Source organism: Crinia signifera, chromosome 1 (assembly GCF_055691185.1).
Source record: "Crinia signifera chromosome 1, ASM5569118v1, whole genome shotgun sequence".
Taxonomy (NCBI): domain Eukaryota; kingdom Metazoa; phylum Chordata; class Amphibia; order Anura; family Myobatrachidae; genus Crinia; species Crinia signifera.
The window spans coordinates 264,552,975-264,683,781 of NC_139217.1; the positions used below are offsets into that span (position 1 = coordinate 264,552,975).

General features: G+C 44.8%; 3 protein-coding genes across 9 annotated transcripts; 2 read left to right on the top strand and 1 right to left on the bottom strand.

The window, feature by feature from the left end:
* Positions 1-2,546: 2,546 nt before the first annotated feature.
* Positions 2,547-52,523, top strand: STK11 (serine/threonine kinase 11). Of its 3 annotated transcripts, none has more exons than XM_083182480.1 (10): positions 2,547-3,599; positions 6,237-6,320; positions 9,267-9,356; positions 9,702-9,834; positions 9,924-10,060; positions 10,256-10,383; positions 36,602-36,659; positions 43,762-43,949; positions 44,426-44,521; positions 46,350-46,455. In XM_083182480.1, exons 1-9 carry the CDS (start codon positions 3,319-3,321, stop codon positions 44,497-44,499), a joined length of 1,173 nt encoding a protein of 390 aa, XP_083038606.1. In that variant the 5' UTR covers positions 2,547-3,318; the 3' UTR covers positions 44,500-44,521; positions 46,350-46,455. The 3 variants fall into 3 exon arrangements, with proteins under 3 accessions (XP_083038606.1, XP_083038618.1, XP_083038596.1); XM_083182470.1 differs by lacking the exon at positions 44,426-44,521 and adding an exon at positions 52,109-52,523 and having other exon boundaries at positions 2,553-3,599; positions 46,345-46,547; XM_083182492.1 differs by lacking the exon at positions 44,426-44,521 and having other exon boundaries at positions 2,548-3,599; positions 46,350-46,488.
* A 331-nt stretch (positions 52,524-52,854) lies between these two features.
* CBARP (CACN subunit beta associated regulatory protein) lies at positions 52,855-61,075 on the bottom strand. 4 transcript variants are annotated; one of them, XM_083182431.1, is made up of 10 exons: positions 60,935-61,075; positions 59,733-59,790; positions 56,909-57,051; positions 56,770-56,831; positions 56,527-56,689; positions 56,089-56,284; positions 55,605-55,760; positions 55,303-55,495; positions 54,680-54,842; positions 52,855-54,507 (listed from the first exon to the last, which is right to left on the bottom strand). In XM_083182431.1, exons 2-10 carry the CDS (start codon positions 59,778-59,780, stop codon positions 53,424-53,426), a joined length of 2,208 nt encoding a protein of 735 aa, XP_083038557.1. In that variant the 5' UTR covers positions 59,781-59,790; positions 60,935-61,075; the 3' UTR covers positions 52,855-53,423. The 4 variants fall into 4 exon arrangements, with proteins under 4 accessions (XP_083038557.1, XP_083038582.1, XP_083038566.1 ...); XM_083182456.1 differs by lacking the exon at positions 60,935-61,075 and adding an exon at positions 60,557-60,867; XM_083182440.1 differs by lacking the exon at positions 60,935-61,075 and adding an exon at positions 60,426-60,518.
* Positions 61,076-76,708: 15,633 nt separating this feature from the next.
* Positions 76,709-111,191, top strand: ATP5F1D (ATP synthase F1 subunit delta). Of its 2 annotated transcripts, none has more exons than XM_083182513.1 (5): positions 76,709-76,910; positions 90,392-90,545; positions 91,642-91,730; positions 108,872-108,995; positions 111,126-111,191. In XM_083182513.1, the coding sequence occupies exons 1-4, from the start codon at positions 76,788-76,790 to the stop codon at positions 108,992-108,994; spliced, it is 489 nt and encodes a 162-aa protein (XP_083038639.1). In that variant the 5' UTR covers positions 76,709-76,787; the 3' UTR covers position 108,995; positions 111,126-111,191. The 2 variants fall into 2 exon arrangements, with proteins under 2 accessions (XP_083038639.1, XP_083038631.1); XM_083182505.1 differs by having other exon boundaries at positions 76,710-76,910; positions 108,872-108,999.
* The last annotated feature ends 19,616 nt before the right edge of the window (positions 111,192-130,807 follow it).

The following is a 130,807-nucleotide window of genomic DNA, read 5'->3' on the forward strand; positions in this document are numbered from 1 at the left end:
TGTGGCATAATGTGAATTTTGTGTCATTCCATGTGGCATAATGTGAATTTTAAGATATTCCATGTGAATTTTGGCTCATTCTGTGTAGCATAATGTGTAAGGGGCAAGTATAAGGAGTCTACCTTTGCGTTGTATAAAGGGTATATGGTGTGGTACACACCCCTATATCCTTTAATGGCCACACTTCTTTTTTGTAGCTCGCCACTCCAGGGGGCCCCGTGACGCTGTTGTACCGGGGCCCAGGATTTCTCTTGGCAGCCCTGCGCACAGACAGCTGTCTCTGCCCGGCTGTCATTTCTTTAAATTGTGTGTGTCTGGCAGCTCCCCTTTGGCAATGAGCAATCCCCCCCCCCCCTTGACAATGAGCAATTTCCTCCCCCCATTGGCAAAAAGCAATTTCACACCCTCCTGGCAACAAGCGACCCCCCCCCCCCCTTCTTGGCAATGAGCAATCACCACCTGGCAATGAGCAATTTCACTCCCCCTTTGCAATGAGCATTTAACTCCCACTTGGCAAAGACCAATTCGCTCCCTCTTGGCAACAAGCATATATTCCCCCTTAGCAACGACCATGAGACCCCTGACATTGAGCATGATGAAGCCCCTGGCATCAAGCAAGAACCTCCTAGCAAAGAGCATGTAGGTAAGTGGCACTTATGTGTCAAATATGTAATGGGCATTACAGTTTGTTATATAGTATGTAATGGGCATCATGTGTGGTACAATGGGCCTTATTCTTGTTCACTCGCAGAGGCAAATTCCTTCTCAAATGGACAAAAGCATGTGCAATGCAGGTGGGGCAGATGTAACTTGTGCAGAGAGAGTTACATTTGGGTGGGGTTTTACTTCAAAGTGAGATCTATATTGCAGTGTAAAAATAAAGCAGTCAGTATTTTCCCTGCACAAAAACAAAATAACTCACCCAAATTTAACTCTCTGCACAAGTTAAATCTGCCCCACCTGCAGTGCGCATGGTTCTGCCAATTTGAGAAGGAATTTGCCTCTACTAGTGAACTAGAATAAGGGCCAATGTATGATAGGCATTATAGTGTGTGGAATAATTTGTAATACCCATACCTCCCAATTGTCACGATTTTAGAGGGACAGTCCCGATTTTCGGGTCCTGTCCCGCTGTCCCACCCGCGGCAGGCATTGTCCCGCTGCGGGGGGTGGCAGTTGGGAGACCCCCCAATCTAGTAGAATAGACGCTGTGCGCATGCGCACAGCGTCTATTCTCGTATGAAAATGAGGTCGCGGCTAATTAGCATAAGTCGTGCCCTCATTTGCATACACCACGCCCCCTTTTCGGGCGAGTGTCCCTATTTCTTCAGATGAAAAGTTGGGAGGTATGAATACCACACCTCCTTTCCATGATGCCATGCCCATTTTCTGCCCTTCAGATGTTGGAGAGTATGCATAATACCATGTTCTCATTGCCGCCCCTGCAAAAACCCGGGTTTTTGTTGCCGGGTTTTTGGCGGGGCACAGAGCATCTCAAATCTTAGACCCCGTTCATACTGCACCTTAAACCCGGGAAATTCCCATGTCTGACCCGTTCACACTGCTTCCCCTGGTCTACCCTGCCAAAAAAGTGTGTGGAATATTATAGCAGTTTTCATTGGCTGTTGAAAAACTAGCTGTGATTGGCTGTTTAGAAAGCAGCTTTAATTGGCTGGCTGAAGATGATGTCATTTAAAGAGGCCTTTTTTTTCCAAGCACACTGCATTGCTGGAATCATGGCTGACGAGATACTACTGAGTAGCATGGAGTCCCTGATGTTTTGCACTATTTTGCTGTTTCATGCAGCAAAGGAGAGCTTGCTGCAGCTGCTAACATTGTGCTACCTTGCACAGCGTACTTTGAAGAGAGCTCCAACACTTCCTCATCCCTCCAGTGCGTCATCTCTGCTCTCCTCTATGCAGCATTAAATGGACGTCACGTCACCTGATTTCATCCCCCAATGAGCTTGATTTTTGCATCTTGTGTGAAAAACACAGGTCTGTGCTGTTCAGACTGCTGTACACTCATGTATTTCCCAGGAAAAAACCTTCAAAAAACCTGTGTGTAATTCCCGGGGCAGAATACCCGGGAATTTCACAAAGACCTTTTCACACTTAGACGCGACACGGGAATTTACCGCTCGCCCTGCCAAATACCCGGGTTTTTTGCGGCAGTGACGGGGTATAACTGTTATGTTGTTCCGTCATTTTGCCAGGCTGGTATCTAGTGTAAAATACAGTATGTGACTTCTTAGCAAGAAGAAATATTTCATAGGTTTAATATTTTACAACTATGTATCAAAGTTTATTGTTCCCAATATAGCCAAGTCACATTATTTATATGCAAACCAGAATGACATTCCGTTTCCGACTAGGAGCAGAGCATTTTGGAGGGTCTTCAATTATGAGCGACGCATGTTGGGAACTATCGCTAACGACGGCCAAATGATAATTGTTGCCGAGCAATGGACACAGCGTAGCGTAGCGTAGCCCACGCCTGCAACAGGCCAGCCACACCCACACATAAGGACGCCCACCCGCTAGTATACTGCAGTCCGGGCGACTTTCTTGAGCTAACACCACACCGACCTTTTCACTCATTAGGAAAGACCCCCTCGGCTGTCCTCACTGCTGCCTTCTCACAGACTTTTCCTCCGCTGGAACTATAAATAAGAAGACCTATGTCATGCAGCCTGTTGAAAATATATAGATATAGAAATAGATGTTAGGTAACACGACTCAGTGTCAGGCATAGAGCGGGGCGAATAAATCACTTGCGGCTTGTCCCACTGCGCGTGCCCTCTCCGGTCCTCCTGCAAGTGCGCAGGCGCAGACCGCGGTAACACCGCACATGCTCCATGTACACTGTGTGAGGCGCAGGCGCGGCGGCCCATGACAGTTTAGAAACCGGGACATTAGCCGGGACAAGATTTGTGCAGGACAACCCGGTAACAATCGATCGTGTCTCGGGAAATGCGGCTAATTCGGGACAGTGGGCCACTATGCGGTTGGACTAAGGGGCCGGTGGCACTGTCATCGCCGGGAATAAGTGGCACAGTCGCTCATCGTGTTGTGTGAGGATTCTGGTCGCCGTGACATCACAGCTGCAGTCCCTGGCAACTGTTTTCTGGAGGTCACTATACCGTGACGTTGACGCACTCTGACGTAAGTGTTACTGAGTTCTCGTGTGAAAATTCAGTGACATCACAACCCAGGGCTTGGAGTCACTGGGTTGTTTTGTCAGGGTGTAACCTCCTAGTGACATCATTGCTTTAAGCTGTGACACTATTTTAGGGGGTCAGGCTAGTGCCAGCCCAGTATGGATGAGGGGGAGTCTCAAGAAATGGTTTTCTTGGGAGACCTATCAGTGGGTATGGACACCTTTATTCATCGCATTGACTCCACTGAGGTTATATACCAGCCTCGCCGCAAACGTGCAAAGTTGGTCGGAAAGTACCTTATGGGGGATCTTTTGGGTGAAGGCTCCTATGGCAAGGTAAAGGAGATGTTGGACTCCGATACGCTGTGTCGCCGCGCTGTCAAAATTCTCAAGAAAAAGAAATTACGAAGGATCCCAAATGGAGAGGCCAACGTCAAGAAGTAAGTGGTGAATATTCCTGTTAGCAACATATGAACATCTAGGCTTTGAATATTGGTTATCTCCTATAAACAACTTATGTAGTCTTATAGAGGATTGTAATCTGATTTTATATCTGTAAATGCTTGAGAAAAATAAGTATTTTGGATATCAGAATTTTCTTTATTTTGAAAATTTTCCATACCGTAATGAGATGCCTTTGGCATGGGCCTCAAGTCTAAACACAATGCATTTGTTTCATATTATACACACAGCTTGAAAGTAATTCTAAACATTGTTTTTAAATTGTGTATGAGATGGTCTAAACCAGGCATGTCCAAACTATGGCCCTCCAGCTGTTGAGAGTTGTAGTATTAGAGAATGCTAAAACTGTGGCAAGGCATGATGGGACTTGTAGTTTCACAACAGCTGGAGGGCCACAGTTTGGACACGCCTGGTCTAAACTGTCTGTTGTCCTCCTAAATGTTTTGAATTTCGGAGAATTTTGGATATGGGAGTGTTACTGAGAAATAATGTGATGTTTCGTTGTTAGTCATTCTATTAAGCAATTCAAAACTAATGTAGGCAAAAGATTGTCACAACATTATAACAAGGTTAGTAATTATGTTAGGTTTTTTTTTTGTTTTTTTTTACATTTTGCATATATACCATTGTATTTTCTCATCATGCCCACATCAGCTTTTTTTCACCCCTAAGTTTATACAATTAAGTGAAAGTACATTTTTAATTTCTTATTTACTTTATGGAACCACAAGGGTTCCACAACAACAGAATACATAAATTAGCAAAAAAAAGGAACCGTGACTTACAATACAAGGCAATTTAGTACAAGTACATGGTAAATATAGTTGAATCAGGTCATGGTACACTGAAATAATTAGTAGGGTGGCAGAGACCTAGGGCATTGATGGCTAACCTTGAAACTCCAGCTGTTGTTGAACTACACATCCCAGCATGCCATGATAAAACTGGTGCTGGGATGTGTAGTTCAACAACAGCTGGAGTGTCAAGGTTAGCCACCACTGACCTAGGGTCATTTTCCTGTTCATTTTTTGAATGGATTTCAAGCTCAGTAGTATGTTATTGATCACTATATTATTTAATTTGCAAATACCATGTTATGTAGAGCATATTTATGCATTTCCTGTGGAATCTAGTTTACATGTTATGGTGTGCACACACGGTAATGCTGGGTACACACCAGGACGACTAGGGCCCGATCCCCACAATCTAGATCCAATTCCGATCAATTGGATGTAGATTGTGTGCTGATTGGGCCCTTTTCTGACCTGGTGTGGACCGATACCGATCCGATGCGCGGTCCCGCGGGTCGGTCGGTCGTTATTGAGATCCTACCTGCTGCAGGTAGGATCTCAATGACGACCATACAGCCGGGTGCGGGTCGCCATCGGATCGGACCCGTTCACGGTGCACATGGTGAGCGGGTCGTGCCCCTCCGCGTCACCGTGAGAGGGTCGGACGAGACACTGACGACCCGCTCACGATGTGCATCGTGAGCGGGTCGTCCTGGTGTGTACCCTACATAAGATAAAGCTTCCAATGTTGCTGATATAGTGAACATCGGAAGCCATATCGCATGCAGATCGCATGCTTTTTTTAGGGCTTGCGAGCCCGATGCGCTCCCGTGTGAGCGCAAATCGGCAGTCAGATAGAGAGGGCAACCAAGACACTAAAGTGCAGATCTGCACTATATAGTCTAAATTGTGCCCCTCCATGCATGCCGTGTGATGCGAGTCCCAATGCGATCTGATCGCATCGGGACTCGCATTGCACGGCATATCGCCCCCGTGTGCACACACCATATGTTCAGCGCATGTTTGCGATAGATATGGGATTGAGGTTAGATAAGGGGAAACGTCTCTTGTATAGGGTATACAATGACATAAACAGCATTTTATCATGTGTGACCTAAAACCATCCTGCTGCTCTCTCTCCTACTGTTGCAGACTTTCTCTCCCCCTGGCCTGTCCCGTGTTAACAATATTCATGGAAGTAATTAGTTGAATCCATATTTCTGTTTCTTTCCTTTATCCTTCCCAATGATATCACAGACATTCTATAAATATTAGCCCAGGAAGATTCCATTGCTTTATCAAAAAACATTAATAAAGAGTTTTTAAGTGTGCTTATTTTTGCAAACTGAAAATCTATTATAATGGCCTGTTCCTTCCTATGTATATACATGGTAGGGACCAGATTTAATGCTGCTGGCATTGGCACAACGCTGGACATTGAAACAGTTTCTACATCTATTTCTATTCCATGTGGAGACCAACATACATTAGTTGATTGGTACACTATGGAAAGCCATAAAGGATAATTTTAGTAGGCAAATGACTGTCCATTTACAAGTTTTAGGTGTCAGATTCCACTATGAGAACCATAATTTATTCTAGATGTCTTTTTAGATTTTTTATTTGACATTGATGCTGTTTACTGCTTGTCATTTGTCATTGGCTAATTTAGCAATGTGTTTGATCATACACAACAAGTTTTAAAACTAAATGCAAGTTAAAACTTGTTGCTAAACGATCCCCAATATTTTCTTTTGTGATATCTGTGATCCATAACCTTGATCACATGGTGGTACTACCAGTTTTCATTTTGTTTTTAATTAGGGAGATTCAACTACTGCGACGCTTAAGGCATCGGAATGTGATTCAGCTGGTGGATGTATTATATAATGAAGAAAAGCAAAAGATATATCCTTTGAGCTGTCAGTATGCTAATAATGTCTTATGCTACAACCTTTTTGATTATGTGTAAGTGAAAAGTATAGATTCACATTGCTTGCTCTCCTAGAGGGTTATTGTCTTATACTGTATGTTGTATTTTTTTTCAGTCACTCAGGAATTGGTACTATGAAGATTTTTCGGTACTTGTTTCCTAGCACGGCGCCACCGATTTTAATTGTATGCAATTGGGTTGCAAAAATCGGGTCAATCGCATGCAATCAAATTGCATGCGATACGATTGACCCGACCGACCCAATGGACCAATGTTAAATGGTCCCTGAGACCCGATTTTACATTGGCCCCAATGTTAAATGCCCCCCCATTGTTAACGCCACACCACGATCAACGTGAACCCGAAGCGTGGCGAGCACAGCGGTACGCGTCCTCCGACCTTTTTCATACCCCCACTATCCACGTCGGCGTGGAGTTGATCTTATATAGTGTAGCGAGCCACCGAGCCTGAAGCGTGGCGAGCGCACGTGCATTACTTCAGGTGTATTACGCGTCCCCTCGCGGGGCTTGCCACGCTTCGGGCTCGGAGGCTCGCTGCGCTCGCCACACTATATAAAATCGACTCCACACCGACGTGGATAGTGGGGGTATGAAAAGCGCGAGGGACGCGTACCGCTGCCCCTCGCGGGCTCGCTACGCTTCGGGGTGGCGTTAACAATGAGGGGGCATTTGACATAGAAATTACCCATCAGGGTGGGTATACAATCAATACAATAGAGATTTGGTATTCCTGTCAAACCACCCCGTTCGCCTCCCTGGTATCCGTATGATATATTTAGACACACGGCTCCCAGGTGCAGAAGGGGGGGGGCCAGCAGGAGAACCAAAAAATCGGGCGCACAACACTAATCAATGGTTAAAGAAATTATATAGTTAAAAAAAGAGGGGTTGCTTGCTGCTCTCAATTGGGGACCTCTGTCAGCCCCAGAAAATAAACTACTTTACAGGATATCGGCAAGATATACAATCAAAAATTGGGCATGGGGGGCCATTTAACATTGGTTCCTATGTAAAATCGGGTCCATCACATTGGTCACATTGTATGCCATTATAATGGCATACAATGGACCTGATTTTACATAGGAATTTAACATTACATACAATGCTTACAATGTAAAATCGGGTCGGTCGCATCGCATGCCATTATAATGGACCCGATTTTACATTTGTCGGGAAACCTCAAAAAAAGACCGAAAATCGGGTCCGTCGGGTCCCATCGCATACCTTCAGTTAAGGTATGCGGTGGGACCCGATGGGCGCCGTGCTAGGAAACAAGTACCGATTTTTCTCTTAGACCCGTTACTTCTTACCTCACATTTGCTGCTATATCTACAGCAGACCCCAACACTTTCTACGACCTGCAAGAGGCTTTGTCAAAGGTCAGAAGCGGACACCTCAGTTTCTTATATAGCGCAGCATATTCCATTGCGTGTTACAAATGGAAACCGTGATAAAACAAACTGGGTAGTACCACACGGGCATAGAGGTAGGAGGACCTTGCTTGCAAGCTAATGTAGTGTACACACCAGAACGATCATGATTGTGAGACGATCATACGATGGTCGCACAATCTGCATACAATCAGATCACGATCTGTACCCAGTTGAAGGGATTGTTTTCAAATCCTGACTGCAGCAGGTATTGAAAATGGGGGAATTGAGACCAAATTGTTCTGGTGTGTACCCAGCATTACAATCCTAAAGTAAACATGGGGAACATTTGTAAAAGAGGTTTTCACTGCATTGAAGTCTCATTTTAATGTGATTTTCTGACAAATATGAGTAGTTTATAACTAACGATGGGTACACACTAGGCAATGTGTGTAGCCAGTGATATAGGAGGCAGCGAGGACCTGGCGCACCATGGCTACTATAATGAAGTCCTCCCTATGTATTGAACAGAAGAGGGAGGGGGTCATTAACAATGCACAGGATCACACATCATTATCGATAGTGAGTGTACACACTAGATAAGAAAGTAAGAGATATAGCTCAAAGGCCCTTCGGAGCAACATATTTTACTTGTCTAGTGTGTATGGGGCTTAAATGCAGAAATTAGGAATCAGAAATTAAGCCTACACAAATGTGCGCATGTCATGCATCTGTGTTGGATTGGCAAATTCACAGAAAAGTATAGTCCATGATCTCCGGTTTCCATTCTAATAAAATAAGTAAAGTACTGCACAGTGACCTGTAGGTTGCCCAATGTAAATAAATGATTGCAATACAAATGATTATTATGGATATTAATATAAATGGTTTCCTAAAATAAATTTGTAGGCATATCAGTCCAGTGTTGTTGCTGGTGTCCTTATGCTTTGTTCATATTATTTCAATACAGAGAATGTTTGGGGAGGGGGCTCTTCAGTTTGACCCCCCTACGGGTGGGAGTGGCACTTTTATCCAATAACCAGCAGGTAAATCGATGCAGCAACTTTGTCAACATGCAAATCTGTTACATTTTCACAGATTCTGTGTTTACGCCCATTAACCTGCTGTCCATAGGGTTAAGAAGGCTGTTGATTAAGAGGTAGTTGAATATCCATGGGCGCTAACGCCTAAGGTAACCTCCCCCTTTTCACCTCTAATAATTTACAGCCGGTAATTTGAATCTACCCCCTCCATTTATTTTCAAATCCTGCTTTGCCCAGTGGAACTTGAAGTCTCCATTCACAGACCTGTTGAATATTCAGTGTGTGTTTGTTCACATCTATGGAAGCCTAGCAAATTGGTTAGTTTAGAGCCCATTCCTCAGCACTGTACTACGGTCACCTGTGTAGTGTATACAGAAAAGTAATGCAACATGACTTCAGAGGAAGGGTATTCAAATATAAGACTGGGAATACCAATGGCTCTTCTACAGAAAGTATTTATGTATTTGATTCCTTAATTCTATGCATACGTATATGGTTATGGAGTATTGTGTGTGTGGAATGCAGGAGATGCTGGACAGTGTACCGGAGAAACGATTCCCTGTCTTTCAGGCTCATGGGTAAGGTGTCATTTGTCTTTATTAATCTCTTTAGTTTTTCATCCACTCCTTGGTTTTGGCCTTCTCTGCCTTGTTATGTTTTGAACAGAGCTTGGATTTTTATTTAATATCCTTTTGCTAAATATGTACTTAAAAATTTACTAAAATCTGTGGAAATATGTAAAGCCTAAGATTTATAGTAGTAATTGAAATAGCAAGGGGAAAAAAGTGTTCATATAAAATTCCAGCTTTAGACTATTTTCTGGCCCTTGTTATAATTTGTTGGCCTTTTTCTTATTGTTTTCTACATTTGTTTTATCATCTGTAGTTGGTGTGCACCTCATATTTGCTTTCTTTGTCTTGCAGTTATTTTTGCCAGCTTGTGGATGGTTTAGAGTATCTTCATAGTCAGGGCATTGTGCATAAAGACATCAAACCTGGGAACTTGCTGCTTACAACAGACGGGACGCTCAAAATCTCGGATCTGGGCGTTGCGGAGGTAGGTTGTGAGAGATCAGATTGGCACTTACAGTGAACGCTGCTCTTATACTGTGATAAAGCAGTATGGGGTCTCCTCTCTCTCCACAGGCCTTACACCCATTTGCTGAGGGTGACACATGCAGGACCAGCCAGGGGTCCCCTGCTTTTCAGCCTCCAGAGATTGCAAATGGCCTGGACACTTTCTCAGGGTTCAAAGTGGACATCTGGTCAGCGGGCGTGACCTTGTGAGTTTATTATTGTGTATTTGCCCTAAGGCAACTATTTCCCATTACACACCACAACATTCTGCCATCTACTATTCCCATCCCCTTACACACCCTAGTGAGGTAATGGCTTAAAAGTAGAACAATTACCTTTTCTTAGCTTTAATGTTTACCATTCGAAATACTATTGATTAATTGCTGTCTTTCAATGCATAGGTATAATATCACTACTGGGCTGTACCCCTTTGAAGGGGACAATATATACAAACTGTTTGAGAATATTGGAAAGGGAGACTACTCTATTCCGGAGGACTGTGGGCCGCTGCTGTCTGACCTGCTGAGAGGTGAGAATTTGCTAAATGAATACATTAAATTGGAATTGGATGAAATAAGAAAATGAAAATGTTGAAATGGCAAAAGTAAATGTTTTAATGGAATGTATGAAAGTGAAAAATGGTTTAGCTATAGAGCTATGCTATAAGTATATGTGTGTCATAAGGACATGGGGAGTTTCCCTCCCTTTTTTTTTTTTTTTTAAAGCGGCAATCAATTACATAGCAAATTCAACCTGTTTGTTCTGTGTAAATGATTGCCAATTTAAAAAAAAAAAAAAAAAACTCACAAAATCTCTTACTTTCTGATTCTTACAAATGGAGAGTGATAAACAGCCAGCCAATCATCTCCCACCTGCCATGTCACAGGCTGGGTTTTTGAAAAATAACAGGTAGGAACGGATTGGCTGGCTGTTTATCACTCACCACTTTATCACTTTTTGAAGCTTGATACATCTGGCCCTTAGTATCCACTACAGACTCTCTTGTTGTAGTGATCTCTTTTTGTATTAAACGGCCTTTGAATTGTTTGAGGTGTGGCTGCGGTACTTTAAGTGGTCTTAAATGAACCTTTTTAATTCACTTTGTAGTTTTCTAAAATTATTTTATTAGCTGATGAATTTTATTTTCTAAACCGACTGTGCAAAAGATATCGCCTTGTCTTTACCCCACTCTCATATAGGGGGGTATGCAGTCGCCTACGGGAGATGCTCGACGGGCCCTATTCAATGCTGTCTTCCCCGACAGCATTGAACAGGGTTTCTCGGCAAAACGAGCCCAACATCACTAGCTGTCGGGCTCGTTCTGCCGAGAACAGCTGGGAAGTGACGAGCTGCCGGCTGCAGCTCGTCACTTTCCGGCCGCATCTCGCGGCCACGCCCCCTTTTCGCTCCCCAGCAGGCGGGACATTGAATCCGCCTGCGTGTTCTCGGTCGAGCTGACCGAGAGCGGGACTGGGTCACGACGGGCGAGCAAGCTTGCCCGCCGTGGCCTGAAGATTGAATATCCCCCATAGTCTCAATATCTATCTAATATAATCATCTATATACTCTATATGTCTAGTGTTTGTGTGTGTCCGAAACACTGGTCCCTGTTGGCAGCGAGTGAAACTACATCTTTCTCTTTTACACATACAGAAACACAGAGGCAATCACAAGGTAGCAGCACTCACCAGGTTGTTTGAAAAATAACAGTGGGAATGTATTCATGCCCTGGCAATTCCTGGAATTTATATGCAGCAATATTTTCTCTGTAACCTGCTGCATTATTTCTAAATAATTAGGCACAAAAATTAGCTTGCAAGCAATAGTCACTACTAAAAAGTGTGAACTTGCCTATATAGCTGCCTTACTAGCTTTCGAAGCATCTGCTTCAAGGCTTACTAGTATAATTATACTATTTATAGAACCCAGTTGCTCTCATGATATATATAAAAATGTTTTCGGTCTCTACCTCAAAATTTTAATAAAAAAATATTCTTAATAAGGATTAGTCCAGATGAGATGCAATAAACCAATGTGTGTGTTGGGTAAACTGCAGCTTTTTACTTTTCTAATCAGTGTGATTATTATTCCAGCTCAGCCATATATGTTGCGTGTGTGTGACCATCCAGGGCATCCAGAATGCGACTGCACACAGAGTAGTATACCTATCTTTCTAAAGTGGTTCCAGTTGTTAAGAAATAGTTTTACATAAAATTATGTGAAACAGATCAAGAATAGGAAAAAATTGCCCTGTTCATGTTATTTTAAGATATTATCATCGCACCAGTCGGCTTTGAGTGTTGATGGAAATGTGAAGGTCACTCAGTAAGCCAGTGATGCGCTTTTCTGTGTGAATGATAATAGTGTTTACAGTTGTGCACTGATAGAGGTGTGGCTCTATGACTTGGTTTGTGTGACAGTTGAAAGTAGTGTAGGTGTATGATTGTTGGGAATAAAGTCATAGGTGCCGACTTATGTTTTTGCTGGTGGGTGCTCAAGCCAAAAATATAGTGGAGTGGCTTCATGGGGAAGGGGTATGGCCACAAAATAATACCAATTTATATTACGCAGCACAGTTGTCTCCAAAATTCAAATTACTGCAACAGAGTTCCACATACATAAATGCCCCCACAGTGCAGGTACTCCGCGGACAGAATACACTCTTCCCAGCATACTGTTTCCCAGGTGGCGGGTTCGGCAGTGTGGGTGCTGCAGTCACAAATTAGCAAGTTAATATGGCGGCCCAGCAGCAGGACTCTGGCCCGTGGGTGCTCATTAATTTCCGTGGGTGCTCGGGCCCTTGAGCACCCACAGAATCGGCACCTATGAATAAGGTCATGTGATCTAGTGTGTCCAAATGTGTTATTTGGATTTCTGTCACTATACCAAACACATACACATTTATTTTCAGGCAGCTTTACAAATGTGAACCTTAGCAGTGTGACCAGAGTCAGTTTGGGATCAAACATCATGACTAGGGAAGCTATTGAAATCCCAAGTTTCTGGTCAAATTAGTATATTTGCCCCAAAATTCTGGGATTTGAATCCCAAGATTGGAGCCTCCAATCCCCGGGATTCACTGGATTAGGTTGCACATATGCATTCATGCTGGGCAGCACTGAGCACTATTATCATTTTTCTCAGACACTGCCTAGCTGTGTGGCCCAGGAGGCATTGGTGTCTATAGTGCTAAGGCAGGCAGCCATAGATGCACAGACAGGGCCAGCAGCACTTCAAAATGTAACACCGGCTGCTAGCCTATAAAGGAAGTTGGAGGTCTTAGGTCTTATTAGATGGTGGCCGGTGCAACATTTGAAATGCCCCTTGTGCTGTATGTATCTCCTATAGTACCCGCCTAATAGGATGGATTTTTAACAGCATTTCCTATCTGTGTCTCCCTCCCTTACTGTTAACTACTCCCTGCTTTCTACAATGACCCTCCCTCACTGCTCCCTACATTCTTCCTCACTCAGCAATCCATATTGCAATCCAGGGAATCCCGATCATGCATTTTTCCATCTCAAATCGCGGGATTGATAAAACCGTCAGGGATTGGCCACCCTAATCAGGACCATCTGTGATGGAAAATTGAATAAGCCTCATCCTACTCAGACTGGCTCTCACGGGGTGGCTTGCAAGGCAGAGGAAACCATCTTGTAACAAAGTTTTTGGCCTCACCACCCATGGATAATGGACGGAACACTTGTCAATGCATGCCACCCCCACCCCTCTTCTCCCCTAAATCGCCTCTGCCAGACAATCGTGCAGAAGCGGTCACATTACTGCAATGCTATCCCTAGTCCCACTCTGCACATGCATAGAACTGGTCCTGCGCATGCACAGTTTCCTGATTAGTGAGTAAGCTGCACAGGGGATCGCTTGTGCATTCCAAGCTGAATGAGGGCCATGGTTTGACTGGTCTGCACAAAACCCTATGATGAATTTGAATGGAGATTGTGAGCCAACAACAGTGCTTGACCTCAGAGTGACAGAGAGCCACCATAGTGCTGACAGGAATCAGATGCCATCTCCCAGAATCTCCCCAACCTGCCCGCAGTTTCCTACAGGCACAGAAAGTATTGTGGGTTAACTGAGGCCTCCCTCCCTGCGGCTGGGCAAAGTTAGCATTAGAGACCTGTTGGCACTCCCCGTCCACCCCTGCCCCCCGTCCTGCAGCTGGGGACTGTCCTGTGTCCAAACTTCTGCAGCAGCAGCCGTGACACCAGGTCAGGAACCTGCTCCTACTGTCCTATATGCATAGGACTTAAATAAAATAAAGGTACTCTTTACTTAGTTGGGCGCCCGTCGCGGGCATCGCGGGTACATTTATGTCTGGCCGCGACGCGACCGACGCGATGCCCGCGATTTCCCATTGAAACCCATGTTAAACATGGAAATCGTGTCGGTCGCGTCGCGGCCGGCCATAAATGTACCCGCGATGCCCGCGACGCGATGCTCCCGATTTGCCATAGGAATCAATGTTAAAAGGCCGATGGACACGATTTTACTGTTAAATGCCTCAATGGACCCGATTTGGCCATAGGAATCAATGTTAAATGGGCCACAGAGCCCAAATAAGCACAATTAACCCTTAAATGTCCCCCCAAATTTTTAACGCCACCCCACGATCCACACCAACCCGAAGCGTGGCGAGCGCAGCGAGCCCGCGAGGGGCGGCGGTACGCGTCCTCCGACCTTTTCATGCCCTACTATCCACTAGGGCGTGGAGTGAGAATAGAATAGTGTGGCGAGCGCAGCGAGCCACCGAGCCCGAAGCGTGGCGAGGGGACGCGGATACCTTCACAGTTATACGCGTCCCCTCGCGGGCTTCACAGGTGTCCGTGGCGACGCGGACACCTGTGAAGCCCGCGAGGGGACGCGTCTACCTGTGAAGGTATCCGCGTCCCCTCGCGGGGCTCGCTGCGCTCGCCACGCTTCGGGCTCGGTGGCTCGCTGCGCTCGCCACACTATTCTATTCTCACTCCACGCCCTAGTGGATAGTAGGGCATGAAAAGGTCAGAGGACGCGTACCGACGCCCCTCGCGGGCTCGCTGCGCTCGCCACGCTTCGGGTTGGCGTGGATCGTGGGGTGGCGTTAAAAATTGGGGGGGACATTTAAGGGTTAATTGTGCCTATTTGGGCACTGTGGCCCATTTAACATTGATTCCTATGGCCAAATCGGGTCCATTGAGGCATTTAACAGTAAAATCGCGGTCAATCAGCCTTTTTAACATTGTTCCCTATGGGAAAATCGCGGGCATCCCGATTTACCCGCGATGACCGCGATTTTTACCCCCGACGCCCGCGATTTCAATCGCTGGCGCCCATCTAGGTAAAGAGTACCAAAATAAATAAAAACCCATACAAATGAATGGGCAGCCACTGATTTGTTATGTTTTCTTTAACGTCCTCTGCTCCCCCCCCCCCCCCTACGCAGCCCCCCCCTGCTCCCACTGGCGTAGCTTCCTCCCCTGCCCGGCTCCCTGTTACACGACCCCCCTCCCCCCCGCGCACTTCCTCTGCCCAGCTCTCTGGTAGCCGGCATCCCCCGCACGGCTCCAGCCTGCACATAACATTTAGCAAATCTTATGTGCAGCTGTCCAACCTCACGACTCCGATCCGATGCGGACGGGATGTCTATATGTGCAATTTGGCCCAATTTCACGGCCCAATTCATTTACCCTGTTGTTTATTACATTATTGTATGTGGCCGGCCACTGCAGTGCTCCATTCTTGTGTGAGCTTGTGGCTGAGGTTAGAGCCCCTGCCCTAGCAGCCCTAAACTCCGCTCCTGCCCTGTACCCCTCCACTCCTTCTACCCTGAGTGAGGCTGACTGTGAGCCCAGAACTCCAAAGAGCCCTCCGGTGACTTCTGCATCTGCTGCTCCTAACTGACCCCTTGCCTGACTCCTAAAACCTCCGCCCTGACCTGACAGTCGGCTGACTGCCTTCCTTCCCTCCTGGACCTGTCCTGGACTGGTTGCTTCATAATTCACAGGGTGAGTCTGTCCAGTTACTGTGGAACACAAAACATACACACCCTCTAATATGGGGAAAACACTTGCCATTGTTTGGGGTCACACATTAACATACTGTTGACTATAGTCAGCATGTAAGAGTACTGTGCTGCTGCTCTTTTAGTTGCTAATGCTATCACCCAGCATCCCCACAACTGCCCCTCACTCAACCAGTTCACCCCACACCACCCACACGGGGCACCTACAACTCCCCAACCCATAGCACCCACATCCTCGCCACCACCACAACACCATACCTGCCACTCCACCATCCCCACATCCACCTGGGAAAAACCACACCCACTTCCCCCGCGCACACAGTATTTCCGTAGGGCACGATGAATCACTAGTGTGTTTTTGAGATTGGGGTCCTGCCCTCCCCTATCCGTGTCGGTTTTTCATGTCAGCACTTGATTTTATAATATGGATCATCCGTAATATTATCATTATTATTTTTCTTAACATAATTACTGTAGTTTTTGAAACATTATCCTTTTTCCTGCTTTACAAAATGTTGTTCTTTTTATGTGTGGCCTGTGCATCCCTGTGTGCTGAATATTCCCGTTTCATTGGCTCTGGCATCGGGAGCATTTAGGGCAGGCATGTCCAACGTTGGCCCTCCAGATGTTGTGAAACTACACATCCCAGCATGCTTTGCCACAGTTTTGCTATTAGAGAATGCTACAATTATTGCAAAGCATGCTGGGATGTGTAGTCTCAAAACATCTGGAGGGCCAACGTTGGACATGCCTGATTTAGGGCATATGTACCAAACTTTTAAAAGAGTAGAAAAGTCTCCATAGCAGCAATTGGCTTCTAGCTACATTTTATCAAGTATATTCTATAATACTATATGTAGGCTATAGATATATCTATCTCTAACAATATAACCCAGGGGTGTATGGAGCTAGAGCATTACTACCTGACAGCACTGAGGTCATTGGTTCAATTCCCACTATGAATCTGTGTGGAGTTTGTATATTCTCCCTGTTCTTTTGGTAGGTTAATTGGCTCCCGACAAATTAACCCTAGAATGTCTGTGTGTACATGTAGTAGGAATATAGGGCCTAATTCTGGTTCACTCTCAGAGGGAAATTCCTTCTTAAATGGACAAAACCATGTGCACTGCAGGTGGGGCAGATATAACATGTGCAGAGAGAGTTAGATTTGGGTGGGGTTTTTCTTCAAAGTGAGATCTATATTGCAGTGTAGAAATAAAGCAGTCCTTATTTTCCCTGCACAGAAACAAAATAACTCGCCCAAATCTAACTCTCTGCACATGTTATATCTGCCCTCCTGCAGTGCACATGATTCTGTCCATTTCAGAAGGATTTGCCTCCGAGAGTGAACCAGAATAATGACCATAGATTGTAAGCTCATCTGGGGCAGGGACTGATGTGAATATTCATATAGTCTCTGTAAAGCGCTGGGGATTATACTGTATGGGCACTATATAAATAACTGATAATATTCCGCAGGGGATGTTATGGACAGGATTTTTTTCTGGGACCGCCCACCTTGGGTATAATAGCAGCTTCCTCCTTCTCCCCTGTGTCTTTTTCTCCTGTCTCTGTCTAGTTAGGACAGAGTATGTGTTTTTTTTTCTTCTTTTGTTTCAGTCATGGTTACTTCGATCCAGCAGGAGCGGCTGGGTGGCTCCCTGGGGGGGGGGGGGGGGGAGAGAATGCAGGAGGGGTGTAGCCTTATAGATTCCTGCCTCTATACATTAATACCTGTCTATGACCTTTACAGAGATTAGGACCCTCTCCTGGGTTTACCCGGCAGCAAGGTCTCAGATCCTCACATGCTCCCTTCCCTATTACTTGGTATGGCGTGTGTGCGCCATTTAGCCTCACTTCCGCCCGGTGCGACCAAGGATTTTTTGTTCCGCTTAACTATCCTGATTGCTTAGGCGTCAGACTTTAGGGGGTTTAAAGCCCGGTTTAAAGCCTGTATGGGCTGCATGCTGCCTGTGTTACATTGCAGCCTGTGTAGTTAGCAAGATGGATCTACCTTCTCCCCATAAGCCAGATAATGCTTTGGTGTTATGGGCATTATAATTTTTGTTTAGATACTGTGTAGTTTATTGTATATTCTTGTGTGCCTTTTCCAATGGTTCATAAGAAGAGGACAGCAAAAAATACATTTGTACCTAATACTTGTATGGGATGTGACAAAATATTTTGCTGTGCTCAGAAGAAGACGTTCTGTGAGGATTGTAAAACTTGTCAGGTTAAGCAGACTGAGAAAACAGCAATCAGATATGCTTAAAAATCTGATGGCCTGATTGAAGCAATCTTTCGTGCCTAAAGAAGAATTTTTGCAGATGCAGAATTCCAAGAGGTCCAGATCACAAGCAGGCTTCAGTCATGAAGGAGAGGGATCCTCAGATGATCTGGAATATGTGGAGGATGAGTCCTCAGGAGTTAGGAAAACTGGAAGAACCCAGATCCTTTAATCTGGATATAGTGGAGAGTCTTCTTAAAAACATCTATAAGGCAATGAACTATAAAGAAGTCCCTGGTACGTCGAAAGAGAGGGATCTATTGTTTGAGACAGATCCAGAAAAGGAAGAACATTCCCGGTTCATTATGTCGTCAGATAAATTATTTCCAGAGAGTGGTCTAGTATTGACAATAGAATGGGAACTGGTACCAGGGTTGACAAGATGTACCTGTTTAAAGATGATGAATTCTTAAGTTGGTGTCTGATCCCAAAAGTAGATGCTGCAGTTGCAGAACTCACATCCAGAACCATGATACCGGTAGAGGATGGTATGCTATGACTGACTTCAGGAGGGAAGTCAGTCCGCCTACCACAAGACAGAAGAAATAGGTTTCCCAATCCTTCTCCAACTAAGCAATCCTATAAGGAAGCTAGAAGTTATTGCCCTGGTTGTCTATGCTACAGAATATGGAATTCTAATACTTCCCATCAGTCATTTCGGTAGTCCTTTTCATAGGGGTTCACAATTATGACTGTTCAAACAGCAGAAGTAGGGACCAGACTTCTACAGTTTGCAGATATTTGGAAAGAATCAATCATTGACGAGTGGGTGATCAACCTCATTTAGTGGGGCTACAAGATTGAATTCTTAAAATACCCTTATTTAGTTATTGTGCACCGTGGCAATAAAGGTGGTACTAGAGAATCAGCAAAGATGAGGCTTTTACTCAAATCTGTCGAGAAGAATACGGGAGGATTCTTTATCATCTTGGACTTGAGACCTGATTCTGCCATAAAGCTGTAAATATTTTGGATGGAAAGCACAAGTTCCATAGTAACTGGAATAAAGAGAGGAGAGTACCTAGCATCTGTAGACCTCAAGGATGTGTATTATCGTGGCGATTAAATCAGGAAGACAGAAAATTTCCTAAGTTTTCTGTGAAGAGTCTTCACTTCCAGTTTACGTGTCTCCCGTTTGGTCTAAGGTCGTCATCGAGAGTTTTCACGAAAGTATTGATCTCCCTGATTGCAGAATTGAGAAAACAGAAGGTACAGATCTGACCATACTTAGATGACTTAGTAGTAGCAGGAAAATTGGTGGAAGAAGTCAACCGAAGCATCAACCTTACGGTAACATATTTACAGCAACATGGCTGAATCAACAACAGGGAGAAGAGCCAGTTACAGCCAACCCAAAATATTCAGTTCCTGGGGGTTCGGATAGCCACCAGGAGACTTTCCATTGCCCTGTCTATAGAAAGGCATTTGAAAATTCAGCGTCTGGTATTATTGCTGTTTTTTTTTTTTTTTCAGATCTCAAGACAATAAAATCTTTGAAATGGTAGACAAGCGATCGAGAAGTGAAGTTTTCCAGTCTAGAGAGTCTGGTCTTTCTTGTACTAACCACAGATGCACGTAGTGTGGAAGGCGATAGGTTGTAAAACCAATGTGAAAGCTGCTCAATGAAACCAGTAATGCCCCTCAGGTGCTGCAAGGGAGGGGGATTTAACCCCCAGCACAACAAAAGGACATTAGTAATAAGATTTGAAAAACCAACATAATAGAAGGTAATTAAGCGATCTTAGCTACATATTTTGGTACTGGTGTAGTTTCACGGCGCCCGATATATCGGATTTGATATCGGCCGATATATCGGATGCGATATCAATGCGATTTTTTTTTTTTGATCTGTTCATAACCCCACTATCCACTACGCATGGAGTTTTATTTTATATAGTGTGGCGAGCGCAGTAATCCGCGTCCCCTCGCGGGGCTCGCCAAGTACCTATATATTTTACAAAAGATAAGCTTGCAAGGCGGTGTGTTGTCTCAGACAGAAGATTTGAAGAATTATGTTAGACAATGGGACTGTGGTCTCATATAAACCACCAAGGTTGAACCAGGAGCAAGAAGCTGATGGCTATTTCCGATAAAAACATGTCATGGGCAGAGAAGAACCTGCTGTCCATATCCGCAGTATATATATATCGGAACCAGAAAGTTTAGTCACAGATCTTCCTAGGTTTACCCGGGAGAGTGGGAACTGAATACAGAGGTTTTCAAAATGACTGTGAATCGTTTTGGCAAACTAGAAGTAAACCTGTTGACCTGCTATTCTAACAGGAAGGTGAGCAGCTTCTACTCTAAGTATTATCATCCTCAAGCATTCACTCTAAACACTTTCTTTGTACAATGGAGATTAACCTTGGCTATGTGTTTTCTCCAATACCTATGATAAGCAAGGTCCTAAAGAGGATCAGAGAAGATCGGGTGGAGGTACTGACAATCTTACCATATTGGTCAAGGAGGGCCTGGTTCACGGATGTCTTCAAAATGTTGACTCGTGATCCTTGGAATCTACCCAACAGATCAGATTTTCTATGTCCAGGGCCACGCCATCCAGATCCGACAATATTTTGTCTAAAATTATGGAGATTGAGCTTCAGATTCTGAAGCGCCATAACTTATCTCATCAAGTGTCTTATATGATGCTAAAGGCAAGGAAAAATGTATCTTCATTAGCGTACTTTAAAGTGTGGGATAAATGTGTTTCTTGGGGTCCGTTTACCAAGAATTTTCTTGACATTTACACAGCCAAAGTACTACAATTCTTTTTTTGAAGGTTCTGAGTTGGGCCTAGCAACAGCTACCATCAAAACACAGATTGCTGCTCTTAAGGTGGCCATACACGCGCAGATTAATCTGCAGATCTGTCTGGTTGGAACAAAAACCTGGTTATGGATGAGAGCAAATGACAGTTGACCATTTGCTTGGAAATGCTGGAAAACTGACAAACTGTCACTCATCCATAACCATGTTTTTGTTCCAACCAGCCAGATCTGAAGATAAATCTTACTAGTGTATGGGCACCTTTAGTGTTCTGTTGGATAGATGTTTGGTAGATGGAAAAATTGATCAAAAGAGCTGTGAAAAGTATGTGTCCACTTTTTGAGTGGGATCTAAACTTATTACTGAATGTCCTGTCAAAGCAACCGTTTGAACCTCTTTCTGATATTTCACTCAAATTGCTTAAATGGAAAGTGGTCATCCTTGTAGTGATCACTTTTGACTAGAAGTGTAAGCGAAATGCAAGCCCTTTTGGATAGAAGAACTGTACTTGATGATCTTTCCAGAGAGTGGTTCTAAGAACGCACCCAGATTTTCTGCCTAAAATAGTTTCGGCCTTCCATCTCTGGAGATTACGTTACCGAGCTTTTATCCTAAGGCAGAAAATGAGGATCAGAGGGCATGGCACATGCTGGATCTGGTGAGGGCTATATCCATATATCTGGAAAGAACTGTTACCTTCCGTAATACAAAAACCTATTTGTAATACCTGAGGGAACAAGAAGAGGTTTGGCACCAACAAAACCGACTATTTCTCGCTGGATTAGAGAAACTATTGTTTTTGCTTACAAACAGGAAGGCAAGATGGCACCTTCTATAGTAAAGGCACATTCTACTCGGGCTGTACCACTTCCTGAACTAGGAGGGCTAAAGCATCGGTGGCTGAGGTTTGCCAGGTGGCACCATGGTCGTCAATTCATACGTTCTCTAATTACTATGTGATAAACGTATAGTGTGCCCACTTTGGGAATCATGTTCTTGAAGAAGCTCTGTCAGGAAAGTAATCCTCTCGAAGAATAAATTTTACTTGCATATATATTGGTCTCCCTCCCGTTTGTTCTATGCTTTGGTATATCCCAGTGTTATGGCTGCCATGGGGATCGTAGAAGAAAGATGCAAATTATTATACTCACCGATTAATTCCTTTAATTCCTAGAGATCCCATGGCAGCCATTAGTTTCCCTCTCTTGTGTACTGAGTATTTTTTTTTCAGTGATCATAATTACGGAGACGTAAAGACACCGGGGAGAAGCAGGAGGAGGCTATTTATGTAAGGTCAGCGGTCCCAAGAAAAAAAATCCTGTCTAAACTAGTAGGAGGTGGGGAATATCCCAGTGTTATAGCTGCCATGAGATCTCTAGGAAGAAAAGGAATTGAATTATCGGTGAGTATAATTAGCATCTTTTATAGTCATTAAATAGAAGTGTGAAAGTAAGGCAGCGATCAAAAGTAAATAGTACTTTTTATATATGTGTATATATATAAGTGTTAATAGTTTTAGTTTTATCATTTTGCAAAATTAATGAAGAGAACTCTAAATCCAATCAACATTTCGTGTGACCACCCAGTATCCGGACTCATGATAGATTGACTCTAGGTACACAGTCATAAGGTCAACTACTATTGGTCAACAGTCATAAGGTCGACAGTGGAAAAGGTCGACGTTGAAAAAAAAATCATGAAAACTACCTTCTGTTACAGCTAGATATTTGTAATTTTAAATTTCCATTTCCTTTTATCATGCATAGTTGAGGAAAATTGGCCTTGTTTTCATGTTGAAGTTTTAGCTCTTTGGCTGCAAATCTTTCATGAAGACAACTTCTGTTAAGATTTCTTTCAGCAGTAGATGGTTGTACCTTGGTTCCACTGATTTCTACTAAATCTGAGCTGATGACACTGATGGAAATCTTCCATTTTCAAAAGGAAGTAAGCATCTTTCATCTGAGCACTAACTTTCCTTGGCCAACCACTGTCCTCAACATTGCCCGTTTCTTTGTGCCTCTTTAAAAGAGCTTAAACAGGACATCTTTGAAATCTTAAAAATACCTGATTTGGCCTTCTAAGCAAAACAAAAAACAAACGACTGGGCAAAACTATGTAGCACCGTGGGTGGGGCTGTTGTAACATGTGAAGAGATGTTTAGATTTGCATTGGTTTATATATTCTCTGGCTGCTTTTATTTTTTAGACTGCAATTTTAGATTTCAGTTTGAACACGCCTCACCCACATTTAAATCTCTGCATGTGTTACATCTGCCCTACATGTAGAACAACATGGTTTAGCTGAATTATGCCATATAATCCTACAAAATCCCTAACTTTGTGCAAATGTACTGAGAAGAATTGATGCTGTTTTGAAGGCAAAGGTTAGTCACATTTCAAGGCTTAGAACAACATATTGTTCAGACTGTGAACCAGACTTTGCTTCTCTGAATCCAAGCCTCCTGGAACCATCAACTACGCGCCAACATGTTTCCTCGAAAGATTTTTTTTTTAATTTTTTTAAACTTAGCTGACCTTTTTCAAGAGTGTCAATATGTTCCTTTGTCCTCATTGTAATGATAGTCCCCCAAATTGCTCATAGTTATTCAAATGACAATTTACCCCTTTAATGGCTTCAATCCCCACCTCCTAGTGTTAATAGATCCTTCAGATCTATTCAGACAGTGCGTCTGTGCCGCAAACCCCACTTCATACCCCCACTATCCACGTTCAAAATGAATGCAGCAACAGCAGCAGGTCATGTGGGCTCCAAGTCTTTAGCCTAAAATCATGAAATATAGGGGTAAATTGCCTATAATGTGATGTTGCCCCTAGCAACCAATCAGATACTACTTATTTAACAACTTTTTTAGGAGATCTATAGAATCTTATTTTGTGCTATCTAATATCTTCTTAAAGGTGGTAAATAAGTAGAATATGGTTGCTATGGACAACATCCCATCTTCAATATAAGGTAGGGTATAGTGGCCACAGACTAAACTTAAATTGGGCATATAAAGATTGGGAAAATGTTGGCTGATCTGACCATTCTTGATTTTTCAGCTTCATGCAGACAGATATCTAAAAGTAAATAACTGCATTGAGGAGCAGGATATTATTCAAAGAAATGCTGGCTGGGTGGTGGCATTAGAAATATACAGCAGTAAGGCACTTAGTAGTTACTGTTTATTGTAATATAGGTAGAATTACTGCATTTGTATAACTTCTCTGTATTGCAGGGGTTTCCAACTACAGTCCTCATGGCACACTTATGTTGCGTACACATTAAAGGTGCCCATACATCAAGGGGCACTCTCCGATCCCCCAACATGACCATCAGGGGGATTGCACCAATCCATCTCTGGTTTATAGGCACCTTAAGCTGACAGATCGGCTGTCCAACCAATCCACCAACCTATCTGACAATTGTGCATAAACACTTACCGCTAGTTGACCTGATGTGTTGGGCTTTACGCCACCAGCCTGTGCAGCAAGTGTACGCACAACACGATGTCCCAATATTTCTGCAGATATTCCGGTCATTGGCTTTGCCATGGGCCGATGCGATATGTTTGTGAATTAAATCATGGGATACTGATAATATTGCCCGTCAATTTGAATGACCAATAAATTGTCAGTAATTACCCCACTTTTCAGTCCAGGTTTTAAGGATAGCTTAAATACAGGTGTCCTAATAAGTAAAACAGTTTGTTTAATTGAATCATTTGTGCTTGAGCATAAATATTACTAAAACCTGCACTCTTAAGGTGCCCATACATAGTAAGATTTATCTGCAGATCTGGCTGGTTGGAACAAAAACATGGTTATGGATGAGTGACAGTTTGTCAGTTTTCCAGCATTTCCAAGCAAATGGTCAACTGTGATTTGCTCTCATCCATAACCATGTTTTTGTTCCAACCAGGCAGATCTGCAGATAAATCTGCGTGTGTATGGCCACCTTTAGGGTGCTTTGAGGTCCATGGTTGACAATCACTGCTGTAGCGATTGAAAATGTAATGGAAAGGGCTGGAAATTTTGAAAGACTGAAAAAAGTAGTGTGTGTGTGTGTGTGTGTGTGTATGTGATTATTCTTGCACACACATAAAATATCCATATACATTCACACATCTGTGCTGTTGTATAAACCTGACCAAAATCCTAGCAATTTTAAATAGCAAAGCTGGTTCTTAAATGTTATATAATTATATAATCTGCTGTAAAGCATGTATGGAGACTTTTGCAATACCTCTGCTGCTCAGTGTGTGGTGCTGCCTCATCGTGTCATACTTCACCTGAGTGTTTAATATATGCGCTCAAACGCCCCCTCCTCAGTCTGTCCAGGGGCCGCTCTGACGTCTTTTCATTCATAGCAAGCTCCACAGTGGTTATTAATGTAAACCTCCATTCGGTGGTGCAGAGCTGCGTGTCTTTGTGTGGGCGTCTTTGATAGAAATGAGGAGAGCCTAAGATCGCAGTGGCTGGTCTGAAAGAGAAACCTGTACACTTGTGGAATGTTAATGGGTTTTATGATAAATCTTTTCTTACGAAAATAATTTTGCACCTTCTTGATGTATGACATTAACTGAAAGAGTTTAATTTTTAGATATCAAATAGACAAGCCTATATTAACTAATATATAGGTCTGCAGTAATTGCCATTAAATTGTGGAAAGTGCTTCACGAAAAGCTTTCATGTTGATGCTGAAAAGCAGACAGCTGATGTTACTGTTTTGGCAGCTGCCATACTTGCAGAAATGATCTGTCTATCCCCAAACCATAGGGAAATGCTGCCACTTTGGGCGGTATTCAATGAGGCTGATTCGCCAGGTTTTTATGGCGATTTTGTGCTGTAAGGCGAATTTCTCATTAAAACGGTGAATCACCCTATTCAATGACCAGATGGCGAATACATTTCAAGGTTTTTTTCGCCATGATTCACCGAGTAGCAATCGCTATCTTTTTATGGTGAAGTGGAAGGTGAACTTTTAAAATAAAGTGTTTTGTTTTTTACAATTGGTGTCAAAAAATCTGGAATTTTATTCTGAGGAGGTGCATGCTATTTTTATTCATGTGCTGTAAGCACATGAATATATATTTAATTAAAAAATATATATATATATTTTTTTTTTTTTTTTTTTTTTACACAGAGCAGCCAGCAGGGGGCCGGAGCCGAGCCGCTCATTAGATATTCATATATTCACTTCACCCGATCATTACATATTCATGATCGGGTGTAGTGAATATACGCGGTCCCCTGCTGGCACCCCCGGGGGGCAGCCTGTGCTGCCTGGCTCCCGGGGAACCCACCTCCCCCCCACCCCACAAACGTTCTGGGGCAGGCAGGGAGACTTCCATCTCCCTGCCTGCCACCGTCCTCAGGCTCCCTGCGGCGTCCGCCGCAGGAGCTCAAATTCGCCAGTCAGGGGCAGCGAGCCCCTGACTCATTGAATACCGGAGCCGGCGAGGCTCCGGAACGCAGCGAGCAGTGGCGAATGTGCAGCGAATCCTAAACAGGATTCGCTGCACGTCGCCAGTATTCACATTGAATACTGCCCTTTTGTCTTTTGGTAAGTGGTCCGTTTAAATAATGTCTCTGCTTAGTGAATAAAGCGAGCAGAGACCTTTTCATTTTTAATGGTGGCCAAACACTGTGCGTTTATCGGATTACGTTTTGAACTTTTTAGTTCAAAACACATCGCTTATCAAAACAGCACCCACCTTCAACAACAACAAGCCATGGTTCAGCGGTCAACTCAAAAAGCTCCGTTAGGCAAAGGAAGAAGCCTATCGCAGTGGTGATATTGTCAGGCCAGGAACTCCCTAACACGGGAAATCAAGCTGGCAAAAAAAAGATGGTACTTGTGTATTATAGCGGCGCCCCCGATGTACATCGCACAATGTTTTTATCGCATCGCATGCCATGCACCCGATGGCATGCGATGCGACGCGATTTGCCCCCTCTGCGATGAAACATTGTATAAGCACCCTAAAGGGTGCTTTTAAGCACCCAAATGGGTGCTTACAATGTTAAATGCACCCCCACGCCACCCCCCCACTATAAACGTGAACCCGAAGCGTGGCGAGCGCAGCGGTACGCGTCCTCCGACCTTTTCATACCCCCACTATCCACGTCGGCGTGGAGTTGAGAATAGAAAGTGTGGCGAGGGGACGCGGATACCTGTGAAGCCCGTGAGGGGACGCGGATACCTTTGAAGGTATCCGCGTCCCCTCGCGGGGCTCACTGCGCTCGCCACGCTTCGGGCTCAGTGGCTCGCTGCGCTCGCCACACTTTCTATTCTCAACTCCACGCCGACGTGGATAGTGGGGGTATGAAAAGGTCGGAGGACGCGTACCGCCGCCCCTCGCGTATACATACGCCATACACAATGTCATACAATTTTTAAATTGTATGACCTTGTACAATATTGCGCGATATCGCATCGCATACCATCGCATGCCTTATGGTATGCGATGGGCGCCGCTATAATACACAAGTACCAAAAAGATTATCAGACAAGCTGGAGAACAACCTGTCAACCAACGACCCCGCGTCAGCTTGGAAAAGCATGCAAGCTATAACCAACTACAAGATCTTTCGAACCCCCTCCACCATGCACCAGAAACTAGTGAACGAGCTGAATGATTTCTACTGCAGGTTTGAGAAGGAAGCTACCTGCATCAGTCCTACCCCTGACCGGGGCAAAACGGCTTCCCCACCCTCCTTTTTAAAACTGCCACCCCCAGACTCTCCGGGTGGACCAAACAGAGGTAGAAGGAATGTTCAAGAGAGTCAACCCTAGGAAAGCTGGAGGCCCAGATGGAGTGTCTCCATCTGCCCTCAAGACCTGTGCAACACAGCTCTCCCCTATCTTTACCAGGATTTTCAACACTTCACTAGAAATGTGCAAGGTCCCCACCTGTTTCAAAGGCTCAATTATTGTCCCGGTTCCCAAGAGCTCAACTGCGAAAGACCTCAATGACTACAGGCCGATTGCACTAATATCGGTGGTCATGAAAGTGCTTGAACATATGGTGCTGAACCACCTGAGAGTTGTGACAAATGCTCACCTCGACCCCCTGCAGTTTGCATCCTCGACACTTCTGTTTGCTCTGTAGGCAGTCAACCTAGGGCTGCACCACATTCTACAGCACCTGGACAGTCCAGGCACCTATGTAAGGATACTATTTGTTGATTTCAGCTCGGCATTCAACACTATCATCCCTCACATCCTGGAGCCAAAACTCCATTCACTAGGTGTCCCAGAACCTACATGCTCCTGGATCACTGACTTCCTGACTGAAAGGAAACGGGCGGTGAAAGCAGGCGCATTCATGTCAAACACATGCACAATTAGCACCGGTGCCCCTCAAGGATGTGTCCTCTCCCCCCTGCTCTTCTCCCTCTACACAAACGACTGCACCTCAGCAGAACAGTCAGTAAAAATTATAAAATTTGCAGACGACACAACGGTTATCGGCCTAATCATGGATGGAAACGAGTCGGCATACAGACGGGAGGTGGATCGGCTAACTAAATGGTGTAGCGGAAACAACCTTGACCTCAACCCCCTCAAAACGGTGGAGATGGTGGTGGACTTCAGAAGGAAACCAAATGCCATGCACCCACTCATAATATCTGACAGAGTAGTGTCGAGGGTCGACTCCTTCAAATTCCTAGGAACAAAGATTTCCTGCGACCTCAAATGGGGTCCCAACATCATTACAACTGTCAAGAAGGCTCAGCAGCGGTTGTTCTTCCTGAGGCAACTCAAGAAATTCAACATCCCGCAGGAGCTGCTGCTCATCTTCTACCCTGCCATAGTAGAGTCTGTCCTTTGCTCCTCGATCACAATCTGGTTCGGAGGAGCAAACGAGAATGACAGACGAAGGTTTCAAAGAGTGGTGAGGATGGCAAAAAAGATAATCGGGGTGGTCCTCCCCGCGGTCCAAGAACTATACCTAGCCAGGGTCAATAAGCGTGCAGGAAAGATCTTGGCGGACAAGCTACACCCTGGCCACAACCTGTTTGAACCCCTTCCGTCAGGCAGACGTTTTAGGTCCATCACAGCAAAGACGACAAGAACTTCTTCCCAATAGCTGTCCACCAACTAAACCAGTATTGAACGTACCAAATACTAAATACTAACTCGAACTGTTCTAGATATATGTGAAATGTATGTGATGTATGTTTATGCCTCTCTTACCACCCCCCTTGTGTTCCCTGCTTGATGCTGCACTGTTACCACAAAAAATTCCAAGCATACGCAAGTATACCTGGCCAATAAAGACGATTCTGATTCTTATACTTCAAATTGCTCCGTGTTTTTTTTGGCTTACGATGTGCGTAGTTCATATCACAAGCTAAAAAAGTATGTGCAGGCAGTACTTTTTGTAATGGATTGCATAACATCTAGATCAAATTGCACGCTGTTGTAGCGTATTGCATGCGATCTAGTACAAAACGCATCTAGCACAAATAGCACTGTGTGGGCACCTTAAACCTTAAAACATCTGGCCAGACATGCTACCAGACCCCTTGACACAAGGAATAAGAGATGGCATCTAAAAAGTTGTATTGGCACTGGATATATTGCCCCCTCCCCCCGGTTATTGTAGTTTATGTACAATTACAATTTATATACCCCTGACATTGTGAATATTTCCATGTAGCTTGTAATGTGTATAAGCTTACCCAACATACCTCCAATAATTGAGTCCTTTTGCTTCTGATCCATTTTTCCATGTTCTTATTGTATGTGTGTTACCAATACATGTCATTTTTTTGGAGTTGTCTTACTGAAGTATCATTTAAAACTGAGGCACACCTATTGGACACACTTGTACCAGATGCTGCAAACTTATTATTGTAAAATCTTTTACTATGGGGTTATTTTGATCATTGGCAAGCTGCTCTGATTTGATATAGCAGACCATTCAAGAAAACTACCACTTCATAAATCTCACCTTTTTTTACGTACCAACCAATCAGCTGCTGTCCTTTTTTCTAGCAAAGCCTGGTTGGTACATTATCTTTCTCAACGATAAATCTCCTCCCTAAAAGTGTGAAGCAAATGTTTTAACATGTGCAGTGCTTATTTATGAGAACACAGAGATTAGTAGGGTGTTGCAGAACTGTGCATGGCTTTGTGGTAATTGCAGCTTTACCCTGATTGTTGATGTTTGCACACATACTAATTTGTAAAGATACTGCAGAATGTGCAATTTGTAAGATAAATGTATGGAACAATGTACAGTATCTAGGTCATGTTCCATTTCTGGACTGTCGCACTAAAAAAAAAAAAACAGTATTTTTATTGCATTAAACCATAGCTATCTGAAGATTTTGAGTTTGAGAGGCTAATGTTAAGGTGATTCCCTGGAAATCCATTCACAATTTGAATGATTTTTCCAGTGTGCGATCAAAAAGGTTGCTGGATGTTATCACAGGAAGACTTTGTGCATGCACGTTACGACCTGTACACATTCACAACTTTAGGTTATGTGCAATTTTACTAGTCCTTTTTTTAGTGTTTGTTCTGTGCTAGATCACACCCTACAAATTCTTGTAAGGCCCTTTTTCCTCATGTTTTCCAAAAGTGCTATCCTTCCAATGTTCTTTAGTGTTTTAGTGCCTTTCAGTTGCTCTGACTCTGTGAGCTTAGGGTTACAGGCTAGATGACTGCTACACTGATTTCTCCCAGTGACTGATCTCTGCTTGCCTATCAAGATACAGTGAGTTTCTGAACCGTCCACATCCTACCTACAGTAGTTGACTGATTACTGCTTTGTGTTGCACGAAGATGTCCATACTGTCTGGTGCCATGGAAAACTCTTAAGTGCCTTTTAAAAAGGACAGTTATATACAACCGCCATGGATTAGGTGTTACCGGATCACTTTAAGGCGGCATTATTTTCATAATTTGGCAGTGAAAATCAAAATAATAAAATTGTGTGACTGCCTACATAAAGGAAAAGAGAGGTCTCAATCTGAAGAACCGCAATAAACATGAATCAAGGCAATTTTTTTCTTGTGAATTCTTTAGAACAGCGGTTCCCAACTTTTTTTTTTTCTCTCCCGTACCCATTGATTGGGCTTTTTAGTTACCCCTCCTCTCAATTTGAATTATATACAGTACTTAAGAGTGGAGTGGAAGTGAAATGGTGGAGTACGTTAAGCAAATGGCAGGAAGATATCCCTACTCGGGGAACCAACAATATTCTGGCACACTCCCTGTCAGCCTTTAAATCATTATTCTTGGCCTCTCTTCAGGAGGTTTATTTAAGAATGTTGTCATCTCACCAGCTCAAAGGGCCCATATGCTACCGGATGCTCTGGATAGTTGTGTGAAGTGTAAAAAACAGAAGGCATCCTTGTTTCATAATCCTTGGGAATGTGGAAGAGTCGCTAACTTTTTTGGAACAGAGTGATGAACTTCATTAACTCTACATTTCAGATTAGGCTCTGGCGCGCCTGCTGTTAAACTTTAAGGAATGGGATCTGGGTAGTAATAAGAAACTTCTTATCCCTATATTGTCTGTTGTTTTGGGAGCCACCAGTAGGTTAGAGCTAAACCACTAGATCAAACTTAAAAATGTATTCCTGAACCTTTATATACATGGAAAGGAGAGCGACACTCCTGGATGTGGAAAACGGGATTACGCGCTTTTACAGAAACTATCATGTCTTGAAACGGTTTTAAAATACAAAGTGGTTTTTATTAGAGATGTGCAGATCCGGATTAACCCAGATCTCAAAACGGGATCTTATTGGCTATAGGCTGTGACATTTTTTTTGCTCCAAAACATGTCACAGCTGGATAGCCAATAAGATCCCCTTTTGAGATCCGGGTAAATCCAGACCTGCACATCTCTAGTTTTTATACAGACCGATTTCTGCCTCATCTCACTCATAAATGTTCACATGGTGTATTTGCTAACCAAAGTATATCAGACCCTCTCTTGGCTCTGATTTGTAATCCATAACTGCCATTTTACATTTAGCAGTGGAATAGAGCTAATAGCATTGATAGATCTGTTCATATGTGCCTCAATCCCCCCCACCCCTAATGTGTGCGTCTTTAGTATATCTGTATGTCTACATGCAATATTTGGAGATATGTTTTTGAGTATGCTATACACAACCAGATTCTTGTGTCTAAGATTGTGGATTCACACCACCATACTTATCGTGTTCATTATGATGGGTAAGCCCGATGTACAGCAAATGTAACGATAATACTTGAGTGTATGTTCGACTGTCATATTTGTAACATATCCCACACATGTAATATGTTGTGTATGGTCCCAGATTATATGTCTGTTCTTTAACTCTGCAAAGCCCAAATAAAGTACTTTGTGGGAAAAAAAGAGGTGAGTGGAAGTGAGCAGTATGTGTGTCCTTTATATTAAGGAGTAGCGGAGGAGTAGTGTGTGTGGTCAGGAATCGGGTCCCTCGGTGTCTGGCCGCTGGCTGTGTACTGTCTCCAGGGTTCCCGCTAACACCTGTAGGATTAATGCTGCTGCTTCCTCCACCCATGTCAGTGTGGGGTAGATAAACACTGAGGGCAGCAAGGGTAGCTCCCAGTGTATAGCTGGTCGGCCAACAGCACGTGGAGAAGCTGATGATGCTGCAGACGGAAACGGAAGTGATGCTGCGTGGTTCATCTCCATGACAAGGGGACACTTCTTCCGCAATTGGGAGATTTCTTCTGCTATTACCAATATTATTTTCAAGTACCCCCAACCATTCTGCAGATTGGGATCCAACCCTAGGATGTAGGACAGAAAGTTGGTGTTCACAATGGCAGTTAGTTTCTGGCCAATAGATCCAGGGATTCTCTGAGATTTGCCATGCTGTAATTTAAGAAATGCCAATCTGTTATCCTGGAATGCTGTCTACCTGCTGAGAATAACGAACCAGACTTTATCTTTAACCAGCGTTTGTGATTCCATGTCACATTTGTACGCTAAATCTGTTTTGTGAGTCTGACCCATATCAAGCCTCCTAAGTTTGCCCTTAAAGGGGAAGCGCAGGCTACTATGGAGCCATTAATAAATATGTTGTGGCTCAACTCTCTGCAGGGCAACAAACTCCAATCCATGCTCAACAAGCTTAGGTGCAGGAGGTCCAGTAAGCTCCGATTTTAATGGCCAGCAGAATCTGGCTGAACAGCAGAAAACCCAGATACAGGGAAAGCGAGTGCAAATTCAAATGCTGCATGAGGTGTTAAAGGAGCTGAAAAAGGTGGCAGGAGCGTGAGAGGCTACCAAACCTCGCCCCAGCTGATGACATAGAGGCCTTCCCTTGCACCTTTTGAGTGCACAGTCGCACATTTGGGATGGCCTGCTGAGGAATGGTCTGACAGGCTGGCTTCCTGTTTAACAGAGGGCCAATGTTAGGTCTGTGTCCTTAGCCTTAACAAGGCTATACTTGAAATAATTGTTGTGACGGGCCCCAGCAAAGCCCAAGAATTTCACGACTGGAGGGCTCTCAGCCACCGAGGATTCAGCTGGCCAAACTAGCACGGCTGGCTGGGGCAGTCATTTCCCAAGAAGTAGATGGAGAGGAGAAGCCCACCCTCTACCTTAGCCGTAAATGACTGCCCATAGAGCGCAAGTACTCAACTGTAGAGCAGGGGTGCTTGGTAATTAAGTGGGCAGTCGAATCCTTAAAATATTATTTGTTGGGACAATAATTTTTGTTGGTCACAAACCAGAGTTTGAAAATACGTGATGTTTAACCTAATAATTAACACTAGGGACTCCCTTTTTAAGTATATGTGCGTCTCCAGCATGCACACATCTTCTATTGTGTATGCAAAGGGCTCTACCCAGGCTCAGCCCAGCTGCGGGCTCTTCCCCGACTGCCACTGTCTCCGCACCTGCAGGCCCCCATCACCACACACCTGGACCCACTGCCACACTGCCGCCCGCTAGCCTCCGCCCAGCAGCAACTCCCAACACTGGCTCCCGCCCCCAGGCCACAGCAGTACCACCACGGGCTCTCCAAACTCAGCCTGCAGCGTCACAGCATCCTACTACTAACCCCTATCTGCGAGAAGGAGGCAAGACAGGAGGAGCAGCCTTTATTTTGTAATATATGTATATATTTCCTTTTTTCTGTATGTCCAGTTTTGTTGTTTCTCTTATATCTCTTCTTACCGTTCGCACCCTGTCACACCTGCACGCCAGTCACCCACTGTCGTGTCATCTCAGCTTCCCCAGTTGCCCGCTGTCTCCGTCACACCTGCCCACCAGTCAACTGCTATCTCCCTGTGCTTCAGCCTTCCCAGTCACCCGCTCGCTATCTCCTTGTCGCCACAGCTTCCCCAGTCTAGTGCTATATCGCTGTCACCCACTATTTCCCAGTACACTTGGGGGTACTATTATGACGGCACGCTCCTTGTGAGATCATAACTTTTTTTTCTTTTTTCCTGCATGCTGTCCATTTAAATCTTTGATGGGACCCACAAGCAGTGGAGTAGGACCCCAATTATTTACATTGTGCGCTCACCACACTTCAGGGTGGCGTGGATAGTGGGGGGGGGTGCCTAAATCCCATTGTATGTCATACAAGTGTATAGTAAATGAAATGGCATTGCACCCTATAAAATCGCATGTGATTTTATGTGCGATCGCATGCGATGCGATCTCATCGCACCGCCCCAAGGCCAGAGAGCAGTGAGTACATTACATAGGAAAATCGCATTGCATGCAAAAAATCGCATGCGATGCGATTTTCTTACGCAGAATCGCCCACTAAGCTATTTGCTTAGTGGGCACCCTGCAAATACATATGTACCCAGCAGGGCTAGGAAGATCTGACCCAGGTTTTCCTAGGATGTTTGGAATCACTGACTTCCTGTTGTGTGTGTTCAGGACAGAAGGTTGGTGTTCCCAATGGCAGTTAGTGCCTGGGCAATAGGCTTTGCGAGGGTCTGGGGATTAAGTTAGGGATACTCTGGAAGTACCCTTATTGTGAGAACTGCCATTCCTGCAACCTGAGAATTGTCATGCTGACATGTCAATCTGTTATCCTGGAATGCTGTCTAGCTGCTGAGAATAAAGAACCAGACTTCATTTTTAACCGGTGTATGTGATTCCTTGTCGCAATATGTATGTACATGAAATGTGTAATATTAAGTAGCTAATCTGAAACTACCATGTGGACAGGGAAAATCAGTGGTTGGTGATTTCAGTGGATTTGTTTCTATAATTATTTTTTTTATAAATCTCTTGATTTAGATTGTTCTTGATAAAGTATCTGATGGTGTTGTCATATAAAGTAGTATAGCTCCTGGCTAAAGATACAGCACACTATACTGAATACTGTAGTTGATGGAAAGTTTAAGCCAGGCATGTCCAACGTTGGCCCTCCAGATGTTGTGAAACTACACATCCCAGCATGCTTTGCCACAGTTTTGCTGATAGAGAATGCTGAAACTATTGCAAAGCATGCTGGGATGTGTAGTTTCAAAACATCTGGAGGGCCAACGTTGGACATGCCTGGTTTAAGCTTATCATTGCATTTGCTAAAAAAAAAAAACACAGTCATTCTGAATTCATTAATCATTTTACTAGCAGATGGGCAACGCACATGAATGTCGAACAGTGGGGGTCGCACCGGATCTGAATGCACACCAACAACTCCGTGTCACACCAACAACATACGTGTCACTGTGTGTTATGAAAGGGGTTTACATTTATACCAGTATTAAATCAAATGTTATCAGTGCTCTAATATCAGAAAACTTGTTTTTTGTATGTAATGTCTCATGTAAATAGCTGCTTTAAGGTCCATACACACTGGGGCAATTTTGCCCAGTGTGTATGGACAGCGATGATCGTTTTCATCGCTGTGGGGAAAGCTTTCCCCTTGCCTGGTGCTGTCACTGGCGAGCGCAGCGCTATGGAAAGCCGTCCACAAAGCCACCCATCTGCTGGTGATGAGCAGCGGCCGGCAACAATGATGCGGGACCACTCACCGCTCATCGCTGCCCTGTACACACTGGGCAGCTTTCATGCTGGGAATTGTTCAGACGAGAAAACTGAGTGGCTTTCACATGAAAGTCGCCCAGTGTGTATGGGCCTTTAGGCTTTGTGTTTTGTGTATTGTCACAATAACAGAAATGTAATAATTTTACACATGTTCTTTTCCATCTCAAATACCAATATTAGATGAGATTTTGACTTTGTGGAAGAAGAATAAAGAAAAAGTTATAAATACTACTTATTAGCCATGGAGTAAGGTTTTTTTTTTTCCCCCCCTCATTTGGTTACTGACAGGACAGGGGGTTAACGTGCAATTGGCCAAGGATATGTTACCTTGATAAACATTTTGTTTCACATGGAAAAATCGCATGGAACAATTGGATTAGTGCACTTTAACTTTGTGCCAGTTTGGTGCCATGTAGACTAGTGCTGCCAAACACATCAGATATGCTCTTGTGTGGCCAAAGTAAGGTAACTGACCTATCTAATAAGAAGCTTTATGTTTATATGATCTATTTAGACACTGTCCAGGTTGGAATAGGTATTTTCGAGCAATTGGGAGGAAGGGGGGTATATTTTTATTTTTTATCTATGGTCATTTATTCTGCTCAGTGTAGAATAATAATTTATTCTTACAAATTTGACTTAATAATGTAATTCATTATTTATTTATTTCCCCCCTCTAGGGATGTTGGAATACGACCCAACCAAAAGGTTTTCAATACAACAGATTCGTCGACACAAGTGAGTTTTGGTCTCCTGCATCCCATCATAACCCCTCCACTCCTGTGTAACAGATCTGTGGGCTTTTAACTAAAATCCATGTAGTTACAGCACTTGTACTGGGAAAAAACGGACATGCTATACTTTTTCCTCCTTTTGCCATTTTACTTTTTTTAACTTGCATAATTATTCCTACACTGTGTGGGGTGGACTTTGCTCTTTATTATTGAGTGGGAGGAAATGCTCGAATACACTTTCTTTTGTAACAGACCTGCTATGAAAAATGACATTAATGCTGTAACATGGCATATTAAGTTATTGCTTTATATGTGAATATTTGTCTTTAGTTATCCTTTTTAAGCCCTCCATTGAACTCTATCTCTGTCCCCTTTTTTCCCTCTATTCTGCTTTTGTCTGGATTGTGTGTTGCTTCATAAGTTCCTTCACTTTATTTCTGAAGCCCGTTTTCAGTTTTCTCCCACATTTTCATTAGCTGTAATTTTCGTGTGTTTTTTCCCCTTCCTCCGCTTCATCTTCATTTTTATTTCTCTTTTTTTTTTTTTTTCCTGCCTTACCATCCTCTACCTGCGTCATGGTTGTCCCAGAGGGATTCTGCATAGTGTGCGCTTAATTCGCTGCAGAGCTTTTATACTCCTAGATATGTAGGGTACAGTTCTGTTATTGCTGCTCCTATATACTTCCCTTCAATGCTTGCCAGGTCAGCATCAATTTATAATTTATCTGTTTCAAAATAATGAACCTTGCCATGCAGTTTTCTTCTTAAGCTGGGTACACACTTTCAGATCACTCTGTGGGCCAGATAAATGCCCCAATCCTATGAGCGTTTATTGATCAGTGTGCATGCTGAGCTGCTATTAGCTCATTGTGTGCTTTCTCCAATTTCATTGGCAGGTCAGGCATTGTAATTTGTGATCCAGACACAAGATATAGGGGGGGTATTCAATCCCGGGTCATGACTGTCGATAGTCCTGACAGCTGTGATCCTGGCCCATTTTCTTTTGCTGGACAGCATATTGCCAGGCGGGATTCAATTTCACAATTGGTGATCGGCGAAAAGGGGATGGCGTGTCCGCGTCAACGGCCATGGATTGTCGAGATTCGACCATGATCGCGACAATTCACGGCCGTTATCGGCAAACCGGGCAAGACCACATTGAATAGGTGCCTGCCGCTATTTCCCCCATAACCTCTCGACCGTTGCAGGTGTTTGAATCTGTTTATCCGCTATCACTCCTATGCAGTAAACCAATATATTTATCGGTACTTATGTATTATCTCGGCTCCCATGTTAAATGCACCCCATTTTTTCATACCCATACTATCCAACTACGCATGGAGTTGATTTTATATAGTGTGGCGAGCGCAGCGAGCCACCGTGCCTGAAGCGTGGCGAGCGGACGCGGTCTCATAAGAAAAACGGGAGCCCAGATATTACATAAGTACCTATTTATCAATGGTCCCTCCAATTCTTAAGGCCCCCATACACTAGCCGATTTTGGTCAGATTTCAGCCAGATCAGACGGATCTGGCAGAAATCGGACCGAAATCGGCTAGTTTGGATGTCCCCTCAGATCCGATGCGCGGTCCCGTGCGCATCGGATCTGCGTCGGGTGGTCGGACCTGCTGCACGTCCGACCACCCGACTTGGGACCTAGTGGGGCGGCGCGGCGGTGGAGGGAGCAGGGGGGGCTGGGGACGCGACGCGGCTGCGGGGGACACAGGCGGCATAGAGCCGGATAGGGGAAGCCGGCCGGGAGCTGTCAGTAATGAATAAAAAAAAAAAAGCCCATACAATGAATGGGCGGCCTGTGATTGGCTGAGCGCTCTCTCAGCCAGTCAGCAATTGGCTGAGAGAGCGCTCAGCAGCCAATCACAGGCTGCCCATTCATTGTATGGGCTTTTTTTTTTTTATTCATTACTGACAGCTCCCGGCCGGCTTCCCCTGCCCGGCTCTATGCCGCCTGTGTCCCCCGCAGCGTCCCCAGCCCCCCTGCACCGCCTTGCCGCACAGACGCTGGGGGACAGCGTCCCCAGCAGCGGGGGACACAGACGCTGTCCCCCGCAGCGTCCCCAGCAGCGGGGGACACAGAGTCCCCAGCCCCCCTGCTCCCTCTACCGCACAGACGCTGGGGAACAGCGTCCCCAGCAGCGGGGGACACAGACGCTGTCCCCCGCAGCGTCCCCAGCAGCGGGGGACACAGAGTCCCCAGCCCCCCTGCTCCCTCTACCGCACAGACGCTGGGGAACAGCGTCCCCAGCAGCGGGGGACACAGACGCTGTCCCCCGCAGCGTCCCCAGCAGCGGGGGACACAGAGTCCCCAGCCCCCCTGCTCCCTCTACCGCACAGACGCTGGGGAACAGCGTCCCCAGCAGCGGGGGACACAGACGCTGTCCCCCGCAGCGTCCCCAGCAGCGGGGGACACAGAGTCCCCAGCCCCCCTGCTCCCTCTACCGCACAGACGCTGGGGAACAGCGTCCCCAGCAGCGGGGGACACAGAGTCCCCTGCTCCCACCTCTGTACCCCCCCCCCCCTGCTCCCCGGGTTTTTTACATGTGATAAATCGAGACGATTTATCACATGTAAAAAATGGCACATCAAGTGCCAGTCTAATCAAGCTCCCCCGGGGAGCAGCCGGGGAAGCTCAGGGGGAAGTCGGGGGCGACTTGTCCTAAGGACAAGTCGCCCTAGTGTATGGGGGCCTTTAGTTTTTGTACCAAGCTTTACAGATTGTGGGAATCTTCTACAGGGGAGTCAGCTAGTCAGCCTCCTCCTACTATATAAATGTAACAAAAATCTTTGGTTAGAATGCAATGGCCTTGCCACAGCTGGAAGGAGGTAAGGGGTTTATTTACTAAAGTGCTGGTCTTTAGAATTAGAGATATTGGGGCAGATGTATTAAGCCTGGTGAAGAGATAAACTGGAGATAAAGTGGAAGGAGATAACGCACCAGCCAATCAGATCCCAACTGTCATATTTCAAACACAGCTGATTGGCTGGTGCGTTAACTTTTCCAAGTTATCTCCACTTTATCTCCAGTTTATCTCTTCTCCAGGCTTAATACATCTGCCCCAATGTTGTCCTTAGCAACCAATCACGTTTGATTATCTTGTAGAGAGTGCTAAATAAATGATAAGTAAAATCTAATTCATTGCTATGGCAACATCTCTACTTCCAAAGGAGAGCAGCAGTAAGTTCAAACAGGAGACTTGGGCAGCTTGGCAGTATTACATGTGTCAGTGATGGCAACAAGCAGCCGGCAGTGATGCTGCCTTTGTTACCCCCAACTCCATCTTAACATAGACGTAGGTGGATTAGTGTGCACCTGCTTATATTATCAATACAACTATAAGTTGGGAAAAATGAAACCGGTTTGCTTTTTTTTTTTTTCCAGCAATTTGGAACAACCCATTTTTTGGGCATGTGAAAGTAAATGACTGACTGTTTGCTCCCACAAGCTGACTGATAATCATTTTAACCAGACAACTAGTTGTAGTTGTCGTGTTGGAATGCTATTGTAATGGTGTATGGCCAGCATTCGATCTGGCGGGATCACTACTATTATTCAATATATTGTTCAATGCAGATTGGAACAAGACAGTTCCTGGCCGTCTATCGTGGAATTGTCCCAGCATGTCCAATGGGACAATTGAACAGCTTTCATGGTGCAGTTAACATGAATACATTGTGCCATTTGGTGTGTATGGCAGATGCATTATATTGTTACACTGCATCACTGGGTGTGTACACAGCTTTAGATAGGCTTCTATATCCTGCTGCTTACACATTGCCTAAACGTTTAAGACCCAGTATTTAAAACGGGTCTGAGCCACTAAAACCCCTTTCACATTGCAGGTGAAAACCGTTTTAAATTGCATGTAATTCCTTTTGCACATTCAACCTGTTGAACCCACAAGGAACACGTTTCAAGCCATAGAAATAGAGCCGTTCACACCGCAAAAATAAACGGCTCTGAAACGGGTAGGACACTGCTTTTTAACCGTTTAACAAATACCGGTATTTCTTAAACGATTAAAGCAAAACGGATAAAGCACGCTGGAGCTTTCACACTGCAGCTCTACCCGTTTTAAAAGACTAAAAAAATGGCAACTTATGGTGTGTACACACAGCAGATACTGCCGTGAGATGCGAGTCCCGACGCGACATCTCACGGCATGACAGAGGGGCACAATTTACACTATATAGTGCAGATCTGCACTATATAGTGTTGCCTGCCCTCTCTATCTGGCTGCCGATATGCGCTCACACAGGAGCACGCATCGGCAGTGCATCAGGCTCGGAAACCCTAAAAACGCATGCGATTTGCCTTCCGATGTTCCCTATATCAGGAACATCGGAAGCCAAATCTAACTGTATGTACACACTATTACTGTTTAAGAGCTGCAGTGTGAAAGGGGTATCTATCTTTTTATTTATTTTACCTTTTTTTCCCCATTGCTAGGCTGCACTCTTACTTGATTTTTATGTTTTCAGTTTGATATTCCTATTCTTTGTGCTGTTCTTTCTCCATCTGCTTTTTTATTTGCATATTTGCACTTTTTCTCTGTCGTAGTGTTAGCACATTCTAGCTGCATACATTACACAATAAAATGAAGAGCCATTGATGTAATCTAAATTTTGCACCACCATTCACAAACTAACACACGTTAACGTGCTATGTGACATTTTGGCCTGATTTTGGGTAATTCAGTGTGATAAGGGATGCTATGCATTATGTATGTGACCAGCCTGAACTGCATGCATAAAGCACAGAAACCTGTTCATGAGAATAAGCAGTGTCACTTTCCTTTGTTTTGCCTTAATTGCTACCACCATTCCTCACGCTTATGTCCCCATCAGCCCATGTCATTCAAAAACGGATATTCTTCTTTATCATCTTTCACCATTTATGCGTGTGATATTATTATTATTTATTTTTACAAAAAAAAACAAGTATCCCCTCTTTTGTGCCCATGGGGTAAGATTTCTATATTGACCGCCCTTATTTACTTTACTTTTTTTATGATCACTGTATAATCAAATTTTCTGTAGATCTTAAATCATCTTCCTCTGCAGCCTCTACTCTCACTCCCCCCCTCCCACAGTGACAGAGTGGATAAGACACTGTATGACTCATCTACTGAGTGTGGAGAGATGTGCAGAGTAACAGCACCCCCTCCTCCCCTCCTTTCCCAGTCCTCAGCTGGTTGCCACAGCAACTGGGTTACCTCTCTCTATGTGCTACACTCCATCAGAGAGAGGATGAGCAGAAGCAGAGAATGGGAATTTCTAGACTTGCTCTCTGAATCCATGCCTTCACTGGCTTTATATAATATAAATGTAATAAATAAAATTATATATAAATATAATTTCCGTATATAGCAGTACAGTTCTGGCACTCCAAAGGCGAATTCATAGCAAATGATGTATCTTCCAACATTTTAGGTGATTTTTTTTTTTTAAGGATTATAGATGGATAGATAGATAGATATACACATACATACGGCTCAACACTTACCATAATAAACTAACTCACCTTAATATACAAATAATCAGATAATTGATAGAGCATTAGTTCATTAATTGCTTGCAGCCCATCGTCAAGGGACCCCATTTCACTGCAAGTCCTACACTAACAATAGGTCTCTTAAGAGCCTGGCAACTACTGACACCTCATAGCTAAAATGAACATGTTTTTTTTTCGTGGTTTAGAGCTTACCTGCCAAGTACCTTATAGCTTTTAAAGGTGAGACAGTCACCTAACACAACACCTGAATTAGCACTAAGGGGGCAGCTGTCACAGGTTTAAGATAAATTAGCTTATCTGGGGTGCATGAGAAAGCTATCATCACCGGATGGTTCATTAAAAAATAAACATTTACCTGCGATCACCATTCCAGGTAAGGGTGCAGTGGCCGGTGACCACTTGCTCAAATATACATATTATATAAATATATATCTAATCTATCGATATAGATCTATAAATGGACATGAATAATACATGCAAACATGAAAAAAAGTACACGTAATAAAAAACAGATTTATAAAACATAAACTACTTTTAAGTTGAAGAAGCTCAAAATAAACAAAAGGTGCAGTAAAAAAAACCATAAAAAAAATAAAATAAAGAGCAGCAAGTCCTATAATTGCTGGTAATGGAAGTATGATCTCTTTTACTCACTATGGGGTGTATTCAGTGCTTTTTGCGAGCTGTGACAGCCAGCAGTGCTGCCTGCGAGCTGTCACAGCTCACAGGGTCAGTATTCAACTGACCCCCTGCACACGCCGTTTCCCCCTCGCGAGGCTTGCAGCGGGCTCCGTGCATTAGCCACGAGACTCGCTGTTTGGGGGAATCCGCAAGGATTCCCCCTGGAACGTAGAATAGGGTGGATGGCCGGCACGGGGGTTAAACAGCAAGGATCGCTTGTTTTTGGCGATCCCCGCTGTTTAACCCCCTCGCCGGCCACATTGAATTCGGAACCATGTGGCAAATTTAATGACGAGTGATAGTCTTGTTATCGCTCATAACTTATCTTAATAGGTGCCCCAATCAACTCCTAATGTCATGTTTAAAAAAAGGCAGGAGCTGATTGGTTGGGGCAAACTTTAAGGAAAGTAACCTGTGATGACGACAATATAATTTGTTGAATCTGCCCCAGTGTATTCAAGAATTAGATTTGTGAAGCAGTTAATCATTGGTTTTAAGTACAAAATGTGCTTATTCATACATGAATAATGTCCACCTTCAACACTCTGGCCTTTATTCTGATCTGATTGCAGTACAAATCTGTTTGGAAAATGGGCAAAACCATGTGGACTGCAGGTGGGGCAGATGTAACATGTGCAGAGCGCGTTAAATTTAGGTGGCGTGTGTTGAAACTGACATCTAAATTGCAGTGTAAAAATAATGCAGCCAGTATTTAACCTGCACAGAATTAAAATAACTCACACAAATCTAATTCTCTCTGCACATGTTACATCTGCCCCACCTGCAGTGCACATGGTTTTGCCCATTTTCCAAACAAATTTGTACTGCAATCAGATCTGAATAAAGGCCACTGTGCTGAAGTCTTGTTCAAAAGGTGCTTTGCTTCTTACCTGCAGCTGGTTTAGGAAGAAGCACCCACAGATGGACCCTGTTGTACCCATACCCCCTAGCTCAGAAACCAAGGACCGCTGGAGAAGCCTGACAGTTGTGCCTTACTTAGAGGATCTGCACGGGTATAGTGAGGATGAAGATCTGTGTGACTTGGAGGACGAAATTATCTACACACAGGACTTTACAGTTCCAGGTAAAACGTGCTTTTATTCCACTCTGGCCACTCCACTCTGTGTTATTGCTACATTATGGTAGGTCATTTAGATGCTACTATTTTATTTGATACTAAATGTAACTATAGAAGGAATAATGGGACTGTCAGGACATGCTTTTACATTCAAGTCACTTGTAAAACTATGTATACACATGTATTTGTTGTATTGGGGAGCATCTATCCACATTTGTAGTTCTTTAGACAGGGTGTGGCACGCGCTAACATCCATAATCCTACAAGACGAATAGTCCGGCACAGTGTCTGAACCGAGGGTGCCAAATTATCAGTGGCGCATCTGTAAAAAATAAATGAGGGAACCATGTCGAGATAGGCTTCAATAATCCCAAGCTGACTGATTGTAGGGCACTGTGCATGTATGTGGTCAGCATGGTAAGACACACTACTGCTGATTTCAGCTTTTATTTTTAACCATTGTTTACGTTTGTATTTCCCAGAAGAGAGAGGCAGAGTATGTTTAGAAGAAAAGAGACAGCCAGGGACAGAAGCCATAGAACAGACGAGAGCCTGAATTAGAGCCACAATGGAATAAGGTCCATGAGACCTTAGGTTTTATCAAATTCATACTGTTATAGATTGTTTAGATTTGTTCTATGCGATGCCAGGAAAGCTATATACTGTAGCATTCTGTTTTTTTCTTGTTGTCTTCTGTTTTTCAGTGTGTATCACTTTGTGCATTATAATTCTATTATAAAAACCTTATTTCTCAATTTATTCTGCTACAGTCTTGTTTTAAATATATATATATATATATATATATATATATATATATATATATATATATATATATATATATATATATATATATATATATATATACAAAAATGTGTTCTTAAGCTCCATACACACTAAAAGATATTGGTGAGCAATTTCACTTGAGTTGATCATGAAAGATATTGTGCATACACACTGAACAATTTTATCAAAGATATGAAGCTGGGATTATTACTTAATGCATGACACAAAGATATGAAATACGAAAGAAATTAGCAAATTGTCTGAGACACTACTGTATGTTTAAATAATGGGCAGCTGTGGAACGTTGCCTGTGATACTTCACATGCAGAAGGACCACATGCGGTCCTGCCACCTGGGAGGGTTCCAGGTGCCTTGGATGTGAGTTCTCCCCTTGGGAAAAGTTGCATAGTATATGGGGAGCCTTTAATGCTGGGCAACAGCCACGTCCGGGTAAAAATGCCCCGGAATTGGCATTTCTACGTGTTCTATATTGGTAGGTGGGGGTACCATGCATGCTCGAAACATGCATGGTACACATATGCAGCGAGTGGGTGCATGCTACAAACATGCATGCATGCATGCTGCAATGGGTGTCATGCATGTTCCTGAATGGTACACATTGGTGGGCAGTGGGGAGGATGCAGAATATTAACATTGGTGTCCAGTGGCCATTAATGTACTCATATGAACATTGGTGGCAAGTGACCTTCATACTTTGTGGCTGGGAACGGAGGGAGCGGAGCAGCTGTCGGTGACTGAGGGAGCGGAGTGGTGGCTGCCGGGGACTGTGGTTGCCGGAGGACAGTGGGTGCGGTGCGGCAGCTGCTGAGATGAGGTGAGCTGCAGGACAATACAGCTCATGTCATTTGTCACCCATCCACACTGAACGATGTGTGCAAATGGCATAAGCGATATTGGAATAATTGACCTGCATGTCTGGAAGATATCAATATTGTTAACGATGCGCGGGAGTGTTCATCGTTAACAACATTAAGCATACACACTAAGTGATATTGTTCAGAAAGCATGAATGTTCTTACACCACGTCTTCTAGTGTGTATGGGGCTTTATATCTGATAGTGAGCAATGATATTTGGTCTAAAAGCTAGGTGAGGATATTCTTCTTGTTTCGATAGAGGCAAAAAAATACACTAAAGAAAATTAGCAGTTTGTGGCATGTCCAAGTGTCAGGAGACAAAAAAAAATACCCCCTGACAAATAAGGTTAAAGATCAGTGTGAAGTGGGAGGACAGCTGTGGGTGGACCATTTAACAGTATGGTAATGGTCATATAATAAAGAATGCTTCTGATTCAATGAATATTTGTGTGAACAGGAGATGCTTTTGACATAAGTGAGAACGACATTGAATCATCATTGGACTGATGGGGTGAAAAGGGTAGGGGAGTAGAAAAGATTATGGAACAAATAGAATATTGGATTGGAAATGGATACTGCACAGAACAAGGAACAAAATAATGATAATATTATGTTTGTATGAAAAGGGAAAAAAGCTATTATATCAGTGTTTGGTAGAGACCCAGCTACATTGGTGCTCCCACTCTTATGTACCCTCCTAACAATCACTTTTTTTTTCTTTTTAATATCATCCCGAATCAGGACAGGTGCCTGAAGAGGACATGTTTGCACAGACACAGGGCATCGCACCGAACAAGCAGCTGTGTATGAATGGCACAGAAAATCAGCTAAAGGCAGAAAGGAGGGTCAGCTCTGCATCCCAGCGCAAAGCTAGCACATCAGGGGGCAAAGTACGCAAACTATCTGCCTGCAAACAGCAGTGACTGGGGAGACTACTCTGCCAGGTATTTGACATTTGACCTGTACATTTATGACCATTAAGCAGCGTACTGAAATATATTAAAGGGGACAAATGTGTGTTGCGCTACTGTAAAGGAGTTTAAACTAAACCTACTACATATAGAATACCCTGTGGTGGAAAGATGATCCGTTAATATTTACCAACCAAACAAAAGCATCCTCCGCCACCATAACTGCAATTGGAATAAGGGGAAACAATGAGGTGTTAAATGGGTTTACCCTTTTAAAAAAAACAAAAAAAAAAACAATTACACAATGAATGTTCGTCCAATGAACCACGCACTTATCATAGAGAAATCATCCAGAAAATGGTTAAGTTGTTGTGGGTGAGTACCGATTCTCTTTCAGATTGGCATACACAGTACATTCCTTTTTACTTGCAAGGGTCAAGGTAACTATTTCCATACACTAGCTGCTGTGATTATGGTGACTCCGTTAGTCCACTTGTGAATTTCTCCATTTTATGCAAGCTTCTATGGCAGTCCATTAGTTAATGTACAGCAGATTATGGCATATCTATATTTCTTGCTAAAATAAAGATTCCTAGTATGCTGCAGGGTCAGATTTTGTTCCCCAACACTAAGGCAGTGTGGGCGGCAGGAGCTTTGAGAGGCATCAGCCGAGATAATGAGGTCTGAATAAAGAGGTGTCTTCATTCACATCCTGCAGTGAATGAGTCATAGCGTTTGCCAATACAGCAGGATTCCTCTGACGTTGATTCTTCCCCATCCGTTCATTCTCTACCCAGGCCCATTGCATGCAATTATTTTCTCCATTCTGTCCCATCAATAACTTGTGTAAATTCTCTACTTGTTCTGCCCGTACATAGTTTTACTATTAAATCGCAGCTTATTATTTCGTGCTCTCAAAAGCCTCATATTTGTTTAACCTTTACTGTACATTCCTTACTTTTTTATGTTGGTGTACTTTTTATTTTTGGAATGGATAAGTGATTATCCTATCCATGTCTTTTCCACCACTTTCATGTAAACATATGAAGTAGCTATCCTCACAATCTTACAATATAAGCTCAATAGCTTATTTTCTCTGCTATTCTTGTTTCTGCACTCACAGTGGTTACCTGTGTTCTGAATACTGCATTTTTCTTCCCTCTTGGTTCTTTTCCTAAGTTTTTAATATAAATCTATATAAATTCCGGTGTTTCAATCAGAGCAGTTGCCAGAGGTGTGTATAATGAAGTACCTAGCCATGCAGACTCCATTTGCAAACATTTGTGATTAAAATGGGTCATCCTGAAGACTGTGATAGGATGCCACCTTTTGCAATCAGACGTTTTGCGAAATTTAATACCAATTACCTGCAGGTTATTCCATGGTCAACTACTCGTAATATTATTAGAAAATGGAAGCATTTAAGAACAACAGGAACCTCCGCCATGAAGCGGAAAATCATGTAAAATCAGAGCGCGGTCAGCAACTGCTAAGGCACATGGGGGCAGATGTATTAAGCCTTAACAAGAGATAAATGCAAGGGTGATAAGGAGAGATAAACATCCAGCCAATCACCTGCTCACTGCCATGTTACAGCCTGTGTTTGAAAAAAGTCAGTAAGGAGCTGATTGGCTGGACATTTATCTCTCTTTATAACCCTTGCATTTTTCTCTTGTTAAGGCTTAATACATCTGCCCCATGGTGTGTAAATGTCACCAATGCTCTGCTGATTCTATAACTGAAGAGTTCCACAATTCCCCTGGCATTAGTGTAAGCACAAAAGCTGTGTGGCAGGAGCTTAATGGAATCGGTTTCTTTGGCCGAGGAGCTACATGCAAGCCTTACATCCTCAAGTCCAATGCCAAGCAACCGATGGACTGTGGAGTAGTGGAAATCTGGGTACTCTTTACTTAGAAGGGCGCCCATCTCGGCCATCTCGGGCATTGAATGCACTAAAAAATCAGGTGCGATGCGACAGACGAGATGCCCGAGATTTCCCATAGGGAACAATGTTAAATGTCTCAATTGACCCGATTTTCCTGTTCAATGCCTCAATTGACCCAATTTTTCCATAGGAAACAATGTTAAATGGGCCACAGAGGCCAAATAGGCACCCTGAAGTGAATAATGGCCACCCGAATTGTTAACGCCACCCCACGATCAACGTCAACCCGAAGCGTGGCGAGCGCAGCGAGCCCGCGAGGGGCGGCGGTACGCGTCCTACGACCTTTTCATACCCCCACTATCCACGTCGGCGTGGAGTTGAGAATATAAAGTGTGGCGAGCGCAGCGAGCCACCGAGCCCGAAGCGTGGCGAGCGCAGCGAGGGGATGCGGATACCTTCACAGGTATCCGCGTCCCTTGGGGGCTTCACAGCTGTCCGCGTACCCTCGCGGGGCTCGCCACGCTTCGGGCTCGGTGGCTCGCTGCGCTCGCCACACTTTCTATTCTCAACTCCACGCCGACGTGGATAGTGGGGGTATGAAAAGGTCGTAGGACGCGTATCGCCGACCCTCGCGGGCTCGCTGCGCTCGCCACGCATCGGGTTGACGTTGATCGTGGGGTGCCGTTAACAATTCGGGTGGCCATTATACACTTCAGGGTGCCTATTTGGCCTCTGTGGCCCATTTAACATTGTTTCCTATGGAAAAATCGGGTCAATTGAGGCATTGAACAGGAAAATTGGGTCAATTGAGACATTTAACATTGTTCCCTATGGGAAATCTCGGGCATCTCGTCGGTTGATCGCACCCGATTTTTTAGTGCATTCAATGCCCGAGATGCCCGAGATTTTTTACTAACGATGCCCAAGATCAAAATCGTGGGCGCCCTTCTAAGTAAAGAGTACCGAAATCTGTTCTGTGGTGTGTCAAAACTCATCTCAGATGGGTGAGACTGGGTTTGGGGGATGCTGGGAGAATGTTGCCTGCCTGACTGCATTATGCTAGCTGTGAAATTTTGTGGAGGGGGGATAATGGTATGGAGCCATTGTTTCGGATGTGGGCTAGTCCCCTTCTCTTCAGTGAAGGGCAATCTTAATGCTGCACCATGCCAAGACCTTTTGAACAATGCTATGCGCATGCCCAGAGAGCCGGCTGGGGGTAGAGAAAGTTGTTGTGGGGTTTTTTTTTTTTAAATGTGCATACGCAGCACTGCTTGGCCGCCAATAAGTAGAGCTGTGGACGCTGGACATACCGGCTGTCTATATCGGCAGGGAAGGGGTGTCCGATTCTCCTCATTAAGCGAGACCCGATACTTTAAAATCGTTATGGCCCCGATAATACATCTGTCCTATAGTACCTTAGGGATGAACTGGAATGGAGCTAATTACATCTGTACCAGACCAAACCACCCAGTCGGTATGTGGTCATTAGGTAGACCACTGAAGGTCGGCATCTGGAAGGTCAACACAAGCATTAGGTCGACAATGGTAAGGTCAACAATCAAAAGGTCAACACAAGTGTTTTTAAGCCGACGTGCCAACAGGCGGTATTTCATGCCCTACCATCCACTAATAGGGGTGGGTAATAAGTGGCCCTCCAGCTGTTGATGAGCTGTTGCATGCTGGGATGTGTAGTTCATGAACAGCTGGAGGGCCGCTTATTGCCCACCTGTGCACTAGGGTGTGGAAGGATAATAGAATAGTGTGCTGAGAGTAGCGAGGCACTGTGCCAGAAGCATGGTGAGTGCTGTGTGTGAGGGGAAGCAGTGCACTTTGATGGTGTCCATGTCTACTATGTCGACAAAAAAGTAAAAAACTTATGTTGACCTTTTGACTGTCAACCTTGCCATTGTAGACCTAATGCTTGTCGACCTTCCAACCCTGTTGACCTTAGCCGTGTCGGCCTCTACGTGTTGACTCAAGCCATGCTAACCATCAGCGGTCGACCCAATGCTTGTCCACCCATACCCTCAAGTATACCTTTCAATATCAATGGAACTGTTCCTCTTTAAAGGTTCTGTACCGTTGTCACGATCAGGACTAGGTTGGGGACTTATGTAGTTTCACGGCTTTCAGTATAGCCCAACGGCAGCCTAGCGTAGTGTCCCCGTCATGCAGTGTAGTCACCGTACTGTCTCCGCCAGCTGCAGCTCTGTCCCCTGTTTCCCTGGCAAGCCTAGTGAGCGCCTCTCACACAGCACCGGTAACCACCAGATCCCCTGCGCTGGTGGAGAGGTGCTCCATCTGCCTGAGGCGCACGAGCATCTCATACGCTTGTGTGTCTTAGTATTTCGTGTGGCAGGGTGCGGTAACCCTGCCTGTGTCCGCTTCAGGGAGATGGTTAGGGGTTCGGTAGTGCATGCTTCTCGTGCACAAAGGCGGGGTGTGGCCGCAAGTGCGTCTCATGCACAATAAAGGACACATTTGCCAGTGCTCCATGTTACATACTGTCAAATGCCTCCATTTCAAACTCCCACTATCCAAGCCAGCTGGAAGTGTGGCGAACGGATGCGGTACACGTCCTCCTGACCTGTTCATAACCCCACTATCCACGTCGGCGTGGAGTTGATTTTATAAAGTGTGGTAAGTGCATGTGAATCCATGTCCCCTCGCTCTTTAAGCGTCTGCTCGCTGCAATCGCCACACTTTATAAATTCGATTCCACACCGACGTAGATGGGACATGAACAGGTTGGGAGGTCACGTACCGCGTCCTCTTGCACTTTGGGTTGACGTGGATAGTGGGGGTGTTTTCAGGAAGGTTAAAAATGGTCATTGGTTCCCACACAATGTAATAAGCACTGACACAACGCAGACTGACTACGCTAACTTCGTAATGCTGACTAACTGCGTAAGCTCCGGTTAGTCGCGAACGTACACACAGTCGCAGACACAAGCTGGCTGCGGGAACACAACGCTGATGCTGCCGTAAGTGGCGCCGTGAAACTACAGAAGTACCCTAGGTTGTACTGATTTTCATAAGATCTGAGAGATATGAGCCAGGTAAAAAAGCTCTGCACATAGAAAGGGGGATGGGGGGAGACTAGAGAGTGCTTTCAGTGCTAGGTAAACCTCCATCCCAATCCAGGTAACCCTCGATTTTGAAAAGTATGTCATAATATCCTCATGGTGTTTTGTTGCTCTGTTCACCTGGAAAATGTTAAGGGGCCACAAGCCCCAATATGGTTATACTTACTGTATGCTGCCCATCACAACTCACTTGGTATAACATTGGTTCACTCTTCTAGATTATAAATGGCTGCTAATGGTAACCAGTTAGAAGGCGACAGATCAGTTTATTTTCTGTGCAGCGTAAAACCCTCATTGCTGATAGTAATAGCATTGTAAGAGCTACTGCAACACCGTGAATTTACACATACGATTAAAGGTGATCTAGTTATAATTTCTGTATTCCAGTTCTTATTTATTTATTATGCAAAATTAAGGAATACAAACAAGGGAGTGATGTTTTGGTAGGGGTGGAGTACTCCTTAAATCTAGCAAAAACCCACAACAATATTACAGTATTTTGTTACTTGTATGTATGGAGAAAAAAAATAGCTGAAATGCTAGATTGCAATTTTGGTGCACTTAATCATTCCCCTTCTTTTCCTCAGCCGTAATTGGTTTATAACCGTTTCTTTTCTTTCTAGAGTGATATGCTCCAGCAAACTCCCAGCGCCCACCAGATGCTACAGCCGAATTACTGCAGTAAAGGGAACTGTCCTGTAATTGTTCTCCTATACCCTTTTCCCTTCTGGACCTCTAGGACTTGCGCAGTGTCCAGCGTCTGCTGCACTTTATGACTTGAACTTACTTCTTGCTCCACTTCGTTTGTCTGGCTGTATACCACATGTATTATACATAAAGAGGTGGAGGTCACATCATCAGCCCTATCTGAGCCCTCATCCACAATAAATTGCAAAAGCGGGAAGGGAATGGGAGCATTGAACTCCTGCAACCAAACCCAGCAGTTGTGTGTGCATTTGGAGAAAAGGAGCCATGTGTTAACTACCACAGGTTGTTTATTTTCTCTTTAGTGATTAAACGTTTATTTGGTTTCCACTAGTTTCTGGTTCCTGAACATGGGTTTATTTATTTTTATATCTGTCCGTGGAGCACTTTGGCTAGCAGTTGTTAAAAACAACTTACACCAGGCATGTCCAAACTATGGCCTGCCAGCTGTGGTGAAACTTCAAGCCCCATCATGCCTTGCCATAGTTTTGCTATTAAGAAATGCTAAAATTATTGCAAGGCATGCTGGGATGTGTAGTTTAGCAACAGCTGGAGGGCCACATTTTGGATAGGCCTGACTTGCACATTTGGTTCACACTTTAAACTCCAGATGATGATATCAGTATGAAGCATTACAACTGACTACATATCTTAGGAACTACAGTATTTTCTGAATATATTTATTTTCCCATTCTCCCTCATTTCTTACATACACATGGTGTACATTGACAATTAGAATGTGCTGTCTAATTTTAATATGGGGCGTTGCACAGCAGTGTTGGGAAGAGCATAAAGACATCTTGCACCTTGTCGTGTGCTACAGTGGATTACAAGGGCAAGACTGCACCATCTCTCTAGGAACAAAGCATCTTTACAAAAATAAATACACACTGGTTATAGTCCCCATACCCACCAGCTCCACCCCTTGTGCCTATAAGTTCAGTTTTTGGATAGGGAGTAATAGATCTGTAGCAACCAAAGTGAAAGCCACTGGATCCACACTTTGCCTCCATTTCCCTGAGGGCCTTCGGGATCGAGCTTCATATTGCTTGGAAGAGAATGGTACAGGTTTCTGTGAATAATGCCGTGGGTATGCTCATTGTAGTTGAGAATGTTGTGTATATGTGCGGTCTGTATTTACAGTCATGCTTGTGTTCTTATGGCACGTGAGTGACTGTGTGGGTATCCCACCTTTTATTGTCCTTTTTATACCAAATGGAAACTTTGTTGCTGCTACACAGGACTATGATCAGGAGAAATATGTGCAACTGTGCAGAGCCTCTCTGGGCTGCATGCTGTCCTCTGCACAATTGGATACAAACGTTCTTCCAGGCCAGCACCTATCTTGTCAAGTAGCTCTGTTGTTTGGGGGCCGTAACCAAAGTCTTGCTCAGGGTTCTCCGTAGGTGGTCTGGGTTCATCTACAGCAGGTCCATGCTCACACGGTTCCTCCTCAATGGCCTGAATTTTGTCTTCAGGTGTAAGTGAGGTTGGGCTAATTGGACAGCTATCTGCTCCTTCCTCATCTGTAGTACTTGCTATACGGGGTAGTGTACTGTGGTAGCGTGTGTCGGGAAGGTAGCTAGTACTGTCCCCTCTACGTAAAGGGGATGCACGATGTCTGTCCAATGCAGGGGGGAAACGAATACCAGGATCACTGTACTGCTTTGTTCTCTGCCATTGCTTGCGCAAATGAGCACGGGAGCGATGTTTCATGCGTAGGGGAGATTCATCATACTGTGGGTCATGTCGGAGGAACTCGTTGAACAGTGCATCAGTCTTTTCATCAATGCTGTAATCTCTTCTTGACATTGCCTCCCAGGGACTGAGGGGTTCAGGCTGTTGAGGAAACATTGTCTCTTCCTCTCCTCCGGAAGCTCCTTGTTCATATAAACGCCCTTCCAGACTTTCAAATACCGTTCCTTTACGTCCAGCATGAGTGAAAAAGAGACGTTTTTCGGATGCAGTCTTGTCCCGGTGAGGACTGCAGGACTCCTCTGATGGACGGCAAGGAGCTTCAATAGAGGCATAGCCGCTGTCCATCTGTAGAAGCTTTCGAGGTCCAGTGTCTGGCTCTGGTCCCCTTACTGGTTTTCCCTCAGGCAGATCTTGAGATGGAAGGCTAGGGAGTCCACTTAAGGAGCTCACACTTTCTGCATCACTACGAACAGAGTCACGATCATTGTTGCTACTGCTTTGATCAGAGGCACAAAGTTCCAGTGATGCACGTAGACTCCAAATGTCACATTGAGGTGGGACCTGACCTTGTTCTGTGCTTCCTACATCAGCTAGTGACCCATCTTCCCCATGGTCTAGTCTAAAAAATAAAAAATAAATTAAATGAGGGAACAAAGCTAATAAATGGAAATCTCCCACAAATGATATGTACAATATACAGTAGGGGAAGGGATGAAGAAAACACTGTTTGTCAGAATTATGTGACACGAAAGGATTTTACCTAACATGAGGAAAGGGTAACAGAAGAATACCTGCCGAGAGAGTGTGGTGGCGTTCCATGGTGTTGAATGAGAGATCCTTGATTATCGGCAAAAGCCGTATCTTGCGTGTGGACTATGTACTGTATTATATCATCACGTTCAGCACTTTCACTAGCTGCTCTCTGTCTCTGGAATTGATGACGCTTTGGAGAACCTGTCAAGTAAAGTGCATAAGCTGTCAGCGCATCTCTTTATGTACACCCACACAGTTCTGTTTGTTCTCTTTAGGTGGTTAAAGCTGTTTGATATCTTTCACGAACATTTCAAAAATATATAGTTAACTTTTTTTTTTTTTTTTTTTTTACAGCCAGCATAACTCTTTATTTATATATTTTTAAAGGTCAATGTTTCCTCAGCCTTTAGTGTTTATTCTATGCTTGTCATATATATGAGGATACTCTCCATTTTTGAGCTTGGCTGGTCCTGTGTCTTTGCTTTCCTGATATCCTAATACACCCACAATTTTCTCTGCTAATAAGTACTCCACCCTCCTCTTAATTATTCAGATTACACCCCTCCCATCACCTTAGACATCCAGGCTGCCCCCATCCGTGACTCAGGTAACACGCTGCTTCTATTTCATCTTGTGCATCCAGGTCATTCCTCCCCCTCACCTCTGGTGTCTAAGCTGCTTGCTCGCTGCACAGTGCCCAGTTTCCATTTCTTGATTTTTAGGTAGGGGCTTGCTCCTTCTAAGCTTGCATGACGCCGCAGACGGTTGAAGAAGTGAAGTACAGCGCCATGACTTCGGTTGGTACCCACATCAGAACTGGCGCCACCCTGGGGGAGATGGCCTCTTTGGTCAAACTAGAAAAGGGAGGGATGTTATGAAACTAGAGCAACCAGTATATCCCTGTATCATTCTGGACTTTTGGGTTTGAGCACACTTTCACATACTTTGCCAATTGTTACTCACCCTGTTGTTGACAGAACTATGCCTGGGGGAGGGTGGACTGTATTTTGGAGTTTCCATAAAACTTGTATCTGTAATGGAGTTGTAAACATCTCCAGGAAGAGCAGACGTTGAACTAAGAGACAGTCGGGTGAGTGGTCCTAGAGGACTTCGGGGGGGCTGTGAAGAGATAGATCTTTTTTAGATTTTTTTTTTATTTTTTCAGAGAAGTAGCGGGGAAAAAAAATCTGTTTTAGAGTGTTTCAGCATGGTCCACCTACTGCAACTGAATTATTTGTTTCTTTAATCATGTGCAGAAGACTTAATCCCCCCCCCCTCCCCAAAAAGACCAAACCTTTTTATTGAGAGTTAACACCTTAATCTTCTCAGATTTTAAAAGATGATATGCTAGAGTTACTCAAGGACCAGAGATGAAAAGCCCAGCTGTAAATCACTGGCATAGAAAAACCCTGGAAAGCTTGAGTGTGTTCATCAGAGCAAAACTAACCTGATATATAGAGATGTTGGATTTCCTGGGAGAGGCAGGAAGTGTGTCTGATGCTCCTCCACTGCTGCTACTCTCCCCTCCTTCACTTTCATGTATGGTAAGAATATGTAGGGCAGTCGGATGTAAGGCTGGAAGAGGGGGGAGCGTCAGTCGGGCATTCTTCAAATAATGAAAATCTCCCTCTGTTAATGTGTACCTGAAAAGAACAAGGAGTAAGATGCCACAAAACCATCTGCGTAACATATATCTCCATCAAGGATGTTAAATTTCATATTACTTATCATTTCTACAATGATCCATTAACCATTTACTGAATGTAAAATCGAATTTATGCCTTTCAAACTTCTTTTCTTAGTTCATTTGTGTTGCTTCTGCCAAATCCCTGCCATTATAAAAACTCCTGTTTAATCCACATTTCCCTTTTAAAGATCTCCTCACCTTCTTCCTCTTTCACGCTCTCTCTTTTCTTGCCCACATAAGGCTCCTTCATTAAATGAGACTCGTCGACCACTGGATGCAGTACATAGAAATCTCTCCGACTCTATGTCCCGGAGACCTGAAGCTGACAGAGACTCTGCATCTTCTATCCGTATTGTAATGTCTGAGGAATAAATCATAAGATGTTAGTCACAACTAAAAGATACTGGGGTGAGGATTCATCACAACCAGATGTTATCTTACCATGGGCAGGTTGTGTTTCATCCACGTAAGAAGTGTTGGTTTTCTCTGCATCATCACTGGGTCTGAAAGAAGAATAACATTGCTGAGGGAAAATCTATGTCAGTTTAACACAAAAACCCCAAGTAGAAGACGTAAGTACCTAGAGAATCTCAGACGGGAATCACAGCAGTGTCTGCAAAGGATCAGGATCCCAGTAAGGATAAGCAAGGTTCCACCAATGAAGATGGACAGCAAAACCAAGATCAAGACGTACCCATCCTGCGTGGATGCACCTGGAGTCGCCTGCAGCGATACATTGGACAGTGTCACGCTAAGGCTTCTGTAGTACCATATGTGCAATTACATGAAAGTTTAAAAAAGGGGCAGACTAGATGGCTACTTAGTAGGCAATGGAGGGGGGGGGGGGGCTATATATGACCATCATAAAGAGTACTTGTACTTTACTTACCTTTCGACCACTTATGAGTGAGTCTGATGTTGCAGCAGCCATGTCCAGTTGTTGTGAAACTACAAGTTCCATCATGCCTTGCCACAGTTTTGCCATTAGGGAATGTTAATACTATGGCAAGGCATGCTGGGATGTGTAGTTTCACAACAACTGGCGGGCCACAGTTTGGACATGCCTATAGAGTGAGCACTGTACAGTTATACCATTTATGATGCAGGCTACTATGTGTTGGAATGGTAATATCTTCTTACCAACTTAATTCACCATAACCACTTTTAATTATGAAATATGAACACTTGAAGCTGCTACATTGAGCTCAAAATATAAGATCTGTTTCCATAAAGGTGACAGGAGTAGAGTGTACTTGGCTAAAGGCCATGCTTGATGTCACTGAAATATAACCCAGCACTGGCATAGGATATGCAAGGTGAAGAATATATGGATGTAACGTTGCAAATGTTTTCAAAACCTCTGTGGTATGTATCTTCTACTACATGCAGAGTTTTGCGGTTGAGATTTTATTTTTTATGTCATGATGTTTTTCTTATGGAACTGTAACTCATACTGATGTCCTATGTATTATATAAAACAGCTGCATGTACTGCATTGCTTATACATTCTTCGGAAATAAAAAAAAGAAATCTGAAGAATAACTGTTTGAGCCATATCTTCTCTTTCATGATGTCTTAAATATCTATCCATGATAACATTCTGATCTCTTATTGTTAAATTAGCCTTTTCTAATCATGAACCCCTAGCAGGATTTCTCCAAGTTCCCATTTCTGGGAAGTCGCCAAACTGTGGGGGTTATTCGGATTTGTATGCAGCAGGGCTGCATTTGCACAGGGACTGATTTTGCTCTGCACATGTGCATACACAGGGTGCGTGCGTGCACCTGTTGAACAGAATGTTTGCCATGTGTGCACGCACGCACCCAACATAGAGGGCAAGGGGCACCCCCATTACCATATGGGAGCGTCCAGCGTTTCATGGGTATTCCCATGAGGACATGGCGCGTGTGTGTGTGGGGGGGGGGGGGGGGTTCGGCAGCTGCCTGCCCATTCCATGCACGCATATGTAAGGGACTTGAAAGTCACTTTTCTAAGCATGCACCTTCCACATCTTTCGATGGTCGGTGACCATCGAATGATGCGGGTGTTTCCCCACAGGCTGCGAATGGATTTTTATGTTAAACATCCATTCGCAGTCTGTGCGTGGGAACACACGCTGCGAGAGGGGGTGCGGCCAGGCGGGGTTTGGTGGACTCGCAAGGCTGAGAATTTGCAGCCTTGCGGATAAACCAGAATAACCCCCTATATGTAATGGGTGTACATACTGGCCACGATATCGTCTGTTCAATTGAATACTTCTGGTGTGTTGCTCAGTGTGTTCCAGAGTGTGAACATTATGTCTGTGAACAATGTCATTACAGACATATTGTGACTGTGGTGTAGCAGAGCCAATGAACAATATCTCTAAAGGTACATCAGCGCATTGTGCTGCACAAGCCACCAATGATTGACAGAGCAACTAGGCTGACACATGTCAATCTATCTTTAGGTGTGTACCCAGTTTTACCCCTGCTTTCTACCCATTGCTCAAATACACCACATGCCCATGCCCATTTTTTTCAAGCAGCAATAATTTACAAGATAAAACCAACCTACATGGCATTTTAAATTATTGCCACTTCAAAAAACTGCCCAGACTGGACTATTACACTTCCATGGTTCATTTGCCTTCAGGTGCCCATACACGTACCGATAACCCGGCACTTTTTGTGCTAAAATAGCATCGTTGTGCATGCGATGCGATGCAATGCTATTTTAGCACAAAAAGTACCGGGTAATTGGTACGTGTATGGGCACCTTATATCCTACAATGGTGTTGCAAACTATGTGCAAGTGATTACCTACAGTACATACACTATTGTGTACATAAATGGCAATGTGGGAGATAAATGCTGTTTAAATAACAATAGTTACCATTCTTTAAATCAGTCTTCATAATCATTTTCCTGCAGCTGACTGATAATATGATTAAATAATATTTTGAAGAGGGACGACTCCTATATTATCTTTTTTTTTTCTTTCAGGCGATGCTGCTGACATCTTTTCAGACAGAGAATGGCTAGCACAATGGCAATAGGACAATGCCCAATTAGAAGTCTACAGAAGTGATTTTGAGACCTACTGTAGGTAGTGCTCTTACTTTTTGGTTAGAAACATAGGGGAGAATGTTTTAAAGCTTGGAGAGAGATGATGTGGGGAGATAACTAAGCATTGTTATATCTCTCCTATAAAGCTTAACAACATGATTGATCTGTTCTCAAAAGTTTCATTTTACAGGTTAGCTGTATACAATTCATTAATCAGTATATTTAAGCTATAATGTTTAGTCTTAAGATTGTGACGTGACTCATTGATCCCTCTAACAAAATCAATTTGTAACCAACATTAGTAAACTGCTACAGTCTATTCACATGCTATACATAATATACTGCAAAGGTTCTCACCGTGGAGCTGTCAGTTATATTCTCCCATGCAGGTGACTCATTGCTCATGATCTGACACCTGCAGAAATAGGATGGTGGGGAGTTTTAAAGAGGAGATGGAGAGAAAACCAAGTCCATATGGGAAATTATGAAATAAGGTAATTCTGACAAAGACTAAAACAATAAAGCCATTTCCACAGACTCCTCCTAAACAAACCCCTCCTGAAATAAAATTAAAAAAAAAACTGCAAAAGAATACTATACTGTGAACATTTTCTATATTACAGTGGATTATTCAGGTATCTGTTTACATTGATTTATGCAAATTACATGCTAATTAGTCACATTCATAAACAGACACATCTGGCCAGTGATAAATAAATAATTTATAGATGCTGGACCTTCTATTATCAGATTTAAGTTACCAAAAGAACATTCAAATGACATAGACCTGAGCTATACAGTAGGTATATACAATGCATGATCAGTACTCAGTGCTCAGTACTAAATACCCAGTTCCAAATAATCCTTTATTTTGGAAATAGATGTACCACATAAATCCAAGAGACAAAACAAACAATGCATACATCCATAATAATTAACGTTTAAGCTATATCCATATTTCAAAGACATAAAAAATACACTCCACATGGAAATAATCACATGCTAGTATTGACGATTCTACATGTTATATCCAATAACAGCCTGTAATACTTCTTATTAGGCCAGCATCCATCTCAGTGTGTTGTCTAGCGGGTACCTCTGCACAGCTCACGGCAGCAACTGGGCGACTTTTAAGGCAGGGAAATAGAATACAGCCTCAGATGACAATGAATATCACCCACCCAAGAAACAATCAGCTGGTAGAAAGACGATGCCCCACCTACGTCCTCATCCTATCCACAGTGTGCCAATAAAACGAGGTAACGCCAGCATATTACATGGCAACATCTAAGTATGGCCTTGGCATATTCTAGCTCCTGGGTAATGCCCAAATGATAGTCACTAAGCACCGGCATGTCACCAAGGCGTTGCACGTATGATACGGATGCTATACCCCAAAAAAGCAAGACTAGTTCAGCGAAAATGCTGATTTGTATTAGTTAGTGGCCAGATGACCTATATGCTGCACCCACAAGGTACCCAGGGAGTGCCCATTCATGCATGGGCAATTTCCAATTGATGCAAAATACTGTCTCCTCCAATAGCCCAGCGATACCCACCTCTATCTTTCCGGACCGTCTACAGATCCTACTACTCCCACCTGGCGTGGTCTGCTGCCCGATTCTCACCGCCGGGTCCTGCTTCGTGCTGCAGCTTAGTTACCAGCCTCAGGATTTATGAATGAAGCCCGGAGATGGAGCCCCGCCCACATGTGGACACGTGATTCTGGAAGGCTGGGCAGCTGGTAGCAGACAGAGAAAGAATAGGGGCTTCATTCACCGTATATCCTAATTACAGGAGGGTAGCCATACATGTATGCTGGACTAAATAGCTGAAGGCTGGTGTGAATTTTTGTACCACACCGTAGTAAATATATCTATGTATGTATCCATGCCTGTCTATCTTTATATGGGTATGTATACAGCTATATATCTATAGATATAATAAATATCTATAGATATATATGTATATATATTTATAGATCGATAGAGAGAGATCTTTAGATGTAGTTAATTATATATATACTTTTTCTTTAATTGCAGATTGTGATTGCACACTTGACTAGTCAGCATTGGGAACGCAAAGAAAGGCGTCCTAATGTATTGTACAGTTATTTCCATTGATACTGGTTACACCACGACCAGAGCACAGTGTCACAGTGTGAGGACAGTGAGTTACATGGGAGTAGGAGGAGGCTGACACAGGGGACAGTGTGTGAGTCATAGCTGTGTGTGTGTGTGTGTGTGTGTGTGTGTGTGTGTGTGTGTGTGTGTGTGTGTGTGTGTGTGTGTGTGTGTGTGTGTGTGTGTGTGTGTGTGTGTGATTATTTATAGGCTGTGTAACAAATGGGGAGAAAACGCTATGAAGCGAATAGAGGAAAGATTTGAGTGGGAGAAAAATGATAGAGAAAGATGAGCTCAGAAGACAGTATGGGAATAAAAATGAGCAGGTGACAGTAATATACACAATTATGTGGCATAGGTACATACAGTATCTATGACTGAGTAATCTTAAGGATTAATAACAATTAAACCATTATTGGTATTTATGTACAGTTATGTAACTATATAGAGAAAGATAACTAATCAATGGAATCTCATGCAGGGTTACACAATCGACATGAGAGGCATAATGTCTGATATTAACTAATGTTTTAATCATATAATGACAGGTTTATATGTAGAAATACATAGCTCACTGATGATCTATCATAGTACCATCATGTAGTAACTTGCAAAGATGTGTGACGTTACATTACAGCATACAGTAGAATATAACTTGGTTATGGAATTGTTATTCATTTTCATTATTACACTCACACATATGCAGTGATACATAACTAGTAAGCCAGCTTGAAGTAGAAAGCTTCAAAATCTAGTCTGCTACCATCTGTGATTTGTGTTTGTTCATGTGTGAGAAAGAGATGTAGTTTCACTCTCTGCCAGCAGATGTCAGTGTTTCAGAGACTATATAATATATATATATATATATATATATATATGATAGGTAACATGCAGAGGCATTTAATATTGTTATATATATATAACACTGCATTCTTACTTTGTGTTTGTGTGTGTATAAAAATATTTGTGAAATATTTTAAGCAACATCCTTCTCTCCGGGCTACCTCTCGCCCGCCTTGCCCCTCTCCAATCCATTCTTAACGCTGCTGCTAGGCTCATCTTCCTCTCCCGCCGGTCTACCTCCACCTCCCCCCTCTTTCTATCTCTTCACTGGCTCCCCATTCCTTTCCAAGTTCTCTTCAAACTCCTCACCACCACCTACAAGGCTCTCTTCTCCACTGCTCCTTACCTCTCTTCACTGATCTCTATTCACACTCCCTCCCATCCTCTTCGCTCCACTGCCAACCACCGCCTGACTTCTCACCTAATCACCTCCTCCCACTCCCGTGTCCAAGACTTCTCTCGCGCTGCCCCCTGCACTGGAACAACCTCCCGCCACCCATCAGGCTTTCTGATTCCCTTACCTCCTTCAAGCGCTCCCTCAAAACCCACTTCTTCCGACTAGCCTATCCCTCCTCCTCCTAACCTCTTTCGCTCCTCCTATCCTGCCTACCCTACCCCTCCATCCGTTTCCATCCATTCCTACTTATCCTATTGTTTTTCGTTCGTCCACCCACCTCCTTTTAGTCTGTTAACACTTATGAGTAGGGCCCTTCTTCCTCACGTACTCACCCTACCTCTTTACTTCACCAGCGCTCCTGCCCTGTTCTTCCCTTCTTCTACTTCATCTTCAGTCTCCTCGACAATTTCGACATTACCTTGTAATTAGTTTTTTGTTTGCTATGTACGGTGCTGCGGACACTTTGTGGCACCTTATAAATAAACAAACTACTACTGATTATTTGTAAATTAACCTAATTTGCTAAAATTAAGTTTGAATTTCAAACATTTCCATATTTATATATTAGTGTGATTTTAAAGTTTTACATTTGAATTTAAGTGTGGTATAAAAATCCTTGACATCGAATGTAGCATATCGACAAAAATTGGCTGCAGGACCGCATGGTTTACATCACATACGTCCCTTGTGCACACTCTGCTGCCGGAAGGGGGTCCGACCCGGAGATCATATATGCATCACGTATAATCTCCTGGTCTGATCCGATGCCCATGCACACTGGACCATGCATCGGATCGGATGCTATTTGGACTGATTACACATGGGTTCTTGGCCCGTTCTGCCGGAATTGGGTGAAATCGGGCCCAAGTTTTCACAAAAGTATTACATGTCTTGTGTAAAGACACTTTTGGTAAGGTTTCATATTGAACATTTGGGACTAAAATAAACGCACAAACTTTTTCAAAGAAATATTTGTGGTCTCTTCTTTAATCAGGAAATGTTGTGTTTAATGGTGGCCCTTTTGGGTAATGGTGGCCCTCTTTTGTGACCTACACCTTGTTATAGCCCTTTAAGAAGACCATTTCTTATGTAATCCATAGGAAATAACAGGGCTTACCCGGTTTACGGACCTTATTCTGGTCCACACGCAAAGTTTAGCATGTGGATTAAACGCCACCAATCGAACTACTGGATGACACCGCCTCGCATGCCGAATACCCCTGCACGCATGCAAATGGCTGTTTTGCATATACATACATTTGCAGGCTTGCGTGCAGTGACAAAATCAATTGATGGTGGTGTATGTGGTGTCTAAATTTTTGTGGGCGCCCTCTACAGAAAGCAGACGGGCAGCTGACATCTGTCCCAGGTCTGTAGTGGAAAAGGGGTAATTTCTCTCTGTTAGGCCCCCATTTATCATTGATCGCATTTACAATGCGATCTGGGCGGAATATTTACCGCCCAGGATCGCATTGTAAAATGTGATCATATCACCTGAATATATTATCTGCCAGGCGCAGGGACAGGGCTCCGCAAGGAGCCCGTCCCTGCGATGCCGGAAGCCGGGGGGTCTGCACATGCGCGGTTACGCGCTGACCCCCCCGCGACCCTGCTGACCGCACTACCGCTCGGGTAGTGCGATGTGTAGCCATAGGCTACAATGGGATATCGCCATATCAGAATGGCGATAGCCCAGGGGTGCGAAGCCGGGGTGGCCGATGTTGATACATCAGGCAGCTTCGCATCCCCCATAGAAACCTATGGGGGATGCGGCCGGCGGCGCTGCAGCGGGGATCACAGCAGGGATCGGAGGTTCCTGCTGCGGTCCCCCTTTAATAAATTTCAGTGCTACTTAATATTTGCGGTTAACCCCCGAAAACTGATGTTTTCGGGGATTTAACCGCAAATATTGCTTGATAAATGGGCCCCTAAACTACAAAAAAAAATACATAAGGATAACAAAAGTAGGTGTCCTTTTGCCATCTTATCTCATATACCCAGTTTATGTCACAGTTATAGGCATCTCTATGAAAGGTCTGACTTATTTTTGCAATGTAATCTAAGGTGTTATGTTATATTGTAACAATGATGTAACAATGGTATACATGTGATGTTAAGCTAATACCACGCTGGGTCACAGAGATGTTTCTCACATGCAACTAGAAGGACTAAAACGCTCATATTTAGCTTTCTAATCTAGGATTAAGAGGGACCTGCTGATTTGGAGGCAACCCCTTATTTTTAGGAGTATGGGTCAATGGGTCGATCATTATTAGGTCAACATGCATTGCGTCGACCACTGTAAATCAACATGGCTTAGGTCAACACATGAAATGGGTCAACATGGCTAAGGTCAACACCAGTGCTTAAAGTGGTCCTGGAGAGGTAGTGAAACTCATTCCCCCCTCCATATGTCACAGCCAGGAAGGGTGGGGGGGGGGGGTGATAGGGTGTTTGGTGCGCCCCTGTATGCTTTAAATTTATTACTTATCCCACATACCCATTTCAAGAACAATGCAGGCCACATAATACCATCCCTAATTCAAATTATGCCCCACAATGCAAAAAAATCGACACCTAAAAGAAATGGAGCAGCGCTGGAGGCGCACGGCAAAAATTTAGGGCATGGCTTTGTGGGCTTTATGCACACCGTAATGCCCATTAAACATTATGGCACACATTGTAATGCCTATTACACAATATGCCACACACAGTAGTGCCGATTACATATTATACCACATAAGTGCGGCTTACCTACATGCTAAGTGCTAGAGTTTTCTTGCCCGATGCCAGGGGTTACATGCTCTTTGCCAGGGGTTTCATGCACCGTGCCAAGGGTAACATGCTCAGTGCCAGGGGTAACATGCACGGTGCCAGGGGTTACATGCATGGTATCAGGGGTTACATGCTCTGTGCCAGGGGTTTCATTACATGCACAGTGCCAGGGTTACATTAAAGTTACTGTGTGCACTGCACTCACTGTGCGGTACAGGAGATAGCCGTGGCTATTTCAAATGACGCACTGGGCCCGGCTCACGACTTGTGGCAACATCAAAGTGTACTGCGTCCCTTTGCCATGCTGGCTGATGTATCAACATCGGGCAGCAGCACATTGCATCCCCGGGCTACCACCATTCTGAGATGGAGGTAGCCCATTGCAGACAGCATTGCTGCCGAGGCATTGGGATCGGAGGGGGGCACCGCTGACTGCGCATACGCAGCCTGGCTCAGCACATCGCAGGGACGTGCTCCATCGCAGGGACGGGCACAAGGACAAGGGCCCTGTCCTTGTGCAGGGGGGATGATACATACTGCCAATAGGATTGCATTTTACAATGTGATCCTGTGCGGTAATATTCCACCCAGATCGCATTGTAAATGTGATCGTTGATAAATGGGCCCCTATGAGAGTACAGTAAGGTATTTTTTGGAATATTAACACCAGAAGCAGCCTGTACACTACTCTACACAAATGATTAGAATTATGCTCCAGTCTTAATGATATAACCATTATAACCATGGAGATAGAACATGTTTTTAAGCTTTCTATCCCGATTCGATGCCGCTGCGTGCTCCTGTTCAACTGAAATTGAAAAGCCAAACAGTGCAGCAATGACTATATTGTGTGACTGTAGATAGCATGAATTGTATGTAAATAGTACAGAGTTATCAAAGATTGCAATCGAATCTTAAGTCGAATAGCAAAGGAATCTTACTGTGTGTACACACCATCAGTGTGTATGTACAATATCCTTCATGATCAGCTCAAGGGAAATTGAGCAAAAAGATAAGGACACTGGGAGAATTTGGTGACTATTTATTCAATTTATACCTATGCAGCAATTTATTTACTACTTTGTAATATTTATTGTAGGCTATATTTATTGCCAGGTTTGTAAGTGTCTAAATAAATGCATGTACATGTTTTCATTATAGTGCCATTTATACTATATTTAGTCTTTGCATTTTTGAGACCCAAGTGCTAAATATAGTATAAATGGCATTATAATGGAAACTACTGAGGAAAAGAGGGATCTAAGAGGGACTTAAAGGCAGGTAGGTAATGTAGCAAAGCAATGAAGAACGCAAGTCAGATGCTTGGTTGCATAGGGAGAGATATCAGCAGTAGAAAGAAAGAAGTAATAATACCACTGTATAGGTCATTGGTACAACCAGTGGTGTAACTATTAATTCTGCGCCCCCCTGCCCTAGGTTAAACAACTCCCCCCCCCCGGGTAAACAAACCTCCCCCGCAGCCAAGTGTGTTCACTGCCGAGGCACTGCTGCTCCACTCAAATACGCTGGCATCTGGTGAGGACCGGCGTCCTGTCACCTTCAGCACAGTCGCGTGGTTGAACAGCAGTCAGCTGCGGCCGTGTTTGTGCTGCAACCTGAGGGGAGTTGGGGTGCGGCAGGTGGGAGCCGGGGTATGGCGGGGGGGGGGGGGGGTGTGTTACCTCCTGCCACATCCGTCTGCGCCTGGTCACGGCTATTGCTGCTAATGAAAAGTGACTCGTGGAAAATGGCTGCCCCCATACAGCAGACTAAAAACTGTCTGCAATATGGAGGCAGCCATTTTCTCTTTCAATGGTCCTGGTGACACAGCTCAACATTGGGATGTAGGAGGGTCCGTAGGAGCCAGGCACCTATCCAAAAGCTTTTGGAGGGTAGGCTCCTCCCTTCTGCATCCCAGACTCCTCAGTTCGTGTTAGGTGCCCACTGGAGTGGGTGCTATTCTAAAGGGCTGCTGGAGCAGCCGAAGGATTAGAGTTAGTTGGGAGTTTTTTATTTTATTAACTTTTACACTAGCTAGGTAGGCACAGTATGAGGATTCTCACTGAATCCTCACACTGGCAGCGCAGCAGGAGCTGACAGAAGCGCGTCCTGTCAGCTAACTGTGCACGGGGGAGACGCTGTCTGGTCTCCCTGTGCAGCGCTTACAGCTTCAATTAAGAAGCTGACTGGGCTCCGGAGCGCTCTGAAACTGGCTTCACGCTAGGTGGGGATCATGGGGGACAGGCGCTCCGTGATGGCGGCGGCCATTTTCTGCTGAGCTTACACACTGAGCTCCTGTATGAGAGGACAGCAGTGTGTTACAGGCATGTTCCAAGTGGTCCCCAGCAGAGGGGGAGACACTGGAACTTGGAGATCCTGCAGTGGGAGCGGCTGTCTGGGGGTGGTTGGCGCCAAAAGCCATGGGGAGTGAACCCCAGAGGGTAGAGCAATCGGAACATGCGTGGGCCAGTGCCCTGGGCAGGTCTGTTAATGCCTTAGAGCAATTGCTGGACATGCAGAGTGATGTGTTGGTAGCTTCCCCGAGACCTATGTCATCATCTCAGCAGTCCTCTGGCTCCTTGCCTCTGACCCAAGCAGATCCTAGCTTCTTACAGGTCATGCAGGATACTGCTAAGGGGATCAGCAGGTTTAATGATTTGTTAGACAAATTTGATGGTGATACTGTGGGGACCCCTAAAAGGTCTTATTCGTTGCCATTGCTTGTTGCTGAAGAGGAGGGAGAGTACACAGACATCCCCTGGGATCAGGGTGATGACTCTGAGGATTCCTCGGCCTCAGGGGTGGAGGATTTGATTACTGCTGTTAAACAGGCTTTGAACTTGTCGGTGGAGGATAAAACTCCTGTAAAAGGTGTTTTTAAAAGGCAGCGTAAGGAAACTGTTACCTTCCCTGCGGATGAAGGTTTACGGGATTTATTGGAAGGGGCTTGGAAAAAGCCCGATAAAAGGCTGCAGATGCCTAAGAGATTTTTAAGTCTATAACCCATGCCTGAGGCTCATGCAGACCTCTGGGAAAAAGTTCCAGTTGTAGATGCTTCTGTGGCACGGCTTTCTAAAGCCACGGTGCTACCTGTCCAGGGGGGGGCAGCCTTTCAGGACCCCGTAGACAAGAAGCTGGAAGGTAACCTCAAGGCAATATTTGAGGGGGTAGGCTTCACTTTACGCCCTCTTATAGCTTCAGCCTGGGTCTCTAAGGCCATGATTGTGTGGGCCAATGACTTATGTACAATTTTGCATGCTGATCCAGGTGTGTTACTGCTTGCTGAGAAGCTAAAGGCAGCTGCAGAGTATGTGCTTGAGGCTGAAGAGGAAGCTCTCAAAATGGCTTCCAGAGTATCCACGGTATCCCTCAATGCCAGGAGAGTGCTTTGGCTTAAAGCCTGGGAGGCGGATAACGAATCAAAAAAGGCCTTAGAGGCATTAGCTTTTAAAGGAAAGCTGTTGTTTGGTTCAGAGCTGGAAGAGATTATTAAGCAGGAGTACCTTCCTGCCGGCTCCTGCAGCTAAGCAGGCCTCAAGGTTTTCTGCTTTTAGGCCGTCCTTTCGGCCTTCCCCTAGAGGGGGTGCGTCCTTTCGAGGACAGTCTTTTAGGGGAAAGTTTCAGGTCTCCAGGGGCAAGGCCCAAAGTCAAAGTTCGGTTCCTTTCATAAGAAACCAAGCACCAAAGGAGAGGAAAAGCCCTCCGCATGACTACCTGGGGAATACCCCAGCGGTGGTCAAGGTGGGGGGGGGGGGGCGTCTGAGATGGTTCAGGGACACATGGGCATTTGGACTATTTCTTTGAGGACTTCTGGACCTTTGGCACTTAATACCGGTACCTGGAGGGAGTGTGGACTTTTGGTTTTCCCGGGATCAATCCCGCTCAGCTTCAAGTCTGTTTGAGAACTTTGATAATATCTTTGTTCTCCATCATACACGGTATTATGCCAAGTGGCTCCATTTGCCTTTTTATCTGTTTATGTTTATATGTTTAATAAATGGTTTTACACTATACCCCCAATCATTTCTCATTTTGGGTCACCACGATCACATACTAAGGCTTTAAGGGACGCAGGGATTCACAACCACATCCACCAGTGTGACAGCTACCCTTGGGACCTGTTCTGAGCTCATTATATTCGGAGAAGAGGAACCCCCTCACCCCATAAGGGGCGTACGGTATTTTATGAAATAGCCTTCCCCAGATTTGGAGAAGATTATCGCCCCTTGACTCATAGGGACGTATTGTTCGGCGCCAGTGGAGGAGATATTGATATTCTTCCTTTTTACGCGTGGGCATTGTTGGGCCGGGATTCCTGGGTGCTAGACATTGTATCCCAGGGTTACAAAATTCCCTTCAAAGGTCTTCCTCTGAGAAGATTCATTCCTACACCACTGCCAAAGGAGTCGCGGCTCCATGTTGCTCTTTTGGCAGCGGCTCAATCTCTCTTAGAGAAAGGTGTGGTTATCCTGGTCCCTCGAGCGGAGTGGAAGAAAGGCTTTTATTCCACTCTGTTTTTGGTGCCCAAGCCAGACGGGTATTTCAGACCAATCTTAAATCTAAAGTCCTTGAATCTCCATCTGTGGGTAGACCATTTCAAGATGGAATCTCTACAGTCTGGTGCTGCTAAGCCTGGACCAGGGAGAATTTTTGGTGTCCATGGATGTCCAGGACGCATATCTTCATGCGCCTATCCATCCGGAACATCAGGCTCTCTTGAGGTTTGTGATAGGAGACCTGCATTTGCAATTCCAGGCGTTGCCCTTTGGTCTGGCCACAGAGCCAAGGGTATTCACCAAAATAATGTCAGTAATGGCGGCGGTCCTCCGACTGAGGGGAATCACTGTGATTCCGTATTTGGACGACCTGCTGTTTAAAGCAGAGTCGGCGGAAAGGTTGCAGAGTCACTTGGCAGAAGCCATCAGGTTTTTGCAGGCTCACGGTTGGCTTTTAAATTTACAAAAGTCTCAGTTGGTTCCTGGGAGTTGTCCTGGATACCCATCTACATCGGGTATTCCTACCAGAGACAAAGGCCAGGGACCGGGCCTCCTTGGTGCGGGAGATCCTGGGGTCTCAGAGCCCATTGGTTTGGAGGTGTCTCAAACTGTTGGGGAAAATGGTGGCGACTTTCGAGGCACTACAGTTCGCCAGGTTCCACTCTCGAGTGTTCCAGTGGAACATCCTGACATCTTGGTAAGGGAATACTCAGACCATGAAGTCAGAGCACAGAGTGTTGTCTCCAGAAACACGGTCTTCCCTGCATTGGTGGATGGAGGTGGATTCCCTTCAGTGGGGTCGGTCTCTGCAGTCCTGGGACTGGCTGGTAGTCACTACCGACGCCAGTCTCAGGGGCTGGGGGGCAGTGGTTTTGGACCTGCGCCTCCAGGGTTTATGGACCTCGGAGGAGTCTGCCTTGCCGATCAATATCCTGGAACTGCGGGCTGTGTGGAAAGGGATATCTCTGGCAGGAGAAAGATTGCAGGGTCTTCCTTTAAGGATTCAGACCGACAACGCCACGGCTGTGGCGTACCTGAATCATTAGGGAGGCACAGGCAGCAAGCTGGCCATGTGGGAGGTTTCCCGGATCTTCTTGTGGGCGGAACAGAATGTTCCAGCGTTGTCAGCGATATTCATCCCGGGGGTGGAGAATATCGATTTGCTGAGCAGGGAGAAGCTGCTAGAAGGGGAATGGAGCCTGAACCCACAGGTGTTTCATCAGATTACACTGAAGTGGGGAACTCCGGAGGTGGACCTGATGGCATCGAGGTTAAATCATCGGTACTTGTTTCCTAGCACGGCCACAATTGCGGCCATCGTGTACCTTAAAGTTAAGGTACACGATGGACGCGATGGACCCGATTTGTTTTGAAATCAGGTCAATTTTGCCGGCAAAGGCAAAATCGGGGGCTTCGCGTCGGTCGCGTGCATTAACATGGCGACCGACGTGATGCCCGCGATTTTGCCATAGGCTTCAATGTTAAAATATTTTTAACATTGAAATCGGGAGCATCGCGTCGGTTTTATGCCATTATAATGGCACAAGATGAGATGGACTTGATTAAGTCCATTTTACATAGGAAACAATGTGAAATGGGCCAATATGACCCATTTCACATTGTATATGGCCCCGTCATGGGTTACGCAACCCCATTTTGAGCATCACCCCACGATTGACGCCAACCCGAAGCGTGGCGAGTGCAGCGAGCCCGCGAGGGGTGGCGGTGCGCGTCCTCCGACCTTTTCATACCCCTACTATCCACGTTGGCGTGGAGTTGAGAATATAAAGTGTGGCGAGCGCAGCGAGCCACCGAGCCCGAAGCGTGGCGAGCGCAGCGAGCCCCGCGAGGGGACGCGTATACCTGTGAAGTTATACGCGTCCCCTCGCGGGGCTCGATGCGCTCGCCACACTTTATGTTCTCAACTCCACGCCGACGTGGATAGTAGGGGTATGAAAAGGTCGGAGGACGTGCACCGCCGCCGCTCGCCACGCTTCGGGTTGGCGTCAATCGTGGGGTGGCGTTGAGGGGGTAAAATTGGGGGTCTGGGGAATACTTTACATTGAATCCAATGTAAAATAGGGTCCCAGGGGCCCTATTCACATTTGATTCAATGTAAAAATCGATTTGGTCGCATGTGATGCAACCGACGCGATTTTTCCGACACGATCACCCCGATGCAAATCGGTGTGGCCGTGCTAGGAAACAAGTACCAAATCATCAGGTGCCCAGGTTCAATGCCAGGACAAGAGATCCACGGGCCGAAGCAGTGGATGCAATGACTATTCCCTGGGAGGGGAATCTGCTTTATGCCTTTCCGCCGTTTCCAATGCTGGCAAGAGTATTGAAAAGAATCCAGTCCCAAGGAATTCCGGTGATTCTAGTAGCCCCGGATTGGCCAAGGAGGTCCTGGTACTCGAGGCTTCAGAGATTGTCTGTGGAATCGTGGCGTCTACCTCTGAGGTCAGATCTGTTAAACCAAGGGCCGTTCTTACACATGGATTCAGCTCGGCTAAATTTGACGGCTTGGCTATTGAAACCGCCATCTTGAAGAACAAGGGTTTCTCGGAGGCTTTGGTTAACACCATGGTGAAAGCTAGGAAGTCAGTGTCTTCAGCTAACTATTATAGGGTCTGGAAGACCTATATTAGGTGGTGTGAAAGGCAGAAGTCGCATACATCGCGGTTTCGACTTTCAAAGCTGTTGGAGTTTTTGCAGGATGGTTTTTCGTCTGGGTTAAGCCTTCAATCACTCAAGGTACAGATATCGGCCTTGTCGATTTATTTCCAGAAAAGGATAGCTTTGCTACCGGAGGTGCAAACTTTCCTGTAAGGGGTTTCACGATTTAAACCTCCCTACAAGAAACCAGTGGCTCCATGGGATCTATCGCTGGTACTGGAGTGTCTTCAAAAGGCGCCCTTTGAGCCGCTGAGGTCGGCTGACCTTAAGTTCCTTACATGGAAGCTTGTATTTTTGTTGGCTGTTGCGTCAGCAAAGAGTTTTTCAGAGTTGGGAGCGTTGTCATGCAAGTCTCCTTTTCTTATTTTTCATGATGAGAGGGCTGTTCTTCGAACAGTACCCCAATTTTTGACAAAAGTAGTCTCTGCTTTTCATCTGAATCAGGAGATAGTTCTGCCTGTGTTTCAACCCCCAGAGGGTTCAAGAAAAAGGGACAAATTGAGGAATTTGGATGTTGTATGCGCCTTGCGCATTTATGTAGACAGGGTGAAGGGTGTCAGGAAGACTGACACTTTGCTAGTCTTGTATGATGTGCACAAGATTGGTTGGCCTGCCTCTAAGCAGACCATTGCTAGGTGGTTGCGTTCTGTCATTGCCTTTGCATATACTAAGGTTGGTAGGCCTGTGCCGGCCAGGATTAATGCGCATACCACCAGGTCGGTCGCCACCTCTTGGGCGGTTCGACATGGGGCCACAGGGCCACAGCTGAGCAGGTTTGCAGGGCCGCCACTTGGTCATCTGTTCACACTTTTTCCAAATTCTATAGGTTCCATGAGTTTGCGTCGGAGGACGCATCATTTGGGCGAGCAATGATGAGAGCTGCAGACCTGAGCGTACCCACCCAAAGGACCGGCTCTGGAACGTCCCAATGTTGAGCTGTGTCACCAGGACCATTGAAAGAGAAAAAGGGATTTTTGTAAGAACTTACCGTTCGAATACCTTTCTCTGATATGGTCCTGGTGACACAGCGATCCCTCCCTTACGCTCAGTAAGTATGCCAGTGTTCATGATGTTTCATGTTATATATGGTTGGAAAGTTATTTTTGAAATTGTGCATATAATATGTGCAGGCGTTTGTACTGAGTTAATGTATTCCAGTGGCTTTGAAAGATTGAACTGAGGAGTCTGGGATGCAGAAGGGAGGAGCCTACCCTCCAAAAGCTTTAGGATAGGTGCCTGGCTCCTACGGACCCTCCTACATCCCAATGTTGAGCTGTGTCACCAGGACCATATCAGAGAAAGGGATTCGAACGGTAAGTTCTTACAAAAATCCCTTTTTCCGAGTGTCACTTTTTTGTATTAGCAGCGCTGCAGCAGTAGCCGGGAGAGCCAGGCCCAGGACCCGGCACAGACAGAAGCGTCGGCAGCTGAAGGCAGTGAGTAATTATAGTCCTGCAGCCCCCCCGGCGCCCACACCCTCTCAGCACCTCCCCGCCACTGCGATTGCCAATGAGCTGGGTCCTAAATTCAGCGCAGTGAATATTTAATGAGCGCTCATTAAATATTCATAGCACTGGAGCCGCCCCCCCCCCCGCGCGTGGGTCAACATCCCCCGACTCCCATCCCCCCCTCCCCTTATAAGAAAAGTGAATTTCGGAAAATGGCTGCCCCCATACGAAAGACAGTTTTTTTAAACAGGTTTTCCTATGGGGCAGCCATTTTCCGAAAGACACTTTTTTTCATAAGTGCATCCGTCCATACTGCAGTGCCGGGATCCGCAATTACGGAGGTTCCGGCTGCACGGAGGGTTCTTAAACACATTGGGGGGTTTGTTGTTAGCCCTGGGGGGGGGGGGGGGGGGGTTTGTGTCTGTTAACCCGTGGGGGTGTGTGTGTTAACCCGCGGGGGGGCACGCTGAAGACTGGCTTAGACCCTGTATTTGGAAAGTTTCCATAAACGGGTCTGCCAGTGTAAAAAAAAACTGCACTTAAACGGTAATATACCCCCCCAGCCCCTCCGCTCCAGCGGTCTTCAGCGGAGCTCCCCTGTCACTGCGGCCGTTGATGATCAAAAGCAGTGAGAGAAGGAGTGTTGCGCACGGAGCCTGCTGGTGCCCGCCCCACATCCTGCTTGATAGACTGGCCATCCACCCACGCTGACAGCTCAGTGTGAATGGGAAAGTACAGGAGAAGACCTACTAGTCGATGCTGCTGCTGCTGGTGAGATTGGCTACTGCACAACATGTTGCAGCAGCCGTTCCCCTGCTTAAGTTTAAAATGCTTTATTTACTTTTTTTTTTATGTGTTTATCTGCATTTATTTTTTTGTATGTGTTGACCAGGCTGTGACGATTAACATAGTTTATAATGGGCATTATGGTGTGCTACATAATGTGTATGGGGCCTTGCGGTGTGTCGCATAATGTGTAAGGGAATTACAGTGTGTCACATATTGTGTAAGGGGCATTGCGGTGTGTTGCAGTTTGAGTAATGGGCATTGTGGTGTATTGCATAATGTGAAGGGTATTACGATATTTGGCATAGATTGTAATGGGCATTACGGTGGGCTGCATAATGTGTTTTTGGGCTTGCGGTGTGCAGGGCTTGCATTATGTGTAAGGGTATTACGGTGTGTTGCATATTGTGTAAGGGGCATTACAATGTGTCGCATAATGTGTAAGGGGCATTGCGGTGTGTTGCATAAAGTGTATGGGGCCTTGCGGTGTGTCACATAGGGGGAAATTTACTAAAGGATATTTGTAAAAAATAGGTGTATTTGTATCCAGAAATACACTTATTTTTGACATTTACTATCCCAAAATACGGCAATTCGTATTCGTATTGATAGTACATCAATACGAATACGAATTGCCGTATTTTCAGGATAGTAAATGTCAAAATTTAGTGTATTTCTGGATACAAATACACCTATTTTTTTTACAAATTTCCATTAGTAAATTTCCCCCATAATGTGTATGGGGCCTTGCGGTGTGTCACATAATGTGTAAGGGGCATTGCGGTGTATCACATAATGTTAATAGGGCTGTTTGGTTTGTCGCACATTGTGTAATGGGCATTGCCAGGGGGGATTTGCCGGGGGGCCCCACAAAGTTCTAGTTACGCCTCTGGGTCTACGGCAGGCATTTCCAAACTGTGGCCCTCCAGCTGTTGTAAAACTACACATCCCAGCATGCCTTGCCATAGTTTTAGCATTCCATAATAGAAAAACTGTAGGCAAGGCATGATGGGATTTGTAGTTTCACAACAGCTGGAGGGCCATAGTTTGGACATGCCTGGTCTACGGTTTGTTGCCTGATGATTGAATCTTTGTACGCAAGCAGTGGTTCAAAAATGCTGTAGGAGTGCATCTATAAAACCCATTCCAGGAGGGACGCAATAAATATGATTGCCATCACCTGTTTTAAACAGGTTAATTGATACGAAATGTGTTTCACCACAGGTGATGGCAATCATAAATTAAGAGGAAAATGCAGGATTAGGGCATTCTGTCCCTCCTGGAGATGGTCATGTTGAGAGGTATGCAACACCTGGTGGGCGGTGGCTGCAGCATTTGCATGTTTTCACATAGCCACTGCGTACAAATTAGCAAATGCATTGCGTGCATTCTGGGAACCGAACCATAGGTCAGTATGACACGGTGTGCTCTGTCGAGTCTGCCCTAATACTCAGGGGCTGCTATTTAAGCTGGTCCCATACATTGCTATCTCCTCCACAGGTCACACTGTAGGTGATTAATACACGAGTTGGCAATAATTCTCATCATACAGCTTTAATCCCATCAAATTTATTAAAATTCACCAGAGACTGATTGCCCATGTAATCTGGCCATAGAAGCCTAATTATATATATTCTCCTAAACGACAGGAGTAGGGTCAGCAATGCAATGACAAGACGGCTCATGCGCCCTTTCAATCCTTTTGCACCGGCCCAGGTGCATGCTGGGACATGCAGTGTGTGTAATGCTGAGGTGGGGGCAGTGCACTCGGCTTCACACTACAAATCCCACGATTCCTTGCGCGAAGGCCTAGCCTGGTATCCGGTGTCCTTGGTTTCGGTCATAGTTTGCCCGGCTTCATCAGCATGCAGTCTGCCCGTGGGTTCCTGGCTCTCCGCCGGTCGGTACTGGGCCACGTACGAAGCTATGCCGAGGCAGCGCCCGCTGGATCACCGGCCATGAGCTTTACATTTGCCTCTCCTAGCCAGGTCATATAGCAGAGGGTGCATTTGTGTGTGGTCTGTACGTGTGTCTATGTGGGGATACAGATTAGTGTCTGTATAGCAATAATGTGTTGTGCACACTCCTGTCACTCATTGTACAGCATTTATTCAGAGCAGTATTGGTTCCGTGTAGGCATAGGTGCAGCAGAGTGGGGGTGTAGATGACCTTCTATAGGCTGTCCGTTATAACTGTTCTGCACCATTTAGGCATAATGCTTTCTAGAAGTTCTTCAACCTACTTATTGTCCATTCCTGGTTGGGCTGTAGTGTTCACAGGAGTTAATTTAGAATCTTAATATAAATCCTTCAAGTTTTATATCCTAGTAGGTTATTGAAATAAATAATATGACCTCGTAGTAAAGTGAAACGTTATCCTAAATGGATAGAATGTCACTTATTCATTGTTTAATAACATGGAGTATGAGGCTATGAAGTCTTCAAAGGTCAAACAAAGTTCTTCAACTAACCTTTTATAGAAATACCCTTGCCGTTTTCTTTACCTGTTACTTAAAAGGTGTAATGTCACATTGCTAGCTGAAGTGTCAATAATGCCTTTGCTTGGAGGAAGCCTGATTGATGTGTACCACCATGACACATCATTTATCCCCATCTCAGATAATTATTATATGAATTATATTAAGGGTAAAAACTGTGGCTTCTGTAAAAGTTGTAGCACCTTTGTTGGGGTATGGGTAAAAACCAGGTCAAGACCCCCTGGACCGGACAGGACATCAAACTCTGCATTTTGGAGCTTGTGGCATCCGGGGGTGTCTCATCGGTATCCTGTCCGGGGGGGGCGGGGCTGTCTGGGACACCTGTCATCAGGGAGAGGAGGAGAGGGGAGAATAAAGCCTCCTTGTATGGTCCGGCCATGTAGCAAAAACCGGACGGTCCGGATCACATGGGGAGGCTATAATCTTCCCTTCCCTATGTCCCTGGTGAAAGCTATCACAGGGACACCCCTAGACCAGACACCCCCCCGGAACGAACACTACAAGCTCCGGACTGCAGATTTTGATGTCCGGGTCCAGTTTTTACATAGTCCCCCTTTGTTGTGGTTGAAAAGTTGGCATTTCCTTTTTAGCCAAACTGTTAAGGCTACCAAACACAAGTATGATTTGGCCCTTTTTATAAACCATTTTGAAGCATCAGGCCAATGAATTGTATTTAAAGTGTTGAATCATCATATGTTATATACTTACATTTCCTATCCAGTGCGCGGTCATGTATGTCGAATCTGGAGATTGTCCTTTCTGCCTCAAGGATAAGTCTTATCCCTCGGAGGTGAATGGGATCACTTGTGATATATTGTATGTAAATACAATGTGTAACATGCAATCTAGCTGCTGGGTTAGTTTTGAAAGTATCGCATGCGGTGGCTGTGTGATACATCTGCCTAGTGTATGGGGGTTTTAAAGGTTGGGTCCACAATTTCCCAAAGAATAGGCTATCCAATGGACTTGTCTTAAGGAAAGTCAGACCCAATTTCCCCTGAGCTGCCCCACACGCTCCCCGGGACCCTCCCATACGTCCTGGCACTTTTTGTGAGATGAATCACATGCAATTTATATAGTGTAATACTCCTGGGGAGGTGAAGGATGGGGGTAGGAGAATAAAAAAAAAAAAAATGGCCACCCGTTCTTTTAAATGTTGTTGTTGTTTTTTTTTTTTGTTTTTTTTTGTTCTACTGCTGCAGAGCGGGGAGAGACCTTTTTCTTCATGGTGCTAAATCGCACCCACAAAGTGTCGTTGACGGCTGCATATAAGATTTATCGGTACTTGTGTAGTTTCATGGCGGCCGTGAAACTACAGGAGCAGGGTGGTTGATGTTGTGGTTTCTACTTACCCTCCTCCTGGCAGCGATCCCCGATCACTCCCCGGCGGCAGCGTTCAGTCCCCCTCCTCCCGCATTCGCGGCAGTCGCTGTATGTAGTGCCGCTGGCCGAGCATCACATGGTTTCCCTGCTCCCCTAGTGGCACTACGCTAATTGCTTACAGCATCCGCCACGAATGCCGGACGAGGGGGACTGAACGCTGCTGCCGGGGAGTGACCGTGGATCACAGTAGGATTCAGTGGGGATGCGGTGCCCGTGGATTACAGCCTGAAGTCAGCGGGGATTGACGGAGGAGGGTATATATAGACCTGCCATTTCACCCCCACTATTCATGTAATATCGCCACTATCCTCGTTGGCGTGGAGTTGATTTTATAAAGTGTGGCAGGCGCAGTGAGCCACCGAGCATGGCGAGCGGACGTGTATCCGCGGGGCTCGCTGCGCTCGCCATACTTTATAAAATCAACTCCATGCCAACGTGGATAGTGGGGATATTAAGCATTGTGTATTTTCAGGGCTCCAGAGCCATTTGGGTAGTTTATGTAGCCGGCATAGTGCTATATTGGTATTCTCAATACACCACTACATAAACTACGTAACTGCCGCTGTGAAACTACACAAGTACCGATTTTATATTATGTGTAGCCTGTCCAATCTCTGACACCGATCCTATGCACACGGGACCGTTGGATCGAGTGTCAGATCAGATTTGGGCCCGATCCGCCAGAATCGGGTGAAATCGGGCCCAAATCAGACAAGTGTATGGACACCTTAACTCTAATTGCAACATTTGGACCCTGTAATAGACGAAAGCTAAAGAAGTTCTGATCTAAGCTAAGTACACATTTTGCCATTATTTGGTTAATTTTGTATTTAAATTAGTGAATACTGTGTAGACCTGGGGTAGCCAACCCCAGTCCTCGAGAGCTACCAACAGTTAATGTTTTCCATGTCTCCTCAAAGAATCACAAGTGAAGTAATTAGCTCCACCTGTGGATATTTTAAAATAGTCAGTAACGAGTGCACCTGTGTACCTGCGAGGTGAGCTGGAAAATCTGAACTGTTGGTAGCTCTCGAGGACTGGAGTTGGCTACCAATGGCGTAGGCATTAGCGTTTCAGCTTTTTCCTATAATACGGTTAAACATCCACAAATACATTCTTTTCAACCTCCAATTGGGCGAGTCAAAATCTCACCCTCAATTTCCCAATATTGGTCATTGTGTTTCTGTATTCTTGTGGGAAAACATATGCCAAATCAGTGTGGTGGAAAATCAGTAGCTTCTAATAAAGGAATTTGTATAATGTGTAGCACAGATATTGGGCCTTTCAATTTGTTGAAAAGTCTCCCCTTTTGTTGTCCTGATACCCCCCCCCCCCCTCCCCCCAGGATAGGCAATTTGTATAAAGGATATAATAAGGCTGGAGATAATTTTGTGCTGCAACAAATAGCGATTAAGCAGCATATAGCAATGAATGCAGTCCAAGTTTGCAGATTCTCATGGCAGATTGTAAAGTGCCTAGTGTTACTACTATTGGCTTGTCTATTAAAAACAATGCTGTTTGGTAAATGTTGATTGCCATACTAAAATACAAAGACAAACGTTACTACAAACTGAACTATATAAAAATACTAGTAAGCCCGCTTGAAGCAAATGCTTCGAAAGCTAGTGTTTTGCCTGTGTGTGTGATGTAGTTTCACTCGCTGCCAACAGATGGCAGTGTTTCAGAGATGCACAAACGGGCACTGGACCTATAAATAGATGATTAAGGGCCTTATTCTAGTTCACTCTTTCTGACAGTCTCCTTCGTCAATGGACAAAACCATGTGCACTGCAGGAGGGCAGATGCAACATGTGCAGAGAGAATTAGATTTGGGTGAGTTATTTTGTTTCTGTGCAGGGTAAATACTGGCTGCTTTATTTTTACACTGCATTATAGATCTCACTTTGAAGTAAAACCCCCACCCAAATCTAACTCTCTCTGCACAAGTAACATCTGCCCCCCTGCAGTGCACATGGTTTTGTCCATCTAAGAAGGATTTTGTCAGAGTGAACTAGAATAAGGCCCTATATTCTAAAAACATCAAGTTCACTTCTGTATGTATACAAGAAAACAAGCACAGTGTTTAAGTGTTGCATGCAGTTGCTCAAGCAAAAAGTAATCATGATTTTTTTCAATGTGTAGGTAGGGGTTTTGATTGCTGAATAATATAGTATTGTAAAAGCTATGTGTTCATTACAAATCATAATTAGTTACAAATCTATTGCTCCGCCATCATGTTATAATACCTAATAGAGGTACTTTTAGAAGCAATCACACCTGAGACTGTACGGGTGTACCCAATTTACACATCTGTTGCGTGAAGTCCATCAGGTTTAATAGAAGTTAGTCCGGGTATGCGGTATTTACAATTTGTTTTTTTCCAGGCAAATTGGAACATCAAATAGGGCATATATGCCTAACTTGCTCATCCACACTGTCACTAGGGATGTCTTTTGGTTGGCCCTGCTGCGGGATCGACCAGAAGGCCAACAACTTAAGATTGTTTAAAAACCGCAGTGTACCAGAGTATTGTAGCTGGCCTTGTCCATCACTTTATGGCCAGAGTATAATAATTGATACTTCGAGAAATGTAACCCACCATATCGTAAACACCTCTCCTCTCAGGCTGGTTCCATAAGCATGGTAATGACTGAGTGCTCCAATAGACAGAGCTCAGTCTAATAGAGCACCATAGGGATGTGCTATAAAAGCTCCATGATGACACCTTGTACACAGCATAGTCCTTTTAATGAAGTTGGTGTTCATTCGAGCACCCTGCATCTTCCAAAACCCCTACTTGGGGTGTAGCTCTCTGCTGTTGTACTTCTAGCACAGTGTGGTCTGTATTTTAGCTCTAATATGCAGACCAGACCTGTGCTAAATGCACCACAGCAGACCAATTTTTGGAAGATGCGTGTGCTAGAATGAACACTACTTGAAGCGCTGTTTTTGTTTAGACCGTTCTAATAAATTGGAGGTCACATTTACAGTGTAGAATACATTTAATTACAAATTCTAATACACCGTTAAAGTATTACCTTCTATTCTATATAAACACCAGTTATATTTTTGCTTTAAAAAATTAAATAGTGACTTGCAGGGGTGCATCAAGAGAGAGATGGGTCGTGCACAGCCTCCATGCAGGCTTCCCTTCCTCAGGTGTATATTTAAAAAAAAAAATACTTGTCTTTAGAAATGGATATTCTACCTTTTTATCTTCCACAGGGTTGTCAAACTCATTCATCGGGGGCCACATCAGCAGTTTGGTCACCCTCAAAGGGCCGGTTGTATCTGTAGGACTATGTGTCCACTCTTTATTATCATAAATTATTGTCACTGCATTCAATTATTGTATACTCAGCAGTAGCATTTCCCTCCTGCTATTGCTGTGAACTGCAGTGCATTAGGGCACACGCTGCCTGCACAGGGGGGCAGCACTCAGTCTTAGGGCATATGTCCTGCTTATTATCAGGGGACACAGCAATTAATGATGGGCTGCAATGTGCCAGTGCGCACACACACACACATAGGCAGAGAGTTTGACACTTACCCGCTCGGATGCGTCCACTCCAGTCTGAGCTGCTCCACCACCAAGGACACAGCTGCGCTCTCACACAGGCGCATTTCCCCCTCCCTCCTGTGAGTAGCGCTCCTCGCACTATCTATCCAGGAGTGGGGGGCAGAGTGCTCCCGGTCACTGTGCAGTGCACACTCAGCAGTAAGTGACCTGGAGCGCACAGCAGCAGCAGCAGCACCATTCACCACGACGGACCTGCACTTTCCTCTCTCTGGCTCCTATACAGCAGGTGGGAGCTGAGGAGGGGTTGACGACCGGCGGCACTGCGCTAGAGGGCAGACATTCTCTGGCTTGTAGGCTGCCGCGCATGCGCTGAAGAGGCGGCTTTCTTGTTTAAAAAAAAAATCGAGAATAAAAGGTGAAGGTTGGCGGCGGCTGCGCGGGCCACATGAAGAGGTCTGGAGGGCCGGATTTGGCCCGCGGGCCTTGTGTTTGACACCCCTGTTCTAGAAGGTGCTAGACAAATAGGTAGAATCTGATTGGTTGCTATGGGCAGGTATATATTTACCCAACAGAGTCCAAGTGGGTACCGCTAACCCTCAAAGGCTTTTTGGTACTTGTTTCCTAGCACGGCGCCAGCGATTTTTATCTTAAGCATCGGGACCCAAAAAACGCGTCCATCGCATGCGATCGACGGGATTTTTACATTGGAATCAATGTAAAATGGTCCCTGAGACCATTTTACCATTTTGCCCAATGTTAAAAGCCCCCGAAACCCCAATTTTAATTGCATAGCCCCCTTCATGGGTGAAATGGTCCCCCATTGTTAACACCACCCCACGATGACTGTCAACCCGAAGTGTGGTGAGCGCAGCAGTATGCGTCCTCCGACCATTTCATAGACCCACTATCCACGTCTGCGTGGAGTTGATTTTATATAGTGTGGCGAGCGCACAACTTCACAGGTATTACGCGTTCCCTCGTGGGGCTCGCCATGCTTCGGGCTCGCCATGCTTCGGGCTCGCTGCGCTCGCCACACTATATAAAATCAACTCCACGCCGACGTGGATAGTGGGGGTATGAAAAGGTCGGAGGACGCGTATCGTCGCTGCGCTCGCCACGCTTCGGGTTGGCGTCAATAGTGGGGTGGCGTTAACAATTGGGGGGGGCATACAATGAAAAATGGGGTTTGGGGGCCATTTAACATTGTACCCTATGTAAAATAGCGTCCATCGCATGCCATTATAATGGCATGCGATGGACGCGATCAACGCGATTTTAACATTGACAGGTAATTTAACATTGATTCCTATGGCATGCGATCAACGTGATTTTCTCTTTGCCGACAATAAAGGCTGGTAATTGACAGAAAATCGTGTTGATCGCATACCTTAACTTAACCCCGACGGGCGCTGTGCTAGGAAACCACTATCCTCTGGCACTGTGACAGTCTATTATGCATCTGCCCATATCAAGCAATTTCTGTAGTTCACATGCACAGGTCAATGGATTTATGGGACCTTCGCTATGTATCTGGTGACATCCATGGCCTGTAAGCCTTGTCCCAATGAAATCTACAGCACTGATGAGGTGGTATTGTGTATGGGCACAGGGAGTGGTCCTGGGTGCGCTGTACACCCTGCACCCATTATAGATACAACCATGGAGAACTTTCCGAATCATAATTGGAAAACGGTAGCCACACTAGTAATGTCAAAAGGAGGACTGAAGGCACAACCCAACCACTTGGAAACATCTAATGATCTTTATCTTCAGTGCATATTTTTCACCAGTCATATGGCTCCTAACAGGTACATATGTGCCTTTTTTTTTTTTGTATTCTATACACTAGCTAACCTCTCCGAGCACAGAAAATTTGCCTGATTCCCCCCCCCCCCCCCCTTGACCCAAGCTACTCTACCTAACCTATAATCTTTCTGACTACACTGAATACTTTTGACACAGTAATGGTGCATGTTTACTAAGTTCACAGATTCTAAAGTAAAATAATTAGATTCACTTGTAGATCATTTTCAAATGTATAAGATTGCATTGCAAAATGTGATTCTATTGGCATTGTGAATTAATCTACATCTCTGTACCTTTTAGATGTGTTCTGCCAGCTATAACAGAAATATATGTTGTGATGGATTCCTATGGTGCTGAGTTAGATGTATTCGTCAATAAAAATGTAGATAGTTAATATAATCTATTAAGAGCGGAGGTGGAGGTAGAGACAATGTCCATTGTATTCAAAACAGATTTATTCAATCCATAAAAACACTTCCAAGAAAGTCCAAAACAACACTAAAATTCCAATAAAAGTTCACAGCATATGCCAATAAAAATGATGATTATCACCAATACCCTGCTGCATGTCTGATTTCCAATGTATTACAGTGGATGATACAAGCGCGGTGAAGGGGACCGGTGTGGCAAAGTATGTTGTACGTTGGAAATCCAAAATGCAGGAGGGGTTTTGGTGATTATCATTATTTTTAAGAGTGACACCTTAGGCAGGGAAAAAGAAATGCAGGGGTTTTGGAAGATTCAGGGTGCTAGAATAAACATACATTTTTAATTCAGTGTCAAAACAAACTAATACCCTTTTCACCCTCTGCCGCCATCCCAGCTCCTGCCTTCTTCCCACTTGGGATTTCGGCCCAGGGCATTCCCGGGTTGGTCCCTTTCACACCAGAAAAGTCCCTGCATTTTCTGGTGAGAAGAAGGCGGTGTACAATACTCACCCTGGGTTGCTGGTCCTTAGTGCAGGCCGGTGATCCACACAGGTGGCGGGTGCAGATGACTCAGCTCTCCGGTGGCAGTGAGGTTGCTGGAGAGCTGCGTCATCTGCGGCCGCCACCTGTGCTGATCCGCGGCCTGACTACCTGCACCATGGACCAGCACTGGGTAAGTACCTCCTACCCCTTTCACACCGACCAGGACCCTGGGTTCAACCTGGGAACAACCCTGCTCCATAGCAGGGTTGAAATCCCAGCAAATTTTCCTGGGATTTTGGCCCGGGAACCTTACAAACCAGCGCTAGTCGCGGGTTGTTTCAGGGCCCAACCTGGGAAATTAGGCTGGTGTGATGGAAAATGCATTGTGGACAATGAACAGCCACCTCAGGGAGGCACAGACTTCCTTACAGTACCTTGGGTACAATGTGCATATGTATACTGGCTCTCTTGCCTGATCACGGAGCCCTGTGGAGTGATTCCTAGCTAGAAATTAATATGGAGTATGTAGCCTTGTGTTCCCTTTTCCCATCAATAATCAGATTAGTTTATCCCATGTAGAGCTTCCTTCTGCTTGGGGTACATTGTTTGCCATATGTAGTTTTGTTGGCACCCACATATTAAACCCTGCAAAGCTGGTAGTACATTGAAAAGTGGTTGTTCAGTAATTGGAGTATTCTTTGCAATAACTGGTCACCAATGTAAGTTTAAATGTTTGATACCCTGTCATCCTTAATAAGATTGAGAAGTGACTTGTTGGCTTTGATAAATGGAATAAAAATGTTGACACTTCTTATGTTTCTTTTATCACTGTCTCATTGATGCTACTGGTTCTATTGAAGCAAAACTTTATATGTGATAAGAGGCAGCTTGACTGGTGCAATTAGGGGAGTGGAATAGATGTGAAAGTTAGCTGTTGGTAAGGAGTATTGCTGAAAGGCTAGTCATATTGATTCTGTACTTTGTAGACAGCCTCTTTATACAACAAACACTCTCCAACATGGCTATTAAACAGCTAGGATCCTGTGTGCAAGGCCTTTTTTCTCATCTTATAGTAATGCAGGGATGAACCTATAATCGTCCATGTCAAGCCAGTGTTCTCACCGGAGAACATTGGCCTTGACAGATCGCTCCGCACACAGCGTGTGCTGAGTAATCTAGCATTGCTCAAAACGCTTCAGCATTTCTCTATGTATAGGCTCCAATCGGTAGAGATAACAATGGTATGGTGACCCTTCTTGGGTATGTAGGGATATCTTTTACTGGATGTAACTTTAGTAACCTTGGAAACCATTTGTTAAGCTTCCAAGTGTTAAGCACAGCAGTATAATTTTGGAGATGTATTTCACATCCGTGTTGGTAATCTTGTGCATATTTACAGCAATCATGGTGTTGCCATTTTATTGTGCTTAGCCACTGTGGAAACCTACTGGCCACTTCTTCAGTGTTAGATGCATGCTGTGTGGCATGGCTCTTCAACAGCTCTCAGTAGGTCATTTACACTAATAATAAAATTCTTATTACTAGTCAAATGAAATGCATATAAATAATTGTGAAATGATGCCAAATGAGATTAGTTACTTGCATTTTCTACTCTAATATACTTGCACTCCGTTTACGTACAAGCATGCAGTGCATTTTCTTTTAAACCAGGGATGGTTGGACCCCAAGCTGTTGTTGCTGAAATAGTTTTATCATGGCCAAATAGCATAACTGTAGCAGGGCATGCTGGGATGTGTAGTTCAACAGCTGGAGAACCAAAGGTTACCCCATCCCTGATTTTAAATGCTTCACATTTTTGTTAATTGGTTGTATTAACCACATGCTGTATGTGAGGGTCTTTCCTATAGAAAAATAAATCCGAACTAAAAATAAAAATGTTATGACAGAAAATCCGATATGCTTATTAGGCAAATAATTCTCCCTGGGATCATTATTTTCGTTTGATAGATTCAGTTCTGAGGTTTCCTTTAAAAAAAAAAAAAAAAAAAAAAAGCCCAATTTGCATATGTATAGCACAGCATTTATATAGGGCATATTTTATAATAGGCTTTGCTTTCGTTTAGAAATCGCAGCCACTGAGTAATATTTGTATACAGTTTCCATCTGAATTACATATGTGGCTTTTGCAGTAAATAAGAATTGGTTTTGTGCCTGAAAAGTAGGAACGAAGGTGGTAAACACTGATTATAATCTTGAAAAGATAAAACCTTTTGTAAATACTGTGCAAAAAAGAAATTCTATGTAAATAAGAAAAGCTCTGCAGTGCTTCAAGCAGTTACATAATATCTGCATATACACTTGTTAAATACACAGTATGAAACCATCAAAGCTGCTGAATAGAGATGAGCAACGTTTTTCTAACTGTTCCACAAAATATTCACCTCATTCTGCATTGGACTGTACAATGTTCCCTGTTCTGCCATCAGGATTTGGCTTGCGTGTTTCCAGCGCTCCTCCTAGTGCGGTACCCTGTATAAATATAGTAGATGTGGTGATTATTACAGACCCCATGTAACTTGGTTGCGTTATGTTGACAGGAATGTGCACTTGTCCTCAGCAGTTATGTCGCTTCTTCCTCCCTCACACCACAGCAGAGAGAGAAGAAAAAAAACTGTAGCTCAGAATATATGCAAAATAATTTTTGATTTATTTTCTTCTAGTGACCTTAAATTTAATACTACATTTGATAGAGGGAAAGATGCAGCCAGTAGGGTATATGTTATAAAAGCTACCGCAGGGAGCGCAGTGAAACGCGTCAGTTTCCCAACAATTTGCCCCAATCCTGCTAGTGGATATTTCTTCTGCAGCCCAAACTAGCCCTGGACCAGGTCCTTACTTATCAACTTTGGAGAGTGTTTTGACATCCAGTATCCAAGCAATTTGAGGAATTAATTCAACTGCTAATAATTCCTTCGCGTTGTACACTGGCACTGGCTTTCACCAGCCACAAAACAATCCACCATAACATCTGAGGATTTTGCTGAATTTGACTCATCTGCCAATTGATGGTAATACCTCTCCCATCCATGCCTTGGTCCAAAAAATCATTGACTTACTAACAACAAGGGGTATTATAGGAACAGTTTGTGCTAATTATAAGAGCAGTTTTTGGAGCTATTTTTAAGTGTTTTTATGACCTAGTACATACTGAGTACCATGGGAACACAATCCATGAAGCTCTTCGATAACCATTCTTGAGCTGATGTTTCTTTGGGAGGTTGTGTGGCACTCTGTGAAGACAGATGATTTTGACATGTATCTACTTGGCTGTCCAGTTTGTCAGCTTGTATGGTCTACTGCTCTGTGCTGCTGCTTCTTAAGGTGCATACACACAGTGTAATTTTTGGTTATGGGCCTGAAGGTGCCCATACACATTACAATTATTGTATACAATATCGCATCTCGGTTTTGCGATTAGATCTAGTACAAAAATTATGTGCAGCACATACTTGCTGTACTAGATCTCATCTCATCGCAAAACCGAGAAGCAATGAGATGCGATATTGTATGCAATAATTGTAACTTGTATGGGCACCTTAATTCAGACCTGTTTGCAAGACATCCAATTTGCAGTGGCCGACGTTGGGTTAATCCAGCTGCCCGTCTCAATTGAAATCCCACCTTGTGAATTGTGCTCGCTGTGCGAATTGATTATACGGGTGCACATCTATTCGCAGCAGTGCGACTATGTCCAAATTCCTTTGTAACAGACTCACCATCAAATCATCATTTTTACACTGGCCACAAGTCATCGTAAGTGCCACGGGCTGCTCTCCTCCCTTTTCCTGTCTGCGGCTGCTGCAGGGCTCTCCTCCTTGCACCCGGATGGGGAAGTATGGGGCTAGGGAGGAGGAAGACTACACCGGTGAGGGGAGAGCGGCGGAGGTCACGATAAGCCTATAGGTTTATATTGGGTATCGCCAGATTTTGCTGGCGATACCCCCAGTTGCAGTAACCCAGAATGCTTGTTTTGGTTAATATCAGAATGCTGTAATAACCTTGATATCCGTGTTTTTACCGCTTTAGTGCGTCCGCCCTTATACATTGTCACAGATATGTGTTTTCTGGGCATTGAAACTACATCTATCTATATCAAATAGTTTATTTCTGAGACCACTTGTGGAAATGTTTAGAAAGAGATAGATAGATAGATATATATAGAGATAGAGATAGAGATATATATCTCTTTATATTTAGAGAGATGGTAAGCAAAAGACATCAATAAAGAAAGTGACCTACAGAGAATATAGAACTACTGCATGGATTCACTTTTTTGTTTTATATATGTCAATCATTTGTCTGCTGAGAACTGATGAGGGTAATGTTGAGATTGATCTGTGAAGAAGGAAGCCCACAGCATGTGTCTCTACCTCTTCTGCTCCTGTACACCAGGGCTCTATACGATTATACAGATTCTACTACTCCTTTATTGAGCACCTTCAAAAAGATAATAAATAGAATCTGGTTGGTAAGAATACATTGTTACTGGTTGATCTCCTATTTTTGATCAGAGGTTCTCAAGCTATTTTACTCTGACCCCAGTTACGCAAAATGGCTGCCACAGACTGCACATTCATGGCAGCATTGCGCAGACACAAAACCGAAATAAACTGGCCACTAATACCGCTTTTACTTCGCACTGCCGGGTCCAGCAATTTGACCGTAAAACTCGAGTCACCCATATACAGGGTGACTTGTGTTAACCTGGGTTGATGATACAATAATCCGGTTTATAAGTGCGACGTGAAAGGGGTAAATTGTTGTTACTTAGTTTCTTACACTATTTCAGACAAGCTCCTTTCAGAGTCTCTGCCCTACAGCTATTTGATTTCCACTGCACGGGAGCACGCATTGGGATCAAATGCTAAAGAAAAGCATTTGATGTGCAAATCGAACAGAAATATAGTGCATATCTCACCATGTGTACCCACTGTGAGAGATGCACTGTTTTCTATTGATTTTGTTTCTAAAACACAAACAAATCGAATAGAAAAGCAAATGGTTTTTCTACATTTGATGCAGATTCGACCCCGTGTAGTGTAAATTGAATAGAAAAGTGGTTTTAGCCGGCAAGGCTATATAGTACAGATTTGTACTACATAGTCAAAATCTAATTTGAGCGCTGTAACCAATCCAGATCCAGACATAGATCAAATAGAAAGTGAAATCTCACCACCAAATTGGAGTTGCGGCCCACTGTGTGGTCAGGAGCCACAGTTTGAGAACCGCTGTCCTATTTTATGCAAGACTGGAGTGTAAATACAACATGGATATACAATTGAATAACTATACCTAACTGTGCCTATCTTTTTTTTTTTTTTTTTTTAACAGGTGTTTTATAATGGTGCTAATGTAAAACAAGTGGACGTTCCCACAACAACAGGAATGTTCGGCATACTTTCCAATCATGTCCCAACGCTACAGGTTCTTAGGCCCGGTCTTGTCACAGTCTTGAGTGAGGATGGAACAGCAACCAAGTACTTTGGTGAGTATGCACGTTCCTGCAATTAAGACTATTTAACATACGTAAACATTGACGTTTTTAGTAATACACATTCTTATGGTGTGTAGCCCATTTAAATTTTAGTATTGCGTTCTCGTGACCATCCAGTATGCTTCTAATTGACCTGCTTTTATCATTGGGTTCTGATCTCTAGTAATTTACTCCTCAAAACCCATATTTTTAGTACTTTGTGTCTCCTACATACTGCAGTATTCCATTAGCTGTGTTAAATTCCTGTGTTTACACAGTTAGCTCAGGCACCTTAAGCATAATCGCCGGTAAGCAGTCCGCAGATCCGCAAGAACAAATGGTTCTGGGAAATTATCACAGATCCCATGTGTTATTGCCTGATTGCGGAGGATTGGTACAATTTGGATATAATAGTAATAGAATAAGTAAATCACACATCTTTTAATCTTTCCCTCAGGTACTAGATCCAACAAGTATGTAATCAGTTGAGTAATAATATACTATAGAGGTCCCACTGCTTCTTTGCTGATAATGACGAACAATCCTGGGTGTTGTATAGTCCTTTTACAATCTCTGTTCCATCACATTTTGCATTTCTTCATTAGGGTGGAAATTTAGGTGTTTCCACCGCCAATGGTCGCTGCCCAGTTGCCTGACAACAATTAAACTGTTCCTCCATTCAGGCAAAAAGCTGCTGGTATTTCAGCTATCAGGATGTTTCCCGGATGTTGCAAACTAAAATATTAGAAAAGTTGCACTGTTAGTGTCGCACCCATTACTTTAGCTGGGTTTAGCTGTTTTACATGGCGCAATATAAAAATAAAATCTTAAAATTGTGTCCCGATATCTCGTATTTTTTTTTTTTAAAACCTAGTAGGAGCAAAGATACAAATTGATTTGCCCTTTAAGAGACTACATACGTGACCTAATGTGTTGGCCTTTTTAAAAAGCTTTTTCATTTTATGTTACTATGGTACTGTTGTGCTGAAATGGTTGACAATTATTTTTATTTTCAATAGTTGAATAGAAGTTTGGTCATTTTTACTTAAATGGTCTTTAAATTGTATAATCGAATAGTGTAATGATTGCAGAAATGTCTCCTTACTAGTGAGCAGCGGTTCAGTGACCGTGAATGCAGACTCTTCTGTCCAGCTACTGGCTGAGGAAGCGGTGACCCTGGACATGCTGGATCCCAGTGTAAGTTCATAGCTGCTGATCAGGGAATGGTTAATAAACAAGCTGGCAGTTAAGATTTTGGTGAGAAGTCAGAAGAATGGTTTTTGTAGGGAAATGGGTAGTTTAACCAGTATGATCAGAGTTGGTTTACTCCATAGTAGGTGTAGATCTGGTTTAGTAGCAATGTAGTGGGTAAAGTGCTGTGACATATGGGGAAGCTCACAATTGACTTGTGCATAAAAGGGATCTGCTTTATAAAATGTTTATTCAGAAGATTAGTCTATTATAAACTTAGCCATCGTGCGCTGCAGGACAGTAAGTAGCCATGTGTTCCGTGCAGATTGTTATGCAGCTGAAGCAAACTGTATACTTTTTATTCCAGGGAAGCTAAGTAGCGTAGTAGCAGGATTTAAGGAAAACCTTGTTTTTAAAACCTTTAAAAAAAAAAAGGGGGTACTTGTTTCCTAGCACGGCCACAACGATCATGATCGTGGGCATCGTGAGTAAAAACCGCGATTTCCCCATAGGGAACAATGTTAAATGCCTCAATTTACCCGCAATGCCACCGATTTCCCATAGGAAACAATGTTAAATGGCTCAATTTACCCAAATCATCATAGGGAACAATGGTAAATGGGCCAGAAACCCCCAAAAACACCCCTGAACAGTGAAATGTCCCCCCAAAAGTAGTTTACGCCACCCCACGATCAACGCAAACCCGAAGCGTGGCGAGCGCAGCGGTACGCGTCCTCCGACCTTTTCATACCCCCACTATCCACGTCGGCGTGGAATTGAGAATAGAATAGTGTGGCGAGCGCAGCGAGCCACCGAGCCCGAAGCGTGGCGAGCGGACGCGGATACCTGTGAAGCCCACGAAGGGACGAGTTTACCTGTAAAGGTATCCGCGTCCCCTCGCGGGGCTCGCTGCGCTCGCCACACTATTCTATTCTCAACTCCACGCCGACGTGGATAGTGGCGGTATGAAAAGGTCGGAGGACACGTACCGCCGCCCCTCGCGGGCTCGCTGCGCTCACCACGCTTCGGGTTCCCGTTGATCGTGGGGTGGCGTAAACTACTTTTGTGGGGACATTTCACTGTTCAGGGGTGTTTTGGGGGGTTTCTGGCCCATTTACCATTGTTCCCTATGATGATTTGGTGAAATTGAGGCATTTAACATTGTTTCCTATGGGAAATCGGGGGCATCGCGGCTAAATTGAGGCATTTAACATTGTTTCCTATGGGAAATCGGGGCATTGCGTTTGGACCATTTAAGCCTTTTTTTTTAGCCGCATACGACGCAACCGACGCGATTTTGACTTTTTTTCAATGGGAAAAACGGGGGCATCGCGTCGGTCGCGTCGCAGACCACTAAAAATTACACCCGATGCCCGCGATTGTGGCCGTGCTAGGAAACAAGTACCAAAAAAAGTATTTATATTTAACATACTTCAATAGTTTGCTTTCACTGTTTGATCTTAATCCATAATAGATGTGCTTAGCTATGACGTTTACTTCCCTCCTGTCTAGGGTTTGTCTAAGGGGGGTATTCAATGTCAGGGGCACGGCTGTTGAGCAAGCTCGACAGCCGTGCCCCTGTCCCGTTCTCGCTTTGCTCGACATGAGCTCGGCGGTTGGGATTCAATGTCCTGAGCGGCGAGAAAGGGGCGTGGCTGCGAGTTGAGGGCGGAAATAAACGAGCTCCGGTCCGGATTTTCTTGGCAGAACGAGCCCGACAGCTCGTTCTACCGAGAACCCCTGTTCAATGCTGTTGGGGAAGACGGCTGCAGGGCCCTATTCAATGCTATCTCCCCCGTCGGGATATGGCTGCGGGAGCACGAGCAACATTGAATACCCCCCTTAAGCTGGGTACACGCTAAAGTAGGGCTTGACAAATTTTCTTAAAATCTAGGAGGCAAGATGAAAGTGTAGGAGCCAGACAAACTGAAAGGCCCCCATTTACATCCTGAGGACAACTCTGACCTGAGCTTGCGAACGATTAGGCACTTAAATATGCAATATTCAATATGCATGCAAATTATCCCATGTAAATTCCTTGGAGGCTAGGCTGCAGCGGGTCCAGGAAGAGCTGAGCGGACCCGCGGCAGCAGAATAAAAAAAAAAAAAAAAATCAAAATATAGGCTGGACGCTGATTGGCTGAGTGCTCTATCTCTCTGCCAATCAGCAGCGAGGCGATTGGTATAGAATGACGGGAGATACACTAGATCCTGTCATCTGTGGCAGGGTTTGTATAAGAACTCCTGTATTATCCTACAACATTTACTATAATGTAATTGTTTTGCATATTAAAAAAACAAAAACAACTTTATTTCTTCCTCGCTCTCCATGGCAGCCATTACTCTGGGTATTCCCTCTCTATCTCCAGGTTTAGACAGGTATATTTTGAAAACTCCTCCCACCTTGGGTATATGTCTGCCTCCTCCCCTTCCTCTCCAGTCTTTTTTCCTGTCTCTAAGTTAGACTAGGTAGGATAAGGTTTGTTATTTTTAAGCTCAAGCGTACCTCAATGGGCAGCCAGACGTCCCTGCGTGGCCGGGCTGAGATGGGTGTTTTCTACCCAGGTAGAAGAAAGGGCTCACCAGGCAGCGTCCTGCTCTGAGTTACCTGTAAGATGAGCGGAGGCACAGGGCGATATGTGGACTCCGTCATCCCCCCGTAGGTCTGAGACACGGGTCAGACGTCCCTGCGTGGCCGGACCGAGATGAGCGTCCTGCGGTTACCTGCAGGGTGACCGGCGGCATAGCGGGCTCCGTCATCTTCCTTTAGGTCTGGAGACGCGAGCGTCTGCAGGAAGCCGGCTGCCGAGCAGAGCTGGTTGCGTGCGCGCGAGGGAAGTGACGCGGGGTCCCTCCACTGAAGGGGCAACAGCGAGCGGCCGGAAGAAGGGCTGGTTTCACTCATCAGAGGGCGGAAGTGATCGGACGGCGTCCGGAAGGACGCAATGCGCAGCCGCAGATGGCGAGCGCCGGGTTTAAAAGCCACTGGGACTTTGAACGCTGTACTCACCAGAGCAGCGATACCTACAGTATGGACCCGGAAGCTGATCCTTCTCCCCCTATACCTGATACTGCCATGGAGAGGTAAGACCTCATTGAGGTGCGCTGCAATAACAGATCTATAGAACAGTTAGTGATAGGCTTTCTTTCTCTACTTAAAATCCATAGTGTGTCTAAAGCCCCTGCAAAAAAGAAGGCAAAGACTAAGAATATCATGAGCAATTGCATGTCATGCGATACAGAGTTTACCCCGGAGAAAGGCGTTAATCTGTGCAAGGCGTGCAGGCAAACTACAGCCCCACAGGCTGTGGATCTAACTCAAATATTGTTGTGGATGAAGAGCTCACTGGTCACTAAGGAAGACCTTAAGGAGATTCAGGGAACTAAGAGGTCCAGGACCCAAGCTAGCCTGGAGGGTGATGCGGATTCAGATCAGCCCATGCTAAATGTGGATGACACGGACACATCAGAACCAGAGTCAGGTGAAATACCTGAAAAAGAGAGGTCATTCAATCTAGATCTTGTAGACAGCCTATTAAAATACATTTACAAGGCTATGGATTATAAGGAGAAGGAAGAAGAGGCACCTGACTCATTATTCGAGGATAGAGCCTCTAAAAGCAGAAATTTTCCTGTGCACAAGGTTCTTAAGGACCTGATGCTGGATCAGTGGCAAAACATTGACAAGAAGTTCAGTAATTACAAGAGAGTAGAAAGAATGTTTCCCTTCAAAGATGAGCTCCTAGAGAAGTACTGCAAGTTACCCAAGGTGGATGCAGCGGTATCCGAGGTGGTCTCTAAAACCACGATACTGTTAGAAGACGGGGCTAATTTGAGAGACAGCATGGATAAGAAGGTGGAGATGGGCCTAAAGAAGTTGCACAACACTTCTACGGTCTCCCTAAAAGCAGGGATCGCCATGGCTTCGACATCAAGAGCGCTCAGAGTATGGGGCACTAGCATGGCGACAGACATAGATGAGAAGATATCAAGGCAGTATCTGATAAAAAACCTTAATATCATGATGAAGGCTATAGACTTCCTTTGCGAGGCATCTCTTGATGTGGTGGAGTACTCAGCCAAATCCATGGCAGCAGGGATAGCAGCCAGGAGGGCCATATGGCTGCGAAGCTGGGCCGCAGACGCTAACTCGAAGAACCGTCTTATTGCACTGCCATTTGAGGGTAACCTACTGTTCGGAAGTAAATTAGACTCCATTATTCAGAGGATGTCAGGCGGGAAATCCGCAAAGCTACCACAGGACAGGAGACAGAAGTTTCGAGGCCAATCTCCAAAACAGCACTTCCGGGAAGCTAAGAGCTACAGACCGGGGAGGCAATATGGAAGGTTTAACTCCGGCAGTACAAGGCAGTCCTTTCGCCAATCAGCTAGAAGAGGCTATCGAAGATTCTGACAATTACTGCCTAGAAGAATCGGTCGCGGTAGGAGGGAGGCTGACCAGATTCGTGGACAGATGGAGGAGATCAACACAGGACAGATGGGTTCTGTCAATCCTTACCCAGGGTTACAGCCTGGAGTTTCTAAGAATGCCGTTAGGAAGAAGATTCGTAAAATCAAGAACGCCTACGACGACAGAGGAAACAGAAGCTTTAAAACTTATAATACAAGAGATGCTGGAATCAAGAGCAATAGAAAGAGTTCCAGTGGGAGAAAGAGGGAGAGGCTTCTACTCCAAGCTTTTTCTAGTAAAGAAGTCATCAGGGAAGTACCGTGCGATACTAGACCTAAGGGATCTGAACCTAAACATGCAAGCAAAAAAGTTCCATATGGATACCTTGTAAGTAATTGTCTTAGGAATAAACCGTACAGATTTCATGTGTTCGATAGATCTGAAGGATGCGTACTTCCACGTCCCGATAGCTGTAAGGGACCGAAAGTTCCTCAGACTGATGGTCCTAAAACAACACCTCCAGTTCAGGTGTCTCCCATTCGGCTTATCAGCCTCCCCAAGAGTGTTTACGAAGATACTAACAAGTCTGATAGCATTTATAAGAATACAGGGGGTTGCAATCTGGTCCTACCTGGACGATTTACTCATTTGCGGCAAAACAGAAGAGGAAGTGAGACAAGCAGCCCAGACCACAATCGCTACACTTCGGGGGCACGGGTGGCTGATAAACGAAGGGAAAAGTCAACTGGAACCTCGTCAAAAAATTCAATTCCTAGGGGTCAATATAGATACAGTAGAGCACGCGGTATACTTGTCAGAAGAAAGATGCGGAAGAATCCTGAATCTGGCTTTACAAGTACAGTCACAGAAGAAGACAACGTTAAGGCAGGTTCTCCGGTTGCTAGGGATGATGTCATCCACCATAGGGGTGATACCCTGGGCGAGATGGCATATGAGGATTCTGCAGAGAGAAGTAAGACCCCTCACGAGAAGAGAAATGGATCTGGAGTACGAAGTAGTACTAAGCCAGAAAAGCAGGCGGTCGCTAGACTGGTGGCTGGATCCTCAACTAAAACTGAGAAACACATCATTAAGTCAGCCCATGTACCAGGTCATAACCACGGACGCAAGTGCGACAGGATGGGGGGCCCACTGTCAAGGCGCAAGGTGCCAAGGCTTGTGGTCCCAAGAAGAAAGAGCAATGTCCTCAAACCAGAGGGAGATGAGAGCTGTAGTGAGAGCGCTGAGATTCTTCCAAGAACACATCAGAAACACCCATGTCAAGATCAGGTCGGACAACATGACGGTGGTGGCATACGTGAACCGACAAGGAGGGACCAGGAGTGTGAAGCTCTGGGAAGAAGTTTCCAACATTATGCCGTGGGCAGAAAGAAACTTATGCTCCATATCCGCGCTCCATGTCCCAGGGAAGGAGAACGGCCTTGCGGATTTCCTAAGCAGAAAACAGGTGGTGCCAGGCGAATGGGAACTAAACCAGGGAGTGTTCCTGGAAGTCACAAGGAGGTTCGGTTACCCGCAAATCGACCTCATGGCAGCAAGGCACAACAGAAAGGTGAAGAGGTTCATGTCAAGAGAAGAGGTGACAGGGTCAGAAGGAGTAGACGTGTTTGCGCAAGAATGGAGGTTCAAGCTCGGGTACGTGTTCCCCCCTTTCCCCATGATTGCAAGAATTCAAAGGAAGATCAGGGAAGAGAAGGCTGCAGTTATCATCATACTCCCATTCTGGCCAAGGAGAAGCTGGTTCCCCACAGTGCTAAGGATGGCAGCCAGACGTCCTTGGAGCCTACCTCTCATACCGAATCTTCTCCAGCAGGGACCAGTGGTGCACCCAGACATCAGGACCCTGAGTCTGTCGGCATGGAGGCTGAACGGTTGATCCTAGTGCGGAAGGGATTGTCCCACCAGGTGGCACAGTTCCTGCTGAAGGCGAGGAAGAAGGTCTCATCCAGAATTTACTATAGGGTGTGGAGTAAGTTCACAGAATGGTCAAAGTCATACCCGGAAAGTATAAGGACTGGGATCCCCTGCGTACTTCAATTCCTATACGAAGGATTTTCCAAGGGCTTGGCGGCGTCAACTCTGAGGGTGCAGATCTCAGCCTTGTCGGTCATGTTGGACAGCAGACTGATGACCCACTCATAAAGAAATTCTATCAGGCGATCAAGAGAGAGCGTCCTAGGATTAGAGAGCCGGTAGCTCCGTGGGACCTGAACTTTGTCCTTAATGCCCTCATGAGGGTCCCCTTCGAACCTTTGGAGGAAGTACACATGAAGTTTGTTACGTGGAAAGTGGTCTTCCTTACAGCAATCACGTCCGCACGTAGGGTGAGTGAGCTACAAGCCCTCTGGGCGGAGCAACCATACCTGAATATCCTGCACGATAGGGTCGTACTCAGAACGAATTCTAAATTCCTTCCTAAAGTGGTTTCCAGCACTACCCTCAATCAGGAAATCATTCTACCAGCCTTTTGTCCAGAACCAAGGACTGAGGAGGAGAAGAAACTGCACACGCTCGATATGCCTAGAGCTATTACCCTATATCTGAAGAGATCAAAAGAAAATAGAAAAACCAAGCAGCTATTCGTCCTACACTCAGGTGCAAGAAAGGGCGGAGCAGCCTCCAGAGTGACTATAGCGCGATGGATAACAGAGACCATAGCGTTCACCTATAAAGACGGAGGGTTGGAGGTTCCCAAGGAGCTGAGGGCACACTCTACCAGGGCCATATCTACATCTTGGGCCAACAAGGCGAGACTCTCAGCAAAAGATATCTGTGCAGCAGCCACGTGGAATTCTCTACATACTTTTGTTAAACATTATAATGTTAACGTATCTCCTGCCCAGTTTGGGAAGGTGGTGCTAGAGCATGCTGTAATGCTATAATTCAATACATAGATACCTTAGCATCATCTTGGCTATGTCTGTTTATTACTAACCCCCCCATTTTTCTTCTACGATCCCCATGGCAGCCATGACAGTGGGATATTCCCCTCCTCCTACCAGATTAGACAGGACTTTTTTCAGGGACCGCCCCCCTTGGGTATAACAGCTCACACCTCCCTCTCCTCTGTGTCTTTTTCTCCTGTCTCCGTCTAGATAGGACAGGCAGGGCGTTATTTTATTTTTAAACAGGGCTACCTCTTACTTATATGGGATGGCTTCCCGGGAAGAAGGAGAGCTGCGGAGGAGTGTGGCCTTTGAGATACCTGCCTCCAGCAGCTACTAAGGGTAAGAACTGTGCTTAGCGCCAGTTACCTGCCTAAAATCCCGGCAGCATGTCATTTTGCAAGACCCCCGTTTTTTGTGTGGGTGTGTAGCAGCGTTACCTGAAGGCTGTGGAGCTGGGTAGTCACGCTGGGAGACAGAGCTGGCAGGGAGGCTGGCGCGTGGCTGATCGCTGTATGGTCAGCGCGTGTAAGCGTCTGGCTGGGAGCCGACGCTGAGAGCTGCCGGGTGCTGAGACGCGTGCGGCGGAAGTGCGCATAAAACGTCACTTCCGCCGGCGTGGTGCACCAAGTGTGCACCTGAATAATGTCCCCGGAAACGGGGACCGGATTTTTTGGTTCCGCTTTGCGGAAATGGGCGCAGAAATCGCCAGACAGAAACGCTGCTGGCATACAAAGAGTTAAGCTGTCCTGAATATAAACGGACATGCTTTGCAGAGCCTGTGGTGTTGTACAAGCAGCAGAACCATGGAGGAAAGCCAGCAGCAGCAAGCACCTTCTTCCCAGCAGCCTGACATTGCCCCTTTGAGGTAAGCCCTTTGGTTTTTGGGCATTAGTTGGTTTTATTTTGCATGATACTAGTTAGGTTTCTGCTTTGTTTCCAGTGTGCCTAAATCACCTGTTCATAAGAAAAGGACAGCTAAGAAGAAATTCCTTACCTGTACTTGCATGAGTTGTGACAAGGCATTTGCTAGTGCCGATAAGAGGACTCTGTGTGAAGAATGTGACAAAATCCCACAGCCTAAGGTGGATAAGTCGGACCAATCGGATGTCCTTAAAAAACTGATGGATTGGATGCAAAAGTCGTTTGTCTCCAAAGAAGAATTCTTGCAGTCTCAGAAGCCCAAGAGGTCTCGGGAGCAGGCTGGAATGCTGACGGAAGGGGGTGGTTCCTCGGAGGAGATAGAACCAGTGGAGGCAGAAGACATTGAGGAAGGTGAAATAGAGGAAGATGTAAGATCTTTCAACCTCGAATTGGTGGAAAGTGTGCTGAAAAGCATTTACAAATCCATGAATTACCCGGAAGCCTCAGACACCGCAGCAGATCCACTTTTCGAAGATAGATCGAAGAAAGGAAGAACCTTCCCGGTTCACAAAGTAGTCCGTGAGATGATCAATAAGGAATGGGTCAACACGGATAAGAGGATGGCTGGATGGGCGAGAGTGGATAAAATGTACCCTTTCAAAGATGAGGACTTCCTGAAGTGGTGTCTAGTGCCCAAGGTCGACGCAGCGGTGGCAGAGCTGACGTCTAGAACAACCATACCACTGGAAGATGGGGCGGCGTTTAAAGACGCTATGGAAAGGAAGATCGAAAATTCGCTTAGGAAATTGCACCAGACCTCTGCGCTGTCGCTTAAATCCAGTGTGGCTATTGCGTCGGTGGCAAGGGCAATGAGGCTATGGTCGTCGGAGCTCCATACAGACATAACCGAGAAGATTTCCAAGCAATATCTGCTGAGAAGCTTACAGACCATACAGAAGTCTATCGAATACCTGTGTGAGGCCTCTTTGGACGCGGTGTCGTTCTCGGCTAAGGCGATGGCACAAGGAGTGACGGCCAGGAGGGCGCTCTGGCTCAAACCCTGGAGTGCGGATGCCAACTCCAAGAATCGTCTAACGGCACTACCCTTTGAAGGCGGGTTCTTGTTCGGCTCAAAATTGGATTCGATGATCCAGAGAATTTCGGGGGGGAAGTCCGTGAGACTACCCCAAGACAGGAGGAATAGGTTTCCCATCCCTACCTCTAGCAGGCAGACTTATAGAGAGGCAAGAAGTTATCGGCCCGGTCGCCAGTACTCCCGCAGGGGGAATCCGAATATGACTCGCCAGTCCTTTCGTCAACAGTATCGGAGAGGTGCCAAGTTATGACGGTGGTTCAATGGTGAGAGTTGGAGCCCGGTTGTTTCAGTTTTCGGAAGTCTGGAAGACATCGATATCAGACAGATGGGTCAACAATATTGTGGAAAGGGGCTACCAAATAGAATTTCTAAGGAGGCCTTGGAAGAACAAATTTGTCAGGTCAAGAGTTCCAGTGAAGAAACTGGAAAGAGAGACTCTCACCTTGAAGATCCTACAGCTTCTACAAATAGGGGCAATAGAACATGTCCCGAAAGACCAAGTACGTCTGGGGTATTATTCGAACCTCTTCTTAGTGGAGAAGAGTACAGGTGGTTTCAGGACCATCTTGGACCTGAGACGATTGAATCTCTTTGTCAAGAAGCTAAAGTTCAAGATGGAAACTATAAGCTCTATCCTTATGGGTCTCAGACAAGAAGATTGGTTAGCGTCCATAGACCTGAAAGACGCTTATTATCACGTCCCCGTGTCACTAGAGGACAGAAAGTTTCTCAGGTTCTCGCTTCTCGACCAACATTATCAATTTACCTGCCTTCCCTTCGGGCTCAGGACATCGCCGAGAGTGTTCACAAAAGTCTTGGTGACACTTGTGGCAGAACTAAGGAAGCAGGGAATCCAAATCTGGCCGTACCTGGACGACCTATTGCTGGCAGGAAGATCAGTGGGAGAGGTCCAGATGAGTGTCAAAATTACAATAGAATTTCTGCAGAAACATGGTTGGGTGATCAACCAAGAAAAAAGTCAGCTGCAGCCATGCCAGACAATCAAGTTCCTGGGTGTCCTTATAGACACAGTCAAGTTTTCAGTGAGCCTGTCGGTAGACCGCTGTCTGAAGATACAAAATCTGACGCAACTGTTATTAACAAAAGGAAGATGCCCCCTGAAGGTGGCGCTACAACTTCTAGGGATGATGACATCATGTATACATATCATTCCATGGGCCCAGTGGTACATGAGGAAGCTACAGTGGCAGTTGCTCCCATTCATGAAGAATCAGACCCACGAGGGGTTCCAGATAATCCTGAATGCCGAGACGAAGAATTCGTTAAGGTGGTGGAGCTCTGGCTTAAGGAGAAGGAGCTCCAGTCTCTCAAACCCAGAATTTGTGGTTATGACGACCGATGCGAGTCTTCAAGGTTGGGGCGCTCACCTTGGGAGGAGCTCGGTACAAGGGGCTTGGACCACAGAAGAGAGTGCAAGGTCATCCAATGTCAGAGAACTGCTCGCCGTCTGGGAAGCAATCTGTTGCCTACAAAACAAACTTCGGAATACCAACCTAAGGATCATGTCAGACAATATGACAGTAGTGGCACATATATAAACCACCAAGGCGGTACAAGGAGCTTACCTGTACTGAGAGTGTTGGAGAAGATCATGTCGTGGGCAGTGAACAACCTGCAATCAATCTCGGCCGTGTACATTCCGGGTCCAGAGAACACTGTAGCGGACTTTCTAAGTCGCAAGAGGATTCTGCCGGGAGAATGGGAGTTGGACTCGAAGGTGTTCAGTCAAATAGTCGCCAGGTTTGGCGAACCCGAGATAGACCTGATGGCGTCGTTCTCCAACAAGAAGGTGAGCAGATTCTGCTCGAAATCCTTTCACCCACAAGCCACGGCACTGGACACGTTTTCAGTGAAATGGGAGTTCACTCTGGGATATATCTTCCCGCCATTCCCCATGATCAGCAGAGTGCTCAAGAAAATCAGAGAGGACCGAGTGGAAGTACTGGTAGTGCTTCCATTTTGGCCGAGAAGAGCCTGGTTTACTGCAGTACTAAGGATGGCGGTGCAACCACCGTGGGTGTTGCCGGTGATACCAGACCTGTTGAAACAGGGACCAATATGTCATCCAGAGCCAGAAAGCTTCTCACTGAGGGCATGGCGATTGAGCGGGCGACCCTGAAGCGCCATAACTTATCCGAACAAGTGACCGAATTGTTGCTGAAAGCAAGGAAAGAAGGTTCCTCGCTAATATATTACAAAACCTGGAAGAAGTTCATCTCATGGGGGAACTTTGAGGGTCAGTTTGCCGATATCTCTACGGCCAAGGTCTTGCAATTCCTGTATGAAGGGTTCGAGTTGGGGCTGGCGGTAGCCACCATTAAGTCACAGATTTCTGCTCTCAGTGTACTGTTGGACAGAAGATTAGCTGAGGAAAAGCTAGTAAAGAAGTTCTGCAGAGCAATCAAGGGAATACGGCCACCAAGAAAATCTTTAGTGGCCCCGTGGGATCTGAATTTGGTGCTAAAAGCACTAATGCTACAGCCTTTTGAACCCCTGGAAGACTCATCGGTAAAGTACCTAACATGGAAGGTACTGTTCTTGATAGCTATAACATCGGCGAGGAGGGTCAGCGAGATTCAGGCCCTCTGGATCAAGGAACCGTACCTAGTGATTTTCCCTGACAGAGTTGTGCTGAGAACTCACCCAGACTTCATGCCAAAAGTCATATCAGCGTTCCACTTGAATCAGGAAATATCCTTGCCTAGGTTTTTCCCTGAGCCGATTAATGACGAGCAGAAGGCCTATCATACGCTGGATCTGGTGAGAGCAGTTTCAGTGTATCTGGACCGTACAGAGGAGATCAGAAAGTCTGATCACTTATTCATTATCCCTGAGGGTCCGAAGAAGGGCTCTAGGGCTACGAAGCAAACCATTTTGAGATGGGTACGAGAAGTTATCGTATTCGCCTACAAAAATGAAGATAAGAGACCGCCTCCAATCATCAAGGCACATTCAACCAGGGCAGTGGCCACATCATGGGCTAGAAGGGCCAAGGCGTCAGTATCGGAGATCTGTCAAGCCGCTACATGGTCATCCGTCCATACCTTTACTAACCACTATGCCTTGAACGTGTCTACAGCCCACTTTGGGAATCTTGTAATTGAAGAGGCCTTGTCCATAAGATAAGTCTCTTGAATAAATCTCTGTTACATTCATATTGGCTCCCTCCCGTTTATTGTGCAGCTTGGGTATGTCCCACTGTCATGGCTGCCATGGGGATCGTAGAAGAAATATGCGAATTATACTCACCGATAATTCCTTTTCTTCCTAGAGATCCCATGGCAGCCACTTATTTCCCACCCTTTGTGCTAGAAGTTTTTCAGGGACGTTGGTGCGGAGACACTCGAAAGACACAGAGGAGAGGGAGGTGTGAGCTGTTATACCCAAGGGGGGCGGTCCCTGAAAAAAGTCCTGTCTAATCTGGTAGGAGGAGGGGAATATCCCACTGTCATGGCTGCCATGGGATCTCTAGGAAGAAAAGGAATTATCGGTGAGTATAATTCGCATATTTTATGCTTTGGTACATCCCAGAGTAATGGCTGCCATGGAGAGCGAGGAAGAAAGGATTCAATTATACTTACGATAATTCCGTTTCTTCTGAGCTTCTCCATGGCAGCCTATAAATTTCCCTCCCTGTTTAAGATATATATATACTAGAGACACTCAAAAGACTGGAGAGGAAGGGGAGGAGGCAGACATATACCCAAGGTGGGAGGAGTTTTCAAAATATACCTGTCTAAACCTGGAGATAGAGAGGGAATACCCAGAGTAATGGCTGCCATGGAGAAGCTCAGAAGAAACAGAATTATCGTAAGTATAATTGAATCCTTTCCTATCCTAGTAAAATAACAAGCTTAATGTTTAAATATTAATTTAAGGGACATAAAACTAGACTGGTATGCCTGTTGAAACACTAAATAGCAAACAAAACAAAAAATTATATTTGTACTGTTCCTCAGACTTGAGAACAGAATGCACCTACTACGTTAAGAGCTGAAAGAATCTGATGGGGAGGTGGGTTGGGCTCTGCTGCCAGTGCCACTGACCGCCCCAGCAGGAGGGGAGAGGGTGGCTCGGGATTTGCTTCCCACGCTGCCACTGACTGCCCCAGCAGGAGGGAAGAGGGTGGGTCGGGCTCTGCTGCTGCGCTGCCACTGACTGCCCCAGCAGGAGAGGGTGGGTTGGGCTCTGCGGCCCGCACTGCCACTGACCTCCAGCAGTAGGGGAGGAGTCTGGCTTTGCTGCCCATGCTGGTTCGGAGTGCTTCCAGCAGGAGGGAGGGGGGGGGTCTGGCTCTGCTGCCCCCTCTCCTGCTGACCTGTAGACTGGGTGGGGGGGGATGGGGAGGATCGAGCTCCACTGCCACTGTCTTCCAGCAGGAGTGGAGGGGGGGTCGGGCTCTGCTGCCCGCACTGCCACTGACCGCTGACCTCCAGCAGGGGAGGGGAGCGAGAGTCGGACTCTGCTGTCCATGCTGCCACTGAGTGCTTCCAGCAGGAGGGGATGGGGGATGTCGGGCTCTGCTGTCCCTTCTCCTGCTGACCTGCAGGGGGGGGGGGGGGGGGGAATCTAGCTCTGCTGCAGGAGTGGAGATGGGGGTTGGGCTCTACTGCCTGAACTGCCGTTATCTTTCAGCGGAGAGGGGGGTCAGGCTTTGCTGCCGCTGACCTCCAGAAGGGACAGAGGCCAGTATTGGTCTGCCCATGACCAGATTCTGCTCCCCCCCCCCCCCCCCTCCTGCTAAAAAAATCTAGTCACCAGGAAGCAGAATCTGGTCGCCATGGTGACTTGGCCCCTGGGATTTGTCGAGCCCTGCACTAAAGGTCCATAGACACTGGGCGTCTATGCCCAACGTGTATCGATCATCGCTGGGTGGAAAGCCGCTCAGTGCATACACACTGAGCAGCTTTCCCCATGCCCGGTGCCTTCAGCAGGGATAGGGCGGTTTTACATAGCGCAGCTGATCATCTGCTGGTAATGCCAGCAGATGAACGGCTTTCCCGGCAATGATGTGGCAGTGTGCAGCAGCGCTCATCGCTGGGCCATACAAACTGGGCGGCTTTGAGCTGAAATCCACTCAAACTTGCTGTTTTGAGCGGCTCTAAGCTCAGTCGCCCAGTGTTTATGGGCCTTAAGCCATATGTGGTATGCCATCCGATTGGACCGACATATCCTCTACAATGCTCTATATGCGCGCTCCCCCTTTGCTTGCAACATTGTCCGGTTTCATGTGCTGCACATCAAACCTATTGATATCGTACGGTGTGTATGGCAAATTGGACTACGATAAGCAATTTAATGATATGTCAAACTTCTCTGACATCTCCTTCATGCTACACCCTGGAATGGAGAGCTATGATGGTTGCTCTAGTGCTGGGGTAGCCAACCCTAGTCCTCGAGAGCTACCAACAGTGCATGTTTTGCAGGTCTCCTCACAGAATCACAAGTGAGCTAATTAGCTCCATCTGTGTATCTTTTAAAATGTGTCAGTGATTAAGTGCAGCTGTGCAGCAGCTAGGTTGTCTGGAAAATGTGAACTGTTGGTAGCTCTCGAGGGCTAGGTTTTGCTACAACTGCTCTAGTGTGTTCAGGAAAAAGATATGTATATTGCATACAATCAAACAATGCAATATATTTTGTTCATTAGCAAGATTGCATATGTGTACACCAAGTTTGGCTAGTTCGAGGCTCAAGGGATATCGTCTGAACAATTGGTGGTCACTTAGTCACTTCCACCTGGCCAATATCACACTTTCCTTTTTCTGGTGTGGTTCAATACTGTATATAAGTACTGTATATGTTTGTAGTATCTCGTTCCCTTAGTAATTTTTAAAAACAAAAACACAGGCACACCCTGTTCTATACCGCAGCTTAGCTTGCAGATAACCTAAAAAAAAAAAACTTTCTTGCATATTGTCTTTACAATTCTACTGTTCCTTTAGCAAACATGTATATACCACTAACACTTTCATTCTTCCCTTATTACTCTTTTTGGTAAATATTTACTTCCTTTTGTCCACGGTTACTTCACCTCCAAATTTTCTCCACACGGTTTCCATATACACACAAATACACAGATGGTAAATACAAACCAAGCCTTTGTAAATGTCCCCACAAGCTCTCACCATTAACAAATATGTTGGCAGTTAATGTTACGCTTCGGAAAGCCCACCACCAGCCATACACTGTTAAGCTCCTTAGATAGAAAGCTTTAGGTCCACTTTGTTCCTCATGTGTCACTGTTCGTGGACATTCTCTTATTTGATACATTAACTGGTGTAATGGAGGACATTGTCACATTGCAGGCAGGAGCAATCCTGATACCTGCGAGATCCATTATGATCTGATCTTAACCAAGATTGTGGTTTTGGCTCAGACATGCACCAATTAACTGCTGGTGTGGTCTAAAATAATTGATTCTTCGATTTGATGCATTTAAGGGTAGCCTGACTCAGCTACATTTAGGGCCTGATTCAGCATGGATCGCAAAACCATGTGTACTGCAGGGGGGGGGGGGGCACTTATCTGATTTGAGACGATTTTACTGGATTCCCCTGATGTGTTTGGCACCCTCTCCGACCCGATGGGCTGCAAATTTATTGGATTGGACCCGTCAGTGGCACATCGTTTGCACCCCTGATGTGTTGGGCCTGATCCTAGATGTGTGCCAGCAGTGAAGCACCGCTGGCACACACTGATGTGCAGGGGATGGGCAGTGGGGTCCGTGTGGGGCGGGGTCTGTGGGCAGCACTATGACCGTAGACACTGGGGAGGGGATGTAGTAAAGACAGGATGTAGGTTCGGTCAGTGGGGTCGGAGCGGCGGCTGGGTGCTAGTACCGGCATTTGCCAGAAGGGGGGGGGCGAGCAAGAAGTCGCTAGTGAATTCGAATTTTTTTATGTGTTTTTAAAGACTGGCGGGAGGCTGAGAGAATTTTCAGCCAATAGCTGGACAGTCTTTTAAATTATTTTCATAAATTGACCAGCCGCTACTAGCTCAGAGCCACCCACTCCCTGGACCCCTGCCAGCTCCCTAGGTGTTTTTTGCATGCAATTTTTTGAGAGCATTTCTTGATTAAAATCGTTAAAAGAAAGTATATTCTAATCCAGGAGACAGGATTTACACAGTTCACGTTTTCCAGGTCACCTGGCAGGTGCACAGGAGCATTCATTACTCATTGACACATTTTAAAACATCCACAGGTGGAGCTAATTATTTAACTTGCGATTCTGTGAGGAGACCTGCAAAACATGCACTGCGTGGAGAGTTTGAGAACTTATGTTCTAATCCATTAAAATAAGACCTACAACACACAGAAATACAAAGTGAATCTTTGTGAGCGGAGTAACATTTTGTACAGTATCTTATTCACAATTTGTGTTGCTCTTCTCTAGAACACTACATTTCAGAGACTTATACTATGTGTCACCAGGTCACAACAAACATTGGATTGTCATGTGTAATACGTCTTTTATTTTAATGGATTATAGTACAATTTGTTTGTATGCTTGATAATAAAGAAGTGCCCCCACAAAGCGTTTCCTTCCTTTTTGTTTGTGGTTCTAATTTTATCAGGTTCTCATTTCTTAGAAAATCAGTCTGTCAGCATACATTTAAGAATGAGTTTTCCATTGGGATTGGTAACTTCTGTAGAAGGAACTGGGGAACTGAAGTGTGTGTTACTGCTAATCCTGCCAACATAGCTGGTAGTGGTGTGCTTAGACTAGAGTGCTTTATTGATTGAAAGAAGTATTCTCACCCCTCATTCCAGCTTGTGGTGTGTGTGTGTGGAAATTATAATGGGATACTGCTTTTTTTTTTTTCTGTAATATGAGTTCTTTTTCAATAGACTGCAAAGTCAAACCTAGAAAAGGCACAGGCAGCACTGCAGGGCACAGCAGATGAGATGGCAAAGGCAGAAGCTCAGATTAACGTGGAAGCTTGTGAAGCCATCGTTAAAGCCCTGGAATAAGGCAGGTATGTTCCTCATTTTCCCCATTGCCCAGATGGTGCTTTTGTAATCTGTATATCTTTTTCCTTTTCCTCTGCAAGATGTCTGAAAAAATGTACGTGTAATGTTTTAGCTTCATACAGCAGTCAGTATGTATCTTTTAGGGCTCAACTGTGGTTGTAATCTAGGCTGAAGCGTGGCGAGCGGCGGCGGTACATGTCCTCCAACCTTTTCATAACCCCACTATCCACGTCGGCGTTGAGTTTAGATAGTGTGGCAAGCGCAGCAAGCCACCGAGCCCGAAGCGTGGTGAGCGGACACGGATTACTTTACATGTATTCCGCGTCCCCTCGCGTGGCTCGCCACACTATCTAAAATCAACTCCACGCAGACGTGGATAGTGGAGGTATGAAAAGGTCGGAGGACGCGTACCGCCGTTGGGTTGATAGTGGGGGTGGCATTGACAATGGGGGTGCAATAAACATTGTAAGCACCCATCAGGGTGCTTGTACAATAAAAAATTGCATTGCATGGCATGCAATGCTATGCGATATTTCATTGTACAAGCACTCCTGTTAATTTAATGGGAAGATCGCATCGCACACCACTAAATACGGTATGTGATGGGCGCCGTTCTAGGAAACAACTACCAAAATCCCTGATAACTCCTGGCTTGAAGGCAAATTTGATAGCCCCCGAATTTCAATTGGCATCGGGGCTATTTGTCTTCTGGCCTATGTACAAACACACACAGCTGTTCATCCATTCAGTACATCTTCCCCTACATTACCAGTTCCGTCTGCTGTGATCTGCATATATTTGTATACATGTAGGTGCATTACAACAAAATGTAATTTCATTGCAAGTATTAAATTCAAATGTGTATATTTGTACAGTTAAGTCCCCTTCTGAAATGGAAGGTTTTTTTTTCTTATGTGGTTAGATCAGACCTGGCTAAACTATGGCCCATCATGCCTTGCCACAGTTTTTGCTATTGAGCAATGCGAAAACTATGGCAAGGCATGCTGGGATGTGTAGTATCACAACATCTGGAAGGCTAGAGTTTGTCCATGCCTGTGTTAGATCATACGGTCACTTGTTTTAACAAAACAAATTTTTCACACATGCTTCTTATAATGAACAATGTTATGCTGAAGGCTGTACAAAATACAAATTATGGTGTAGTACATACACACAATCTCGCACCAAATGCGTAAAAGAAACCAGTTTATTAGTTATACCTTATGTATGTATGTTGCCTAAGCTAGGCCTTCAGGCATTCCCAACCACGGTCCTCAAGGCACACCAACAGTGCAGGTTTTAGTGATATCCAGGCTTCAGCCCAGATGGTTTAATCAGAATCCCTCAGATACTAATTAAGTCACCTGTGCTCAAGTCTGGATATCTACAAAACCTGCACTGTTGGTGTGCCTTGAGGACCGTGGTTGGGAATGCCTGCCTTACTTATTCGATTTTGCCACCAGGTGGCAGTAAAGCTGTTTCTCATTTTAGACGTGTAGCCCTTATATTGGGTATGCAGTCAGTGTATAGACCATGCCTAGGTCGACCGCTAATAGTTGATAGTGACTAGGTCGACACCTAAAAAGGGTTGACAAAACTTTATGGTTAACGATTTTTTTTTTTTTTTTTCATCCTTTTTAAAATCTAAGTGGGCATAGAGCGGGGCACCGTACATATGGATAGTGGTAGATACTCAGTATTAATCCCTCCCTTGCATGCACCTCAGTGGTATTACTGAACTATTTGAGCAAGTAAAAGACATCGTTTCCCCCAGCTCACTGAAAGGTATATGTAACCAATATCTCTGAATTCTATTATCATGTAGTGTTCAAGATTGGTTACTAATACCAAAGTGCAGTTAGTTACTCAGCGGGGCGCCGTACATGAAGTATGGCGAGCGAAGCGGTACATATATGTTCCCATGTCGATGTATGATTTTATATAGACACCAAAAAATGACTAAAAACTAATGTTCTTTTGACTGCCAACCTTGCCTATGTGGACCCTTTTTCAGTACCAATCTAGTCACTGTCGTCCTAGACATTTTCTATCATCTATACCGTAACTCCTTAAAGCCTGAATGTGTGTTTTGGTTGCCCTTATGTCTAAGTAATTTTATGTTCTCTTACAGGACTTGAACTTTTCGTGCAACACTGTTTCCAGCCACCATCCCCAAAATAAAAAAACAAATAAACCATCTTGAGTTTGTGTGGGCTTTATTACAAATTCATTAGTATATGCTACCGTTCAAAAGTTTGGGATCACCTAGACAATTTCGTGTTTTACATGAAAACTGACTTTTATTTATCAAATGAGTTGCAAAATGAATACAACATATAGCCAAGGTTAGAAATATTTTTTATTTAAAACTAATAATTTTTTTTTTTTTAAGAAAAGCACTAATTCACCCCAAACTCTTTGACCGGTAGTGTATATTTAGAAAGCAAAAGTGAAAATCAAAAATGAAAACAAATGCACATAGAGGAAAAAATGTGGTACTTGTGTGCACCTTACGCTATGCTGTAAGCGTAGCCTAGCGCAGTCTACTTAGTGTCCCTGCAGCAGCCCTGTGTAGTGTCCCCATCAGGCAGTGTTGTTAGTGTAGCCCAACGGCAGCCTAGCGCAGTCAGCGTAGTGTTCTCATCAGGCAGCGTAGGCACCATATTGTTCCCGCGAGCTGCAGCTCTGTCCCCGCGAGCCCCTGACAAGCGCTTCTCACACAGCGCTGGTAACTGCCAGATCCCCTGGGCTGGCGGAGAGGTGCTCCATTTGCATGAGATGCCTGTGCGTCTCAATAATTCTTGCAACAGGGAACGGCAACCCTGCCCATGTCCGCTTCAATGAGATGGACGGGGTTAGGTCGTGCGAGGAGGAGCAGGAGCACCATAAGGGACTAATTTGCAGGGCTCTGTTACATACTGGCAAATGCCTCCATTTCAAACCCCCACTATCCACTCCAGGCTGAAGTGTGGCGAGCACAGCGGTAGGCGTCCTCCGACCTGTTTATACCCCTACTATCCACATCGGCGTGGAGTTGATTTTATCGCAGAAGTGTGGCGAGCCCCGCTTGGGTCTCTTTTTACACGTCGCATTGCGGGGATCGCCGCGTATCAGGCTCGAACCACATTAGGGTCAAATGTCAGGTGACATCCGTGAAACCATTGTGCAGCACAGAGACTGACCACCTTCCCACAGCTTCTTATGTGGCAGCACTACATATGCTCCTTTACATTGAGCCTGTGTCTCTGGCAGCAGGTGGTGGCATTGGAAAAACACCACTGACGACGACTCCGTCTGCGGCAGGCTGAAGATGGTTAATGCTTCAGCAGCCATAACTGACAATCTATTAAGTAGTTACACAATGCTGACTGACTCTGGCTAGCCGCGAATGTACTGACTAGGCTGACCTACGCTGGCTGCGGGAACACGGCGCTGATACTGACAGGGACGCTAACTACGCTGGCCGCAGGGACATTATGCTGACTATATAACTGCCACCATGAAACTACACAAGTACCAAAAAATATATAACATTGTGCCAACTAAAGACTGTTCCCTCTGGTAACCAGCATAAAGTGTTAATGAAAAGGAAGAGCACTATAGAATACCTTGGAGAGCCTAAGACATGACCATAATGTGCACATACATCCTACATATAGGAACAGAACAAGATCTGATATTACAGGTTGAGTATCCCTTATCCAAAATGCTCGGTACCAGGAGAATTTTGGATAATGGATTATTCCGTATTTCGGAATATTTTAATATTTCAATGATGTATTTTGAAGTATTTTGCATTTATGCTGTATAAACACATAATATACACACAAATATATTTTATTTGTTCAAAAAACAAGGTTTCAAAACGTGAAACAAAATGTGTGTGTACTATCTCAGCACTGAATTTGAATGCCAAGCAATCATTGTCTTGCACATATATAGTGCCAGTTACATATCATGTCCCCAGTGATGCTGTTACAAATGTCCCCAGTGAGTTTTTATCAAAAAAAATATATATTTTTTTTCACTTTCTGGAATGTCTGGTTTTCGGAATAATTCGGATAACGGATATTCGGATACGGGATACTCGACCTGTACCATCAATTCTAGAAGCTAGATACGCAAGGCAAAATAGCCTCCCAGATTTTAAAGGTAAATAAAAGGCGCGATAAATGCTATTCATAATTACAGAACGTAATCAAAATGTGCATGGAATACAGTTTTCATTTTCAATTGGTATTGAAGATTCTAGTGCCCAGGTGATACACATTTGTAGTTGCTCATCACTCAGTGGGTTAATTCTGGAGTTTTCATTGCAATTTCTTGATGAAACACTTTCATTTGTCTGACTAAATTACCAAGAAGTGTTTTTATTACTAAATGGAAAAGTATCCTCTGCTTCTTGAAGTGTCTCTGCAAAGCCAATGGGGCCATCTCAAAGCTGAGGTCTACAAACATCGACCAAGAACCGTTAATGATCTGAAGGCTACTATGTGCCAAGAAATTAGGATATCCTACACAAATCAATTAAAAATAAACTGTAGTCCATGCTTTTAGATTATGTATCCAAATGTTGCTTTAACTTTTACCATGCCTTTTTGTTAACCTTCAAGATCTTGAAGGCTTTTTTGCCTAACCCTCTATTGGATATAGAAGATAATGATCTGTCTTCAGACTCTTCTTCCCGGAAATAGTCCAGGTACCAACAATGACCAACAACCAGCTGCATCTAATCAAGGGCCGATTAACTTTAACTTTATTCTTCAAGCTTTCAGTGCTAAGTAGGTTCCAGATGAAGGTACAATAGAGGGAATTTGTCAAGTAATCTTAAATTTAAGATCGATCAAACAATTCAAAAAGTGGCATTTTATCATTTTGAATAGCTTCCGGTTTATTGCCACGCTCCTCATGTGTCCTCATACATCATTACTGCAGTCGCACGAAACAGCCCCTCTTGGCACTTACGACTCTGCTAGCACCAGGTGTCTTTCTCATTTTTTTTATTTTTGCCTGAAAATGAATATAAATCACTGTGTAATGAAATAGATGATCATGCTATTTGGTATGTGACACTGGGTTATTCTGGTAGATTTGCAAGGCTGCGAATTCACAGCCTTGCGAGTCCACCAAACCCCACCCGGCGAATGTCCGGCCGCCCCCCTCCCTTCCTCGCAGCACGGGTTGGTCCGCACAGGCTGCGAATGGATGTTTAGCATAAACATCCATTTGCATGCTGCGGGGAACACCCACATAGTTTGTTGGTCGCCAACCATCAAAAGATGTGGATGGTACACTCATACAAAAGTGACTTTCAAGTCCCTTCCATCTGCGTGCACGCTGGGACGGATATGGGCAGGCAGCTGGTTATGTTTGCCGTGGTTGCACGCACTCTGCATCTGTACATGCTCAGAAACGTGTCAGCACACATTATTCCTCCGTGCAAATGCATGGAGGACCGAAGGAATATGAATAAGGCCCATTATCTGTGTACCATTGAGTTTGAATCTGTATATGAAGTGCTATGATGCTGGTTTTTTTTTTTTTCTTCTATATCTAGTTCCCTTGCATTGTTTTTACAGTCTATTCATGACACAGTGGAAAGAGTGGAGAATTTGCCCATGACAATCAAATCCGCTGCTAGAATACACTTGATAAATGTTTCCTCAAAGCTGATTGGTTGTCATGGGCAACTTCTCCATGCTTTTCACTGATTTAAAAATAGACCCCAGACTCAACCACACACCAATAAACCACTGCATATCTTATCCCTCATCAATGTCTCCTTGTGTCCAAGTTCTAGAGTCACTGAGGAAAAGGACACCCGGTGCTAGGACCTGGCAAGTCACTCTTGCCAGGAATGTCTCATCACATGGCACATTGGGGGGAGTTAGGTGGCATCTAGGCTAATGAGTGTCTATCAGACCAATTCAAGTGTTGCTCTGCTCAGACACCCATTAGAATTTGGCACATCTAAAACAGCGGGTTTAACTGCGCAAATTGGCTAAATCTAATTTAGATGGGCAGAAAGTAGAGGTTTGGGTGCCCAAACACCTTTTTATTTTTCTCACACCTGTGGGGCAAAAATCGGTCACTTAAACATAGAATTTGACGGCAGATAAGAACCACTTGGCCCATCTAGTCTGCCCCTTTTTTAAACATGTTACCTCAAACCATATTTGATCCTTATTTTTTTGTAAGGATATCAATATGCCTATCCCAAGCATGTTTAAATTGTACTACTGTATTTGCCTCTACCACCTCTGATGGGAGGCTATTCCACGTATCTACTACTCTTTCTGTGAAGTAATTCTTCCTCAAATTTCCCCTGAATCTTCCTCCCTCTAGTTTCAGTGCATGTCCTCGTGTTCTGTTGCTCCTCTTCCTGTGAAGAATGTCTCCCACCTGTACCTTGTTAAAACCCTTTATATATTTGAAAGTTTCTATCATGTCCCCCCTTTCCCTTCTCTGCACTAAAGTATACATATTAAGATCTTTTAGTCTTTCCTGGTACGTTTTGTGATGTAGGCCATGCACCATTTTAGTTGCCCTTCTTTGTACAGTCTCTAATGTATTTATATCCTTCTGGAGATATGGCCTTCAGAACTGAACACAATATTCTAGATGAGGTCGTACCAATGACCTTTACAGTGGCATTATTACTTCTGTCTTCCTACTGCTGATACCTCTCCCTATGCAACCAAGCATCTGACTTGCCTTCGTCATTGCTTTGTTACATTGCCTACTTGTCTTTAAGTCCCCTGAAATAGTGACACCTAGATCCCTCTCTTCCTCAGTAGTTTCCATTATAGTGCCATTTATACTATATTTAGTCTTTGGATTTTTGAGACCCAAGTGCATGATTTTGCAATTTTTGGCATTAAACTGTAATTTCCATGCTCTTGACCATTTCTCTACTCTACCTAGATCATCAATCATTTGTTTTACCCCTTCTGGTGTGTCTACCCTGTTGCATACCTTTGTGTCATCTGCAAAAAGGCACATTTTACCCTCCAATTCCATTTGCAATATCACCAATAAAGATATTAAAAAGCACTGGTACAAGTACAGATCCCTGTGGTACTCCACTTGTAACCTTTCCCTCATTTGACTGTACTCTGTTTACTACAACTCTCTGTTTTCTGTCCTGCAACCATGCTCTTATCCATTCAACTATCTTAGAATCCAATTCCAAGCTTTCAAGTTTATTTATAACAGTCTGCGATGTGGGACAGTGTCAAAAGCCTTACTAAAGTCTAGATAAGCTACATCTACAGCCCGACCTTGATCTATTACTTTAGTCACCCAGTCAAAAAAGTCAATAAGATTTGTTTGACATGATCTTCCCCCAGTAAACCCATGCTGTTTTGGATCCTGTAAATTGCTGGTTTTGAGATATTCTACAACTCTTTCTTTTAAGAGTGTTTCCATCAATTTCCCTACTCCTGATGTAAGGCTCACTGGTCGATAGTTGCTTACCTCTTCCTTGCTTCCACTTTTGTGCAGTGGGACTACATTCACTGTTTGCCAGTCCTCTGGGATTACTCCAGTAGCTAGTGACTGGTTGAATAATTCTGTTATTAGTTTTACCAGCTCCCCTTTAAGCTCTTTTAGTGTCCTTGGATGTATCCCATCTGGCCCCATTGATTTATCCACTTTCAGTTTTTAGAGTTCTGTGAGGACTTTCTCTTCTGTAAATGGACTTGTTTCTCCCTCAGTTTTCTGACTATACTTCCCCTCTCTTTAAGCAGTGAATACTGAGCAGAAATAATTATTAATATTATCTGCTATTGCATTGTCCTCCTCAAGAAAACTTCCACTCTCTGTCTTTAGTCCTAATGGCTGTCTGATAAGACTCCTATTAACATAGGCTCCCAGCATTGGGTGCAGGAAAGAATTAATTGAATTGGAGTTAGATGTCCATTAAGACGACGATGCAGTATAATGCACTTATGAGGGAAGCCTGCACCGTCAATCTTCTCTCTCTGCCCCAGACCCAAATTTGAGGACTGGGACTGGCGGTGGAGGTCGATGAGACCCTGTTCTCCAAAAGGAAATATGCAGTGGGGAGGATGTTGCCCCAGCAATGGGTGTTCGGTGGCAGCTGCAGGGAGACGGGCCTGCTTCCTGACAGTTGTCGACAGGAGAGATGCCACCACCCTTATGGCTACCATTACAGCGCATGTTTCCCCTGGATCGATTATTTACAGTGACTGCTGGAGGGTCTATAAGATGGTGGAATTACAGTAGGCTGGTTATGAACACTGCAGGGTAAACCACAAATACAATTTTGTGGACCCTGAATCTGGGGTACACACCCAGAATATCTAAAGGATGTGAGGGGCCGCCAAATGGAGGAATAAGAAGCACCAAGACACTGCAAGGCAAAACTTAAACTCATACCTTCAGGAGTTCATGTGGAGGAGAACTGTGGCTGCAGACAACCCTTTTCTAAGGATTTTATATGCACTGAGCCTCCTGCCAAAGGGTACTGCAGTGCCCACTTAGTGCCTGTCTTTTTCATTATCTTGTTCCTTATATTGTTATTTAATCTTTACTGTTCTTGATGTATTTGTGATTCTTGTTATATTTAATCATTATCTTTGTTTTTGTTCATTATCTGAATCATTTCTCACTAAATTTACAGTTTGACATTAACGTGTGCACATTACGGTCTCAGATGTGTTGTATGTGTTCCTGAAAGCACGCCACCCCGAAGCGTGGCGGAACGCGTCCTACGACCTTTTTATACCCCCACTATCCACGTTGGTGTGGAGTTCATTTTATATAGTGTGGCAAGCGGACGCGGATTACTTTACATGTTTTCCGCGTCCACTCGCGGGGCTTGCCACGCTTCTGGCTCGGTGGCTCTCTGCGCTCGCCACACTATATAGAATTAACTCCGCACCAACGTGGGGTATGAAAAGGTTGGGAGGACGCGTTCCACTGCACTCGCCACGGGATGGCGTGGATAGTGGGGGAACGCTGCACTTGCAATGCTATAGGGTGGTGTGGACGTGGGGGGGGGGTAGCTAAAATTGGCACTACAATTAATAGTCACACCTTACAAAAAGGCATACAATCGCTTGCGGCTTTAGGCAGTGAATACATTACTTAGTAAGTTCGCATAGCATTATAACGTGAGGTACAATGCGATGCGATAACCCGTGTAAAAATAGCAGTGAATAAATTAGTATCGCATGACCCAAAACTGGACATGTGATGCGATTTCCTTACTCAGAATAGCCCACTAAGCAAATTGGTGGGTGCCGAACTACTACATAAGTACCGAAATTTTTTTATTTTCCTTCCAAATTGGCAGTGTAGCACACTGTTCTTGTAGTATGTGTTTCTTGTGCTCCTGAGGTACATTCAGAATAATGTTCTGATCACAAGAGTGCATACTGCAGTGCTCAAATTTACCTGATGTGCCACTGTACTAGATGTGTTTGTTCCTGTTAATAAATAAGGTATAGTAGGGCAGATGTACTATTGGGCCCATAAAGTTTTAAAAGTAACGGGTCCCGCTTCTCCTGCATAATGAAGAGAAGTGGACACCCGTTACATCCTGATGTATCAACCCCCCCACCCCCCACCCCCCCCCAGCCGATAAGGAGAGCCATTTTATCCTGTGTCTATGGCTCTCCTTATAGCCACCACTGGCATCCCTGCACATGCACGATCTCCCTATCCTCCTGGCCGGCTGTAATGAGCATGCCCGAGATCTCAAGCTGTTAATACATCGCACTGGCCGCTAATTGCTGGGGGGGGGGGGGGGTTTGTTAAAAAGTAGAAACATAAACCCCCCCCCCCCCCCCCCTCTTAACTTAACGCCGGTTAATATATCTGCCCCAGTATAGCTATAAGATGTATTAAAATGGATATTTATCGAAGCTTGTTGAACAGGCTGTGTTTGGAGCGGGTTGTTTGTTACTTTGTTAAAACATCATGTTCTGAAGAGATTCTTCGTTTTTGGGTCCCGGACGACTCACCGACAGTCGGGATTCCAACAGTCATTACCCCGATGTCGGACTCCCTACTGCTCCCTCATGGGGGTCCACGACCCCCATAGAGGGAGAATAAAATAGGTGGCAAGCGCAGCTAGCTCGCAAGGGGCTTCGTTTCGCTCCCCCCGCTGTGCAGTCAGGATTCCGACGTCGGGCTAATGACTGTCCGAATCCCGACTGTCGGTGTGTTATACCACACCCTTCATTTCTTAGTACGTTGCCAGCATAGGTAAATGTCATATAGGCTAACCTTTTTATTTTTGAATTCCTAAAAAAAAAATGTATAATGTTTTTGCATTCAGAATAGATTGCAATTGATATTGATTAGACTTATAGGTTTCTTTGGTTACCTGAGCATCTGCCTAATTTCTTTGGAGCAGGACTAAAAGGTCCCATACATTAAAGAGGTCATTCTGATTTCCACGCTAAATAGCGAGTTCGGCCTTTCCCTATGGTTGTGGAATGCGAATGGCTTCGGAAACTTGCATAGTCGCCGAACTGTTCACAGGGATGCGGGCGGAGAGGATGGATGTTGCCCATGCTAAGCTCCAATGTTTCATGGGCGTCTCCATGAAAAAGCTGGGTATTCCCATGGGTACGCAGGTGGGAGGATGTGTGCTGGGGCAGGCGACTGATGTCACAGGACATCTGCTGCTTTCCCTGTCTTAGTTTCGGCACTCGCAAATAAGTCAGTTTCTACTGACTTATTTGCAAAGCCAGGCTAAATAATTTGATAGTCGCCGACCATTGAACGATTTCTCCTGCTGTGGAGGGAGATATGTGAGGGGATGTGTCCTCATGTGGTGGTTGCGGGCTCTCTGGCGCAGCTAACCGAATCAACCAGAGTTGGGCCGTAAGTGTAATTCCCTGTTCTTCTGATGCCTGTGCTGGGTGATCAGCTAAACTCCACATCATTAGAAATATTTTATGTGCTGATTCCAAATAAAAAAAATGGTTGATGGTCAAGTCTGGGTTTTTTATTTTTTTTGCTGGCTCCCCCCAATGATCATAGATGTCCATTGATTTTACATCAGCAGAACAGGGAATCGGGCTATGTATGGCCTGTATGAGACAGACACCTGAACCCTGATGTTTCTTGCTCCTATCTTCGTTCCTCTGCTAACTATCACACATTTTCTAACTGGTCCATGTTGATTGGTTCAGCGCACTAAACTGTAGCAGAACCTGCAACCTGTTATTGCAATATTTGTTTTTGTCACTAGCATTTTTATTGCCATAGTATGTCTCCACTGTTTGAAAGGAGAGAAAAACAATAGTTGGGTGCAGGTGAGACTCGCCCTGGTCTGGCTGAGTGTCACTCTAAGGTAATATCAGGTCCTGTCAGCAACTCCTCTGAAACACGTCATGTATGACTCAGCCAAGCCATGACAAACCTTGCTCTGATTAACTCATTCCATGTGCAATATATGTGAGGTTGCATTATAGCAGTTGTAGATAACAACCTCCTCAGAGAAAGAAAAATAGCTTACATGTTACCTCTGTTGACTTTCAGAGCAGTTAACTCTTTCTGAGAATGACCATGTTTTTATTAGTATCTAAGTAGACCCCTCAGTGATTCATTTGGCCTGAAGTTAATGGGTGCTCCTTCATTTTTTTCAGATGTCTTGGCTAACCACCTCATTGCAGAAATATTCTAAGTATGTATACAGGCTATGTGAATCTGCAGGCCAGGCAGTCAATAGGTTAACTCCTACTACCCCTATCCCTCCTCCCTTTGTCCTAGCTTCCTTACAGGCTGTTCTGCTTTTTCTTGGAAGTCCTCTCCTCCCACCTCTCCCCCCTCTTCAACTGCCTTCCCCTTTTATTCTCCTTCCCTGCTCTCTCCCTCTCTATTATCCTCCCTCCCTTCTAGCCCATACCTCTGTCCCCTCCACGTCACACTCCAATAGCTCTTACCAGGCTTTGCCGTATAAGGGGGAGTTTGACGCACAGTATTAACCATTTAGGCTTGTGGTGTCTGCTTTTTGGACTCCTGAGTGGAATATACTTAAACCACTCAGCAAGCAGGCACAGAGCTGTTCTTCAGATCAGCTAGCACATGAGACACAGAAAAATGACAAACCTAATGCAGAGATGACATGCGTGTGACACATATGCTCAGAGACTCGCCTATTTTCTGGGAGTTCCAAATTTCGGGAATGAATTCCTGCCCTTTTGTGTCACTGCATGGAATGTGCACATCCTGTGTGTCATTGTAACCCACCCTTCAAGCACACACCTGGACAGGTGACAGCATTGGATGACTCAGACTCCTGCCAAGAAGGATAATTAAACATATAATATACATGTATGGGAGGACACACGGTCACATTCTGCTTTAACCTCCTACCTCTTAAAATAAAAAATTGGTAAGCTTTCTATGCAAAACCTTGGTTTATGAAGAAGCCAGTAGATCAGGGTGGCGTTCTTCTCCATAAAATAAATAAATATATATATATATATATCTTGAATGGGAGATGTTCAATGGATAACTAAAACTTTTCATGATCTACACAAGATTAATGTGTATATGTGTATTCAAGATGTGTAACCCAACATTTTAAATGATTGGGCTTATTTTCAAATGTGCTAATTAAGCAAATGACTTCGTAGTCAGTCACGCAACATTTATGCAAGTTTACCTCCCACTGTGATTGCCATGGCTCAGCAGCAACATAAAAGGGCCTGCGTTTCAATTATTTTAAAATTTTTGGTACTTGTTTCCTAGCACGGCGCCACCGATTTCTATTGTATGTTATCGGGTCAGAAAAATCGGGCCGATTGCATCGCATGCGACCAAATCGACCTGATTTTTTATTGTACAGCCACCCTGATGGCTGATTACAATGTTCAATGCCCCCCCCCAGACCCGTTTTGTAATTGTATACCCACACTGATTGGTAATTACTATGTCAAATACCCCCATATTGTTAATGCCACACCACGATCAACGCCAACCCAAAGCGTGGCGAGCGCAGCGAGCCCGTTAGGGGTGGCGGTACGCGTCCTCCGACCTTTTCATACCCCCACTATCCACGTCGGCGTGGAGTTGATTTTATATAGTGTGTCGAGTGCAGCGAGTTACCGAGCCCGAAGCGTGGCGAGCGGACGCGGAATACATGTGAAGTATTCCGCGGGGCTCGCCACGCTTCGGGATCGGTGGCTTGCTGCGCTCGCCACACTATATAAAATTAACTCCACGCCAACGTGGATATTGGGGGTATGAAAAGGTTGGAGGACACGTACCGCCGCCCCTCGCGGGCTCGCCGCGCTTTGGGTTGACGTTTATCGTGGCGTTGCGTTAACAAAGGGGGGGGGGGGCATTTGACATAATAATTGACCATCATGTGGGTATACAATTAAAAATCGGGTCTGGGGGGGCATTTTTAAAATGGTCTTTAAAACCCGAAAATCGGGTCTGTCAGTTATGTTAAGTTATGGTATGCGATGGCACCCGACGGGCGCGGTGCTAGGAAACAAGTACCAAATTTTTTACAAATTTTCTAGTCCAGAGGTGTCAAACGTGGTCCTGAATATTCCATGGCTTAAGGATATCCATGGCTGACCATAAGATGGTTGAATCAAATTTATGAAGGTCCTGTGGACCAGATGTATACAGTTTTAAAGTGATAAAGTGGAGAGTGGTAAACAACCAGCCTAACTGCCAGATACGAACTGATTGGCTAGCTTTTTATCACTCCAGTTTATCACTTTTTTTTTATTTTTTTTAAGCTGGATACATCTGGCACAGAGTCATCTGTGCTACCCAAGCTTGGTTATTCTTAAAACCTGGACTGTTGGTGTGCCTTGCGTACCAAGTTTGAGGACCTCAATCCATGACCAGACGGATAGCAGGGCCCGTGTATTCCCATTGGTTTCATTGACATGTCATGGATGTAATCCATACTCTATGTCCCCATGATCTTCTCAGTGTCCAGATGTGGACCCCGTTATTTATAAAATGTTCAAAAATGAAGCTGTACACAGGATTTACCATGACCATCTATGGATTTAAAATAGATCTATATTGTGTGTGTGTGTGTGCGCATGTTTATAGAGATCTATCTGTACACAAAAAAAAATTCTCTCAAATTCTTAGCAATAGGAGTGTAGGAAGGAGGGATCACCATGAACTGGTATTAGCAGGGCTGGTGGAATGCACCGGAGCGCCCCAGGCGAGGGGGTGTCAGTACAGTCTGAAGCGTAACTACCCAACAACTTACAGAGCCCCATCGGGTGCCATCATCGGGCCAGGAGAGAGGGATCTGCCCGTTGTACCGCCCAGCCGGAGTGAACTGCTGCCAGCTTCCGTCCATCCTCATCCGCCTGGTGGCGTTGCGGGAAGCGCTTATGATTTTGAAAACACTGGCCACACGCTGATTGGCTGAATCTCAGCCAATCAGCGTGCGGCCAGTGTTTTCAAACCCAGAAGCGCTTTCCGCGACGCCGCCCGGCGGATGAGGATGGACGGAAGCGGGCAGTACTCCATCTGGGCGGTACAATAGGCGGCTCTCTCTCTTCTCCGGACGGCTTCCTCTCTCCTGGTCCTGGATGATGGCACCCGACGGGCTCTGTAAGTTGTGGGGGGGCGGATGGGGCGCCACAGGTACCCCTCAGACCGCGCGGACCCCCCTGCTGCATATAGAGTAGCTGGGGGGGGGGGGCGTCACCGTCACCTGGCTGCTCCGAACTTCCACCCTCCAGTGGCCGGCGCCCTAGGCAAATGCCTAAAGCTGCCTAGTGGTGGCGCGGCCCTGGTATTAGTCATAGGGTCAACAGTAATTAAGTAGACAGTCAACAGGTCGGCCACTATTGGTCAACAGACAAAAGGTTGACATGTGAAAAAAGGTTGACACAAGCAATAGGTCGATACAGGTTTTTTGGGTGTCTTTGTCGACAAGGACATTGTATAAGTGTACTGCGTTCCCTCGCATAACTATGCCCATTTGGATAGTACAGTATGAAAAATCACCTTTTAAAAAACAAAAAAAGTGACACTCAACCTTTTCCATGTTGACCTATTGCTTGTGTTGACTTTTTGACCATGTTGACCTTTTTTCATGTGTCTCTTTTCCCGCAACTATTTGCATAGATCACGGCTTCCCAAAGTCAGTCCAGATTTTAATGATACCAATGCTTGTGTGGTTCTGCTGGGCTGGTCTGGAGGGTCCCACACCCTGGACCTTTCTCAGAGTAGTGTTAGGGACTTGTCCGATAGAGGTTACTTGGATGCGGTGGACAAGCCTGTAATAATGGGCATAATTTTGCTAAGAACCTCAGAAATGCAATATAGCAATGTTATTAATAGGTTTAGCATTTATATTTAGTGTGCACCTGCAATCTCCTCCTCCTGCTTGCTGCACCACAAGTCTCAGCAGGTAACACCTCGAATGTCCAGCATGTGCAGGCTAGGGCCCCTCCCTATGTTCATTATGCAAAGGTGCAGCAGTATATACTGCTGGAAATGTATGAGGTTTTTTGGTCAGAAATGTGCGGTTAAGTAGGCATTTCCTCAACTGTCATACTACAGTGTACTAATCAGTAGCGCATGCAGGGGGGGTTTCTGAGTACCCAGACACCCACCCAGGAGTCTAAGGGTCCTAGTCTGAAAGCTGAGGGTCCCCTCTTTCCATGGGTACAAGAAGATATCTGACTTCAAAGCAGTGGTCCCTATCCAAGCCTGTTAATTGCTCTCCCAGTCAGATATTTCAGGTTCTGTCTCACTTAGGGGGTTATTCTAGTTCATTCTTTGTGACAAAATCCTTCTTAGATGGACAAAACCATGTGCACTGCGGGTGGGGCAGATGTAACTTGTGCAGAGAGAATTAGATTTGGGTGGGGTTTTTCTTCAAAGTGAGATCTATATTGCAGTGTAAAATAAAGCAGTCAGTATTTTCCCTGCACAGAAACAAAATAACTCACCCAAATCTAATTCTCTGTGCACATGTTACATCTGCCCCCCTGCAGTGCACATGGTTTTGTCCATCTAAGAAGGATTTTGTCAGAAAGAATGAACTAGAATAAACCCCTTAGAGTTTTTTTGAGGGTATATTCCAAAAGCCGGGACTCTCCCCCTTTGATGGACACTAGAAGCTTGTCTCTACTTTTCCCAGAACCAGATATATCAGCCTTTCGGCAGCTGGTTACTGCTCCAGCTCCACACTCCTGGTATGTAGTTTTATTTCCTCGTTGGCAGATTGCTCTGCCTCCTGAACTCTGATCCACTAGTCCCCAATACCATTTAGTAGGTGGGATTCTCTAGTTTTTAATTCCATTATCTATTTCTGGGAACTGGAGATATCTGCAGTCAAGCAAGCTGTCCTCCCACCAGAAAATTATGAATAATAAGCCCACTCCACTATACACCCCTCCTCTGCATATTAAACATCCTCTACCACCCTGGAAGTTATGAATCAGGGCCCCTTCATTAAGCCCAATGCCCCCTTCTTTCACCCCATCTCCCACCATCTGTGCAGTAAAGGGGTAATTAGTGGAAATTACTGATCCAGGCCCAACATGCTGATCGGTTGATATAATACCCACTACCATCAGCGGGACATCATAGCACCCCCCACCCTACCGCTGGAGGATCGGTAGGTGCGCCAATACATTGCTATGCCCAGGGGGTCTACACTGCTGTTGACGCCCCTGTATATTTGTGTGTGTGTGTGTGTGTGTGTGTGTGTGTGTGTGTGTGTGTATATATATATATATATATATATATATATATATATATATATATATATATATATATATATATATATATATATATATATATATATATGGTCTGTATAACCCGGCACTCTGAGGATTTGGGTCGGCTGCCTGGTTGCCCTCCTGGGACTTAATATAAGCAGGGGTACCCCCCTTCCCAAGGCTGAGAAGGCGGAATTAGGCGGCACTCACAGGGCTTGTAGAAAAAATGCAAAAGGGTTTATTGAATGTGCATCATAAAGTAGTCCAAAAGTCTACGTTTCGAGGCATTCGCCTCTTCCTCAGGACGGACAAAGAAGGGGTAAGTGCAGGTGCTGTGTAGGACAAACAAGACAGTGAGCGTTACTTACATTTAAATAGCCGATGTCTGTGTCCTCCTCCTGGTTTCCCGGTGCCTGCGAGCGGTACTTCCGGGTATCGGGCGCTGCGTCTGCTGGGGGTGACGCGAGCGTGATGACGCGCGTCCACCTCCGTCTGCAACCCCGATGGTTGCTTAGCAACCTACGGCGTCCCTTCACGCTGGCTCTACGGGATTCCTGGGGGGAGATTTGAAAAACAATAAGACCAACCATAAAACTAGTTGGATGGTGTGTATGTGAAAAATAAATATAAACGTTTGTGTGAAACATCGGGCTTATTTTTTGTTGGCAGTGTATACGAGAAATATATAAAGAAGTAAATGTTGTGCCTAGAGCACTTAGACAGGCATGATAACATACATAGCTTATTTGTCACATAAGTAATATTTTCCTTTAAGTATGTTGTGTCAGCTATTAATGCACAACAATCAAAACATCTGGGTCCATGTCTTTCTTGTAGAATGGAATAAGTGTTCATCTTTGGTAGCTTATTTAAATTGATGAAACATATCATTTCAGCTTAAGACTATTTTGTTGTAGATGATCTGTCACTTGATTCAACTGCAATAGAAATAATTGGTTATTTTGAAGATTGTAGTTCGTTGTGTATCATAGAAAGACGCTCCAAGAAATCGTCTCATTTAGGCCGTTGGGGGCCAAGGTATTTAGTTTGTGGATCCATTCGGTTTCTTTGCGGTTCAGTAATTTTTGTCTGTCTCCACCTCTTTTTAGTGGTGGGACATGATCTATTATTTTGCTTCTGAACTGTGTTAGCGAATGTCCATGGGCTTTAAAGTGCCGTGCCACCGGCTGGTCTACGTCTTTGCCTTGCAGTATTGCCTTGATGGCTGACCTGTGGAGGGCCATTCTATCGCGAAAACTGCGAATGGTTTGGCCTACATAATATTTGCCACAGGGGCATATGATAATATATATGACGAACTGAGTTCTGCAAGTGAGGACGTGTCGGATTTTAAATCTTTTTCCTGATTGTGGATGTTTGAAGTCAGGGCCACTCTCCATGAATCCGCAGGTGGTGCAGGCCGGGCATTTGTAACACCCTGGTTTTTTTGCTTGCACATTAAATAGGGTTTTTGTTGGATTTGATTCAACATTGGTTTTCACCAATATGTCGCGGAGGTTCTTACCCCGTCTGTAACTGGGCATGGGAGTCTTTTTGGCAACACATGTTAGTTTCTTATCTCCTGACATAATCGGCCAGAGGGCATGTAATGCTCTGGGTAGCACGGTGCTGGTGGGCGTGTATGTGGTTACAAAGGGTATTTTGGTGTCCGGTTTGGTAGTTTTGCTGTTGTTAATTTGTAGGAGCTGTTCTCTCGGTGTGTTGAGTACTTCCATTTTTTGTTGTTGTAATGCTTTTACATCGTAACCTCGCTGAGCAAATTTTATCACCATGTCGTCCAGGGCTGCTTCCATTTTATCTGGGTTGTTGGTAATTCTTGCGACTCTCATTAGCTGAGATTTTGGCAATCCTTTCTTGAGTGCAGGGGCATGGTTGCTACTATTTAGTAGCAGAGTGTTCCTGTCTGTAGTTTTTTTGTATACAGACGTCTCAATTGAACCCTGTGAAATGGAAATTTTAACGTCCAAATAATTGATGGATTCATGGCTAATATTAAAGGTGAGTTTAATTGGTCCATGTTGGTTATTGATGGAATGGATGATTTCTTCTAATTGTACGATGGTCCCGGTCCAGATGAGCATAAGGTCGTCTATGTAGCGCGTATATAGCGCTACATGTTGACTGATGGCTTCGTCCTGAAAGAAGAAATCTCTCTCTTGTTCAAACATGAAGATGTTTGCTACTGATGGCGATACGTTCGAGCCCATCGAGCATCCCGTGAGTTGGAGGTAGTAGTGTGAATTATGCAGGAAATAATTTTTCTTTAGAGTTAATTCTAATAGGTGTAAAAAGAGTCCAATGTCCATATCTTTGAACTCGATGGTTTGTAGAAATCTCTGCATAGTTTGTAATGCTGCCTCGTGAGGGATGACCGTGTACAAATTTTGTACATCCATTGTACAAAGAAGAACGTCCTCTGGGAGGTTGTTCACGGTAGATAATTTCTGCAACAGGTGTGTTGTATCCTTCAAATAATATTTTTGGGTGACGATGTAAGGCTGTAACATGATGTCCAAAAATTGTGAAATTGGCTGATATAGGGAGCCCCGGGCAGAAATGATGGGTCTGACCGGGGGATCCACTGCATTTTTGTGTATCTTTGGAAGTGTGTATATGACAGGCACCACTGGAAACTCTTGTGTAAGGGTTTGGAACACTTTTTTAGAAAATTGGTTCTTTTTGTATGCTTCTGTTAATACTCCGTCCAATTCTTTTTTGAAGATGGCTGTTGGATCGCCAGGGAGTTTGCGATACGTGGTTGTGTCGGAAAGCAGTTTGTCCAGATTCTTGATGTATTGAGTAGTATTCTGTAGCACGATGCCCCCACCTTTGTCGGCGGGGCGTATCACTATCTCTGATTTTTTAGATAGTGAATGGAGTGCTTTGGCCTCTTTATAGTTGATATTGGTTACTGCTCCAGCTCCACACTCCTGGTATGTAGTTTTATTTCCTCGTTGGCAGATTGCTCTGCCTCCTGAACTCTGATCCACTAGTCCCCAATACCATTTAGTAGGTGGGATTCTCTAGTTTTTAATTCCATTATCTATTTCTGGGAACTGGAGATATCTGCAGTCAAGCAAGCTGTCCTCCCACCAGAAAATTATGAATAATAAGCCCACTCCACTATACACCCCTCCTCTGCATATTAAACATCCTCTACCACCCTGGAAGTTATGAATCAGGGCCCCTTCATTAAGCCCAATGCCCCCTTCTTTCACCCCATCTCCCACCATCTGTGCAGTAAAGGGGTAATTAGTGGAAATTACTGATCCAGGCCCAACATGCTGATCGGTTGATATAATACCCACTACCATCAGCGGGACATCATAGCACCCCCCACCCTACCGCTGGAGGATCGGTAGGTGCGCCAATACATTGCTATGCCCAGGGGTCTACACTGCTGTTGACGCCCCTGTATATTTGTGTGTGTGTGTGTGTGTGTGTGTGTGTGTGTGTGTGTGTGTGTGTGTATATATATATATATATATATATATATATATATATATATATATATATATATATATATATATATATATATATATATATTTTTTTTTTTTTTTTTTTTTTTTTTATTTATTATTATTATTTATATACATTTGGTCTATCTATACTACTTTAACTGACCCGGCATATACTGGGTCACCTAAGTGTCCATCTCCGTGCTTTGCGCCGCCCCTCTGGAAACCCCCTTCTGAAAATCCTGCGTTTGCCCCTGCTAATTACAATACTACAAAAGATATTTAGAATAACTTTGCATTTTTTCCATTTACTTTTTATAGTCCAATCTCTGGAGTATGAGTGGAAAGGCCCTGCCTTACCGAATCCCATGTGTAATAATCAAACTGACTGAGGTGCGCAAGGTGGTTACAGTTGTCAGTCTAAGCAACATTGCTGATCACACACTAGTAAACTAAGCTTGGAGTGTGGATACACATTCATTCATTTTATGTTCTTTTAGTCTGTGCGACTTTATTATTTATCACACTTCACTTGTGGTAACATTGCATTCGTAAAGAGACTCCATGAAGCATTTTTCTCATTGTTAAGGCTTTTGGTAAAAGACTGTCCATCCTATATACCCTGGGGATACCACAGTATGTACTTTTGCACAGCTTCCCTACCTGTGCTGAAATCTCAGATCCTTCTCCAACAATGGTTAATATGCATTTTAAGTGTTATGCTGCCCATAGACTTGTGAGATATTGCATGCAATCATTTGATTTTGACTACATCTGGCCGATAAATCGAATGATTGTATACACAAAATGTGTACCATTCGAGGCAATACGCGGGCATGCCGGTCGAATGTCAGGTCTTATGTGCTGCACATAATATTTATCGAATTGCAGGAGCGATCGCATGTGGTTTTTAACCACATGCGATGCTCTAATGCAATCCGCTTGTGGGGGGGCGGAGGGAACGCTTTTTCAGCGGTGTCGGGATGGGGAGAGGGGGCCGAAGGGACTGCTGGCAGCGTGGGAGATGGCGGGCAGAGGGCGGCATTGTAGCTGTAGCGCTAGCGGGCAGCGGGGGTCAGTCCGGTGGCGGCAGAAGTGTTTAAAACATTGGGCAGACCTCTGCTTGGCTGATATAGCTCAGCCAATCAGAGGGCTGCCCAGTGTTTTAAACACTTCTGCCGCCACCGCTGACCCCCGCCACCTGCTAGTGCTATTTCTTGCGCTACCTTAAAATGCCGCCCTCTGCTCGCCCTCTTCCAGCACCTGATGTGCAATTTCAAGATGGCATGCGACATCGGTGCTGTTAAGGGAGTACTTTTAGCACCACAAGATGCGATCGGGTTCGATGGACATCGCACTTCGATAACAAATCCGATCGTAAAAGTGTATGGGCAGCATTAAAATGGAAGCCGATGTGGCTATTTGCTGCATTTACTGTGGGGCTGGTTCTAAAAAATAAGTGAGTTGTGGGAGTAGGGGCCACAATAGTGGGAGAGCTCTGTTGCCAGCATTTATATGCTATTGCAACAGCAACTCGCCCTTTTCACTCCTAATTGAATTTCTACAATTATGTCCTCGAATAACAAAATATTTTAATGTCAAAATTAGATTGTTCATCATTTTAAATATAACGT

What these genes read in the sequence shown, in the direction of transcription:
- STK11 (XM_083182470.1), top strand. Translation starts at nt 3,319, where the DNA reads ATGGATGAGGGGGAGTCTCAAGAAATGGTTTTCTTGGGAGACCTATCA. An exon ending in CGGATCTGGGCGTTGCGGAG is followed by an intron (nt 9,835 to 9,923) that starts GTAGGTTGTGAG and finishes CTCTCTCCACAG; the next exon opens with GCCTTACACCCATTTGCTGA. An exon ending in GCTGTCTGACCTGCTGAGAG is followed by an intron (nt 10,384 to 36,601) that starts GTGAGAATTTGC and finishes TCCCCCCTCTAG; the next exon opens with GGATGTTGGAATACGACCCA.
- CBARP (XM_083182431.1), bottom strand. Translation starts at nt 59,780, where the DNA reads ATGAGCAATGAGTCACCTGCATGGGAGAATATAACTGACAGCTCCACG. An exon ending in ATAGTTCTGTCAACAACAGG is followed by an intron (nt 55,496 to 55,604) that starts GTGAGTAACAAT and finishes TCCCTTTTCTAG; the next exon opens with TTTGACCAAAGAGGCCATCT. An exon ending in AAGCAGCTTAGACACCAGAG is followed by an intron (nt 54,843 to 55,302) that starts GTGAGGGGGAGG and finishes TTTACTTGACAG; the next exon opens with GTTCTCCAAAGCGTCATCAA.
- ATP5F1D (XM_083182513.1), top strand. Translation starts at nt 76,788, where the DNA reads ATGCAGTCTGCCCGTGGGTTCCTGGCTCTCCGCCGGTCGGTACTGGGC. An exon ending in CATTTGCCTCTCCTAGCCAG is followed by an intron (nt 76,911 to 90,391) that starts GTCATATAGCAG and finishes TTTTTTTAACAG; the next exon opens with GTGTTTTATAATGGTGCTAA. An exon ending in AACAGCAACCAAGTACTTTG is followed by an intron (nt 90,546 to 91,641) that starts GTGAGTATGCAC and finishes TCTCCTTACTAG; the next exon opens with TGAGCAGCGGTTCAGTGACC.